General features: G+C 37.1%; 5 protein-coding genes and 2 non-coding genes across 7 annotated transcripts; 4 read left to right on the top strand and 3 right to left on the bottom strand.

Moving 5' to 3' along the window:
* Window positions 1–44,487: 44,487 nt before the first annotated feature.
* On the bottom strand, window positions 44,488–48,246 carry LOC577613 (testis-expressed protein 49). The gene is made up of 3 exons (XM_777828.5): window positions 47,809–48,246; window positions 47,077–47,215; window positions 44,488–46,062 (listed from the first exon to the last, which is right to left on the bottom strand). Exons 1-3 carry the CDS (start codon window positions 48,071–48,073, stop codon window positions 46,014–46,016), a joined length of 453 nt encoding a protein of 150 aa, XP_782921.1. The 5' UTR covers window positions 48,074–48,246; the 3' UTR covers window positions 44,488–46,013.
* A 247-nt stretch (window positions 48,247–48,493) lies between these two features.
* LOC575808 (T-complex protein 1 subunit epsilon) lies at window positions 48,494–60,962 on the top strand. The gene is made up of 11 exons (XM_774923.5): window positions 48,494–48,718; window positions 51,566–51,626; window positions 52,110–52,274; window positions 52,738–52,936; window positions 53,492–53,684; window positions 54,520–54,669; window positions 55,256–55,375; window positions 56,063–56,248; window positions 56,922–57,059; window positions 57,639–57,819; window positions 59,058–60,962. Exons 1-11 carry the CDS (start codon window positions 48,614–48,616, stop codon window positions 59,177–59,179), a joined length of 1,620 nt encoding a protein of 539 aa, XP_780016.1. The 5' UTR covers window positions 48,494–48,613; the 3' UTR covers window positions 59,180–60,962.
* LOC115919567 lies at window positions 56,681–56,773 on the top strand. The gene has a single exon (XR_004061919.1). It is a non-coding gene; the product is annotated as a small nucleolar RNA SNORD88 (small nucleolar RNA).
* Window positions 60,963–62,082: 1,120 nt separating the features above from the next.
* Window positions 62,083–91,539, bottom strand: LOC579123 (protein timeless homolog). The gene is made up of 32 exons (XM_779257.5): window positions 91,454–91,539; window positions 84,820–84,956; window positions 84,243–84,396; window positions 83,383–83,560; window positions 82,677–82,778; window positions 81,941–82,096; window positions 81,201–81,334; window positions 80,577–80,841; window positions 79,955–80,067; window positions 79,030–79,134; window positions 78,257–78,442; window positions 77,290–77,380; window positions 76,869–76,902; window positions 76,191–76,371; window positions 75,605–75,685; window positions 72,361–72,458; window positions 71,798–71,860; window positions 71,277–71,355; window positions 70,639–70,846; window positions 70,035–70,183; window positions 69,521–69,606; window positions 68,931–68,992; window positions 68,645–68,709; window positions 67,946–68,025; window positions 67,430–67,617; window positions 67,133–67,187; window positions 66,585–66,737; window positions 66,036–66,104; window positions 65,635–65,753; window positions 64,869–65,254; window positions 63,489–64,279; window positions 62,083–62,875 (listed from the first exon to the last, which is right to left on the bottom strand). The coding sequence occupies exons 2-32, from the start codon at window positions 84,929–84,931 to the stop codon at window positions 62,724–62,726; spliced, it is 4,695 nt and encodes a 1,564-aa protein (XP_784350.3). The 5' UTR covers window positions 84,932–84,956; window positions 91,454–91,539; the 3' UTR covers window positions 62,083–62,723.
* A 179-nt stretch (window positions 91,540–91,718) lies between these two features.
* LOC764571 (single-strand selective monofunctional uracil DNA glycosylase) lies at window positions 91,719–104,263 on the top strand. Its single transcript, XM_011683418.2, has 5 exons — window positions 91,719–91,818; window positions 97,632–97,766; window positions 99,966–100,317; window positions 100,765–101,148; window positions 101,482–104,263. Exons 2-5 carry the CDS (start codon window positions 97,672–97,674, stop codon window positions 102,010–102,012), a joined length of 1,362 nt encoding a protein of 453 aa, XP_011681720.1. The 5' UTR covers window positions 91,719–91,818; window positions 97,632–97,671; the 3' UTR covers window positions 102,013–104,263.
* Window positions 91,949–92,020, top strand: TRNAT-CGU. The gene has a single exon. It is a non-coding gene; the product is annotated as a tRNA-Thr (tRNA).
* Window positions 104,264–114,540: 10,277 nt separating the features above from the next.
* LOC577235 (single-strand selective monofunctional uracil DNA glycosylase-like) lies at window positions 114,541–118,382 on the bottom strand. The gene is made up of 4 exons (XM_011683440.1): window positions 118,347–118,382; window positions 117,238–117,585; window positions 116,528–116,880; window positions 114,541–114,556 (listed from the first exon to the last, which is right to left on the bottom strand). Exons 1-4 carry the CDS (start codon window positions 118,380–118,382, stop codon window positions 114,541–114,543), a joined length of 753 nt encoding a protein of 250 aa, XP_011681742.1.
* Window positions 118,383–127,410: the final 9,028 nt, after the last annotated feature.

Raw genomic sequence — 127,410 nt, 5'->3', positions numbered from 1 at the left:
ATTTCTCGTCAACGACTACAACTCGCCGTCACGCTTACGGGCATGATATGTATACTGTGTATTCTTGCCTTTAGTTGCATAGTTCAGAGAGGGAAAAACAAGATGAGAAAACATAGCTGACAGTGTTTTTTCTTCGTTTGTCTTATTTTGATCTTCCCTTGAGGGTTATTGATATTATTTAATAATTGTGCGATATCCATAGCGCGTCATTGACCAATCGCGTTGATATTACTGGGACAGGAACGAGCAGCCTACGGGCAGCTTTGGCGAGCGATACACGTTGTCTCTCGTTCATTGGACAGACTGTCGAGGACGAGAAGTGCACTGACTGCTAAGCGGATTTTTTTTCTTCTTTTCGACTGTCTTCTATTTCTCCTTCAACTAACAAACGATTACCACGTAAATTCAGAAAGACGCAACACTCTCGAACACCTTTCCCTAAAACCTCTTCTTCTCGGTAATAGCACATGATGAGAAAAGAAAATTGACTCTTTGAGGCTCGTTTATTAAACTTTCATCCCTCCATTCCTTTTCATCCGTCTTGTCCGCCATCGGGTGAGGAGGAATCCTTCTATTTGACAAGTTTAACAGCGCTCGAGCAAACCCCAATACAAACAAATGAAGAATTTCATAGCCGGGTCGGGCCAGAGAGGCCCAATCATGGCCATACTTATTGACCACTGATCGCTGATTCATCACTTCTAACATCGACGATATCAGATCAAAGATCCTCCTTGCCGATTTATATGGTCCCTCTGAATGAATGAAACTGATTCATGCATCGAGACAACTGACAGCTGGTAAAAGAAAGATAAACTATTAATACTCTGAAAACATTTCAACCTAAACGACGACAAGCAACCCCTCATCCTTAACGATATTGCTATAATTATGAAGATCATATTCATGAGAAACTTACATACGTTTGCGTACAATTAAAACCAATCCGATTTATGTGTGAATAATATTCAAATATGATCAAAATAGACAACCGTGAAAAACTTTCGTAGGATAAAATTCAGAAAAAGTGCAAATTTTACTAAAAATGATGTTACTGTCAAAGCAAAAAAAAAATGCCAAAGAAAAGACATTTATTTTGATGGATATCATAACTCTAAATGAATTCATTTTCATACAAACTGCGAATACAATATACTAATGACATTATTAGCATTTTTTTTTTAAGGCAAGTCATGATTTTTTTTTTACTACACTAGCAGAAATAATTTTGTTTCATCTTGTAGATAAATGCCCTTAGATATATTGCACACAAAAATATATCAAATGTATAATCTATTTAAATGTTTATATTTCATCATTAATATACTATGGATGAACTTGATATCTCAAACAAATTATTAAAAAAGGGCTACAAATCCTGGATTTTTTTTTTTCTTCAGTTTACTGCTGTGGTAATTATCAAAAAGCTGATCTGTTCGAAACGAGGGCAATACAATGAAAGGGTTTAATTCTTGAAAAAAAAACTTTTAGAGATACATTAACTAATACAAAGATTTGAAAATATATATTTTGTTTAGGTATAGGCAAAAGAATATTCGTTATTTGTAACACCAACAAAATACCCGTTATTGTATTGGCAAATTATTCGAAATGTGCGTTCATGTGTGCGTGTGTGCGTGCGTGTGTAATGTGTGTGTGCTTTTGTAAGAGATCAATGCCTCAGTAACTAACATACTTATCAATACGCCCGAAAAGGCCGTAATAAAGCATCAATTTTTCTTAATTATGATATCATATTTCGTTCATTGAGTAATATATTTTTTTACAAAACGAAAAGTTCATTGAATTCACTCCAAGATTTAAATTTAATAATGTTTTTCTTTTAAACTAAATAACCTAAATGTATTGTAGGAAAGCTGGGAAAGGTTGTCCACAGCTAGGCAACATCTTCAAAGTAAATTTAGCTTTATTTTTCTAGGATCATTTTGTTCAATCATTATAAGTTTGAATAAGTTTAAATCTCAAGCATATTTGATTTCATTGGCATCTTAAAATTTACAAATCGTTTTGGGGGTATTTATCAGAATAAACTTGGAATTAATAGGGTTTTGAAAGCTGTATGCATCATCTGGAATAAAGAATTGATGCAGCACACAGAAAGTTCTACGCTGTTTATCTTGGGCAAAAGTTTAGTATAAGACAATGTAGTATTTTTGTCCTACACAGAAAGTTACTATCCTTATAAGCAATGGCAATTTTGTTAGTGTTATCCATATTTAAAACCCATTTTTAAAGTTTTAACAATAATTTTTAAATGTAAAAAAAATTGTTAGAAAAAGTTAAGGATAGAAATTTAAATATAATTGTAGTACTTAAAATTATAAAATGATTTATGAATTTAAAAATGTCACTATGTAATGAAGAAAAAAGTATTTAAGACAACGCAACTGTCTTTTATCGTGAATAATTCATTAAAAATAAATTTAAGACGTTTATGATTCTAATCATCAACAAAAACATTCATAATATAAAACAATCTTTAAAATACATTAAAAGTGCATTATATAAATGAAAGTAAAAAGATGTGTATGTTAGATTGAAATGCATTTCATCTTTAAAGTATGGTTACCCATTTTGATAAAATAACGTATGATATTATGTAGGATTATGATGCGATACCACTATAAGTTGGTATACCTATATCCATTAACCATTCATCCATTAACCAATGTTCAGTTTTGTAACATGTTTAGAATTTGTAAAATAATCCAGTGACAATAACATACTTGAATATAATTAATATTAACATTTGATGTGAATGAATTATTACATATATTATTTTGATGGAATGCGATTTATACCTGACAATATAAAGACATATAAACTGTGTCTCTGTTGAGTATTGTATTTTATTTGATGCGCGGGAAGAAAATAAACAATGTAACGAGAAGCAGACGTTTGGAACAGAATCAGACAGGCAATTGGGTGAGGTAGTGAGGAAAAACCTCGCACACGTTAAAAAAGACCCATCTCTTCCCTCTTCTTCACCCTACTCTCATTCGCTCCAATCTGTAATGGACACTCGGAACTTAATCCCGCTGATAATTGCTTGTATGGATTAAAAGGCTAACGTTTTTACCAGCACGATCAATCAGGAGATGAAGTAACAGGAATAATCACCTCTATCTAGTTTTCTATCCCTTTCCTCTCGTTCTCTTCCCATCTCTCCATCTCACCCAAGGTTTCGTTTCGCTTCATGCTATTGACAAGACAAGTCTCGCCGTTCCGCGCTTTGACAAGCTGTTCTTGTCCGTAGTCGAGATTTTACAAGTACGCGCACGTGGAAGGTGTTGGCAAGGGGGGGGGGGGGGGTCTTGTCATACCTTTAAGGTTGTAACTAAGGCAATTATGCGGGAAATAATTGAAGGCCTTATAGCCTGCGGGGTTGGGGCACAGAGATGTCGTAAGGTCCAATCCACAAGAAGTGTGGATTCTCAGAAGATCGAGCTTTTCATCCGTCTTCAGTATGTCACGACGCCACGGTGATGACCCCTTGTATTCTCGCCAGAGTTCATAGCAGATTGAACGTGTACTACTCATCCCCAAACTTTTCGTCTTCCAATTTATCGATTTGTACTTTCAAAAAACAAAAACAACATTTCTATCAGGGAAAACTATTCCTTGATTAAAGTTTTCATATGAAATTACATTGTCTTTGAGATGATGTAAGAAGAATTTTACTGAGTAGTACAAAAATTGTCACCAAAGTGAAGCGACTGATACGTAAATTGCAAAGGACATGAAAACATAGTTGTACGCCAGTTTTGTGTCTTGATCTACAAATCGCATTTAACACCCTGTAATGTACATCCAGGACTGAATAAAGATGACTTATTTTAACATATATAGGCCTAATATATCACTGAAAGACTCTCGGTGGGTTACAATCTAAATCGAAAATTATTTACAGATCGGAAGGATAACGAACGTAAAAAATATGTCTTAAAACGGGGTGGGTTTTTTAATCTGCCTTTCCCTATCAGTTCTGATGAATACTCATTCGATGAGTTTATATGACAACGATTTGCTCATATTAAATTATTAAAACAGATTCAGCATTTTGTGAGGTTGACAAACAAATTCCAGATGTGAAAATCTGAAAGATTCATGAAAAGGGTGGACAATGTATATCTATTTTATGATTAAATTAAATTTTATGAAAACGTATCATACAAAGATTTAAAAAAAAACCTAATTAAACCTTCATGTAGTAACAGAACCCTAAATGTTAAAAAAAAAATAGGATACAATCAAATTCCAATTTATCTTATCTGAATAATCCAAATGATTTATACAACTATATAGAACCAAAGAATATTATGAAAACAAAACACACAAAACAAACAAAAATATAAAAGACACTATCATTCTTTTAATTTAATTTTCTATTCAATATCATTCTAAAAACATGTTTTTTTTTTAAATCAAAATTTGTTTTCTTTGACATTATTCATTTCAGTGAGAAAAAAGAGTTTTCTTTATATCTTTTACCCAATTGCATGAGCCAAAGTAATATCGTTTGATATGGTTCATTATCTAAAACCACAAGAAACACTAAAACTCGAACGAATCCCAAACTGTCACACGTCTAGAAATGATTTTACGGATCGTAGACCATGGGATTGGTGCAGTGATTAATGTTGGCTGCAAATGGCGCCGTTAATTTCTGATGCCATCTGATAATTAAGCTATCTACCCCATTACAAGTTATCGCGCACTGAAATGAGACCTCATTTGTCAACAGCATGTTAAACGGGTTATTCAGGGAATCACATATTAGAGAAAAGTTTGGTATAGTTGTATGTCAAAATGTCAATAATATAATTGTTTGAATATATGTCCATTAAGGTAGCGTTCAAACCTAACTTCTCTTATTCCCATTGCTATTTTATTATCAACCATGTTTCTTCATCAACTATATTTCCTTCTTTCTTTCTTTCTCTCTTTTTCCTATATTTTTTGTTCCTTCTTCTTTTGTTCTTCTTTTTCTTTATTTTATCATATCAATTTCACCGGTGAATGCCTGTTATATTCTATAATTACCCATTTTACATTGTACTATTTCCATGTATTGTATATGTTGCAGTTTTATATGTAAACTCAAGTTGTGTCAGCTTTTAAGCTGTGACTTTGAATTTTAATCAATAAACCTTGTCAATTCAATTCAATTCAATGTATATCCCAAAGACATCCTATTCGGATTGCTCTAACAAAGTGTCATTGCAGTGTTTGCACATGTCAATATATGATGCACAAGGCTAATACCCATTTTTTTTTTTTTTTTTTTTTGCGATCAACTTAGAAACTGATGAAATACAATCTTAAATGGAGGTTAACTCCTAACATATATGGTTAAAATTGCCAAACATAAAGGCAAATAATGTGCCCGGTTAAATTCAACTAATTACATGCCTAACTTTGAATATGTTCTGCCAAATCACAATCATCGTTAACCACAAGTACATGTACAAAGTGAGCTAAAATCACCTGAATTCGCCATAATATAATTGCCACAAAAAAATCGGACTCATTATCCTCGTGTCGGAGAATTCTAACCAGCATTTTCTTTTACATCATACGGGTATGTATTGTCCATCCAAGCTTGGGCATTTTGATGGACGCCACTTACTAGAAAAATCTAATTCCCATCGTCACCATCTCAATGGAATGCTAACATCGCCACCAAAACACTACTAATACGTGTACAAGAACAGGCCCCGCCTTTTAAGCTATGCTTTTATATAAGACATTTCAAACTCATGACACTCACTGTCACATCGGTGTTTACTTCTCAGAAATTTGTTTTCTCTCTCTCTCTCTCTCTCTCTATTTTCCTAGACTATGGAATTCACACATCGTGGCATTTCTAAGAGCATAATTATGAGGGGAATCAGGGGATTACTTGTTCTTATCTTCAACAAAGAGTGTGACATCTACACCCTATTGAGTAAGAGGTACGAGTGCGTTTGTACCCCCAGTTCGCTTTTACTCAATCCAGTCATTTCATAGTTATTGTAACAGAGCCGTTCCAGGGCGCAATTTGCGTCCTTAGTCCCTCCAGTACAATTTTTGGTGTTTTATCGCCGGGGCTCAATCCGCTACAATAGTATCATGAGAGTGAGTTAATCAGATCAATTATGGCTTCTTCTTTCTGTTGAGTGCGATAATCATCGGTATATCCATTTTATGTGTTGGACTGAGAGTAATAATAATAGTGGGAAAAGCCCATAAAGAATAGCATTTAAGCTGGTTGAGAATAAAGGGTGGATTGTTGGGGGAGCGAGTATGAGCCGCTAAGGAGACCGGCTGCTTGTAAACTTCGTTTGTGGAGAGAGCTGGTCGCTCCATGCACCGCTTGGAAAGGAAAAAAAACCTTCTCTTTGCTTTGTACTTCCCGCTCTTTCTTGCTTTCACTGTCATTTTCACTACTCTCTCTGTTTGGGGAACAATACTTCTGTAATAACCCTTTAGTGTTGCGTCTTTATCCAGCTTTTTAGAATGAATTGTGGCGGTGTGGTTTTCTTAAAACGAGGAAAAATCGATCGGCAGGACATTGACGCCTGAATAATTGTTGTAGCAAAGGCGTTTTAGGACCTTCTTTACCTTTTCTACAAAACCAAAAATCGGTAAAGAAACATTGTAGCAACCACTCCGACATAAAAACAGCTAGATACCCTGCACTTTAGTACATTAACTGTTTTGTAATAATATCCCTAAGCTATCAAACATTTTCGGTCCGGATATTTAGACCATAGGGAAGCAAAAACATTAAGAACTTCTGGGAAGTTAAAGAGCAACACTATGCATTTCAATACATTTATTCCAGTCACTCTACCTGATGTATCACCCCGGCACTAAATGAGGAACAGGATTAGAAACCGGGTTATTTTCATAAGGATATAAAACATTTTGTTGTATAAATATTGAAAATATATAATATAATTACGTTTCCAACTTAAGTCAATGAGTATGGCTTGGAGGTAAATAATGAGATGAAAAGAATATTAACTGTACATAATAACAAGCAGAAATTCTATATCAAGATAATGGCAGGTACTGCCTTTATAAGCATTTTCAAATAGCCTCGAGATAGTCAGATCACTGCTGTATTACGAGAATTGCATCTACTTCGCTTTTTACTCCCGGTGAGCTCTGTTCAATGCGGAAGAGTATAGGAATAAAAAAAGGAAATGGAGGTAGCCAAACATCGCCAAAAGTGCCGCTTTTTACCCAAAGCCCTCTACAGAAAAACCTGCGGTTTGATGCATTTGGACATTGTGAATGAGAACATAGTTTGTTTTTACAGGAAAGCTTACAGTGGTGATCAAACTGCTGATTTCTTGTTGAGTCCCATAATGCAAGGTGAACCCCGTGATTTAGAGCGAAACGTTTGCAGATTTGCCAATGATGCCGCGTAATAAAGCGTGTCGCTCGCGCTCGAGCGAGACGAGACGCGCTGGGGTTTAGGGCAAAGTATTGGAGAGCAAAGCATTTGGACAAGTTTTATGACTTGGATTAAGAAGACAGGGAAACCCTGTCGAAGGAAACAAATGCTTTCCAAGTGATGAATTAAATTCTTTCCGATGTAGCCCTGATGAAGACGAATCCCTCCCCTCAGATTAAGTTTAGCGCACGGTAGCTTGACTGTTTAAGGTTTGTTTCGATATACCACATTCCCTGTTAGATGTAGCCGTTTGAGATGATTACCCAACTTGCGTTGCTATCATTACGACTGTTCCGTTTGATTTAGCAGTGAGTATACTTACTAAAACTTGATTGGGGCTAGAAAAAAAGATCAAAGTGTAAATAAAACCCGACCCTGCAAGGTATAGTCCCTTACACTTCAACCAATCTGACGTAAAGTAGGCCCGGCGCCATACAGCCCCTCTCATCAAGAACTCGTGGACCTTATTTAAATAAATCCCAGGTTTGTTTTAATATTATAACCCCCGAAATCGAATAGAGACAGAAACCCCATATGTATCAATTTATATTGTGGTTTGTGCAATAACGGTTACTCTTTTGGCTCTGTAGTTTTTCAATTTTAAGCCTCTATAGATATTATCTATGATGTCAACTTAGCAAAAAGTATGTACCTTAAAAAATCATGGTTGTCGTCAATTTTGTTTCTTACCTTGATTATTTTTCTATTGTGAACACGGAGATAGAAGAGTGTCAAAAATAATACATAATAAAAAAGGTTATTAATAATAAAAGTAATTCTTATCGAACTATTAGCTCCTTGCATCTCGACTATAGACCTCTTCAAAACAAGTGGTAAACTCTTTGCAGGATTGCAGTCAACATTCAGGACTAAATGAAAATCATTGGTTGGGATAACAATCATGATTGTGCATGGCTATATGCTTAATGTGTATGCCTTTATTTTAAACAATATTTGTTTTAATCAATCGATCTGCTTTTTATTAATGTAACCGTATAGACTAAAAACTGGATATCAACAAAGAATAAAACCAAATCCCTCTTTCGTTAAAGATACTGAATTGTGGTCATTCGCACCGGCCGGCGATGCCGAAAGTCGAAAACGAAAAAACCACAAAGACGATTTCTCGATTTCATAACGGGCAAACAAACGAACGCGGAACGTTTACAAATCAGTGGGTAGAGAAAGAGAGAAGAATCTGCAATGCTGTGGTGTACTATATCGGTGAGGAAAAGGAATTGATTTGTCGGTAGGCGGTGTCTGATTACTAAGTACATTCCGATTGGGGAGAAAAACGGTCAATATTAAATCGCAGTTCTCCCCTCTGAATCATGTCAACCTAGGTTTGTTGTCCCCCTTTTATATTTAAAGAGGGTTTTATTGTGGAGAATAAGTGTAAAAGTTTGACAGATTTGGGTTGGCGTTACTCACAAATTTGATCTATTTGTCTTCCAAAGTTGACTCATGCGCATGGGTATACCCCATGATCAGTCAATGTTCTTTCTTCATAACAATGTTTGCAATTTCATTCCCTTTTTCTTTTCCTTAACCAATTTTTTTTTTTTTTATTACTTTGATAGGATGTGCTTTGCATGGTCCTGTTGCATAAAACTTACCATTGATGGTAACTTTGCCATCAATGGTAACCACAATGGCAACATCACTGAACAGAGAATTAAATCAAGGTTTCCATGGAAGTTACCTTAGATGGCAAAAGTTACTTTCAATGGTAAGTTTTATGAAAGGAGGCCCAGGTTTAATATCTTCAGACTATTAACTATATCAACTATGTAATTTGCCCCTTCGTTATCGTATATTTTTAACGTTTATCAATTTTCTTGTTCCAGGCGATTAATTTGCAAGGGGGATTTTATGAAAACATGTCTACGAATAACAAAAACTGGAAAAGTATAAACAACTATTCTTTTCTTCTTTGGTGTTATTCGTTAATAATTTTTTTTAAATGTCCGAATAAGGGCAGGAATGAGAAAAATTATTACTATAATTTTTGGGGGAAGGCATTTTACTTTATTTATTGTTAACATTTCACAGACTTTAGTTTCAAATTTGAGTGGTTGTTTCGTCTTCAGGGTCGCCTACTTAAAACTCAAAACAAAATAAACCAATACACATGGAGGTTAAAAAATGAAACGAATACATTTTTCAATATGAAAAAAATTAAAAGGAGAATCCAATCAATGCATATTCTGTTTTTATTTCTGAGTTTTCGATTAATGCCAGGCGATGATCTTTTCTGCACATTTTGCATAGATATTTCCATACATTTGTCTTTTACTGGAATAGAAGTGGAGAATGTTATAATGTTGCCTACAACTGAATATCATATTTCTTTCTAACGTCTGTCAAAGCATGTATCGTATCGCTATGACCAAAATCAACCATGTACGCATTATAAGCTTCTTCACATTGCGAATAAAACGGTAGTCTATACGAAGCCAATGGACTATGTTCAATTCACAGAGTAGAATATTCCCCACATGCATGGGTAACACCTCGGGTCGCCACCGCTGGAGCTGTGGGATCAAAAGCCACTCTCCCCCGGTGGTGAGGTGAGTAGGTGGTGGAAAGCAACGTCCAACGTCCTTGTTCATTATCAATTCTCATTCATTTAACGACTTACTCATGAATAAGACTGAACTTTGATGTAAACTATATCACGTGTCTAATGTTTGTGTTAAATTTGTTATTTACATTGACCTCCTGGTGTACGCCAAAATATATATGTCTAATAATATATTATTAGGTGTTTTACAGATGCTTTTTTTTAATTCTTGACTCGGACTTTCCGTTAAGTTTGTAAAGAATATCTTTGTTGTTTCTTCTCTATATAAAATCTATATTTTCTTCAGATACATAAAAAAAAAACAATGCTTATAAATATTATCTCACATCAAAAAGAATTACAAACAAATTTGGTAATGCTCAATGGTGACGGTATGCATGTGGCCACTTTCCATTAAGAATTAGCAAGATTGATATAATTTCGTCACCCAGCTTATATAGCCCACATATTTATTATAGAGAATCTAAAAATCACTACCTTTTAGAGCAATATGTACACAAAATAACAATATTCGACAAAGAAACAAAGGATATCGGCCATCTGTGGCGCCTTTATAGACTTGGTCACGATGGATGGCGTTTTGTTTATGTGTGTGTGTTCGTGTGTGTGTGTGTTTGCGCGTGCGCTCATAGTGGTGGTGGGTGGGGTCGTACAGCCTTAGCAACACTGACCGGAGATGACCTCCGGCCAAATTCCTCAGCTTGACCAACTTGGAAGTGCAACCTCTCTGTTTCGGAGGTAAGGAGAGGAGCTGATTTGCATTTTGGGTTGGGTTTTTTCTTCTTCACGCGATCGAACATTTCTTTATCCTGTTTATGTGACTGAACTGGTAATGTTAGTCTGATCGAGGAGATTTCAAATCTCTTTGGTCTGATTTGATTTGATTTGACTCTGATTTTAAAGTCGTCTGTAAGTTATCAATAAAAGTTGCGATTCAGTAAAAACCATACAGCTTGATATAATATAACCTCAATGTACCTGAAATGATTTGTTGCATTTTCTGTGAGCACTGTTTGACTTGAAAAAAAAGGAACACATAAACAACGTTGAAAATATCATGTGAGTTAACATTATAAGCCATAACGTAAGCCAATGTTGACAATATAGTATAACTTAGAGTGAAAACAAGATAAGAGGTACAGGCGGAATTCTGCACTCAATATACAGACATGCTATTTGTATTTGAACCACGACACGTTACATTGGGAATATAATGAATCTGAGTGAAAAAGCGGAACCGTTTTGTAATTACGCGTTAAGAGAGGAGAGTTACAAGCTATGCTCTGCATACTAAATTTATATCTACCAATACACAGTCAAGTTGTAGAAAAGAAAGAAAGATTGGACGTGTATGGTGGACAAGAGGATAGAGATTATTGGAGAGAAGGAGAGAGAGGTACGAGGAAGATACGAAAAAAGGGAGAAAGAGAGGGGGAGAAAGGGGGAGTGGGGGAGATCAGGAGCGAAAGATATAGCAATGGAGAGAGAGCGGAGAGAGATTATTTTAAGACTTTTAATTTGCTTATCAAATTTCATTTTATCAAATTTAATACTAGTTTACGAACCGCTATCATGAGCTTTGCATTTTTTATAAATCTTGATCTTAATTGAATCCCGAACTTGTCACAAGGACGGATCATGGTAATCCTGATGTTGTCCATATGAAAATGCATTGATTGCCTCATATCCCTTCCGGGTCTTGCTTTATTGGGCTTAAGATAAAGTTAAGTATAGATTGTGGTAGATTTTCTGGTAATACAACTCTGTTGTGTTTTGGAGAGAGATCAGAAAAAAGTAAAACAAGATGAGAAGAGATACAATACAGCATTTATGAGCAACACATTTTAAATTTAAACAGTTTATTTTATTTTTATTGAAGGGGCCACAGACTAACGGTACAGAAAAAGATTTGTAGCAATACATTGTGATCTCAAATGATAATTACTACGTGTTAATTTTCGTTTCAGAGAGAGGGAGAGGGAGAGAGAGGGAGAGAGAGGGAGAGAGAGAGAGAGAGAGAGAGAGGACAACAAAGCACATCATTTCAATGTTAGTGCATGTGATGTGCTAAATGTACAATAATACATACATGTGCTATCATCATGATCTTAAAGTATTTGCAGTTTGACTGAGTTAGATCATTCCGTTTTTAAATACTTGTAAGAAGTATCATAATGGTCAGCTTTGAGCTATACAAGTCATGTCCTATAAAACTGGGCCGAAATTCCTGATCTTAAATGGGATAACAATAGTGAGTTTAAAGTACACAATGTCGGTGAGATTTTGTTTGTGTTGTTGTATACGAAAACAATTGTAAAGTTTTAAAAATTATGGACAAATTAATTTTTGTCGATGGAAATACAAGACAGTATGTCGAGATTTTTGTTTTCATGTGCGAGTTCCATCAAGATCGTGGTCGTTTAAGATATGGTCAAAATACATTCACCTTGTTTCGTTTTTTAAAACAAACTAAGAAATAAAGTTGTGAGTCGAGTATGTTGGAACTGCGAAATGTATGTAAAGATTATTGATTTCTCAGATTGACACAAGATAGAAAATAAATACAATTGTCTATTACAAACTCGGAATGCAGATCACTTTATCATTGTAGAACAACATTCAATGATAACAAGTTTACATAATTATATATTTTGTATCATTTCAGAAGATAGATTCGAATATTCACCCCTGAAATATTAATCTATCAATGAACATGTACAATAAAACCTCTATCCAGTTTGCGATGCATCACGTTTATTTCATAGTAATCAAAGTACTTACCCCGATGTGGATTATCTGAAATCTAATCGTAAAATCCCTGGGTTCATGTGGTCAAAAGGGAGTTTGTTGTCGGGGTTAGCACCGTGATATCACAGTTTGTGAAGAAGATAATTTTATGTACGATAAATAGTGCATTTACAGTGTAATTTTAATGAAAAGAGACAAGCTGTTTCTTTCTATATTTTACCTCTGTCACTATCTTCAAAATACGTATTCAATCATATTCAAGTTCACACTCGTCACAACATACGAGAAAGAAGTTTTATTGTTATATTACAACTACAGAGTATTGTTATTCATGCCAATAACGGAGCCCTTTAGAAGGATTAAAACGAAAGTTCAGTCTATGAATATTTTTATTTCATTTCTGTCTGACGGTAACCTCTTACAAATTTTGCTCTCTCACAATTAACAGATATTATTTTATGGACAATCTTTTGATGCCAGCACACTTGACAGTGATCATTTTGTCAAGTTATAGATGAGTGTAGGCTATATTTCTGACCACTTTAAAGGATAAACAACATGACATCACTTTTGGATATCGTTCATGCAAATTTATTATTATTTTGGAATACCTTAAGTTCGACATTCTGGCCAAAAACAAATGATTTAATAATCACGTTAAAATTTACCCATTTATAACAAAATACAGACTTCAGACGACGTGGTATAGGTTACGACTCATGTTGCTTTTACATTTTCTGCGTTACATCAATATCTCTATAGCAATGTCCTAATGTTTTCTCTATTTTATGACATATTCTGTTTTTAATCGTGCCTATAATAGGAATCGAAAGATGCGTATGATAGCCAACGATTGCTTCGAAAAATGCTACATGTATTTTATACCAAAAAGTATATGAGGAGAAAGTTATCAAGTAAATAGTGAAAAACTTATCACTCGCAATGAATGCGATTGTGGTTATTTGATTACAGTGTTGCATATTTATCCTTATTATCATCTTTCTATTTTCTTTTAAGTGGCCATGATGGTTTTGAAAAGTATTTTTGTTTTACTTATAAAGATCTTTATCTTACCTGTTGGACTGTGAGTTTGGCCACAATAGTTAGCATTCGGAGATTGAAGAGACTCTACGTATTCTCGATGTCCTCCTCCTCCTCCTCCTCGTAGCAAAGGAGACGATGTCGAGTCGTGACCGTTAGGAACCCTGGGAGAGATTGCACTAGTTATTCCCGGCTCTAGACAAGGTCCATAAGAGTTCCATCGAGGTATATTAAGATCTGTAACACCTACCAGTCCCTGTCTTGAGTTCGATAAAAGACCAATGTTTCTGTTGAGCTCTGGGACATCCCCCGTGCACTGGCGAGAGTACGAATTTGACGGGTGATGAGCGGTAAAAGAAGCAGTTTCCCCGCCGGCGCTCCCCGGTGGGTTATTCAATGCACACTGAGATCCCGCTGATGCTGGAAGCACGGGCATTTCGATGCCCCCTCCTCCTCCTCGTCCGGCGCATGTTGACCGGGGCGGCGGCAAGGCAAGTGATCCCGCATAGCTGACGGGTTGGCACGTCGTGGCGGTGGCGTAGGGCAAGGGTAACGCTGCTGGTGGATATCCCGCTGCGCACATCATAGCCGAGGTGGTGACGGCGGCTGGATGCGGGTAGGGTTGGGGGTGGTGGTGGGACAGACCCGCTGTCAGCGACGCGATCGAAAAAGCCGAAGCTACTCCGGCTGGCTGCATGACCGCCAAATTTCGCTTCCAAAAAAACACTGAGATCGGTATGTTCTCGCAATTCTCCTCGGTACTGGTGAAGAAAAAAGAAATACAAAAGATCTCTTTGATATCCTCAGGAACAAGATGAAAATAAAATTATAACTATTTGCCGGAGGCTAATATTTTCATACTGGGTGTGATAAGGTACAAAATAGTAGGGATTAGGGCACCAGCTTAGTGCCTTTATAACATGCCACAGAAAATGGGTCAGATAATCTTCGAAGCAGCCTCGGAAAATTAGTTCTGAAAACACGTTTTTGAGAAACAAACTCAAAGAGTTCCTGGATGAAGCACGTTGCTTTTTGTTGACTCTGGTAAGGAGTGAAAAGAGAAACATAACAACGTGCGCTGAGCAAGAGGTGAAGTCCCTCACCCGAAGTCTTTCACTAAGGACGCACTTCATTTGAGTTCTACCTGCCACCGATGTGTCGGGCTCTCTGATTGGCCAAGCATCGCATTTAGGACAATGGCTTTCTTAGCATGTTTTCTAAGCTTGTCTCTCATTGGTAGGATCGAGTATGAACCTTGATGACGTGTTCGTTTGTCATCTTTCTTTATTGTCTTTCTTTCATTCTTGTAGTGTGCTCTTATCTTACTCATCTTGCGCATATTTAAGAAAGAAAGAGTGTCTCGATTAATTCGACATCCAAACCTTTACGTGTTCACTTTATTTTTTTTAAAGGATGTGCACGGACTCACTGAAAACGGCTGTTTTGACCTATTGAGAATAAATTGAGAATAAATAAATACAAGATGCATCTTATTTTCAATCAAACATAATTCATAACTTCATTTATCTCCCTTTCTAGTTTTCAGTAACGAATGTACGGATTTCTACAGGTGAAAATGTTCTTTTGAAAAACTTAAATTTAAAACTTAAATTTAAAACTTGTATTCTATAAAATATTGAGTACATGCATTTATTTAAAAGAACCATTTGTATTTTGGTGTCTTGAAATTGGAATGGGCAGGTCATGTGTTGGTATTGACGATAAAACAGATGACGTTGATACAATAATATTATTATCTGTCCAAAATCAAATCTAGAATCGACAAAATAAGCTTACAATGAACAAGGTTCCACATTTCCCAATGTAGATTTTCAACCCTAAGCTACAATTTGAAGGCAAACCGTGTTTTAAATCCAATACTGTACAGATGTCGAATTTGGTTGTCGATCATTCAGAACAAAATATAGCAGAACAAAAGAGTGCAGAACTGATGTATGTCTTTATGGGACGGTTATATTTCATGACATGGGTTATTTGTTGACTAATGTTGCGTTATCTTCTGACACTGGTCAGTGAATTCACAAAATCTCTCATAATCTGGGCTTACACAAGTCATGCATGCATGTCTCTGATCTGAGTAAGATTCGATACGAATGGTTAACGACTGAGAACGAAGGAACATATAAGATTAGAAGACAATAGTTGATATTGATAAGCATGGGTTTTCTTTTCTCGGTTAGTCTTTTAAGTCACTTGTATCTATCCGTTGAAGTACCACATTACAGAATTGAGGAAATTTGTATCAGTACTCTGTTTACTTCCAAGCTGTAGATCGGGATTTCAAACAATGTTTGCCAGAGCAACATGCCTTATTTAGAAACAGTTATTATAGAAATACATAATGAAATTTAGTAGTTTGGTTCTTATCATTTTAGATAAACATCTTGTTTGCCATATTCCGATATCTTTATAGTTACTATGCTGATGGTAGGTGTATATTCTCGAAAATACAAAATCCTGATGATAAAAATACGAAGTAAGGCTCTCTTGGTATTATGAATCACTGTATTGACTGTATTATTCACACCCTATTGCGTCGTGCAAAATTTCAGTTTCAAGTTTTATTTCTGCATTTTCCATAAACAATATCAAAAATAACTAAGAATCCATTTTAGCAATATAATGATAAGTAATACATGTAGTAATTCACAAATAAATAAATATAAATAATCAATAGTACAATTAATCGTATTTGAAAAGGAAGAAAAGGGGGAGAATGCAGAAGACCGATATCGTAAGCAGAGCTTGAAATGATACCGGCCTTACAAAAGGAGGAGAGGAGACAGGAAGAAAGAGCGGGTGAAGAGAGTGCTGTGCCAGGGTCAAAAGAAACATTTGGTTTGTACACATTATCTACAAAATCGTGATTGTGAATGAGGTTATATTTATCTGGGAAACAAAATAAATATGTACAAATTTAAAAATTAAGCATTATTTTTTGCCAAAACTGAATTTTGTAATCTGAAAACATTAAACGAGTTATATCGAAATGGTTCTATTTTAACTTGAGAAAACTGTAATTATGATTTCTGCTGAATCCTACAGGATAATGAATTTAGTTTTAAAAATCATCTTAATAGTCTTTTTATGATCGTATCACTAGGGATATAGCAAGCATCTTGTCAATTTTTCCCACGATGACAATGAATTCGAATTCAAATTTCAAAGTCCCCTTCCTCATAGGGCTAAATTTGCAGAAAATATGAACTACACATTGTAGTCAAACTGATTCTAGGCCTATGTAATAGTAGTAAAAGGGCAATGACATACACGATCGAGGTAGGTGGTAAACTTTAATGACAGAGATAGTCTTCAAATTGCCAATATAGTTCTCCCCTTAAAATTGTGTTTAATCATAATTGGAAAACCTTTTTCTCGCTCTGTCTCCTTTGCATTTAAGTTAGGGTTTCGTTTTGTTCCGTCCCATAATGCCGAAAATCACTGGGCGGACCTTTTGTCGTCTTTGCCGAGCTCAGCAAAGAGAAATAGATCGCTTTTGAGAACCCATAAATCAGGATTTGGGAGAGAGATTATCGCTTTCCAATTTCATCTTAGGAGGGAGAGTGTGATCAGCAGTTCCACGCCTTTACGAAATGCAATTCAGCCTTCATTTATTATCTTCTTGGTCGAGGGGCAGAGCATTGTGATGGGAGATCATTCGTTTCGGTGCAGCGAATAAATACACGGCCTGAACTCAAATTGGGCCCCTTTCACAACAGACTCTTTAGCTGGTATACCACAGTAGTGTCAGAGATGTAACATAGGACTCTTATGATGGTTGACTATTCTGATATTTTAACGCAGATATTCTTCCTATAAAATTGTCTGTCTTGGGGAAAAAAGGTGATCCTTTAAAACTCATTTACATCGACATTAGTTCTTAAAATGTCCTAATATGAAACAGATACGACTTTGGTTCATGTCTAAACTCTTAGAAATAAACTGTTAAAAACGTCAGTCGCAGGTATAAAGTCAATATTACGAAAGTAAGTGTTTAAAGGCTATATTTTATTTTATTTCGACATCGGATCTATGCATATTCCCGGTAAACATGCCGCAATTACCAATTTTTAAAGTAATATTTAATGTTATGTATACAACGTTCTCTCGTCATGCTCGCCTTATTTTCTCGTATGACTTGGTGCATTTTCCCCTTAAAAAACGATCCCTCTTGGCACAAAAACTAATTTGGTTTTGTGGGGTTTCATTCCTGCACTTTCAACCGATGACATTTCACACAAAAGACGACAAATCAAAGTGAAATTTGATACTCCCCGCTCTACAAAAGCAAGAAAAGAGGTGTCAAATAAAAAGAGAGTATACCCATAGAACCGGCCATTTACATCACTTCGCAAAGCTTGCCTCATTAAAAGGCAATCATCGTCTGAAAGTTGAGTACTTTTCGATTTGTTGTTAGAGTTATTTATCTTAGCTCGATTTCGAGACGTTGCACCTTCTAAATTTGCTGATCTCTATAGCGGGGTGATCCACCCCGTCTATTTGCAGCCCGTTACCCCCGTCAAGCAGTTGAAGGTTATCTCAATATTTCTTCTCCAATCAACCTGGTACAAAAGAAAAGACGGGCCGGACCTTAATCATTAATAATTACCCGCCGTTTTTTGTGCAATTCGATTACCCACGTGTTACATGTTATTTGGAAGCCATGTTGATGCAAGGTGTAATTCTTACGACAGACTCTGCGTGATCGAGGATCGAGTGTCGCTCTTTCTTGCGTAATATTTTTTACTTCGTAATTGCCTAGCGATTTTGACAACAATAGTTTAAAGGTTCAATTTATAAAAAATACCATGCTTATATATCTTTTATCCCAACTTGCGTTTATTCCTTGTCGACTATTAATACTGTAAGATTACGAATAAGTTTCATTTTCTATGTTATATTGTAAATGTAATTTGAGATTAATTTTATGTAGGTATTCTTTCATGTTTTGGAAATAAAATAATGTGAATTAAATTGAATTGAAAGGTACTATATAATAATTTTGAATTGAAATTTTAAAAAATATCAATTTTATACACAAATTCAACATAACATTCTTGAAGAAATCAGAATTATAATCAGTATGCAGATTAAAATAAAATTATTTTTTCTTCTAAGTGTATAACGAAAACCCATAATAGTAATGATATAAATTATATACAAATGTCATGGTTATGAAAAACAGTTCCCCTGTTTTCAATTCTGAAGTCTATGTAGTCTAAGGAGTTGTTTTCGCTAAAACATAACTCAAAACAAGTTCACTAGAAGTATCAATACATCCTTGCAATGATGCAATAAAATAAATTCTCTGTTCATGTTTCTTCCTCAGGCTGGCGTCAACTATTTCCCCAGAACTTTCACTTCTTAGTCCACCTTATACCAAACGCAGAGAGTGTTGGTCTAATTTGGAACTGGTTGTCAAATCGTTTGACCAATCTTGACCTGTATTTCACTCAGAGTTCTATCTAAACTCACCAAAATAATGACCATGACCGTGACCCAAAAAGTAAACATGTTAATGTAATTTCTTCCTACAAAATTTATAAGGCATCTGTAAGCCTTATTGCCATGATTACTGGGCTTGTAATCATCAGACCTCTTCGTGGTCAGTTTGGTATACTGTGAGTTCCTCCATAGCCGCAGAAATCTACTCAGGCACAAGCTATATCAAATTTCATATATCTTTCCTCTTTTTCGCACCTGGTATAGCGTTTTCCGTTATATATTTACATGCTCTATACTCTACCTTAACAAATTAAAGGATAACAGCGACATTGGAGCTCATTACAATGACAAACTCTCACATGAATAAGCTCAATTAATTTGGGTTTCAAACGGCAAATGATGATTGTGATTATTCAGTTCCACTGCTCAGTGATTAGTTTAATGTTAATTCACATAATGCGTGCTGAAAATTACGAGGGGAAATACCATTTTTAAATCCATCATAAAAAGCAACAAGTGATAAAAAACATCACAAAATAGGCTCACCAATTTTGTGTAGGGATGGCGCTTTGTAAATACAAAAAGCAGACGAGCTTTGATCACGTGACTACGATGCTGAATTACACATTGCTGCCTAAATGACTCGTAGACGAAAGGGCTGTAGTTTTGAACATTAATAGCGGTATTCCCTACACATTTTCATCCCCAAAGAAATGTCTGGTATGATATGAAGCTCATTAAGGACACCTAGTTATATCGCATAGCGGTCCCTCCCCAGCCTTCAGTAATTTGAAACCCAAACTCTCATTTAAGCTAATTACATTCGCCCGCATAATATATTGATCTCAATTATCTCGTTAAAGCGATACCAAATTTGTGTAGTGGACAGTGGAGAAGACCAAAGACCATAATTGGCTGGACATTAATGCTCCCTGCCGTGGGCGATGGAGCATGCTTGAGCCGTATTGTTGACCACTAACTGACCATAGAAAAGCTGACCACTTTACTGATCGCTCTGCCTGACCAATGCAATCATGAGATTTTCTATACTGAGGCTTGGTTCACTTTCGCCTGGAAAGAGCAAAGAGAAATGACGGTTTACGTGAGATAAGGCTGTTGGCGTTGCGAAGAATGACGTTTATACAAATATTTTTGGACTGTATTTTACTCAAAAATAACTGTTGTGGAAATTTAAATATTCCTATTTTGTTTTCATAATGGTTAAATATTCTTGATATTTTAATGCAAAAAGATTTATCCATCTAAAAAAAAAAGTCTTTCAACATCTTATGGTTGAAGATTAGACACACGAGCTGCGCAAAAATGTCAAACGGGTACCTTTTTTTTTTTAATTCCACAAGTTATTTTAAACTACATTGACTCGTGCAATGATCATCAATGCTAAATTTTCATTCAAGCACGTGTAATAGTACCTACACTGTATAAGTAATACTATAATGGTAGTTTTTCAAAGTACCGATGTTTACGATAATTGCAAAACAAAGTTCTGACTATCTGGGTTTTTACAAAGAAAGGGCCTTTTTATTGCTTTGTTGACCCACCGAAACTTCGGTTGTGACAATTTTTAGTCAAACAATTTATCAGATAGTGATGTCAAAGGTTGAGAAAGTTGTGCCATGAATCTGTTTTAAAGTTGCGCCGTAGTCTGACACAGTTTGAAAAAATGGTATTACTCAAGAAGTTTGTAAACATTTCATGGTGAACCTTGTCATTTCTATTCTGAATGAAAAGTTGACAGATTTTTTTTTTTAAGTATTTCGTTTTTAAATAGTACAAGTTAAGAGAAAGTTCCAAAGGTCAACTAACTCCAAGCCTTCCTGCAGCATACGCTGCAATAAGATTTAAGGTGTTATACATATCTCAAAACGTCACTCTAATCTACGTACATTGACATCAAGCGTGCAGTAATTAAACTAAATCACATAAAATAAATCACAAACAAGACTGATTAACGATGCATGGATGCGTGCAAATACCTGTTATGAATATTTCATCGCTCAATTTGTCTAATTGGGCTGAAAATTGATTGACGGAGCCACCGGGGTAGAAAGAGGGAGTTTGGCCATAGAGCCTGGCAACGATGTAACGTCGATGGCACCCCGCCACGCGGTGGACGCTCATTTTGTGCAATCTATCCAAATATTATCTGAGGTTGCACTTTAAGTTGAAATCATCGCATTTTCAGCTTGATAGGAGAACGATTATCACCGATATTCGATGAATATTTTTGCTGGAAAAAAGGAATGCGTTTCGTGATGTGGCGCGCTTCGCATGATTTGTGTAGCATTAATGGAGTTTTGTTCTCGCCTCTTTTCATCTTGTAGCTTATTTGATCACGTGGCTAATGGATGAAATGAAGGAAATAAATGTATTTGTACATGTCTGTGACAGAGAGACGGACAGAGAAAAAAAAATAGACATAGAGAAAGAAAGAGAGAGGAGATGGGAGAGGGAAAGAGAGAGAGAGAGAGAGAGAGAGATAAAGATAAAGAGGGAGGGAAAGGCAATTTTGTCTTCATAATGGACAGAAATTACTCTTTTTAAAAATAATTATTAAACCAGATAATTACAAATTACAAAGAAATGGTATGGTGAACATTTTTGATGTATTTATTAATTTTGATGTAAAGATTGAAAATTACATTTAAAAAGACAATAAGAAAATAAAAAATGCAAAACGAATAAAGAAATAAATACAAAACCGCAAGGAATTCTTTTGCTTGCATTTCCAAAGTTAAATATAAAATACATTGTGGTTTACGGTTGACTATCGGCCATTAGGAAGGACTTCGTAAGCGACATGACCAATTACTTGCTCCTTGAATACGAGACCACAATTTTATATTGCCACAATCTGCTAATGTTTATACTTGTAATTATGTATGATGTTGTCTTCTGTTACAGTATCATTATGCGAACCTTTTATGTTTTATTAGTTTTTCAGCTTTTTGCTTTCTGGTAGTAGGAGCAAGCCTAATCCTTCTTCTGTATCAAAAACAAAATTACCCAAGTCTATCATTATACATGTATAAATGGTATTACAGTTTACTTTAAGGGTAAATATAGGTAATCCAAATTTAATTTTTTTTTAATTTATTTTTTTAAATAGAGTATCTCGTATCACTAGATATGAAACAAACAATCAGATTTTTTAAAAATGTAACGAAAAACATCTCAACAGCTTTTACTCTTTCGCCCATGTCTTTAATTTTAATGTTACACTTCTTAATTCTGTATCTCTCTTTTCTATTTGTATTACTATTCATAAACATTAATTTTGTATACGTCCTTATTTCTTTCTGTGAGAGGGATGAGTACTGTAGTCATTGGAGTATTACGAACGTAATTATACTCAAAAGTTTTGCAGGATCCTTTTTCTTTGCCCCGCCCTACTTTCAGCTTTGAGGCATTTTATCGGTCATTTTTCTCCTCTAAAAGATTATCAGCAGTCGTATAATATATTTTTCATTTCCTTTTGTACCATTTATAGTAAAGATTCTCTACTTTCATCCCACAATGGTTTTGATACCATATACCTTTATGCTAGTTTAGTCTACCCATTGTACTCTACTCATGCTTATGAATGAAAGGGACTCGATTAAAACTTTTGCCAAATTATTGTTCTGTGCTTATTTCTATTACTTCAATCATGTCATTGGTTTCTTGTTCGTCTCCCTCCATCTCTCAATCTCTTTTCATCCCTTTCCCTGTATAATAATGTATATATATATATATATCTTTTTTGCCCCTTCCCTACCCTACTCTGTTCTTCGTCATCTTACCAAAAGGAACTCAGTTGTCAGAGTATTTGTACTTTTCGGTGGCGCCACGGTTCCAAATAACGATGAAGTTAAGTCGCTAGCGGGTATGTTTGTGAATAATTGATCTTCGTCATCAATATTTCATACTATGGTATTGCATAGACAATTCGAATATTGTCTACCAAATTTGAATGCATAAGAACGATTGAGATTTGACTGGAAAACGATTCCTTATCACATTGTCTTCAGATAATTCATTTCAGAGAGACAGAGAGAAAGAGAGAGAGAGAACAAAGAAGATGTAGTTTGCGGGTAAGGTTAAAAACCATCGACATTTATTAACTGGAAAATGCAAAGATTATGATGGTTTTATGGGGGAAAAACCTTACAGGGTCAATATGAATGTCTGAATTATTCGCGCTCTAAATGATTGTAAATATGCTATTGTTTTGGAATGCGAGGAGACGTCTTTAGGAAGATCCAGAATTTCTTTATAAATTTGAGGGTAATTTTACGAGGTCATTGACATTGGTGGTCTTTGTGTGGTATCTCTTTTAACTGTCAATCACTTCTTTTATGTTAGACAAAGATATTCATAGCGGACTACAAAGGTGACTTAATCCTCCTCAGTCCATTTTTACGATACAAAAATAAAGGCTCACGTTGAGAAGAAAAATGATCGAATCGAACTTTTCAAGATACATATTTGTTACAGCTAAAATGAAAAGACCCCCCCCCCCTCTACTACTCAAGATATCAATACAAAATATTAGAAAATAAACAACAAGAAAGAAAGTTAGCTGAACGGAGAGGAATATTACGTAATCATTTCAGAAAATGGGACAATCTTCTTTGTAGGGACGTCGAGGAAGAGCCATAAATTTACTTTAGTTAATCATAACCTTATTTGAACTGCAAAGACTATCCATGTTCTCAGGTGGCAGGGGAATGGGATGGGAAGGGTATGGGAAACATATCCGTTCGTTCTTTTGGATCTAGGGCTGTAACTTTCTTTCTTTTCTTTTCTCTTTTTTATGAATAAAACGGTTATAATGTATTTTTTTTCTTCTCATGATTAAATTAATATAGAGTTGTCATATTTTGTTTGCATTGTAAGATTTATATCGTATTCTTATTCGTGGAACAATATATTATGAGGAAAATTGTAGATAATGTGTAATCTGTTTTGAGTGGAAAATAAAAAGCATAAAAATGTATATATATATATATATATAATTGTTTATACGTATATATAATATTGTCTTTAGAATACTTTTAAATAATTGTTTCCAACAACGAAAACACTTATACTCTTAATTTGTTTTAATCATTATGGTGACAGTGTCACAAAGGAAATAGATTTTAAAAAACATTAAGGATTTTAGTATTAAACGAAGGTCAAGAGGGTCGTGTATACTTACACTCAAAAGAAAAGTACTCTAGTTAAAATGAACCCTTTAGTGTGAACTATGATAAATTATGCTGTAAGAGATTGTCGACTGTCGACAGATATGTCATAATAACCAATAATATTTGTGCCCGTGCCCATGGATCGGGGGTAATAGAGTACCCCCTTGATGATCATCTCTATAAAACTGTTGAAATCAGTCTTGACATTTCCTCAATCGCCATATTGAAGGGCTGCTCAATCGTATCACAAACTCCTACTTGTCATTCGGCGACACATTCGCGTCAGTAAGCTTGATTTAATACCTAGAAAGAAAGAAAAGGCGCGAATTGCCCAAACATATCGACTCGTTTTCGTAATACGAACTATCAATTCCCTTTTACAGATTCAGCCATATATCGTCACGGGAGACGACGGTTAGTGTTGAGAGTCCTCTGTGGTCAATTCCACACGAGGCAATTTGCAAAATTTGCTCATAATTTGTAATTGAGATGCAAGTCAACACTGAAGTCCTAAACGTCTTTATTCAAAGAAAATTCAACGAGGAGAGAAGCTGGAACGAAAGTCGTTTTGCGTTAACCATTATTCATATTTCAATTTATAAAGCCTATGTCTCAATTTGTCATTTGTTAAAGTTTTTTTTCTATTGGTATTGGTGATTGAAATATTAATGAAACCTCATTATGTCAAAAAGATGAGTTAAGTTGGAAAGTTATGATAAACGATCAGAAACTCGTGTCGGTTGTGTCAAAATGCACCGAACTCAAGATAAACTTTAAAATATAATGTTAAAACTCCCCAAAGTTAATATAATTAATGTGACGATGTAGGAAATAAAATTATAAATATTAACATGACATCATTTAATGTCAAAAAGACAATGATATGCCTTTTAAAATTGTGGAACTTAGAAGGACTAACTTTTTGAATAAACCTTTGTCTGTCTGTTTCAATTACATGTCACCATGAGGAGTTTTAAGCCCCATCAAAAATATGATAAAAGGTCGTCAAAATTCATTCTAAATAAGATGATTTAAGTCGATCAATTCAATTATTTGAAAGTATAAGTCGAAATGGTTAATAGCAGTGATTTACGAGGTGCTTTTTATCGATTTCCATTTCTTTTCACCCGATTGCAAGCCAAAGTCTAAAACGTTGAAATACGACTCTAAATCATTCAAGTAATGGATACATGAATAATCATGAAGATTCTCATTTCATGAATGATTCACGTGAATGATAAATCAGGATACGAATGAATTATGCCTCGGTATGGTCATAAATTTTGACGACAATAACCGTCGAAGAACTCCCTTGGAATGCTAGATTTCTTTTCCTCTGTGAAACTGTCTGCTGGAGAGCAGTAACCGTCAATTGGTTTGAATGATATTTTCCTAACGTGTTTATCCCTCTTAATGGTTCACTGACATATTCTTTGTCTGGCAATTGTAAAGGCGGTTGAGCCTAAATTTCGGTTTTAATCGGGTCGGTAGATCAAATGTTGATGTCTAAAGTTTACGGTGGACAAAAGCATATCCTATATACTCGCCATACATGTTTGTAGTGTGGGCGCCCGCCCGCCCCGTGGAGCCAAAATATTCTCCCAATTCGTCGGGTCATTTTCTATTCTCCCCACAGATGGTGCTGCTGAAACCTCAGACAAAAGCAAGACCTCATTTGAGTGCCTGAATAATGCCATTATAAAAAGATGTAAATTATTTCCTTTTTAACTGGGTAAAAGACGTCCTTTTGCCCAGTTTAGGAGTTCAAACTTGTGATGGGACTACAAAAGCAAGTATGCATATCCGTTGTCTCAACTATCGCTTTGGATGTGGGTCACCCAGAGGCGAAGGGAGAATGCCTCAAGGCTGTTTGGTCGAGTTTCTCTCCTCAAAAATATGCTAAGGGAGCAGGGCCTTTGCCCGGCTATGGAATTGTAGTAGGGTATTTGAATACGCAGATCAGACATGAATGAACGAACGAGAATTAACCATCAACACGTATTATCGTAAATACTTGTCCCTCAGAATACATTGTTTATGTATATAAAAGCTAGGTATTGTGGTAAGTTATAACTCAATCATGTTTCTAAATTATGGGTTTCCATGACCTTCGACATAAAGCTACAGGCTGTGACGCTGCTGAGGGTGCATAGGGGCAGGTGCCCCTAATCGAATGAAAAAAGGAGAACAAAATTTGATAAATTTGCATAAAACTAGAAGAAGAAAAAAAGAGGGGATTAGCAACAACAACAAAAAAGGGGGGAAGATAAAAAAAGAACGTGATATGACCCCTTCCTACCCCTTCTACCTATCATGTTTCGCATCTGCTCCCCCTGACACCGATGCCCCCTAAGTGGATTGCTTCAAGCTACGCCTCTGATCATAGGGAACGGGTACACATAAAACAGATTCTCTCTAAATAACATAAAGGAAATATTACATAATTTTTAAGCCTTCTTTTCCTTTCTTCAAATAAGAGCAGTTTTGTTTTCTTCCAAAAAATGTGGAGGCATTTTAAACATGAAAATTCCCACTGAATTGCTTTTCATTTTCCACTTTTTATCGAAGAGAAACCGAAATGATTCGTCGTTTATTTGAAGGGGAGAGGTACATATGGGTATGATATAAACTATTCAGGAAAACAATGTTAATTAATGCCACTTCAAATTTCGGAATGAATGCAAGCTAGGGAGACATGTGTATATACAAACAGAAATATTTCCCAAAATATCAACCAACTACCCTTTTTTCTCTTAAGTTTATACTTACCTGTATCACAGAGCTAAACCATGTTATGGTATGGTTTATGACAGTGATTAAAATATTGATAATATTGCAATAATACTTTTGGTCCCAATACTACATTGTAGTAAGGCAAGTTAATCCATAAGTGGATATACTGTAAGTGGATATACTATATTATAGAGGTGTTGTGGTCTAGTGGATAAGTCACCAGACTGTACGTATATATCACAAGGTTAGGGGTTCAAATCCCAGCTTTGGGAAGAAAGACGTAAATCTACATATGCCATTCTCCACCCAGGTGTTAAATTGGTACCGGTAGGATGCGACCGTTAATGTAGGTTGCTTAGCATTGTGAGAGTCTGTAAAATGGCGCCAGGCTAGAATGCTTCCAGGGAGTGAGAATGTGCATACATTGTGTCCGGGCAAGCCTGAATCCATGACCGGGGTAATAATATATCTGTAAAGCACCTAGAGACATCGTCGATGTATTAAGCGCTTCATACATACATACATACACAAACGCGGATTATTATTATTATTATTATTATTATACGGAATATCAAATTAATAAATCGTTATGGTCATTCTTGAAATGTTCATAGATAAACTAGGTTCACTTTTTAAAACCAGATGATGCTCTTTCTTCCCAATGAATGATTGAAATGATAGTGGGGGTACTGTGGTATATTGGCGAAGGCTCTTTACTCTCATACGACAGGTCCCGGGCTCGATCCTTGCTCGGTACCTGCATCCTTGTCCAAGATGATTTTACCGTCTCGACCCAAATTGAGATTACTTTTCTGCCCACCCCTCATCCTCAAAATTAATAAACAACGAACCATTTTGGTCTTCTTCGATAGATGTGGGTACCTGTTAATCCTAAGGCCATAATAATCGTATGGCCCGCAGGGAGCGCAGTATTAAAGCTGATGTACCAGTTATACAAAAACCAAGAGTATTCATTGTTTGAATTACTAATTACAATAATAATAATAAGAATAATAATATTCCGCTTATATAGCACCTTAATACAATGTTTCTAAACGCTTTAAAGATAAACAATTAGCGTATTCAAATAAGTATATCTGGGAGATATTCAAATGAGCATATCTGGGAGATATTATGCCTACTTTATTATAAATCATGACACAAATTGGTACAAGGACTGTATATAGGCATTCATTTTTGTGAACCGTGGGGATAAAACAATTCAGGAATAAATGTCAAGGAGTCGTCCGGCAAATCAATATTCCAATTATCATATTACCATGACTTTACGGACATCGAAATCATTGCACTATGATGTTGACCCTAAGGCTATACAAACTACTGGCTCAGGAAAATCACTTAAAATAACTCCCTAACGTCTTATAATGGGCGGTAATCATTCCGTTGGTTTTGCAATTACTACTTGCGATATGTAAGTTATTTTATGCAGAAAAAAAGAAAGGTAGAATGATTTAAGAAAGTGGGGTCAGATTAAGTGAATTATGATTTATCAGCAGTCGTTGATTGCGTGTTGAAGTGTGTCCTTGCTTGCACTTTCGCGCCGGTTTTAGGGTCTTACCGTCTGTTTCAAGAAAGTTAAGAGGAGGGGTGACGGAGGGGGTAAAGAGAGGTGGTTCAAGGGCTAAAGAAACCTTAGCGATGGTGTAACTTGTTGCATCAAAATATTAAAACAAAATAATTGGAAAAGGTTCTACATATAATTATTCGAACCGTCGAAATGTAAAACAAATTTGACATGAGGGGGGTAGCAAAACTGACATAATATATTTTTAATGCATATTTTATTACGATGAAATTTCGTTATTTCATAATATCATAACGAATAACAGGATCGTTTATGTGTTTTTTTTATAAAATGCTGAAAACCGATAAAAAAGATAGATGTCTCATTAAAGGATCAATAGTACAGCGTGAATTCATTTTTTTTAAACACACATTACATTACAACGTGAAATAAGAATGTACTAATGATACTATAATGTGAATTAAGATCTAATTCTTTCATTGCACTGCATAAATGTCCTTGAATTGTATACCAGAAGGAGGGAAAAGCAGACATCACATATTGTTTATCAAGGATACTTAAAATTCTAATTTTTCAACTACTCTAAGACCTATAAAATAGAATTAATTCACAGATCACTAGATTTCTTTCTTTTTTTAAAACTGAAAACATACCTGTACAACTCCTTTTAAACTGTTGATAGTCTAAAGACAGCGCCTTGTTTCCTTTGGAAAAGGCGCTATATAAATCCAATCATTATTATTATTATTCTCATGCACCCATAGGAATTGATTACACAGTCAGAGTAAAAACATCCTATTTACATGCTTTTGTGTACAGTGGATAAGGGTTCTGTCAATATGGTATGTTTTTATTTTAAGGAGAATTAAATGAAAACTATGTAAAGTTTACACACACAAAACAAAATCACAAGGGGATATATATATATATATATATATATATATATATATATATATATATATATATATATACTGAATTGCGACTGAATTGCAAACACATATCACCCAAATTATCATCATTCTTTGTACAGAAGACAAAAGGGTTTGATCTTTGTTGGTAAATATGGAAAGACTTCATGGTTCTTCTCTACTTTTGAAATGTTAGTACTTAAATTTTAACATTGCATGTTAATCAATACCTGATTTCGATTTGGACTCCTGCATTAAAAACATAGACAATGCATTGGTTATTCTTGGCTTAGATACAGAAAGTATTACGATTACCATCATTACCATATCAAGGTGTAATTTCTCTTTTTAAAATACCTGAATGGGTGATTAAATTTCTAGAATTTGATTAATTAATTTGTTTTTCATATCAATAATGATAAATGTACCATATTTTTGGAATGAACTTACAATATGAATACATTTTTCTCATACGTAGTTTATTTTATGACCAAAATATTATTTTCGGAAAGAAAAACCAGGATTTGAAAGGAATGCAAATAATTCATATGAATATGGTAGGCTTACCGGGCTTGTTAAATAAGAGGACATATATCATCGTTACCACCAGCACCATCGCCACCATCGCCACTGCCACCTCCGTCACTACAACCACCACCACCGACAACCACACCACCACCATCACCACCGCCACCGCCACCACCACCACCACTAACACCACCATCATCACAATCAGCACAGTTACCAACATCACAAACAACAATCTAGCAATCCAGCACTCCAGCACACCAGGTGATACTAACGCAAGCTCTACTGTATATACCGTCATGAGAAACACAGGCTAACCCCATGATACGCCAATCTTACATCCTTCTATCAGTAAAAAGAATGACTACCGGATCCCTTTGAAGGCCAAGATTGAAGAGGATACAATGGTCAATTAAGTAAAGAAGAAAATATCATCATGAAACTAGTACAATCGGAGCTTATGGACGTCAACTCTTATAAACAGTGATTGATGGCTTAACGAAATACATGCTATACTACTTTGCTACTCTTATTGCTTGGAGATTATCACTAATAGGTGTAAGATTCCATAGGGGAAAACGAACGATACCGATGAGCAATACATTGCTACCTGAAGATTCTAACATTTGTTGTCACCAATTCGTTTGTACACTGTTGTATCATAAACAAATTCCTATATCAGTGCAAAAGCCAACAAGCAAGATCCGACTCTACCACCAACTCACGCATTTCATTCGCGCCATTTTTTCTGGGAGGCGAAGAGACATTGGCCACCATTTAGCAGATGAGTGTATCATATTGGAATATTCATGATAACACTGCATCTTCTAATCATTAGGGTCAGGCTTGGTTCATTCTTCACTGAATCTTGATGAGTGTGGAAGATAAAAACACCTGTCATCTGGATGAAAACAATATCATATATACATATATTTCAGTTCACTGAATGAATGATATATCAACAATCCGTGGATTGTAAAACAAAATCTACCTGCGGTCTTGCATGATATTACTTTCAAGGTTTTAGCTTTCGTCAGAAACTGTACGAGTGTTAATTTTTTCACAAAGGTTTTCCATGCATATATGCATTTACTCTGTTATCGATCTGCTCCAATATAATAAGTGTAAAAGTGAGTAGAATAAACAAACGATGCTTTTAAGTCCATTTATTATGTAGAGACCATGAGGTGCAACTTTAGCTAACCCTTTCTTTGTTTATCTCACTTTTATCTTTGTCGCTATTCCTGTGACGCAACTTCCAGTCATCATAAGTACTTCAACATTTCTCTTTCCTTATTCTCCTTTTGTTTAGTAAAACATTATATTTGCTTTCGGCCTCTGTCTGTGCTATTTTTTTTTCTCACTCTTTCCCACAAGGCTTAATTTTATTCGCAAACATTTTGCTTTCTCTAGGGTATTAATATTATCTATTCCCATAAGAACAAATGAAGACACATGATACTCACTTGAATAAAATGAGTCAATTGCATTTTTTAGGATAAGGACCAATCATGCTTTCACTTTAGGGAGGCAAAGTGTCCTAGTGTAAGGAAATCTGAAATCGACAAGCGAAAATCAACATAATGTCAGAATCTCTGGAGGGCCAGTCGTCAACTTCAAGTGCAATGACCAGACGAAGGTGTGAGAGCAAAATAAGGTAAAGTGCTACAATTGAGAGCTAAAGGTGCCGCCTGGTTGTTGAGAAAGACTGTGATACACCCCACCATGGGACCACTGCACTGAGTCGGATGAAACGGCGCGACGCATGCACAGGGATGTTGAAGGGTAGACATATTACTCTACATGCTGTATGGGAGTGTGCGGATATAGGGGCGTGGTGGGCGTGGTGAGTGTGGGAGGAGTGGAGCGTGTTGGTGGTAGTGGTAATGATGGAGAACGCGATGTATTAGTTGGTTTCGTGCGTATTCATTTTGGATAGTTCTGTCTCAATTGCAATTCATGTGAAAGCCTCAACGTTATAGATTAGCCAGTACTCTGTTTTATTTAGCTCTGTTTTGTTAAATAATCTGACTTTTTATGTGCAACTGCTCGAGATGAATATGAAAAAGTTAAAAACGTGTGTCGTAGTATTCGTCACTTGTAACATTTAAACGTTCGTGAAACTTATGAAGGATGAATGAGACAATTTCCCTTTTTCAGTGTTACAATTACACGAATAGCGATATCGCCTATCGTCCATATATAGGGTTTATGGCAATGCAAATATGTTGTGTTCCTATTCCAAAGCAGTGTTTCAGTTATTGATGAATAACTACAAACATTTATTTTCACCTTCTTCCCAGCTAAGAGCTTACATTATAAGCAATATATTTTCTCTGGCAGCAGGTCTTTATAATATAATGCAAGCGCATTACCCCCTTTTCTCCCCCTTTGAGAGAAGAAAGTGTGACCGGGAGCGGATCTTTAGCGGCACGGTGTAACTGATTCCAGTTCCAGTGCATACAGAAGCACGGCAAACAATGGCGACCCGAAATCAAACCCACGCCAAAAAGTCAAGTTTGCAGGATTAAACGGTTTGCCTACACCCCGTCTTGCCCTTGGCTTAGGCTCACTTTCAAAAGGTGCGAAGAAGCACAAGGGAGACGAAAGAAGGCATGGTGATCGAAGAGAGTGCAAGAAAATGAAAGAGAACGAACGGTAGGGGAGAAATGAGGGAGACCAAGAAGGGGGAGGGGGACAAGGTGGGCGAAAAAGGCTCGTAACATTGGATTTGTGCACCTTATACAGGAACGAAATGAGGCATAACGAAGGGATTGCAAGAGAATGAAGAAAACGATAGGGAAGAAATGAGGGAGATCAAGAAGGGGGAGGGGGACAAGGTGGGCGAAAAAGGCTCGTAACATTGGATTTGTGCACCTTATACAGGAACGAAATGAGGCATAACGAAGGGATTGCAAGAGAATGAAGAAAACGATAGGGAAGAAATGAGGGAGATCAAGAAGGTTGATGGGCAAGGGGGAGTGCTAAGGTACCGGGGAAAGCGGATAACATTTGGAGCTTAATATGCAGCACTATTGAACAAGGGAATATTAACAAATAACAGGCATAATGGAAGGTAAAGACTAGTCAGGGCATGACGAGGACATGATAAATGCACGGAAGGTAGGATAGGAATAAACTTGGTAGACGTTAATGAGAGATGGAGGGAAGCAGAGAAAGATAAAAAAAAAAAAAGGAGGAGAAGGGGGCAGGGGTGGAGTAGGGTAAATGGAGTAGTGGTATGGTTATTATGATTGATGCTATAATTAACGCGCAAATATTATAACACCAACGAAATGAAGGGATAAAATGCAAACGGAGTGGAAGGGGGGGGGGTGCTCATGGAGCGAAGGACATAATAAAATCGTTGCTGAAAACAAAACCGCACTACAATTTTGTAGAATGGGTAAAGAAATAAAAAAAGAAAATGAGAGAGGAGGTGAGGTTGGTGAGGCACTTCGAACAGAAAACATATGAGAAGCTTCGTGAGCAGACGGTTGCACGAGAATGGTCTTGGAAGCGAAAAAAAACGCAAAGCGCCCGCCCTATTCATTTCCTATCACAGATCATAATACCATCGGGGTTGCGTTTCTCGTTTAGCAATTGTATCAGTTTTTCCTCCCGTTTTTCGCTAGTTTCATTTCAATTTTGAGAGCGGAAAACGAGAAGAATCTCTCTGTTATGTTCCCAAATAGTTCAAAGAAAACCTGGGATCAATAACCGCCCCAAAACTCGCGAAAAGATTTGTCTCAATACCGGAGGCGGAAGAAAGTGATCGGTTCTTTGTGCGACGTTAATGAATAGGGTGTGACGATCCAAGCTGTGTGACCATACAAGGGGTATCCCTAACACAAATCTACCCCCATCACAAAGGTAAAGAGGGGTTTTGTCGGTATACCCCACTCCTTTCTCTTCCCTGGTGCCGCTGTAAAAATAGGCATATACATTTCCAAGGGTTATTTTCTGAGGATGGCATTTGATTGTTGATCTTGGTTTTAAGTTGCGATTGAAGAGGAGGGACCACTCAAATCAGAAACGTGTGCCAACCCTAATAGGGGTATAGGTCCAAGCCGGACGGCTTCATTTGAATCGGTTTCTCCCTTTATTCTCGTATTTGTCTTGCTTTTGTACATGTTGAAGAAAAGGGCAGGAGACCGAGGTGAAATAGGATCACCTTCTGAGCAAAAATAATTTGTTCAGCGGTTGACGAGTTTTACAAACCAAGACACAACGAATGGACAAAAATAGAAACCATTCCTTTGTTTTTTTTTTGTTATGAAACTCATAGGATTCAAAATATTCTCGATTTGCGACTTGCAGTAGATACTCAATTATTAAATTACTTAGTTTATTTTTTACTGCCACTATCCAAACCGCCTTGAGAACAACTCTTCACGGCAAAAAAAGAAGAAACAGAAAGCAAGTGGAAGATCCTCGTTAGGAAGTACCATTCTAGTAGTGCATAATATCACAATTCTAAAATATATTGGCCTGTGTTAACAGAGAACTTGCCTTATTCCTGAAAACAAGTGTCATATGAAAGCGTAGTTTAATTTAGTATTTAGACCATCATAAATCTTTCGTTTTATTAGTGTAATTGCTGATCTAATTTTGAAGTTCATATCAGAGATATGATTGCTTTCTCAGTGGTGCAAGCTAAGGTAAATACATGTTTGTAGTTACCACTTTGGAGTGCTCCAAATGCGAGGGTGACGACTCAACTAGCTCCGTCCTCATCTCGGCACCCTTTCTCTCTTGACCAGAAACTGATATCACTGGTTTCAAATTCCGGCTAAATACTCGGGGTCGTGTTCTATCCACCCCTTGGTAATCATCGATGACTGGGGAGTCTTCGTTGACCCTTGGTCAACGAGTGTATATCTGACAAGTGGTCATTTTTAAGCGAGGCCCGTATCAGTTATCACTATTCATCGAACAATATTGCTACAAATCGGCTACTGTTTTTCGCGCCACGGTAGAGCCTGCGGTTTTCGGGGCGTGGAGAACCTAACGCTGTCTGCATTGGATGGGAGTTCTTGATAAAGATAGACCCTGTAATTGAGACAATTATTTCGGCAAGAAATATATAGGATCAATTGTGGTGTATTTTGCCCCCAGCACGGGTCTGGAAACTGAAGACATACATGCACACGACGAAATGCACAGATGTGTCTCGAGAAGAGAGGCATTGTCCTCCACTCCACGGAGGAGATGATGGGTACAAAAACACAAAATAAAAGAAAATAAAACAAATATAAGTGACAAAAGGAAATGATAAAAAATATATAATAGCGAGAAGAAAAAATAAGTCAAGAAACAAAATTATATGGGGAGAGTGCATCCACAGTCTCCTGTTTTGTGAGAATACACAAATCTATATAGCTGCTCGCTCAGGAGTCCGAGCTAATTTTATAATTAAAATTCGAAGTGATGTACATCTTTGCATTATTTTCGATTCTAATTATTCTGTAATTTTCTGTTATATATTTAGATTTGGCATCTCTCAGTCAATCTAAAGATTGTTTTCGATCTCCTGTTTGTTTATCAAGTCTAGCTGTAAAAAGTCATCACCATGCACTTCTGAAGCTTCGTCGATGAACGCTTCTTTCTTCGGCATCTCAAAACACGTCAAATTGCAACCGGTGCGTCGCCAATGTTCCCAACTTCCATCAATAGCAATCATTCAGCTATGAAAAGACCCAATTCTATAAACAGGTCCGCCCCTGTTGTCAGCGGTACACCGCCGTGAAATAGACTTTCTTAGTTTCCCTATTTGAGCGTAATTACATCCCTATTCTGTCGATTTTTCATTAGGGGTAATTTAATGGAGCACCGGGCTGTTTTTCCATCCCTTTTGTTTAGGATCGGCTCTTGACGGCGGCAACCTTTGTGTCGATTCTTTTGTGGGTATAGGGACACAGGTGGATTTCACAGGGCTTTCATGTCCTCTTAATAGACTTATTCAGTGGTCATTATTGATCTTCGATTTGTGATACCCTACTTAGTCTGAATGTTTTCCTTTTCTTGTTTCTTTGAGCCGTTTTAGCGAATGCTCCAGGCTAACGTTGCAGCAGTTCGACGAAACGTCGGACACCCTTTCAATGAATCTAAATTTGTTTTTAATTGTAGATTCGAGATACCGAATACGTATAAATAGTTCCCCTTTTCATTTGTTGTGTGTTGACCAACACATTGAATCAGGCTGACGGCAACAATTTGACGAAATGTAGAAGTGTTGTCTTTCAAAGGAATCTATTTGTGTCTTTGATTACAATTTTCCTGCGGCACTACTGACGCCAATGACAGCATATACGATGATGTGGTTACATCTTTTTGTATAATTACCACGTGCCGTGTCTTTGATATTGTTATTTTGTCGATTAACTTGTAAATTTAGAGCCTTGTTGGTAAGATGAGAAGTATCACATCCTAAAAATACATTGTTTTTATCTGATTACATATTTTCCGTCGTAACATTATCATAAATTCAGAAGACAAACAAACAAACTAACACAACATAAGAACACTGATATGAACGCCAATTTCATTTTGTTACAGAGTTACTTATAAAATTATCCCATCGATGTGCCATGAATGTATATGTATAGAGCTAAATGTGTGTCGGACATTAAGGAAGCAAGGGATGAATAACAGCGTTTACAATGAATGGATAGATTCAATCACAAGCTTATCATTTCAATTGGTAAAATGTGAGTAAAATTCGTAAATTGGCATTACTAAGTATTCCGAAAGTCATGAGGAGTCAAAACAGCAGTATGTCGTCTATGGTTTTGCAGAAGAGGGTGCACATATTGAAGGAGAGTATGGGTGACGAAAATCATACATTTGACCTACTGGTTTTATCAGAGAGAGAGAGAGAGAGAGAGAGATGATAATGGCATGCACTCAGACAAATCGGTGATGTTAGCAATAAAGTCACGACGAAGAGAAAGAAAAGCTACAGCCCGTAGGGTCACGTATTAGCAGTCATGTAACAGCGATTTCCTAGACAGATGTCAACCCCAAACAATTTGAAAAAGAGAGGGGAAATTATCGACTTGATCGCTACAGTTAACTTTCTTTTGAGAGCTAATTATTTGCAAGTATTCATCAGGGTAATTGTGGCCCAAAGGGCTGGGGAGAGTGAAAAGGGCGACAATAGCATGGAGAAAGATGAAGGAAGAAAATATGAAAAGCGGCGGAATATGGAGAGAGTGGGAAAGAGAGAGAGAGAGAGACGGCGAATGACGAAATATCTTGAGATTGCTTAGACCGTATATTATGTGAGGGGGAAATGAACGAAGAAAAAGGCAAGTCGTCTGCGCTTTTAGAAAAACGCGACAGGCTGAGAAATTTGCGACGTGATCCGTCAATGTCAAAAGTGAACGAGAGAATATGGATGGAGAAATATGCAAACGCGCGAGTACCTTCTTATGATTACTATGACGGTGTTAATCCGCAATGGCACTGGACAATTTCGATCCAAATTGCACATTATTCCCCATCCCATTTGTCGGGTTTTGAAGGAACGATGGGTGGAGTTGAATGCCGAGGCTAAGACATGATCAGAAGGGTTGGTATATACCAAGAACGGGTGTAGTGCAATGAGCCGTATTAATCGTCACCCTATGCGCTTCGTGTATGACACTGAGAAATAATTCATAAATAAAACATAGAGACTGAGAATGGGAGAGGGAGAGGGGAAGAAAGAGAGAGAGAGAGAGAGAGAGAAAGAGTGAGAGAGAGAGAGAGAGAGAGAGAGAGAGAGAGAAAGAAAGAAACGGGAGAAGATATGAATAGATAGAGAAGAGATGTCCGTATATTTTGGAAGATATCATGCGATCCCGTCCATCTTTTCAATATAAAAATGATCACGTTTATAAATATTTTTAATTTCACTTTGTCTCTTATTTATTTCATTGTTTTTGTTTTTCAATAACAGTGTCTAAAATTCAGTTTATTTATAGCATGCAAAGCTGAAGTGAATAATCATAATACATGTATTTCAAGTAAAGTTTACGGTCTCTATCATCCAGAGTTTTTTTATAAAAAGTCTTACATCACCAATTTTTGAAATGTTTGAGGTTTTTATGAATAGAAATGATAGTTATCTTAGTTTGTACAGTACTTGATACTTTCATGATCAATATTTCTTTGGTCATTGGATTAATGAACAAAGCCAGTGTATGCACCATCTCCACTTCATGAGTATTCTAAATGGTCACCGTGAGCGCATGCGTAAGCATTTTGTCCACAATGACTTTCGGCATCCTACCAGTTCCCGGTTAAAACATTAATGCAATGAAACGACCGATACTAACATTCTAATCGGCTCTACAATATAACGATTTTCCCAAATCACTGGTTGAATAACATATTTGCCCCCCCCCCCCCCCAACTCCAATTGCACGGATCAAAGTGGACATGTCGAATCGAAACGTATGTGAATGTATGAACATTTTTTTTTTTTAAATAAGAGGAAAGTAAAGGTACTATCCTGTTCCGAATAACTTGACTATGACACTACTTCATCCTATTCGGCGATGAACATCTCTCAGTGGTATTATACAATAATGAAATCAAAGCTTGTGTACTTTAGCCTTCCATCTTAATCTCCTTTTTAATTCATCTTTACTCTGTCTGACGATTTCAACAGACCCGTTCATCAAGGCCCAACTGCCCTTTCTGTGACTGTGTGAAAAAACGGTAATTGTTCCCCCGCATGCTCTTGACGGAATATGTAGAGGTAAGGGTATTGGGGAGTGATAGACCACGCCCACTTAAAACGAAGATCCGATGTAATTATGAGATGCTACCCCAACTTGACCCATGCAAACCAATAACATCATCATGTATGCGCCTTCATACAGCCTCTAGTAAAAACTTGGGTTACAATAGCCCTGTTCAGACGGCGGCTTTACCTTAAATAGTACGTACCTCACTTTCAAGAGGAAAATTGGGTTTTATAGTTAGCAACACGTAATTATCAGAGGGAAAAGAATATCATAAATTCGCCCGGGATGGGGCGCTTAGCCTGAATTTACCAGTTTCTAAAATTTGAGAGGGAGCGAATCAAGCAAGCAAACAAATCATTTCTACAGTTTAAAAGAGGACCACCTCGTTACCTGAAATATATTAATTGACGGTCGCCTGAATACCATAAATGTCAGAATATTCATGACAAGAGGGTGGGCTAGGGACTGCAGGCCTCTCGGACAATACCCCCTATAACAATATTTTGTAGTAAAAAAAAAATTAGCTGTGAGGCCATTTTTCTACGGAAATAATTATAAGTAATGTACTTTTTGAGTGCGTCTACACGGTTGCTACTCGCAAATTTACCATCGAGAGTGAAATTGTAACTCTCAAGAAATAATCCATCGTCTGAACAAGGCCACTGTTGAATAACGTGACGAGGTGAAATCACTGTTGCGAACTTGACATTCAGGAACGCTTGGCTAATTATCGGCATATCTGGCAGCCACTTCATCTTAATTGTAGCCTGAAGGCAAACCGACTAAACAACTTCACCAGTCCCGAGATCTCATCAGGCGTTTAAAGAAAGCTCAAAACGCTTTGCGAAACAACCACAGACTTCTTAAAGTTGAAAACTCCACTTAATGGACTGGGTTGTTCAAATGATTTGAACTAATTTAACTATTTGGCATTAGACAAGCAGGAAAGAATGTTATTTACAGACATTTTATTTGGTCCAACATTAATGGATTTTTCGGCACATTTTTGTTGATCGTACTCCCGCGCTTCCTCACTTAACTTATGCCGTCAATTACCATTTCGAGGTCGAAAAGTCGAGCTTGTTGCACCACATCTATTCACTGTTATTACCTCTGTCATTCCACGACACCAAATTAATTGCCAATTTGGCACATTGTCTCCTCTAGCCCCTTCAAAAGATATCGTCAATTAATTTCAGAGTTTGCCTGGTCTAAGCATTTGTCTTCTTATGATATCCTCTAAGCATTCACGCACATAACTTTGACAAATTTGTGTTGTCGTACGACATAATACCGCTTGATTTCCCTCTTGTCGATCCCGTGAAACAAATAAAGTGTTTCTGTGTTTTGATTACCTCGCGTGTTGATTTGATGGATTGTTTTGTAAGAGCCAAAGAGAAATAACAAGGTGTCGGGTCGAGATAATGGATTGATCATCCTGGGATGATCATCATTAATACCACCAACGAAGTCATGATTCATCATGTATGATGGCCATCATCATACGCGTCATCATAATTTGCCTCGCCGAGGATGCTGGGCGCGTGGAAGATAGAATGATTAGGGAACACTACGAAAGAGGGAGACGTCACTATACGGTTACCGGAGAGCGTGAACTCTAAAACACAAAAACTGTAATATGAATGCTCAAACGATTTTTTGAAGACCCCTTCAGGTTTCTAGAGTTCACTCAGGGACATATCGACATGTCCTGAACAGGGGTACTCTTTTTTGTTTGCCATCTAAACTCGCAACAAGATGTTTTAGCGTAGCCGGGGTCGGGTGGTACCCTTATTACAAAAAAATCGTCGGCACATAGTTACAACACCCTCAAAATTGTAAACCCTCTATTGTTCAAATCTTCGACACGCTGGCTAGGGCTATCCGCCAATCAAGAAAAAAACATCAGGCATGGGTTATTGAAATCAATAACAAAGCGAAGCCAATTTCATTATTATTTGTAAATAATCGAGGTGAACGATCTTTTGAGAAGAAATAAATGTGATTCGAATATTTTTATTTTCAGATTATCTTAAGGATTTTTTTTTTAACGTGTATGTACTAAATCAGGCGCGGATTCTAGGATTTCTTAGGGGGGGGGGGCCCAAATTTAAAATTATGCGAGCCAAATATTGGTACGTAATATTGACCAGCAGTGACGTAATGCGGGGAGGGGGGGTGGGTGCAGGGAGGGGCGAGTTCCCCCTCCCTCTTGACGTTTCATTGAATTATTAGAGAAAGAAGACGTTTCGTTGTACCGTTTTCGAAAATAATCCTCGTCTAAATTCAGTTTTTCCCCGTCCGCGCAAAGCGCGGGAGCTTTTACGATTCATTAAACCATTAGAGAAAAACGACGATTCGTCGTACAGTTTTTAAATCTAAATCCTCGTCTGAATTCAGGCCCCCCCCCCTCCCGCGCGAAGCGCCGAAGCTTTTAAGTTTCATTAAAATCATTAGAGAAAGAAGACGATTCGTTGTACCGTTCTCGAAAATAATCCTCGTCTGAATTTAGTTTCCCCCCCACTCCCGCGCGAAGCGCGGAAGCTTTTACATTTCATTAAATCATTAGAGAAACAAGACGATTCGTATTACCTTTCTCGACTCTGAATCCTAGTCTGAATTCAGTTTTTCCCCTACCGCGCAAAGCGCGGAATTTTTGACGTTTCATAAGATTATGAGAGAAAGAAGATGATTCACTGTACCGTTCTCGACTCTTAATCCTTGTCTGAATTCAGTTCCCCCTCCCTTCCTGCGCGAAGCGCGGAAGCTTTAACGTTTCATTAAATCATTAGAGAAACAAGACGATTCGCTGTAGAGTTCTCGACTCTTAGTCCTCGTCTGAATTCAGGCTCCATCCTCCCGCGCGAAGCGCGGAAGCTTTTAAGTTTCATTAAATCATTAGAGAAAGACGACGATTCGTTGTACCGCTCTCGACTCTTAATCCTTGTCTAAATTCGTTCCGCCCCCCTCCCGCGCGAAGCGCGGAAGCTTTAAGTTTCATTTAAATCATTAGAGAAAGAAGACGATTCGTTGTACCGTTCTCGAAAATAATTCTCGTCTGAATTTAGTTTCCCCCCCCCCCTCCCGCGCGAAACGCGGAAGCTTTTAGGTTTTATTAAAATCATTAGAGAAAGAAGACGATCCGTTATACTATTCTCGATAATAATCCTCGTCTAAATTCAGTTTTTCCCCGTCCGCGCAAAGCGCGGGAGCTTTTACGATTCATTAAACCATTAGAGAAAAACGACGATTCGTCGTACAGTTTTTAAATCTAAATCCTCGTCTGAATTCAGGCCCCCCCCCCCTCCCGCGCGAAGCGCCGAAGCTTTTAAGTTTCATTAAAATCATTAGAGAAAGAAGACGATTCGTTGTACCGTTCTCGAAAATAATCCTCGTCTGAATTTAGTTTCCCCCCCCCCACTCCCGCGCGAAGCGCGGAAGCTTTTACATTTCATTAAATCATTAGAGAAACAAGACGATTCGTATTACCTTTCTCGACTCTGAATCCTAGTCTGAATTCAGTTTTTCCCCTACCGCGCAAAGCGCGGAATTTTTGACGTTTCATAAGATTATGAGAGAAAGAAGATGATTCACTGTACCGTTCTCGACTCTTAATCCTTGTCTGAATTCAGTTCCCCCTCCCTTCCTGCGCGAAGCGCGGAAGCTTTAACGTTTCATTAAATCATTAGAGAAACAAGACGATTCGCTGTAGAGTTCTCGACTCTTAGTCCTCGTCTGAATTCAGGCTCCATCCTCCCGCGCGAAGCGCGGAAGCTTTTAAGTTTCATTAAATCATTAGAGAAAGACGACGATTCGTTGTACCGCTCTCGACTCTTAATCCTTGTCTAAATTCGTTCCGCCCCCCTCCCGCGCGAAGCGCGGAAGCTTTAAGTTTCATTTAAATCATTAGAGAAAGAAGACGATTCGTTGTACCGTTCTCGAAAATAATTCTCGTCTGAATTTAGTTTCCCCCCCCCCTCCCGCGCGAAACGCGGAAGCTTTTAGGTTTTATTAAAATCATTAGAGAAAGAAGACGATCCGTTATACTATTCTCGATAATAATCCTCGTCTGAATTCAGTTTTTCCCCTACCGCGCAAAGCGCGGAATTTTGGACGTTTCATAAGATTGTGAGAGAAAGAAGACGATTCGCTGTACCGTTCTCGACTCTTAATCCTTGTCTGAATTCAGTCCAACCCCCCCTCCCCTCCTGCGCGAAGCGCGGAAGCTTTGACGTTTTATTAAATCATTAGAGAAAGAAGACGATGCGTTGTACCGTTCTCTACTCTTAATCCTTGTCTGAATTTCAAAGATCTTCTTTGTCTGCTCCTTTTTATTCCTACGCCCTCTTTCTTTTCTCTCCTCTCTTTTTTATTTTGACGGCGATTTTCGGGGACCGCCCCCACAGCCCCCCCCCCCCCCCCGGCTACGCGCCTGCGGTCAGATAGACACATTTTGATAACTTGTCCGACCCCAGAAGCTCAGGGGCTATAAATTACGGTCAGATAAGCATTCAGGGGCCCGCCTTAGGGCCCCTGGTGGGGTCGAGGCGGTAGAGCCCCCGGAGGCTCAGGAGTTTGAGACATTAAATTACCGTCAGATGATCATCTAAGGGCCCGCCTTAGGGCCCTAGGTGGAATCCAGGGGCCAGCAGAGGCCCCCGGAAGCTTGGGGGCTTTAGGCATTTAATCACGGTCAGATGAGCATATTTTGATGCCTCATTATTTTTTGACACTGGCAGTTAACTCTTTTTTCTTTCTTGCTCTCTTTCTTTTTTATTTTTCTTTAATATACCTTTTCATAAAAAGTGGGGGGTGGGGGGGGGGGGGGGCTCGAGGCTCTCGATCCCCGCCGTTCCTCGGGCCCTGACATGTAGGAATCTCAAGAATCACATTTCTTGCCTGGCTGAAAATTTAGGAATTTGTCACATAAAAAGGTATAATTTACTAAAAAGTGAGGAAAAATCTCTGAAATTATGTCATTTCAGCATTATTTGTTATTTGTTATTATGGAATTAGAAATAAACCACGTTTAAATTTGATTTCCCACAAGCCCCCTACCCCCTATCAGTTCGCCAGTATCTCCCCTTTTTCTTTTTTCTTTCCCTTTCCTTCCTTCTCTCTTATTTTTGTGATTGGGGGGGGGGGGGGGGCAACAGCCTGGGAGGCAAGGCCCTTTCGGCCCCCGATCTTTTTCTTCCCCCTTTTCTTTTCTTCTTCCTCTTCTCTCTTTTCCTTTCTCTCCTCTTTCCCTTTCCCTTCTTTTCCTTTCTTCTCTCTCTCTTTTTTTTTTTTTTTTCGCGGGGGGGGGGGGGGGGCAAGGCACGCTCGCCCCCCCCCTGGATCCGCGCCTGTACTAAATTGCCCTTATGTCATGATAATTTCTTTCCTCTCACAGTCAAATAGCGGCAATGGTGCCGCTATGTTTTAACTTTTTTAGTCTCCAAGGAAAAATCAAATACAATTTGGTCAGTAACTCAGTACATCACCTATTTTACGAACAAATTCGCTTTCAACTAAACGAAAACTACAAACACACGAAAGTTTTGATATATAGTATTAATACGTTTATTTAATATATACAAACATCGATATAAACACATCGCATTTTGCAACACTGATTAATGAAATTACATTTGGCTTCGTAAAGAAGTCGATAACATGCAAGTAACGTGGAAGTCAAACAGCTAGGTTTCAGCCAACAAGACAAGGTAATAGTAAGATAATACACTATTAAAATATATATTCCACTATCTTGTCTGTTATGGATGACGGAAAACAAATACTACATTAATTACATGTACATGATTAAACATCAAGGATTTCGTTTATACGTTACAAGATTATACATGTACTTCAACGAGAAAAATGTGAAGAGCCCTCTTGCGGTAGAGACATTATATTCACTTGATCATTTTGTTGTTACAGCCATACGTTTTTTCCTCTTCAGTGAATTGCGATTTAATTCCAAGTTATAAAATATTGCAAAGCAGCATTCTCCTTTGAAAATGAGGGAAAAGTTGAAAGTTTCAATGAAAAGGCAGATATTTGTTTATGTGAAGAAAGACATAAAAAAAACAAGGAACACCTCACTATATTTTCTTTGAAATACTTTCTTCGAAATACATGTACATAAAGACAAAAAGAGTTCTTTGGTTCTAATTTCGATGTACGATTTGAAGGTGAATACTTGGTGAATGGCATTAATGGTTCAGGTGGTAAATAATAATACTTCTCATAATGCTGCGAAGTACACCATCCTTACACACACTTTATGTCATTGTACAGTTCATCTAGTTTCCCAAAGTTTTGTTCAAACTGCAAAGACCGGCTAGAGCCATTTACTTTGAGAGTTTGGCTGACTAGATTTCAGTTAGTGTTGATCACAACATGGTGTATATTCTCTTGTTTTGTGCTTGCCCCCCCCCCCCCACCCACACACACACACACAACAGTTTCCATATATTGTAAGCAACTAGAAGCAGGTTGGCCAAACTCTGTATATTGATGCTCTAGCAGAGATGAATTGCAGCAATAAATATACAGCTTCCTGCATGGTTACACAATATGTATCAAAGTAGAGATAATCAAATTAAAAAAAATAGTAAAAGACAGGCATATTCAACCATATAGAAAGACAGCTTGCATCTCCCTTTCATCAAAATTATTTTTTTGTTTTTGTTTTTCAGGTAAAAAAGAAAATATTTATGAGAAAAGAAGAAGCAGCATCATATGCGGCAAGATCCAAATCTGATTTGACGATTTAGGTATTAGGTGAATATACAAGTATTATGAACAAGAAAAAATGGAGTAAAGGATACCCAAATGTCCGCAAATTAAACAATGACTTCAATACTCTTGTTATCATGTTAAAGTTATTGAATACAAAAATAAAATCAAAATCCACCAAAGCAATCCAATCGACATCGACATAGACTTGGAATTTGTGTGTCAATTGCTGGTACACATCATAAGCACATTTTTGTTCAAAGGCTTGTGTTCCATAATGTGTAATACAATTATTGTCCATAATAAGGCTTTACTGAAATGTTCCTTAAATTTGTTGTCTTCTAGAAGAGAGAAAATTCCCTGTTTGTCACGCTCATCTCCTTCACAAATCTGCAAAGAAATATGAGAAAAATAAAAGAATGCATATCAATTACAAATGTAAACCTCATTGAGACATTGTCATCGTACATACAGTAATTCAAATGAAATGAAGCATGACTTATCCTGGGCTGAGTTTTTAATAGATTATAATGGAAAGGCACTTTAAAGTCATATCAGTAAATGTATAATATGTCCACCCTCTCATAAAAATGAATTAAATGAGTAAAAAGTATTTTTAAAAACAGGGCCCAAGATCGTAAAACTTGTTATTAATAACAAATGCTAAATTTCTATGACAAATTTGCTCTCAGCCGATCAAATGCCACAATTTTTAGTAGCTTATAACATTAGTTATAACTTTTTATTGATAAAAAGTTTAAAGAAATAGGGCTCAGGGCTGATTAAGAATACAAACATGGGCCATGATAAAAACATAGCGAGGAAAAGAAATCCCAATTTTACGTATGACATACAGATCCACAATTTGCACATTGTGTTATAATACACATTATGTTATTTAACAAACTGAAACAAAATACATTATGGCAAAAAATACAAGTGAATGGACAAAATATACTACTTACACATGTATCTAATTCAATTCGTCGCTGTTTTCACGAAGTGACGGTAGTGAACAAAAATTGCATTCACTTTGTGTACGATTTTCCTCACTACCGTCACTTCGTGAAAACAAGGACGAATTGTCAGCAAAACTCATTTTTGCCATAAATGCACCATCGCATTAGTAATGACTTTATCACTGCGAAATATTAAGTAATTATTTGTTTGCTTTTAACTAACATAAAGTAACTTAGCAATACAAAATATTTTACTGGTTTTAATCTTGGCAATAGTTGACATCAGTAAAAAAAAAAAAAAACAGTTTCGGTTTACTATATAATAAAAAAGAAGAAAAGAAAAAGCATGCTCCATCAGCCTTTTCAATTCTACCATTAAAAACAACAACAAACAATGAAAAACAGAAGAATAAACAAAAGAAAGAAAATAAAGAATGATACATACTTTGTCATTTCACTACTGACGCACACATGTCTGGGGACGTATGTCCAAGGCTCACTCTGCTTCAAGGGAACTTCCTTCCTATACCAGGATCCAGGGAGCTGAGCTGTCGTCACAGGGTTGCGGTATATATCATTGGGACCTGACAAAGACAGGAGTAAATGATATTGATAAGGAAGATATTCAATTTTCTTTTTTTTTTTAGAGATGTTCTTTAAAACTAAAATAAAATGTTAGGCTCAAAACCCAATTATAACAAACTAGAGTCTACCTAAAAATCATACTGATATAGTCCAGATCTAATAGATCTAGACCTAATTAATAATAATAATATCTTGCAGAGACCTACGATTATAAAATGAGGTTTTGGGAAAATATAAGAGAATAAACAATGATGGATATTCATTTTATATCTTACCCTACATATTCATTAATTTCTTCTTAATAATATGAATCTGACATTTGTTACATTTTCTCAGTCAATAGTAACAATAATGATGAAAACAAAATAATAAAAAACATAACAATATTCAAAAAGAAGAAGAAGAAGAAGTAGACTAGAAGAAATAGAAATAGAAATAGATGCTATACCACATAGACTATAGACTATTTGATTTTGAGGAATACTTCTACTTCTACTTCTACGACGATACTCAGCAGGATCCATAAGTCAGGATGTAGTGCTGAGGAATACTATCTATAAACTTGACATTAAATAAAAGTCTAAAACCCTACCTTTTGCACATCGTGTATGTTTATGCAATCTCTCGGTAAATTTGACATATGATCCGTGATGTTCTGGATTATCTACAGGCTCGATGACTTTGTTGTATTTATGCATGTTAATCGGTGGAAGCTTTGCAGTTTCTGGTCTGTGCGAGACGTACGATCCAGCGGGTAAAGAGTTGGCGAGATGGTAGGAGTATACTGAGTTGGGCTCCTTGACCTGTGCACGTATAGGATATTGGTATCCCAGTTCTGTAAGATTGAAGAATGACATTATTTTAGCTACTAACTCAACACGTAAGATATCTCCTGAAGAAAGTGACCAAAAATATTGTTTTTTGTAGAGGAAATGTTGAAAAACGCCCTCCGAAAACGATCAGAAAAGGTTTTTCATCGAGGGTTTATCTTGGCTGCTTCGCTTTACTTCAGTGTAACAGGTGCATCGCGTCGCGTCTGGTCTGTACGGGGATTTCCTTGGTTACGTCCCGTTGTTGTTATCACCTCCAGAGGGACGAGGCTGACAACAGTGAAAATATAATTTAGTTATTTCAAGATATTTGTAATCAAAATATTAATAATATAATTTAATTGTCTATCAAAAAGGTTTTATTGGTTGAAAAAATAAGAAATGTTTTTGATTATATGTTTTTTTAATTATTAATCGATTTACAAAAATTGGAGTGAACGAGGCTAATGTAGTGAGATTATATTGGAGGCTTCTAGAATCTTTCACGTGAATCAGGCGTGAAAAGGGCGATAGAAATCCATCCTCATCTAGAAATCAGCTCATGAGATCTCCAATTTTCACGTAAAAATGTCTTCTATGGGATCTCTTGCTTTCGATGAATATGGTCGGCCTTTCATCATCATCAGAGATCAAGACTCTAAGTCGAGATTAACTGGGATCGAAGCCCAGAAGGTAGGTCTAATATTTAGTCCCACTAACTTACATCAGTGTGTATTTCATGATTTATCTCTCAAATTTCAATTGTCTTGCTCTCCTAATCAGAGCTGTTTTACAACAAATCCCCCCAACATTGTTTTTGATTATGCAGAGAGTGGGGAGTCACACAGTTCCAATATTTTTGCATGGTCTACATTAAAATCTATTGAAAAGTTGCTGAATAAATTGTAGTTTATCAAAATAATGAATGCCTTGGCCTGCCCTTGGCTTGGCCTTGTCTTCAGTAGGGGCGCTGGTCAGAGGATGAGGACCGTCCGCATAAATGAGGATATCCTCGTAAACGCTGACAAATTGCGTCTTGAAAAAAAAGGATCGTCTGCATTTTCTAGGACGTTTTTTTTCATCGGCGCTTGGCACGTTTCGGCTTCCCAAACCGCTGGCGATGCAAAAAGCGGATTCCACGTAAGAAAATAACCCCAGTTTACCGTCTAATTTTATCGGTTGTCCATCTTCCTGAGGATTTATTGCTCATAGCTTAAGTCTCTGTAAGATGCATCAAAAAAATCATTGCAAAATCTGTTTTTCGCATCGCCAACGCCCGGAACGGCAATATGAAACGTCTGCGAAAATGCGGACGATCCTTATTTTCGTGGATGCATCTGTCCGCGTTTGTGCGAATGATCCTTATGCTCGAAGTTATCATTTTCATCGGTGACAAATGACAATTAGTTTACGTTATAAGTTGAAGATAAAGTTGAGTCCTGGTCATGCAATTGCATTGTGAAAGAAAGGGTGTGGAATCGATCAGAAAAGGTTGATCATTGAGCATATAGCCTAGACCCTAAGTAGAGTAAAGGAGCCCGTTTTCGGCCACTTAAGACAAAATCCTATTTTTAGGACTCTTTACATCCTATTTATTATCATTTCTTGTTTAAATCATGAAGCAAATATTATTATTATTTAAACAAAAAAAGAATCCCAGAAAAAAATCACGAATTGCCATGACAATATTCATTTCAATTTTCACTGTTTTGGAGCCCGTTATCGGCCGAGCGTTTCAGTTTACGGCCGCATGTACAAAGTCAATAGGAAGCACTCGCGCGCGCCGTGCGTTTCCGCGCTGATGTACAGCACAAGCGGGCGGAGCAGGTATCCCACGCCGGAGCTCCCTGGTGCTCGCCTGGCCGAAGACAGGCACAGCGGTGATCGGACGTTGGAATCTGAATTAGACAGAGATATCGTGTGTGCGTCGCGGTGTGCGGCTGCATTGATTTAATACATGCGATGACATACTTTTGAGCTTGCGACTAGCACAAAATCGGGCTTTAAATCTGAAAAATACTTGAAATAAAGCTCATTTTATGGTACCCATATTTCTTACAGACACGCGTAAGATACTCGATTTTTCAGATTTGGGTAGCGGGACCGGCGATTACATCGCTAAAATGTGATATTTTAGGATATATTTTCCATTGCAAATGTGGTTCTTCAGTGACACTGGCATGGTATGGTACAGTATGTGTGGGATATGTGTTATGCTATTATGCGATGTATTTTAGAGTGATTTTACCTTGCATCCAACCAATCAGCCGAAAACTGGAGCTGGCCGATTACGGGCTCCTTTACTCTAGATCTATTGGTGTGTAATGCAAAGTTTTTTTTTTTTTTTTTTTTTTTATTTTTTTTTAAGGCTGAAAATTTTTGCCGATAGATACCAATCACAGGTGCGAGGGTGTGGCTCAGATCTTCCGATCCGATCAAAGCCCCGACTTTTAGGGTTAATTTCAGGTCAACAAACTTAGTCTATGTTGTGGCATCAACATAGAAACTTAACAAAAGGTTACGATTTTGAATTTTTATCATAATTTTGAAAGTATACATTCCTAATTTCCTATTCCATGAAACTTGAACATATGGGTTATCAAGTATCATCAATCATGTGATAAGTCTTTTAGGTGACAAAGTCAAGGTAAAATGTAATTCAAGGTCTGCAAACTTTTTAGGCTTTGTTGTGGTATCAACATCAAGATTTTGAATTTTTAGCATAATTTAAAAAGCATGTGTTCAAATTACATAACTTGTACACAAGGGTTATCAAGTATCACAAATCATATGACGCAAATTCCAGGTCACAAAGTCCAGGTCAAAGGTCATTTTAGGTCAGTAGACTTGGATTACGGTATGTTTTCACAACTTAACATGAGAATTAATAAATCAAGTTTTATTATTTGTTCAAATTCCATTAAAGTTATCAATCTTGGTACAAATTATAGTAATTAATTGTTCTGATGATTCTTAGCCAATATTCACTTCAAAATGCTCATTGCTGATTATATTCAGAGGTTTTCATTTTTCATTTTTTTTTTTTGGGGGGGGGGGGGGGAGGGGCCTGCTAATGCCTCTAAATAATGTTCCAACCTCAATTTTTTATCATATCGAATTGCGTAATGCAGGTGAGACTGTCGAGAGCGTTTGCCTTGTTTGTCATTTGTCATTGATAAAAAGTTTTGTGAAACGGGTCTCTGTACCGACTAGCTGAGGTATGTGGTTTAAATATACAACTTGCAAACCTTTATCGGGCATGGTAATCGGAATTCCCCACCTGACTGTATTGTGGCCTGTGGGGCCAGCAAGCCATGCTAGAGTAACTCACTACGTGATAATTATTACATGTATAGACTACCTGTATCTATCATGATGTCATTTGTGAGACATACTAAATAAGTTTCTCTGGGCTCAAACAGCAAGACAGATTCAGTATTAAATTATAGAGGATCTTTAATTTGACTCACAAGCATATTATAATTTATACCTTTTTCTAGTTGGTCGTTGACGGCTCATTCAATATTTTTCTTCTTACAGTCTCATATTCTTGCTGCTAAGACGGTCGCTAACACATTACGAACTTCATTAGGTCCAAATGGTAAGTCCCTTAATGACTTTTTTATGGACAGTGGTGAAGCTAAATAAGCATGTGATGAAATTAGGTAAATAATCAGAAGAGGCTCTTTTGACATTCCTGTCATATCTTTTGAGCAGTCTACACTTGCTCTCTACCAGTTACTATGTATGGTCCAGTTGGGAATGGAATAGAAGAAGCTTCATCCTGTTGCATAGATCTCGTGAATTCAACTTTTATGATCTACTCCGTTGAAAATAAACTTTGATTTAACATGTAAAACAAAATGGCAGCTGACACAGCAAAAAATGTGTTGTTAATGCTGTTGTACAGCCTGCAGGAAACTACTTCGTTATGAGAGGCGGTCCCTTACACTATCCAGACTTCTTTAGCTTAATGAGTACTTTTGAATAATTTGAAACCAACAGCATGTATTGTACCATTACAAAGCAACTTGTAAGTTGTGCAACATTCTTTACAAATAAATGTGTTTTGTCGTGAATTCAGGCTTGGATAAAATGCTTCTCAGCCCTGATGGTGAGGTAACAGTAACTAACGATGGAGCCACCATTTTGGACAAGATGGACGTGGACCACCAGATTGCTAAGCTCATGGTCCAACTCGCCAAGTCACAAGATGATGAGATTGGAGATGGCACAACCGGTGTTGTTGGTAAGTATATACTTTTTCAATAAATGAAGATAAAAGTAGTACAGAGATATCAAGTTGTTGTTATTTTAGTTAGAAGTTGACAATAATCCCACAATATGAAGATGAGTAACAGTTACGCGTACATATGGCATCTTTCTTCTCTAATGTTAGTGCACTTTTCTTAATCTCAGTGCACTTCTTTTAGATCTTTTTACAGCAAGTATGATGACAAGCACTGGGCTATGAATTTCATGATTCGAAAATGTGCTTTGTGGGTTCTGACAAGCTCACTTTCCTGACTTGCCTTCAAATTGCAGTGTCATAGCCTTCATGTAAACACTAACAGGTGTCTCATAATAGTTAACAAGTGATGTGTGCATACAGTCCCTAAAAATCCCTAATGTAAGTCTCAAGAAGTTTAGCCATTTAGTTAGCCATATTTTTTTTTAAGACCTCATATGAATCAATGTCATATTTTGATTAGTTCTTGCTGGAGCCTTGCTGGAGAAGGCAGAGCAGCTCCTGGATAGGGGGGTCCATCCAATCCGTATCGCTGATGGCTACGACATGGCTGCCAGGATAGCTACCAGGAGATTAGATGAGATTGCAGATGCCTATGATGTCAGCCCAGACAACCTTGAACCACTTATCCAGACAGCCATGACTACTCTGGGATCAAAAATGTAATTGTTATGGATTCTTGTTCACTATTTATTTTGTGTAGATCAAGTCCCATTAATCTCAATAGAAATTGAAAAGAAAAGAATTTGTTCTTTGTCATTGAGATTCATTTCTGAAGGCGCAAGTATGATGACTAGCACTGGGCTATGAAATATCATGATTCTAAAACGTGCTTTGTGGGTTCTGACAAGCTCACTCAACTGACTTGCATTTAGGATAACCAATTTTTGCAGAACTGGATTTGATGAAGTTTAGATCATTATGAAAATGGTTATCACAGACCACTAAACATTTGTAGAACACAAACCATTTCCAGCAATGCATGTTCTACAAAAGCCATGGGCTTCTCATTTCAGTTTGCTGCTATGTATAAGGCTGACCGATCTCAGCACTTGGCTTTTTGTTCAAATTGATTACTAATATATTTCTAGAAAATAGTGCATTGCTTAATCACCTTTGATATATTTATCTGATTATCTACACAATGTATTGCCAGTAAAGATAGCAAGGATAGCAGGTAATAAACTTCCCATCTTTGTAATACTTCATTTTCACAGCATCAGTCGTTTCCAGAGGAAAATGGCCGAGATCGCTGTCAACGCCATCATGGCCGTAGCTGACCTTGAGAGGAGGGATGTTGACTTTGAGCTCATCAAGGTCGATAGCAAGGTGGGAGGCAAGCTAGAAGACACCATGCTGGTCAAGGGTGTGGTCGTTGACAAGGACTTCAGTCATCCCCAGATGCCAAAGGTGAGAGGGAAGGATTGGTATAAAGGGTCCGAAATTTTTTTAAATTCTTGTTCTCCAAGAAACACTTCAGATTTGGAGTAGAGAATTTGGTTCTTTTGTGTGTAGAAGAGTGTTTATCTGGGGGGGGGGGGGTGGGGGATCTATCTACATTATACAATATCTTCAAAGATAGATTTATTGCAGCTTAGGTCATTATGGAAAGTTCTCTTCTGATGTGAGTTACTTTTATCTAAAGTTTTCTTGATTAATTCTTGATATGAATACGATAACAATTTATTTTTGCTCCCATGAACTTGTCCCATTTCTTAAATTCTGAGTTTGTAAAACTTGAAATAGAATTATGAAATACGTGATTTTTAAATTTGTTCCTTGAATATCATGTGTCATCACCTGGCTGGTATAGATTCAGTCCAGTTGAGGTCTGTGGTTAAAATACTGGTTGCAAACCTTTAAAGTTATTTGTGCATGGTAATCGGAATTCCCCACCTGACTGTACTGTGGCCTGTGGGGCCAGCAAGCCATGCGAGAGTAACTCACTATGTGATTTTCATTACATGTATAGATAACCTGTATCTATCATGATTATGTCATTTGTGAGACATACTAAAATAAGTTTCTCTGGGCTCAATCGTGAACAGCAAGACAGATTCAGTATTGAATTATGGAGGATCTTTAAGTTTGTTGTTTTTGCTGCTAGTACAGCACAATATCACTTGAAAAATGTGTCTAGTGTAAAATGCAAAGGTGCCTTTCAGTTACCCTTCCCCCACATACTTGTGGCTTAATCATTTCCATCCCAGCTGAATATTAACAAATTGAATTTTATTTTTTGTAGGAAGTAAAAGATGCCAAGATAGCTATCCTGACATGCCCTTTTGAACCACCCAAGCCTAAGACTACACATAAACTTGATATCAAATCGGTGGAAGACTACAAGAAACTCAGGGAATACGAGAAGAAAAAGTTCACAGAGATGGTGGAACAGGTATGTTAATTACTTATATGCTAAAGTATCTTATCAGATTAGAAGGGGAATACATAAAAAAGAAATGAAGTTAGCATGGTATGTATAAAGTTTGCCAAGACTTGAAGCACTTTATAGGTGAAAGGGAGAAGCGCTATATGAAAAACCTCAAACATGTAGAGTAGATCGATATTCACACTTTGTAGGAGAGAGCCAACATTGTAAAGCTGATGTAAAATCTATAATTAGGATCATCTTTTTAGGGTAGATGCAAGGATGATGACTAGCACTGGGCTATGATAAGTCTTGATTCTAAAACGTGCTTTGTGGGTTCTGACAAGCTCACTTACCTGACTTGCATGTAGTTATTTTTATCCATCCAAAAACATTTTAAATTAGAACCTTCTATACTTGAAAAGATTGGTAGCTGTCAGGATGCACTGAAGAAATAGTTTATGAAATATTAATGGAATATCAGAATAGCGATCAACTTCATTCAATATATTAGTTGTATCAATTTTGTCACAGCAATTTCGATATTCAGTATGGCCCTCCATAGATATTACACTTGCCATCATGAATTTATATTCCAACTTTTGTGATATAGGTGAAAGCAACAGGAGCTAATCTTGCTATCTGTCAGTGGGGCTTTGATGATGAGGCTAATCATCTTCTACTACAAAGAGAGCTACCAGCTGTCCGCTGGGTCGGAGGTCCAGAAATAGAGGTACGGTTGAATTTCTTTCCTTTTTGATTCATCGTTTTCATCTTGAGCTCAGAATTTCGTATTAGGGTCAATAAAATGATTTGTCTTGATAATAGAAGTGTTTTGGTGATCAGTTAAACTGAATTAACTTTTCAGAATTAAGAATTCTTTACTAAGGCATTTGAAGCAGTTTCAAGCAGACTTGGTGGAAAGATTAGACATACATGTGCATTTTTGTGGTAGTTAATGTTCATACAACTCCATACATTTTTATTTGTGCAAGAATGATGACTAGCACTGGGCTATGAAATTTCATGATTCTAAAACGTGCTTTGTGGGTTCTGACAAGCTCACTCAACTGACTTGCAAAATGATCAGAAATAAAAAGGTTAAAACAGAAGACTGGGTATGGTTCCATAATTACATATACCCTTCATCTAGTTTAATTCAAGGGGGGGGGGGATCTTGGAATATAGAAAGTTGTTGATGTTTTGTGAAGCTTTATAATTTGCATGTTGTGATACTTATCACACTGCCTAGGTTCCTGTATTAATTTGTATTTTATTATATATTTCATTTCTAGTCAAAATATTTCCTGTAATTTTGTATTGTGTTTACCCAGACAATTGGCAGGCCTGCCATGCTTTTGATATGGATGACTAATTCTGTAGCATGTCTTATGATAATTCAATTAAATTTTTCTTGCAGCTGATTGCCATTGCTACTGGTGGACGCATTGTACCCAGGTTTAGTGAGCTGACAGCCGACAAGCTGGGCAAGGCAGGCATCGTCCGAGAGATCGACTTTGGTACGACCAGGGATAAGATGCTGGTGATCGAGGATTGCCATAATTCAAGAGCAGTCACCATCTTCATTAGAGGAGGCAACAAGATGGTGAGAGATGGTTGTCTTTTAGAGCTCATCTTATTAAGAGAGTGTCAAGTGACCTCCAATTTGTTTGTGAGGTCTTGATAGGATTAGAGACCAGTAACATAGTCCTTTACTGAAAGGTAAAGGATCAAGAGAGATAGCATTTAAACAAGATGACTTCGCTTTTCAAGTCAGTAAATGTTGCAGTTATACATTTCACATTGGCAATAACATTTCAGTAGCATTGCAGTAGCATTTGTTTAGTATGTGAAAAATTGATTTGACGTCGTGTATCTTTCTTGAGAATGCGAAGTAGTAAAGCTTACAAATAAAAGTACTAAACAAAGACCCTAATTCAATCAGTCTACCTTTTTTTCTTGATTAACTGTAGCTTCAATATTCTGCATAACTTGACATGTTTTGATGTAGTTTGAATTTTGTTATGGTCTGTGTTCCAAGCAAGGATGATGACTAGCACTGGGCTATGAAATTTCATGATTCTAAAACGTGCTTTGTGGGCCCTGACAAGCTCACTTTCCTGACTTGCTTTTGGAGATATGACAGTGTTGTATGATACATCCTTTGGCTCAACTTGAAATGAAACGTAATATAGCAAATTGAATTAGTAATGTTGTATTTATTTTTTGATTTTTAAACAGCCTTTACATATAATTTCTTGTATATTTATACCGTTTAGATTGTTGAAGAAACAAAGCGCAGTCTTCATGATGCCTTGTGTGTCATTAGGAATCTGGTCAAGAGTGGCAATATTGTATATGGTGGAGGTGCATCTGAGATTGCTTGCTCACTTGCAGTCAGTCAACAAGCTGAATGGGTAAGTATACCTATAGGAGATAACTCCTACAGATTACTGTTTATTGTTTGTGTTTCAAGCAAGGATGATGACTAGCACTGGGCTATGAAATATCATGATTCGAAAACGTGCTTTGTGGGTTCTGACAAGCTCACTTTCCTGACTTGCTTTTTGAGATGTCTATATTTATAATCCCTCAATATTTGATAGGGAAGTGACAATGTTGTATGATATATCCTTTGGCTCAGTTTTTATGAAATGTAGGAGCGTGGAATATAATATAGTAAAGTGGATTAGTAATGTTGTATTGGATTTTTAACAGCCTTTATATATAATCAAAACATTTTCAGTAGGTCTTTGTTTTAAAATGTTATAAGCTGTCCCTTGGATCAATTTTCAAAATTGGTTTGAAATTGACCATTCCAATAACATACAAATTCTATAGAATATAGGTCGGTCTTGTAATTATTTTAATCTGAACTCGTTGTATAACCCATTTCCACATGATTTCCGTAGTGGTTATGCAAATAGCACTGGGATCATAGCCATACTACTATAAAAACTCATGTTTTATTTTGTTCACTCCCATTGCTTCCTTAGGTATCGACCATAGAACAGTATGCCATGCATGCATTTGCTGAAGCCCTTGAGTCTATCCCTATGGCCCTTGCAGAAAACAGTGGTCTTCACCCAATCCGCACAGTGGCTGATGTCAAGTCAAGACAGCTGAAGGAGAACAACTCTAGATTAGGCATTGACTGTATGGGCAACGGAACCAATGGTAAGGAGACATGGCTTTCGTATGCATTCAGCTGATTACTCCGCTGCTTTATCACATGAAGATTAAAACATTAGAATAAATCGTTTGTGTTTCAAGCAAGTATGATGACTAGCACTGGGCTATGAAATTTCATGATTCGAAAACGTGCTTTGTGGGTTCTGACAAGCTCACTTTCCTGACTTGCTTTTTGAGATGTCTATATTTATTATAATCCCTTGATAGGGAAGTGACAATGTTGTATTTTTATGGAATGTAATATAGCAAAGTGGATAAGTAATCTTATATTTGATTTCTTGATTTTTAAACAGCTTTTATATATGATCTTATTATTCAACTGAATTTTACTAGCATGACTAGCAATATCTCTTGCATAATATGGGTTCCAGATGTAATCTTGACTGGAGCTTAAAGGTAAAGACCAGTTATGGTCATGCGATTGCATAGTGAAAGAAACATTGTGGAATTGATCAGAAAAGGTTGATCATCTAGCATCTGCAAGGTTCTGTAATCATCAAAATGATAAGAAATTTGGCCCATTCTTCGTGAAGTTACAAGCACTATACACAGAAATATGTATATGGGACTACCCTATATCTCTCACAGACCATGAGAGAAACAAATTTACCAAATATATGAATTAGTAGGTGGTTTCCCGGCAAATTTTTTATCATCATGTATTAGTCAAAACATATTCTTTCACGTGATTGTTAATAAGAGCTTCCATTTCATTTTTTGAAATTGGGGCGTTTCCAATACTGGTCTTTACCTTTAATGAAATCTTGCTTATTGCCAGTATGGTTACATTTCTACAATTTTGGATTAAATTCTACGGTTGTGAAGTAAGTAACAATTGTTTGCTTGTGCACCTGATGTATAAAATACATATTTTCTGCGTTCTTTGAAACAGATTATTGCAAAATCTGCTCTGACATCTAGGCAGGGTATCACAAACCCGTTCTATGCACATGGTCACCGACAACCCATTGAAATTCATGTATTAAATTGAACATGTGTTTCAATGGGATGCCGGTAAACTAGTAGTTAAGACGTGAAAAGTTCCCCTGGATTCTTTTAGATGATGTTTATGGTGCCAGCAAGCCATGCCATGCCAAAATATTGCTTTCGTATTTTCATTGCGTTTATTGAGTTCCTCCAAAAAGTGTAATTAGTTACTGCTTAGTGTATAAAACCCCAAGAAATATGTGATCATGTTCCATTTCTCTCTTGTTTCCACACAGACATGAAGGAGCAGCATGTGTTTGAGACTCTGATTGGCAAGAAGCAACAGATCAACCTAGCTTCTCAGCTCGTCAGGATGATCCTGAAAATAGATGACATCAGAGCACCAGGAGGTTATTAAGCACACCCTCACAAGTGCTTTAATAGCAAGTAGTGTAGATAATTTATATGCAAAGGGAGCAAATGTTAAAGGCATCAGCCAAAGGAAAGGCACTTGGTATGTTAAGGGCTGTTCACATATCATCAGTAATGATAACAATTGGTGTATGTAGAAAAAGGTATGAACAGAGAAACCTGTATATAAAGACCACTCAAGAGAGGCAAAGAAAGTGGTCTTCATAGGCAGTCGGTATTTGTGAACAGGTTCCCTTCTTCAAGGGAAACAGTAAATTACAGAAGGGTGGTCTTTCTATACAGGCGGTTATTAACGCAGGTTTCGCTTAACATTTCATGTATTGAACATTTTTCTTCTATTCAATACCTTTTCTACAAAGACCGATTTTTATCATTATAGTTATCGATGATGTGTGGCCAGCCCTGTACTTGGACATATGACAGAATTACCACAGAAATGCCACAGTTGATCTGAAGTTGTCTAAGCAAGAGATCTATTATCTCATGGGGGGATATGTGATAACACTTCTTGATGGGAAGCTGAATAGAAGAGGTGAACGGGTGGTTTGACCTAACATTTCTGTAATTGCTTCTGTCTGTGTAATGCATTTGTTTAGCGGTTGTAGGAAGATTTGCATTTCCTCTGTTGTTCATTGTAAAGAAGACCATGTGGGTCTTGTATGCTTTCAGCTGATTTGACATGATAAGAGGAGAGTGGGTGTGCTTGGGTCATGAGATACACACTGGGTGCTTATGCTCATTCCTTGTAGAAACATTTGTATGCAGTTCAAGCAAAGATAGTCTGCTTTGCAGCCCCTAGTCCATAATAAGGTTACTGAATTATTTGAAAACATTTCTCTTGAGATATGTGCAAGCCTGTATATTAGTTTTGTTGATTATGTCATGGTTTCGGGCATATTATGACCCTTATTCAGAGTACAGGGCGTATCTCTGGCTGATCATTCCTTCTGTTATTAACCATATAATCTATTTAGAGCCAGAAGGGCATTAAATCGTATCAATCGTTGGTATTTAAGAGTGAACACACCTTCAGACTCATGGCTGGTGATAGCTTTGCAAACATGCACATATTTTGGGGGAATATCAGTGGGCTTTATCACTCATTGGATCATTTATCTCCCTGGATTTGTAAACGAGAACTATTTCTATGGAAAGAAATCTTCATGAATTGCATAAATTCAGTGTTTTTTCAGTTGTGATCCGATTATTAATTGCACAAAACATTGGTGAATCCCAACCATTCGTAATATTTGCAAGTATTTTTCTGGTCGGGTTGAAGACTCTTCTTGCATTAGAAAAAGATACGAGGTAGCCTTGATGACGAGTAGTCAACAAGCAGGCATGCTTCCGATAATTCTTATCCCTGTTGAACCAAAATATACTAAAGATATCAATTTCAAAATTATTGCAATATAATGTATAAAGCAGTGTGACCTTGTAGATTTGATGTGAAGTGGTGTAGTTTGTGGCATTATGTGAACGTTTCCCCATTATTTCAATGTACTCACATACATTTGAAAGTTAACAGGTCAACAGTAAAAGTACTTCTCTTTCAGAGACAACATCTATAACACAAGTTTAAAAAAAAGGCGTTCATTTATATTGCTAAATTTAAGTGATAATGGGAAAGTGTATTTCATATTCTGATCAGTACATGTTCATATTCTATGCCAGTTGTGTGTAAAGTGTAAATGTGTATGATTTTTTTCTTTTTTGTACTGAATTGAATATGTATTGACTTAATAAAGAGCATGAAATAAACACACAAACACAAGCAGCTTTATGTTTATTTTTTTCTTAGTTTGAATACACGTTTTATTTACTGACTGTATTTTTGGATGTCCATATGTTAAATGACATTGTGTTTGTTTAAACAGCAACATCATTTTAGACTTCAATACCAGGTTCATATAATGAGGAAGAAAAGAAAAAAGGAAATGTGAGTTGATGTAGTTTGTTAAATCTGACACTTATTATATAGATAGGATTATTATTATTATTATTTTAATATTTTATATATATATATTTTTTTTTTTTTTTTTTTTTTTGGGGGGGGGGGGGGGGCGGTTGTATTTTTCTATTTATCAATGTCGGATTTATCAGACTACATGAAGATCAGGGTGAAAAGAGATAGTGTTAAATAAAACGTGTTCAATAACAGTTTTCTAGATACAGTATAAACAAAATTGGAAAAACATTTTCCATCTATAGCATGTACAATAACAAAAGGAACAAAGAAATACAAATTTGATACAGCTAACCTTGCACTACATGTTCAAAAAAAGAGTGAATGGTATCTGCAATTTTAGTAGAAAATGAATAGTGGTCATGTAACGTAAAGAAATCAAGCCACTTCAACATAAGTGGACAATTAATCATTGGTGTCTACTCCTATGACCTAAAACCATTGCCATTCTGAGGTACACAGTACCATTAGCATCTTATGAATAAATTAAACACTCTAGAGCACTTTTATTCTGGATAAACTTTTTGCAGGCACATCCTGCTCTTGACTAAAACATTGAAAGAAAGAAAAAAAAACTTTTTCTTCTTCAAAATAATATATGTAGGATTAAAGGTAAAGACCAATTTTGGAAAGGCCCCCCTCTCAAAAAATGAATCGGAAGCTCTTATTACCAATCATGTGACAGAATATGTTTTGACTAATACGTAATAATACAAATTTCGCCGAGAAACGGCCTACTAATTGATATATTTGGTAAGATATATCTATTCGGACCTGATAGATATCGCGCACATGTGGCGTAGTCCCATATACATCTTTTTGTGTACAGTGCTTTTAACTTAACCAAGCCAGGGCCAAATTTCTTATCATTTTGATGATTCCAGAACCTTGCAGTTCACACCAATACTTATATGCTAGGTGATCAACCTTTTCTGATCGATTCCACCAAGTTTCTTTCACAATGCAATCGCAAGACCATAACTGATCTTTATCTTTAAGAACGTCACCTAATAAAAGTGATGTTCTCCATCAATTTATATGAAGTTTAGGAAGAACAGACAAAACATAACATTCTCACTATGCCAACATTTTCTATACATCTATCAGAAAGATAATTGAATGAAAGCTCAACACTTTACTACAATTATTCGTAATGATTTGTTTGTCATTTTTGTACCACCTTCTCTTTAGGAAGAAGATTTGGTTTCTCCAAATCTCTTGGAATCGGCCCTCCACAATACAGTTTATATACAGGAAGTCAATAATACACTTTTACATCTCATGATACATATAACAAGAAACATGATAGTACATGTACTACGTATGAACAAGGGGAACATCTCAAGTTACAAAAAGTCTACCGGTATAATATATTTCTCAGTCAACTGTACAAACAGATATAAATATCTCTGCAAAAACATTTAGGTCAAGTTATCGCTCTGTGTCTTTCTTTCTGATCTACCCTTCATCCTCACTGGCTGAAGAGATAGCATTTCACTTAGGAACCTTCTTGATGGCAAATCATCATATGTCTTGCTGTCGCTATATGCTTCCACTGATCTATCTATTCATCTTCACTGTCGGATGATATGACGTTCCGCTTGGCAACCTTTCTCAGCGGGACATCGTCATCAGAGTCACTGTCGCTAGATGCTTCCACTGCAGGGCTTGCAGACGTTGCTCGTTGGTTGCTAGAGGTCATGTCAAAATCACTATCTGTGAAGTCGGAAAGAAGAAGGTAGATAAATCAAATTAATAAAAGAAAAGTGAGGTCACATAGAATTTAAAAAGCAAATATTCATAATGAACGATAGAACAAAAGTCAAGCAAATATGAATTGGATTTCTTAATCTGAATACCACCAAATCACTTCAGCCAGAATCTTTCTTTTCTATTCATTCTTTACACCATGAGCAAATCCAATCAATGAAGTATATGTTGCTTCCTCTGGATTCATATAAATGTCAAATTACATTTTTCGAGACAGAAATCACGCTCAAATCTTTTTAAAGCACTCGTGTACACTCCCTGTAATTTAAACGTGACAAGATCATTGAGAATAATGAATACTCTGTACTTTCAGAATGATCTTGAATAAAATATCACTTGGTGTCTTATTATACAATACTTGACACGTTGTGCATGAAGAATTTTTTTTATTACTACCTGGTACTACAGAAATGAAAGAGGAAGTTGTTTAGAAACTCAGAATTTTGAATTTTGATTTTGTACATATGTCTAGCATGACATGACACTCCAATATCCAAAACATCTTGATAGATCATTAACTTTCTTCCTTCTTCATATTACATAACATCACCATGCTCACCATCATCGCATATCTCTTCCCACTCTCCCTCCTCCTCGTTATCCTCAACCACTTCGGCTGCATCACTCTCCTCCATTGGTTTGTTATCCAGGTAGTTCTCAGCATTATCATTGGTTGCATTGTTTGTGGTATCTTTCTTAAAATTGCTGGCATTGTCCTCCATGGGATCATCTTCTGGAACGTCCTCTGGATCCTCGTTTTCGGTGGTTGCACCCTCTTTCATCGTCACATCCAAATCGCTGGGGCTGTCTGAGGAGAGCACGAGATGGAGAGACTGGTCGTGAGATGCAGATTCATTTGCAGCCATGGCAACAGGTTCAGACTCCGCCTGGTTTTCCTCATCTTCTTCCTCATCGCTGAAATCAAACGGAGTCTGCCTCTTCAGAGTTTTCTTTGGTGGCTTAACGATCACATCAAAGATTTCGCTTTGGGTGTCGTCCACCTCCTCCTCCTCTTCTTCCTCCTCCTCAGCTTCTTCCTTCTCTTCATCACTTTCATCGCTAGCAACCACCCTAGAGCGCTTTGTTGTCTTGGAGACTGGAGATGACTTGGCAGTGGAAACACCTTCATCAATCTCCAATCTATCCTCATCACTGTCATCGTCGCTAGAAACCAAGCGCGCTTGTTTGTTCAGCTTGATGTCCTTCTTCTTCTTTTGTACGGGAGTCTTGATGTCTGTTTCATCATCACTATCATCACTGGACACCAGTCTGCTACGTTTTGCTGGCTTCTCTTGAGGCAATGAGTCTACTCGGTGTCTGTTCATAAAGGAGCTGAGTTTGTCATCATCACTGTGTTCAAAGGTAAAAGCATAATATTAAGATTTGATAAAGATGTAACTAAAATTTACCAAGTCAAAATTCATTACAAAATAATCAAGAGATGTGATGATTGGGGTAAGCCTCCTATGTCACTGAGCAACATCATAAATGTAAAGTAAATGATAGAAATATCTTGGTCATTTCCAGAGAGAGCTGACAGTTTGCAGTGAAACATCACCAAGTTTAAAAGTTATTCAAATCAATTTAATTTTCCTTACTGCCTCTAAATGAAGTGGATGTTTGAGACAAGAAGTAGTGGAGGAAGTGCCAACATGGCGCGAAAGTCAGTGACCCCACATGAGAGGAAAAATGCTGACTTTAATAAAAGATGATGACTAATACTTTGATAATAATAATATCACCCAAATCAAATGATAGATACATATTAAGAGGTATAAAACTATATTTCATAGTTAAAAGCCCTTTTTAACCTGGAAACAAGGATTTAATGATCATAATAGTTCACATCCAATCTTATTGCTTTATTTAATATCTCTGTGGCTATATCAAATCACTTTTCCTTCATGGTATAAATGAACTCAATTGGGAATTAACTGACCTGTCATCACTGGAGTCGCTGGGCAGCGACCTCTTGATCCTCGACCTTTGTCCTCCAGCAGACGGTTTACCAACATCCTCCTCCTCCTCCTCTCCGCTGACATCAGTCTCTGCATCATATAAATCAGCAACACTCTCTTCATTCACTGGTCCTTCTGTCGACTGTCTAGCCTCTCTGCGTTTCTGGCGGATCGACTGTCTCTCTTCCTTCTCCTTACGTTTGGAGAGCGCCATCTGTTTCAGCATCTGGTAGCGAGCCTTGGATTTCTTGCCGCTCTTCTTGGGTTGTGTAGGTACTACTTCAATGCCTTCCTTGGGTTCGATGGAGTCTGCTATTTCCCGCAGTGTAGAGGCAGATAGCTCTCCAGGCATGCGCCAGTACACTTCCTGTGATATCAAAAACACATCGGACATGATTTACACTTTTTTGGCAGATATGAAAGCAAATTCCTGAAATTACATGAAATATAATTTACAAATCTATGTATTTCAAGTAAAAAAATATAGGAATGGATTGTCAAATTTCCTTTGACATCAAATATCATTTGAATCAATGTCATTATAAAAAACGTTTATTTCTCTTTGTAAGGGTAGAAAATTCATAACAAAATTTCAAATGAAAATAAAATATGAAAAGGGGAGTTGAACAATGATACCAGCGTGCAAAGACTAACCAAAAAATGTAAAGAATTTTCCCTACTTGATTTTGGACATCTATTCATTTGAATTATTGTGATTTAAACATTATCAAACATCAAAATCATTACCTCATGTGATCTAGGTTCTGAGAGACCAATTCTCTTCAAGAACTTCTGGAAAGCCTTGTTCCTCATGGCAACACCACTCTCTGCAGACAATGGGACGATTGGAATGGCCTGGTTATCTCCTGAAATTTAAAAAATTTCGTATCAAGTAGAAAAAAAGTGAGCTGACAATTCTGACATCGATTGCAATTAAAATTTAAGTTGGCTGACTTTTTTTTTTTTTTTTTTTTTTTCTTCCTCGCTCTTGACTTTTAAATTTGAATATGACATGAATTTAATCTTTCAAACTATAATTACCAAGTTTCTATAAGCAGGATAGGCAATATAAAAGTATAAATGAATACACAATGTCATCTCTCCCCCTCAAAAAAAAAAAAAATCCTTCATCCCGTTTAAATTCTCACCACTTTCTTCTCTGTCCTCAGCAGTCCTCCTCAAACCTTCCTGTATCCATCGAATCTGTTCCGCTAACCCTAGAAAGGAAAGGGAAAGATACCATCAGGCTTTTGCTTCATATCAAAATATCAAAACAAGAAATCATGTTTAGATGCGAAACTAAGAATCTACTGTACTATTCATACCCCAGTCATACCACTGAACCAACTCCAAACCTGACTGCTAACTGGCCATTTTTCATGATATCATATTTTGGTCGGTTGATCGTCAGTCTTGTGTTGGCTTCATCGGTGTGACTGGGGTGTAACAAATAAATCACCCGTAATATCAAGGTCACATAATAGCATATTGTAACATTGGAAGTGCTGAAAGGGCACTAAATAAAAATCTTCAAAAAATATTAATGGCAGAAAGTGCTGACTAATGTTTTTTCGAAGAAATTACAAGATACATTTTTTCAAAGAAATTACAAGATACACCATCAGATTACACTTATTAATTATATGAGTAATATGACCAAGGATAATATGAAATGATGTCCTTGTTCTTTTATCTACCTTTCCTCTGAAGTTTAACGATGACATCATCCAGTGGCAATTCTTGATCATCATCGTCTCCTTCCTCTTCCTCTTCATCACTATTCTCTTCATCACCATCGTTGCTACCATCATCACTAGAGGACGTGTAGTCTGGCTCGGAATCTGGAAATTCTAAAAGGAGAGAAGATAGAAAAGGAGTTATATTTCTAGGAGCTTGTAAATGGCATAGTGTGTGTTTGGAGCCAGTAGGGCACTTACTCATATACCTGTACATTTAACACACAGATAATGCCCTTCTGGCATCAATTAAGTTCATCACCAGTTCAAAAAAATTAGTCTCATCATCCATTTTTTATGACATTACTTACAAATCAGTATATGCTGTTTCAAACAAATATCTTTCATATCATCAAAATTATAGTATAAATACAATTATCCGTTTTTTTCCCTTTCCTTCTTTTTAATAACCTACTCCAATTTTGTTGCTTTAGTTTCCTTCATGTTAAATTATTGATGATGCTCGAGCTATCACTGACATCACTATCACAATTATTTGAAGTTCTTACCTTGTAAACCATCAGCATACACATCATCTTCTTCAGCTGCATCATCAAAGCCATCCTAAATAATAAATGAAAAATAAAAATAAAACAGATGTAGAAAATAAAATTTAGATAAATAACAATTAAGCACTCTGATCTGCATACACATTAATTCACAGTGTAAGACAATAATCCCTTCTTGTACCGACACTGCAAGGAATAAAGAAACCGATCTATTGAAGGATCTCTACAACAAAAATAATTTCAAGGACAAAAATGTTAATGCTACATGAGAACCAAATAGAACTTTAAAATCTGTACCTCATCGTCTCCATGACGATATCTTCTACGCCTCCTCCTGGTTGTCCCGTTTCCATCGTCAGCCTTCCTCCTGCGTTTCTTGTAGAGTTCTTTACGGTCCTGGACGAGGCCCATGTCTAGGATCTTCTGTGTGACCTTGTTCTTGGACCTCTTCTCAGCCATGTGCTCTATGATGGTACCAACAATATCTGCAGGAGAAAATCAGTCCCGATATTAGCCCCCAAGACTGCATAAAAATCAAACTTAAAAAGAACATTTCCTTTTTTTTCTTCTTCTAATGGTTCACATCACATTCTTTTTGCTTCAATTAATAATAAGTAATAAAAAAAAAGCCATTGTTATAAACTTTTTAATGTGTCTTAAGCCCAGTGTTTTCTTTCGCTTCATGAAATATATGAATATGCTGTTAATTTAATGTGTGCTGCATGTACCAAAGAAACCATATTGGGCTTTATACTGTTAAATATTTGATATTCATACCATATTTATAATAAACACCTTTTAATGAACACATACCATTAGCATCCTTGTGTTGATCAAAGAGAGCCCTCAGCTCCAACTCGTGTTCCTCTCTCCACAGCGTTACCCTCTTGGCTCTACAAAACAAAAATTGCACTATGTTAGAAACCTCCTTCAGAATGGCCTGACAATAACAGAGATACAGTGTGCATGTTCCACCAAATTTTAACTCCAGACCCCTAAAAGTTTTAAAACAGAAGGCACTAGCATGCAGATCATAAAAAATCAATCTGACCCGTTAAAAGAAAAGGGGCAGTGTGGAGTCACGGTTGCACAAGGGATACAGCTATTACACCATGCAGACTCAAAGTTATCAATAGTTGGCAAATTTTGGGATACTGTATCACTGCAGTTTATCTCTTTCATTGTGGGGTGTGAATGGAAATAATGGAAATGGAAACCTAATGCACATTCATCTGACATCAAATTTGTTATCTGATTGATCTTCCTATCATACAGCATGATAGTTGTGAAGAGTTTTAACACGGATAACTTGATTCCACAATGTCTCCTGTGAGGCAGACATGTTTAACAAAAAGAAACATTTCTTAACTGGAGCACAACAGAGAATGAATAATATTATTGTTTGGGTATTAATCTTGATTCTACCCTCAATCATAACATTTCATTCAAAGAACCTCAGAAAAGTCTATTGTGTACAACATTACAAGCAAAGTTTATAATCCATATTCTCACCCTTTGGTCTTCTTGAGATCTAAAGCACTGTCTACCAATTCTTGTTTCACAAGCTGCGTGATGATCTACCGGGAGAGGAAGGAGAAAAATGTAGTTCAAACTTGTGTAAATGGACTCATTAGTTTCCAAAGTATGGAACCTTAAAGAAGACCTTATTTTCCAAAGATATACATGGAAGAAAAAAAAGGTAAAAAAGTCAAGTACAGCCCGACTTAAATTATGTGATAGCTAGGAATAAACTCTCTCTTATCATTAAAGTTTTCTCTTTAAAACTAAACTAGCTTACCTGTCTTCTAGTTTTGGTGTCATCAATCAGATGTTCCATGATGAGATCAACCGCATCTTTGTCTAGAAAATCACAAGAAGGTAAATGAACAGTATTTTAAAAAACAAGACACGATTTTACACATCTACAAATGTAAGAATATTCAGCAGCGCATGCTGTGGCAAAATGCATAGCATTTATCGATACAAGGTTGAATGTCTTTAAAATGTAACATTTTTACATGCACTGGTAGAAGATTACACAATCAAAGTAAAACCAAACCAATATAAAACAAAATTAATGTGAAAAAATAATTAATACCTGCAGAATATCTAAACTTAAATGAGTATGACCAAATGATTTCACAAATACGAATAATTCAGGAGTGTAAGAAATAACTTGTGATATATATAGATAACAGAATTCAATAGACAAAAAAATGATCAGCATTGCATCTATTCACAGAAAACAGATATATGAATGTACAGATCTATGTTTAAAAGGAGAGTTGCAAATAGCCAACATTTTGCACCTTTCATTTCACCTCTCCTTGGCTACGAGACTCTTATAAAGCTGTAACAATTTTGAATTTTTTTGTGATGCTTATATACCTCCTCCATCTACATCTCTATATTGCTCATAGAGTCCTGCTAACTCAGCCTGTTCTTCTTCATTCCATTCCTTTGCTTTGCTCTTCCTGTATTCAGAGAAAGGAGAATAATTGTGTAATGTAGTAGGGAAATGTATTGATTGTCTCCTCCATTGATATTGAGAATGTGGATATTTCTAAAATGTCACATTACAACTATAACATGGCAGATTATCAGACAGTCTGGCAACCTCACCATCACCAGCTCCACCACTGTCACAACTACTACCACCACCAACACCATCACCACCACCTCCTCCACTACCACAGCCGTAATCACAACAATTACCACTACATCATTCATCACCAACATCATCACCACAACCACTATCATCATCATCATCATCACCACTAGAATCACAATCAGAATCAACATCACCACTCTCACTACTACTGCCATAACCATCATCACCACTTCCTCCACCACCATCAGCACCACTACAACCAACAGAACCACGATAATAAAGTCATCTTACTTGCTAGGTTGTTCTGCTCCGTATCCTTCTTGTATCTCATAGACGCTCCTTGCATCCTTCCAGAAGAGGAGTTCCACCACAAGCTTGGGGTTGGTGGGCAAGGCCTTGAAGAAACGACTCAGAACATACTGCGCAAACTTGCCCATTTCCTATAAAAACACAAAACAAAATGATATTCCAGATATGTAATAAGAGTTTGAGAACAGCAATTTCAGTCACTCTATTATATTTGTTTAATAATAATAATATTAATACACAACATCTATTAGGCGCTTAATATGGCTGCTTCTAAGCGCACTATTTCAAAGGGCTCTTTCATTAGGAGTTGCATTTAAACACTGATTTTCAATCAATCAGGGTCTTTAAAAAGTGTGTTTAGAATGCAAACCCTAGGTCTCATAACCTCAAACTGCATGTTATGGGGAATGGTAGTTCATGCACAGAAACAGAGAAAATAAATACATATGCTTTAAAATGTCAAATTTATGGTACATTCTTTGACATCTTTCTTGACAAAAAATGATGCACAGAAAAACTTCAAACAGATGTCCAAATAAGACTAGGATGTTGAAACATGATGAAGTCCAAATAAACTTGTCCTTACCTTAAACTGGCCAGTCTTTGCCAGTGGGTCCTGGAGGATCTTATGAAATATCCTGAAGAGAGAGATCTGGAAGAGGAGCTCTGCCTTGTCCGTCTCCAGGGATACTCGATGAAGGAGCTTGATGATGCAGTGATTGGTGAACTCCTGGTTGCTGCGGAAACTTGTCAGCAACTTGATGTAGTTCCTCAGTACATCAGGGTGAGTGAACCTTTGAAAAAAATGGTAAAATAAATAGATGTTAAGAGTGGTATATAAAATATTTACACTTGTACGAGTTGGAAAATGCAAGTCACCTAGCAAGAATTGTGACAAGGAATAATTCGAAGGAACCAATAATGAAATAAATTTTAATTATGTTACAACATCGAAGGCAAAGTTGATCTTAGTTATTCTCTTTAAACAGTATACAACAACTATAAAGTAAAATCACACTAATACTAACTTAGGAATCTTTTTAAATAATCTCATTCTAATCAATTTTCATAAGAATATCGTTTTTCTCCTATATTCTCACTCCATATAAATAATACTTGAATTGGAACATTAGATGATTTTGATTCATCTACAATAGCTCTGTAAATACACCCATGTTGACAACGATTACAGATGTGAAAATGTTTGCTGAAGTGTGTCCTTACTTGTTGACATAAAGTTTAAAGTTGAATTCCTCTTCTCCTCGTGTTGTATGTTCTTCCATTGCCATCTCGTCTTCTTCATCTAGATAAAGCAAGGTAATAAACATCAACTTTAGTTTAACACATTTTTTAATTTGTGAACATTCAAATATAATGATTTTATCCTAATATGATGGAAAAAAACAATTTCATACCTCCCCCCTCAATAGGAGATAAAATCATGGAAATGTTTTAAGTTGAAAACCTCAATGGCACAATGCAGATCAACCGGTTCTATTTCACCAGCTCGTTTTACGTGTCTTTGCTCACTACTCAGCTTGAACTCACCTTACAACCCCCCCCCCCCCCCAAAAAAAAAGATAAAAAATAATTGTTGGCTGGTACAATTCATTTGTAATCTTTAACATTCGGTGTAAATCTTATCCGATTATGTGATAAACAATTACCTGCCATTACAGAAACTCTATATTTACTGCAGTGGGCACACAAAAATATTAAAATGGCATGGAAAGGGAAAGACAAACCTTCTTCTTCCATTTCCTGTTCCTCCGCATCTGGCTCTGCCTCTGCTTGTGTTGGGGTTGGCACTAAAACACAAAAGTGAAAAAGGTTTAAACAGAACATACTGGAGAAAAGTTGAAGTAATCAGTATGTAGTATATCAAAGTTTTTAATACTGAGTTTTAAGCCTTGAACACAAAGTGACTTGAAAATTAGATTTATATGACATAAATTCTTTACATTCTAGTAAGAATCTTTCTACATTACAGGGATAGTTTTGAAACTTTTAGAACATAAATGTTAAATGGAATATGGTGAGTACAAATCTCCATGCAAATAAGACCAACAAAGTGATAAGAGTTTGAGACTTTCTTCGCTCGTTTAAATTAAAGCAAACAAGAATCTTGCAAAGATCAACATCTCTCCTGTCCCTTTGTGTTTGACCATTCTTTTAATTTAAGAGTTACACTCAACAACTTCTAACCTATCCTGTCAACAACTAGTTGAAAGGAGTGTCATGTGTTTGAATCCTCAAAATTCTTGCATTCACATATAATCACAACAGAATGAACAGATGTAAGATATACCATTGAGGTTGGTGAAGTGTATCTCTCTGAGTGCCATGAACTCTTCCTCAGGGTCGATGTCTGCTGCTCCAAACACCTCCCCCTCAGGCCACACCTCCCTATAAAAACATTGGATCATGTGAACATTCAATAAGCATCAAACATAGTGATTTATATGATTTAATGCAACCCATGTTTATTCAATCTCTTCTGTGATTGAAGAAGTGTACAAGTGAGAGCTAAGATCAAACATTTTACAGCTGGAAATACACTTTCCCTATTAATTGTACAATAAAAAATTACATTCATCATGAAACTATATCATTTTGTAATCTATTTTGAATAATAATAATGTATGAGAGAAAAAGTACTACAATCAAATATGTCTTACACATGATGCAATATAAAAGTGGATGTAAACTAAAGGCATATTCTTTGAGTAGTTTTTGAGTAAAATTGTAGTGAATAACCACACTAGAATTATGCTAGTGGTGGTGAGTGCCTAATACTGCACAAGAAAAGCTTATAAAATCAATACAAATTGGTATTGGAAGCCTTAAAATGACAAGATCATTTTAGGCAGACTGTAATCAAGGTTTCTTCAATGGGTCTAGGATCTTTGACCGTTTATGGTTCTATTTATGCACCCGTCAACCGGAGTCTTGAACCTACCCCCCTCAAGGATCGTCGAGCATTCGACGTCAACTCGACGTCGAATCTTGGGGTCGCCAAAATCTGAGCGTGGTGAATCTTTGACGTATTTTTGTTTGGCCGTAGTGAATCTTTACCTTATTATTTGTAGGAGAAGGTGAATCTTTGCCTCATTTTTTACCGAATGTTGTGAATCTTGAACGAATATTTTTCACATACAAGTGAACGAGCGTCGAGTGAAAAAATTATCGTGTGTGAACGAGCGTCGAATGTCTTTGACTCCAGGGGAAATGAGGGTTCAAGATTTTAACTGTGACGTGGAGCTAGCTACGTTCGAGTTCGGATTTCGCGCTAAATCCGGTGTCCACGAATATTAAAACCAGAAAATATATACCTTCTAAACCTTCTGAATTTGGAGTCAGCAGGGCGGTATTCCGCATGTCGCTAACTTGTATGGCAGGTTTTGTGATGCCATACAAGTTAGCGACATGCGGAATACCGCCCTGCTGATGAGTACCAAAAGTGTACCCCGATAAAGTTTTTAATTATTGAAGAGTTTCTAATATGTCTACACTCAACGAAGACTGCTTTGTCAACTGATCACATTTTGGGTAAATCATAATATAACCCGGCTATGCAGACGTGGGGGAAATTTGTTTACAGCTGCTGTCACGTTTTGTTTACTTGTATAGCCTGCGCCAACGAAAAAAAATACACGATGGCGACGGGGCGATTCGCCTCCTAAACCTTTGAAATCGCCACAGTAAATATCAAGACGAGGGCGAACAAAATTGATATATAATGAAAAATCGCCCCCGCCATAAATTGATATTCCCTGGGAACTAATAAATCAATTTATTGATTTGTCTGACTGAACTCTCCGTTCCAACTACCAACTCCAAAACTAGAAATTTCCATCAACATTTTAAAAGTTTTGTGATTGCAGCGGATCGGCGGTCGTACCTACTGCTGTAGCTAGATCGGTATCCGCCTAGCCTATAAAGCACGCGGCCAGGCCCGCGCCCCCGATGTAAATACGGAGTACAGATTCACAATACACAGAAACTAGCTACTCCAGTGCAGCGCGAGCCCGCACGCTTCTAGAGTATGAATTGAAGCAAATAAGTATTTGCGAGTGACGAGTGCTGAACTGCTAGCGACCAAATTGGTTCGTAATATGTTTATTTAGTCTTTTTTCCGACCCGAATTTTTATCATGGACAGTGCAATCCCATTAAAAATAATGTTATTCCGTCTCAAATTGTGTTATTTATAACTTAAAACCATTAAATGCGAGTATATTTTTACTGTTGTCCCACATACCGATATATTTGTTGTAACGAAACGTGCAAAATCAATGCCAGATTTTTTCCTGTAAAATCGGTATAGGTCTAAAGCTAATTTCGTAGACAGAAATTGAATTTTGTTATAAAAACCCCGTAAATAAATATATAAATGATGTTCCTATACCTCAGCATTTTTCTTACAACTGTTTAATTAAATTATATTATTTATATACTAGGCCCATTGTCGTTGATGCCTGCGCCGCGCCTGAGTGATGGCATCAATTTCAGTCTACGAAATGAAACTAGCTTTGGCTTGGCCTTTTATAGATTAGAATTAGAGTCTTTACGGGGACAAAAATACGACTATGATTTTGCATGTTTCTTTATAACAATGATCGTTATGTGGGACAACAGTAAAAATATTCATTTATTGGTTAAGTTATAGAGTCTAGATCTAAATAACACAATTTTAAACGGAGTTACATTTTTTTTAAAATGGGATCGCATTGTCCATGATAACAATTCAAATTCGGGACAGAAAAAAATACAAAATGACACAATATTACCTACCAATTTGGTTGCTAGTACTAGTAGCATGACGGCTAAGGAAAAACACAACTTATTGTTACAGCTTAAAATGAATTAGCCCCCACTTTTCTTAAAGTAGCCCCCATTAAAAAAAAAAATTCCTAGCCTAGCTGCGTGTCAGTGACAACATTTTCTTATATAAAAACAAGCAGTTGAACAAAACACTCCTTTTGACAAGTTTTAGCCACATGTATATGTAAATCATTAAGCCACACGTTTAACACAATGTGAATAACTCATGGATACGGAGATCCAAAAATAATAATTATTGGCGAGACATCGTAGCCGAAGCGGAGACCCGAAAAAAATAATTAGTGGCGAAATTGTACCTTTTTTTAAATTCTAGCTACCATTTTCAGAAAACAGATTGTTTCCACAAGTACTCATGATCAATTTATGTTTCCTTTACTTATAATCACTCTATCTACCATAAGTAGCGGTGCTGGTGAAAGGCCGGTGAATCTTGACCTAATAAAAATTAAGCAGGTGAAGACGTGTGGTGAATCTGCACCTAATATTTTTAGCGGCGAGGTGAATCTGCACCCTATTTTTCTTGGAGATGGGTGAATCTGCACCTTAAAAATAATTTGGAATAGTGAATCTTGACCTTATTTGTTACGAAGCAAGGTGAATGAGAGGTGAATCTTTGTGTCGGACGTTCAAGACCAAAAGTGAATAAGAGTGAAGTCTTGAGGGGGGTAGGTTCAAGACTCTAGTTGACCGGTGCATTAAAGACCTTACCTGGCTGCTCTGAACAAGGCCAGACCTTCCCCTGCTCTACCAGATCTCAAACTCTGCTGGATCCTAACCATTGCATCAGCTCTAAAGGACAGAAAATACAAAAGGGTATTAATGAAAGGTACATTTACTGTTGTATAGTCTTGTACTCTTTTTAATGGCAGCAATCGAAGAGTTGTACTGTATTAGGATAAATGTATATATAACCGCATCATTTTGAGGTCCTCTTTCAATTGGCAGCACTGTAGAAAATTCATTCTGAAAGTTGGCATGGTAAGGAAATGTACATAATGCAACTGAGTCTGAAAATCAAAGCAATAGCATGCAGTCTTTTCTGGAATATCAATTCAATATTTTTTAAGTTTCTGTGAGATTTATTATTACAATACAATATTCATTACAAATTGTATAGAGATAATCATTTGACAACAAATAAACAGTATACAATATAGGCTATTAATATGACTTACAGCACATAATAAATACAGTATGCCAAGAATTTAAAGGACAGACTGATTTCTGCATCTTCACCATTATGGATTCCTTAAGAATCATCACTCTATAACGGTTGCACGATGTATTCTCATACCTCTGTTCTTCCACCGGCATCTCAGAAGCAGCATCGAATGGGACTACATCATCTGGGACATCCTCTCTACCTTGGAGCATGGATGATAGTTCAGTAGCCAGGGTATCATCCCAGACCTGGGTGAGCTGGTTCTCTTCTTCCTCGTTGGTCTGGTTCTCTTCAGGTTTCTTGGCCGGTCGACCTGTGTACAAACGATCATGGAACAGGAGAATGGATGTTTGGAATGTCATGTAATATTGGTCATTTTACATATACCTTATGAATTGTCAATAAAAGAAAACCCCATTACAATGAATTATGAAGCATGAAACACAAACTTCTACATATAGCAAGATGTTGTATGCTTGTGAATTAGGAAGGGTGATAACCTTCAGTTTGGGTAACTAAAAATTGGATTGAATATCTTGCTCCAAATTTGTAAATTTCCTTAATTTCCAAATGAATGCTGAATCAAAGTATTAAAACGTAATCAAATCAAGCCAGCCATGGCCCTATAACTGCATGTCACCTAAAACCCATCAGAAGAAATGCATTTGATTGTCAGCTTGCGAACAAGATCATAAAATGTTGCTATGTTCCTCCCTGATGGAAATATCGCTACACTATACTAAGAGACCTGGCTATCCGAATTAAAGTAAACATTAAATAATGAAAACAAACTGATATGAGCAAGCTTACGTTTTCTGCGCTTGGCCTTCTTCTTGGTCTTTTTCTGTAGGTGCAAGAGAGATACATTATATGAAATTCATTCTAAGGAAATTCTGGTATTTTGCTTCTTTTATATATACATATACATATATATGTGAGAAAGAAAAACATGTAAAAACTGTAAAAGAGGCTAAAGATAAGATTTTGAGAATCTTTATCTGCATGAACACATTTTACAATTTGAAAATATTAACTGAACATTCCATTCTGAAATATGTTTACACAAGATTTTTCCTTTGATTCAATATTGAATTATTTTCATGGAAAGATAGCTGAAATTCAAGAGGATTCCCAGATGTTATACACCAAGTTATGTGACCAGTTATTATATGGTCATTAACTCTGTGTTAAATTTTATGCGTTAACGCCCTTCTGGCTCTCATTTTCTCACCTGCACGATAAGTGTCTTCTTGCTCTTGCAGTATTTCTCCAGCATCTTCATGAAGATGTGAGCTGATTCTATCAAGTCTTTGAGGTATGTCCTGAACAAAAGAGTAAACAACATACAAAATATGAATACTTGGATAAAATAAGATGGTAATTGAGTTTCATAAGTGATCTGAATCAACTGCGAGTATCAAAATGTAGGGTTCATTGATTTTTATATTGTTCTTTTCATATGTAACACTTTAATGGAATAAATTTTGCAATGATGACTGAGAGAAGAGGGAGATTGGTATGATTCTCTACACTATTATTTGCAAGATTTGCAAGAAGTGGCCACTATTTAATCATCGTATTATGAACAGCTAGCTTTCAAACATTGACTCTGATGAAAAATCAATTTGCTGTTCTTTAAAATATATCTTTATATATTTCATAATTCAGAGAAGTGGAATTAATTACATGGGTCATCTATAGACTAGAACGGTTATGCAATGAATAACATTCAGCTGCACATCAGCAGTTATATCTCAAAATGGAATATCTATGAGTTTTGTCAAGAGACTTCAGTGAAATTACCGTATTTCAATAACCATATTTACTTCATCTTGATCTGATTCTTTCATTCCAAATAATAATCATCTGGATTTATATAGCGCTTAATACGGAATACCTTCTCTAAGCGCTTTATAGATATTATTTTCCCCAGTCATCGGATTCATTCACGGACAATGTGCACCATCTCCACTCCCTGGGGAGTATTCCTATCATATGGTCACCGTGAGGGCATAGGCAATTACTAAAACAAATGCTTTTGTCATCCTACCGGGTCCCCATTTCTCTCCTGGGTATAGAGTGGCAAATGTAGTTTAATGCCTTGCCAAAGGACATTAGTGCTGTGTCAGGGATCGAACCACGACCATTGAATTTCAAGTCAAGTGCTTAAACCACTCTACTTTGACACTTCTACATACCTCGTGCACTTGACTTCATTGAATTTCTTGAGGAGGGTGATAAAGACCTCCCTGTACTCCAGCACATAGAAGACGTTGTTCTGGATTGCATCAGCAGACTCCTTCAGCTCTGGGTTGCTATGGGGACCAGTCATCTCATTCAGTGTGGCCAACAGTTCACGGTAAGCTTTCAGTGCAAGATGCAGTCTATAGGTAGGAAGGGAGGAAACAAATAAAGAATGCTTCAGGAAAGACATGATTTATAAGCTCTGAAAGGCTTTAGAGAACTATATATATATATATGACAGCTACACATTATGAGGTTTATTGCATATAACATCAAAATTTACATCAAGATTTGCCAGATTGAAATACTAAACAATCCCTTCAAGAATTTTCATGCTCCATGAACTCTATTTGGTTCTAGTATTTTTTTAACGAATGTAATGTAAAGTGAGATATCAGGATAACAGAGGGCTCAGCACAATTTTTTTTTCATTTGTTAAAAGTTTTAAAAAAATATCAATAAATCAAACAAAACCAGCAAACAAGGGTATCCTGATATAAATTACTTTTGGGGTCATTCAGAGTTACTCTTTGACCTCTGTTAGTGCCACGTCCTGCCTAACAGGATAAGACAGGGACCGTTTCACAAAGCCTTTTTTCAATGACAAAAATCAATCACAAATTTGCTGATAACTAATCAGAAGCAAGTAGCTTATATCAAAAACTGTCAGTTGTCACTGATGACAAGCTTTGTGAAATGCCCCCCAGGTGATCATGCAAGGACATACCTTTTAGACCAGGCAGCTGCCTCCTTCTTGTCCGTCGTCATCATGTCAAGATACTTGATGAGCTGGGTGTTCACATAGTGGAAGGCCTGGACGGAGAATGACTCACTACAAGCAAAAACAAAGAAAAACAATGATCATACTTAAAGGCACCGTTTAACAGTGTTAAATCTGAGATGCACGGCCTTAGGTGTCATCAGTGTCCGTAATATGGTGTAATATTGAAGCCCTAAAAGAAAATTGTGCTTCAAAATGATCAAGAAGTGTCTCAAAAAAGTAAAAATCTTTGAGTGACCCGGCTTTACCATACTCATTTTCCCCGATAGACTGTATTGTTTTGAAAACGCAAAATTTGGTTTTGATTTCCAATCATAAATATCTTGATAATCAGACAGGCGATCAGCTTGTAAAAGTCATGGGGTTCCTGACTGACCTAAAGGTTTATAATAATCATTGCAGCATGAGCTAAATCCAGGATTTTGTTTCAGAATCTGAGACAAAGTTACCGGCTCCCTTTAAGTTTAATACTAACACATGATTTAACCTCCTATGACAAATAAAACGGTGCAATATACAGCATAGTTATACTAAACAGTATACCTCCATTTCCATAACTCTCAATATAACTATAAAATACAAATATGAGGGTCCTGTCTCTTATTCCAGGCTGTGCCTTTACAGAAAATATATTCATAGAGTACCATCCTAAGATTATTTACCTTTAAAAAATACCACATAAAGGTCATGATGTAGCTTAATAAATAAAACAGTAAATGTAGATTTTTACATTGTAAGACCTTACCCATTTTCATCATATATGCATCTGTACCACATCAAACAAAGTCTATTTTTTTAAGAAGTGACTTTTATCAAAATAAATATCATCATAGTACAGGATTTTAATTTTATTAACGTTATTTTACTATACCTGATGACATCCACTCTGAACTTATATAGACGACTGAACTGCATGAAGAATTGCATTGCCCAGAAGTAGTAGGACTCATCATTCTCCTGAGCACGACGGTGAAGAATATGGTCCTGAAGAAACAAAATAGGACAAACAATTACTCAATGTATTTTCCTATTCATCAAGGAAAGTCAGAAGCTTGGGACTTGGGAAGAATACAAATATGAAAACCCTTGTCAAAGACGTTGCATACAAAATAAACACAGACGATGAAAGCAAACTATTTGGTCGCTAAGGAAATTCTTGTGATCCCTTAATCTTTATTAGGTAGAACCTGAAATGTTCCTGTGCATTGAAGGTGTGTGAATTTCAAAGATGAATCATATTGATAAAAGTTTCATGACAAAAAATAATTGATTAACAGCTGACATCATATTTTTTTTTTGCAATTTGTAAAACTCTCTCATAATTTGTCATTTAAATTTGCTAATGTTTTTTGGTTTTACTGTATTTGATTTCAAATTGTAGAGTACACAACTCATATTTTTAAAGTATTACCTCCTTTTCATCCATTCAAACTTAATTTTCTCCATCAAGATCAATCTAAAAATGTATTCACAAGCTTGGTGACTTGACATACCTTGACAGCATACATGAGTGGATTGTAGCAGTTATCAAGGAAGAGCATACAGAAGTCTTTGAGGAAGAGCCTGATGCTCAAGGTTGATCTCCTATTGATGGTCCCGTCCTGTAAGGGTAGTTTATTCTTGGGTTTCTTGGTGGCGTTCTTGGTACTCTCAAACGTCATGGTCTTGGCCTGCTGGAGGGGGCGGTGGTAGATGAGGTCACGATCGCTGATCGACTTGAAGTTGGTCATGTAGAAGGAGCCTCCGAAGCGAGAATGCCTGAATTTGGAAAACAAGAAAGAAATACATCTGCTGATTGTATGACATATGCTTCAGCAACAATTGCTTTGTAGACTGCAGTCAATTTTAAACACTAATCAACACCTAACTTAAACCCTACTATAAACATTATACAATATATCCTAATTCCAACACTAAACGTAACCTAAAAACCCAAACATGTTAAAATAAAGTTTGGAGGAAGTTCTGCTGAGGCACATATTGGATAATATTGATCTGTGTTACTTAGATGTGTACAGACAATAAAATGAACTCTTATCTATGATGACAAACTTTGCTCAATTATTCTCACAAGCATTATGTGAATAACATTTCTTTGCTGTTATAATCTTCCATACCTGCCACTAGCCTTCATAAGTCTCGATTTCTTCTCCAACAGCTCCCTTTGACGGATCATTTCCAATTCCTTCTCCTCTTTCAGTCTCTCACTGGCATGCTGCACTCTTCCAGCCTTAGCAATGGACTCTGGGGTCTAAAGGTCAGACAATATTGAAGCATAAAAGAATGTGCATTATTATCAGATATTAACAAGGGGACATTTTACATGTTTTAATTCTTTATCGCAGTTGTCACTTCCAATACAATTTTGACGGCATATTGAGTTGAATTAGCGTGAAAAGGATATTTTACGTTATCAATCATTTGAAAGAATGTCATGCTCAATTTGTGGCAAATAAAATGATTGGAATGATGGAGTATTACATTGATACCAACGGCAGTTCATATGTAACTAAGTTCAAGTTATTATCAATAGCAACTTGGTGGTGTCCGTAATTAGTAACTGAGGTGTCTGTTAGTCAAGTAGGATAACTTTTTTGAATGTACATCATACTTCAAATCACACGACTTTTATGCAACAAGGCACTGAAAGTGAAAAATAAAGACAAAAAGTTACTAAAAGCTAGATGAAAATCAGGGCACCATATATGGATGAAAAGACAAGTAAACAAGGAATATCTTCAGCATTCCACAAACACTTTTGTGTTTCAGAAAGAGTCAGCGTCCTATCCTTTGGGGGAAAGTCTTTTAAGCTTACAGCTTTACCGTATGTACATGAAGTTGAGTATCTATTGCTTACTTGTTCTCTGAGCATATGTGATATGATCTCTATTGCATGCATGCACCACTGCTGCTCTCCCTCTGCGCTAGCTATGTAGAGAATCAGCTTATCCATCCCACTCACATTGAGAGCCCAGAGAACCTGGTCATGGACGCTCGCATCATCATCAGTTCTCTGTCAAAAACAAGAAAGCATAAGAACAAAATATTCATACTATCCTGATCCTTTGCAAGATAGAAGTTTGTTAAGATGTCATAGTTAAGTGGTTTTAAAATACGACAGGAGATCAAAGGTTATGGGTTTAATCCTGGCATTGCAATCAGGTCCTTTGACAAGATATTAATCTATAATCCCCATCCTCTATCCATGTGTGGTAAATGGGTATGTGGTACAAAGCAATTTCTGGACAGATTTAAACTTCAAAATTGGGAGCCCAGCTAAAGCTATAAATATGGTAATATTTGAGTGCTTGAGCAATGACACCACACATGTTTCTGCAACAACCTAGCAAATGCTCTGTAGTGAATATCCTGCTCTAACCAAATTCATACCATCAACCCTGGAACACACACCATCCCTGATCTTATAACCCTTAATACCATAAGCTCACCCTAAAACTCTGCTTTGGGTACTATGTGTGGTGGACATAACCATCCTACAAGAAGCCAGCATTTTACAAATTACTTCAATATCAGCATAAAGAAACCTTCATTCACTTTACAGGAAAAAAAAAAATCTCTTTTGATTTGTGTACCTTCTCAGCATTAGGGTCGGCTGGTATGTGGATGACATTCCTAACGAGGAGCAAGATGCGTTCCATGAGAAGGGTGTGGTCTTCACGACGACTCTCCCATTCCTGGTAAAGGGATTAGAAAAGAGAATAGAATATGAATGTGGAATGCGAAAAATATTGATATCAACATGTCTAGGAAATCATCAACTGAATATACCTAAAAGCACATTCTCTTGGTATCTGCTTTACACTTTTGAAATGAAAGTAACACATTGCATTCTTTATAAAGATAAAGCATTTTGTGTAATCCAAGTGTTTGAAAGGGGAAAAAAAAGGAAAAGCACTAAAATTATTATTTTTCAAGTGTACTAGTGTAATTCATAAATCAAGCTAATGTGTAATGGGCTCCAGTATCAGTTAAACAATAAATACATTACTGAATCTTAAAAAATGTTATTTTAACTAATAACCCAAATACTCTGAATAAGACTTGATCATCTATAATTCAAAGTGGGAAAATATGGCCAATGTTTGACACCATTTTTTTTGGAATTGATGAGAAGTTTTTAAAAAAAATTGGAAAAAAAAGATTGATATTTCAATGAACTTATTTCTTTTAAATAACCAGAAAAAAGGGAGAGGATTGGATGAAGATCATGAAGGGAAGACATATGAGTAAAATATGATGAAGTAACAAACTTTTATTGAGTATTCAATGTTTTCATACCATATCCAGCATCTTCTTAAGTTTTCTCGCCATGACAGCCATAAACTCTTCGGAAGCAAATGCTTGTTTGTAAGCTTGGAGATCGGACAAGACTTCCAGGAAATAGTTGCGGAACGTCTTATCATCAGGGACATTCTGGAAGCACAGCTCAGCAGGTTGGGTCAGATTAACCAGAAGTCTGATGGATGACAAAATAATGGTGGAGGTCACCATATATTTGAAAAAAAAGTTCTCTTCACATGTCACTGAACTAGTTACTTTTAACATAAAATTCAAATGATTTAAAGAGTAAAATTCTTTTCAGCTGCAGTAATGGAGACTTTCTCTTGAGTATTCCCAGCCACAACCCATAATATGATATGAGGCAAATGTACAATTGTTGAAGTTCTAGAGATCTTGTGGTCTGTAGGGCTCTGGTAGCAGGAGGTACTTCAAAGATGTTCCACAGTGATAACAATAACTACATATTAGGAACAGTAAGAAATACTTTTCACAACACAATGTTTTATTGTTTGATAAACAATTTGATAAGAATTAAATGATTGATCTCAAAACACCCCTAACATTTTATAGAATTTTAAGAAACAATTTTTCAATGTTCAAGTGAGAACAAAAAACAGACAAGAAAAATCCATGTATTATCACATTGCCCATGAACTACTAACAAGTTTCAGGATCCCATTTTATTGATATCAGAGTCGTAAAAAAATCTGAAAAAAAACAACAGATTGATTATCGCTTTTACAATGAAATCCTATCAAGATGTAGGATCATACTTTACACTTCAATATCTAAGTGATGAAAAATAACTGGCAGGAACAAAACAAAAATTCCTTTCGCAGTTCTTATAAAATTCTTACCTGATGGTTGTTTCAAACAATTCTTCATCCTTGCCGTACTGCTTGGTTAGTGGTATCAGATCATTCTGCAGAATCTGAGCATGACCAAGTTGACGTCGAATGCTGCACGTCTCATCTTCTCTTCTCAAGAAGCGAATGAGATCCTTGATAGTTTCTGTTGAAAAGGATGAACAAATTTACATTTCTGTTTTTAAGGCTGATAAAATTACAATAAAATAATGTCATTATATCCATCTATTTTTCTTGTGTTTTGGAACATGAGAACATTCAATGGACCACCATACACAATTTTCATCACATGTACAGTGCCCATGAAAACAATTTAGCTGTCCGTGCTTTGGTTCCTGGGCTAAATAGTACTTAAGAGTTAAGAATACTTTGATTAAAAGTGTTCCAGTCCAGATAACAATTTCAACACCATATACTGTGCATAAAACATCAGGGTCAATTTGTCTTTGGTAATGAAATAAAGAGCGTAATGTATTATTCAGACAAAAAATAATTCACATGATACATTTGAATAATAAAACAAAATATATATTTTAACAGGAAGATCTGAGCTGCATTGTTCTCTTACCCAAGCAATCTGGTTCCTTCTGATAAACATGACCTTCTAAGAACCCAAGAGCATTGCAGGTCGCTAGCAATTCACAGTTCATGTTGACTGGATTAAGAACATCCACAGCCATTTTGCTTGCTGTTAATTCACCCAATCTGAAATTTTGAAGGCAAAAAAGGAACAATATCTTTATTCTGTTCTGTTCCTGGTCCTGAGCCTCGAAATGGGATATTGTTGACAAATAAGAACGTTAGCATTTGAGAGAGAGAGAGAATGTGTAGTGAAATTTGAACACTTTGGAGGTGACTCAGGGGAGTCTCAGGTTGGGTTCTTGGAAAGAAGTTGAAACAAAAGGCATCTCTGTTGCTGCATCCTAGTGGCAATGATTTTAATACTAAAATGAAAAGAAATTTTGTGGTTAAACCATTTGAAATTATCATACAGCAGGTTAGGGGTAAACAAAAAAATATGTTGTATTGCCCTTAGCGACCGACCAAAAAATCTTGAAATTTACGGTCTGCTTTTTTAAAGCGTCTGTTAAAATAAGAATCGTCCACATTTTCGCCGACGTTCACATTTCCGATTTGTGCCTTGGCGATGCGAAAAAATGGATTTCGCAATGATTTTCTTGATGCATTTTAACATTGACTTTCACATTATGAGCTGTAAATCCTTGAGAAGACGGACAACCCACGAAAGTAGATGGTGAACTGGTGTTATTTTCTTATGTGGAATCCGTTTTTTGGCATCGCACATGCATGATATACGGACACTAATTCCGTTTCAAAAATGGCTTTTTCCGTTTCAGAAAATCTGGAATTCCTTGAAATTCCGTTTTGCCACTGATAACTACTCAAAAACATGTGGACGGGACTGGATAAACTTGATGCAAAATACTAGTGAAAATATACGAAAAATTATCAAATTTAGATTTACCAACTTCAAATTCAAACTTAGGCAGACTAAAGTTAGCGGAATGTGTCAAAACATGACATATTCCTGACGGAACAATACAGAAACAAAAACAGAAACAGAGTAGTACCGACTTCGACGAAAACATTTCAGTCTTGGCTGTCATGTCAGCGATCATTCGATTTTAGGCGCACATGCCAGCCCCTTTTTCTAACTGTACAACAGCGTGTGTACAATCTCGCCGCACAATAGCGCCAGCTGTTGGCGTGTGTGTGCCTAGTATTACGTCTACATAATACTAGGCGCCTAGCTGGCATAATAGGATCGTTTTGCTGCTACTTGTACCGTGTTTTGAGTCACGATCTCTATTGGTCCAGCGAAACAAAATGGCAGCGCCCGGTCTCCTAAGAATCTGACGAATATCGTTAAATATTCAGAGTTATTAACCATGATTTTAGGCCCAATATTTTTTTCACTGCATAACAAATCACAAAAATAGTGTAAGTTTTACGATTTTCTTCTTGTAAAATGAAAAGTTTTGAGGTGAAAGGGGTTTTCCGCGACTTTCCGTTCGAAATTGCATTTTTCGTGAATTCCGTCCGTTTTCCGTGATCGCGGAAAATCAGTGTCCCTAATAATAACATAAACCATACGAGAAGTTTTAATTTTTACTGATAGCTTCAGTTTGAGGTGCAGAGCTATCCTATATAGCGAAGAGACGGTATGAGCGACAACGTTAACATCGAAGCCATAACCGGAGGCTTCCCGGTGATCCAAATTCAGGTGGAAAATGAAATAGACCCTAGACTATGATTAAAATTAGTAAAAAACTGTGCTAAAATTCCTTTGCTTAAGATTAATGGATATGAAACTGCTAAAAAATGGATACCAAAGTACACTAGCACCCAAAATGGTTTATGATTCAAGATATGCATAGCATGACCCACATTAATAGAGTACCGTAAATCTCTGTGTAGAAGGCGCACCTGTGTATAAGCCTGCACACCCCTATTTTTAAGACCAAAAAAAAAAAAAAAATTCTGTCATCTTTAGTTTTAAAAACAACATTATTACTAGGTCTAATTTATTTCTCAAGCACTTCAACTGTACCTCTTAATAAAATGAAAGTATTTTCGAACACTGAAATAAGAGCCGATCTGATCTGCATGGTTAACAAAAAGCCAAAAAAGCCCAAATAGCTTTTGTGTGGCTTTTTTGGCTATTAAGAGGTACAGTTGAAGTGCTTGAGAACTAAGTTATACCTAGTAATAATGTTGTTTTTAAAACTAAAGATGACAGAAATTTTGACAAGCTAGTTTTGTGAGTGAGTGAGCTGCAGACACGGGAGAGCTTCGGCCGGCAAAGTGCTTTGTAAAGGGCATAATTTATTGTGACTGAAAAAAACCAAAAAACTCTCTTCCCTTCAAATTAGGAACGTAGTTAAAATTCAAATAGTAGATCCTATTCTTTATTTGCATTATGTGATTCATGTTGAGACACAGAGATTTTTGAAAACCACTAAAAAGTAGCATTTTGAGGATTGAAAATATCCTGTACCTGTGTACAAGACGCACCCCCGACTTTTAATTTTTGCAGACGGAAAAAAAGGTGCGCCTTATACACAGATATTTACGGTATCTGGCCTGGGGGAACCAATTGATGTTGTTTATTTGGATTCTAGTAAAGCATTTGACTCTGTCCCTCATCAAAGACTGATTAGTAAGGTGAAATCCTATGGTTCCTCTGGACAACTCCTTAGATGGATACAACAAGAATCTCTCATTGGACGAATACACCATGTTTTTGTTAATGAAGCCAGATCCTCATTACGGTAGATAACTTCACTGTTCGCACAGGCACGCGCCCGCCCGCCCGCAACCCATCATCGGTCACACATAGGAGCATCACTATCCTGGCTGTGTAGTAAAAGCTGTGCTTTGATTATCAACATTTCAAACACCACTGTACAAAACTCAACTGATTTCACTCAAAATCTGTACTTGAGTGACAATTGATGACACGTACATTAAATAGCAGTAAAATACGCATTAGCCAAAGCCTTTGACCGTGTACCCCATAACCGCCTCCTCCATAAGCTTCATCACTATGGGATCCATGACAACCTTATCAGATGGATCAGGGTGTTCCTAACTGAAAGGTTACAACGTGTTGTTGTAGATGGAGAGTCATCTGAATGGGTTCCAGTCACCTCTGGGGTACCGCAGGGCACAGTTCTCGGCCCACTTTTGTTTACATCCTTCATCAATGACATAGTAGATCGGGATCTCTTCCAAAATCTGACTCTTTGCTGATGAATGTCTTCTATATCGTCCGAACACTGATGTCACTGATAGCCAAGCCTAGCTACAACAAGATCTCAACAGGCTGCATTCATGGGCTAACACATGGCAGATGAAATTCAACACCGAGAAATGCTACCACATCACATTCTCCCTACGTCGGAAAGCCATGACCACGACAAACACGCTAGGAGACACTCCTCTTGCGTTGGTAACAGATCTCCGGTATCTAGGACTGACTTTCTCATCCAACTTGTCCTGGCAAGGCCACATGAACAACATTACATCCCGAGCCAATCGGATGCTGGGACTAGTCAGCAGAAATCTCCGCAAAACCTCACAAAAGATCCGCCAACAAGCCTACTTCTCTCGTTAGACCTCATCTGGAATACTGTTGCTCGGTCTGGAACCCTCACACAAACAAGCATATATCCAAAATCGAGGCAGTACAAAGGTGAGCAGCAAGATTCACACTTCAGAGATATCGTCGTATGGCCAGTGTCTCGGCCATGATTCAACATCTGAAATGGGAGAGCCTCGAAATGAGAAGAAATGCTGCAAGCCTCCACCTCATGTACAAGATCCAAAACAACACAGTAGCCATCAATGCACACCATTACACAGTACCCATGATTGCCAGCAACACACGACAGTATCACTCAAAGAAGTTGCTGGCTATCCGATCCCGCACCCAGCTCTACCAGAACTCATTTTTCCCTCGGACTGTAACTGCGTGGAATGCACTTTCAAAGATCACCCTTGACGCTACTTCACTGGAGGGCTTCAAGGGAGCGCTTCCACCCTGCATCTAGACCAAGAACTAGATAGTTTATTCCTCAGCACTATACATCCTGATTTATGGATCCTGCTGAGTATCGCCGTAGAAGTAGAAGTTAGCATTGACTCTATGCTTTGCTGAAGTGATCATCGGTATACATTTATTGTGCAGCGGTTTGCCGTGAAACCTGTGAAAAAGTGTAGAGTCTATAGAGTCTAGGTCTAGAACTACTAATATCAATGTTTTTCCGAAAAATGCTCCAAAAATAACAAGAAAATTGACCCGAAAAAGGTAATAAACATAACAATTTTTATTTAACTCATGATCTTTATTCAATTGGAAATTTAATGAATAGGGTCTAGATCTAGGGAGTAGGGTCTACTCTAGACCGAAAACTTCAGTCTCTCTAGTCGTCGGTTGTTCCACTGAGACTATGTCTGGCTCCACTAGACCTCCGATTATAGAGACAGAGATGCCAACTTTTGGAAAACAGAAATAGGGAGGATTTGTAACCGACACCACATAATGTGCGCGTAGCGCACATGTCGAGCGCGTAGTGCCCGACCCATGCGGCCGGGGTCCAGGGCCTGCTTTAGGGCCCTGGAAGCTCTGGGGTTCTAGATGATCTCTGGTGCAATCTGAGCCTTATTTCGCAGCATTTTACATGTGTATTTAGTTAAATAATTCCCACTTTTTTTAAAAATAAATTACAAATTGTACAAAATGCATGATGAATTCCTTTCAGACTTCTGAATACACGGGTACTTGATACTGTTTCGGTCTTATACTTCTGAGACCATTTCTTGGTCTTCTTTTGCTGATTTTCCGCCATTTGGATTCTGTGTCAATATCCACGCATTGGTTACAGCGATCCATATGCTGAAACAATCTTTTGCTACTTTATCTTTTAACATAGTGGAAATACTACATGCTAAAGTTAACAGACGATATTTCTCATTCAATTCACAGATATATATACTGGGGAAAAAAAAAAAAAAAAAAAAAAAAAAAAAAAAAAAAAAAAAAAAAAAAATCGTTTTTTTTTTTGTTTTTTGTTTTTTGTTTTTTTGTTTTTTTTTTTTAATCGGGAGGATAAGGATGGAAATCGTAAGGTCGGGAGTTGGGGTGAATTATCGGGAGCCTCCCGATGAAATCGGGAGGGTTGGCATCTCTGTAGAGACTGAAGTATGGCCTATCGGGACTGTATGGGACTGTACGGGACTGTACGGGACTGTACGGAACAAATGGTTCGGTTCGACCGGACCGCGATGAATGAGATATGCAACGAGATTTTCACTCTTTACATCCTCATAACTGCTGCAATTATAATAAAAATTAAATATAACATATATATGGCTTATTTGACTTACGATAGCTTGCTCATTTAGATCCTAAATTAATGATTAATCCGAAAAAGTCTCGTCGTCAACATTATCCGTCTTGGTTTTAGTTGATGAATATTCATTTTTTCTTTTCGAACGTCCAATAGCTACCGTAGCTACGTACGAGTCAGCCCGGCTTGACCAACGAACTCCCACGAAACAAGTGTTCTGATTGGCCATTTTTTGGCCAGAAAATGTTTTGAACGAAAAGATGTACATTGTTGGCTCTAGCTACCCCCACGGTACGAGATCTCTGGGTTACCATCTGTATTGGGGAATGTCAACTAATGTCAGTTTTATTAAAGAAATGACCCAAATCAGATGGTTATTTATGTCTAGATCTAGGTCTAGATCTACTCTAGACCGAATTTTCCGTCTCTTTCGTTCGTTAGCCTCTTATTGGGGTAGGGTCGGCCGGCTCTCTCTTTAGAGACGGAAACCGTCTATACACATTCCCTTGATAACGCCACGGCCATTTCAGGTCGTAGCGTTTTGCCCCCAAAATCCCCCAAAATGTCATTTTACCTCGTGTAGTCTATATCCAAATGTAAATTAGGCCTAGGCTATAATACATCGGTTCCACTTACTAACTTGATTGAAATAATTCGTTTAATGGTCCCTTTTAAGGAAATTATGGGTCAAAATCGACATCCATGTTGAAAATCTTGCAAGCCGTGTTAAACTCTCGCTGCCGGAGTCATCTAAATCAATCTCATCCCTTCTAGATCTAGTCATAGTCTACGCCGAAGGCAAAAATGATTATGAAGGAAAAACTGTGCGCCATCTACACGTTCGTAATGGCGTTATTTTGGATAGGTTTCTGAACAAGCGCAAGCCAATTAGACCCTAAGCCTAGGGCAATTTGTTGGTCTAAATTCCAGTGTGTTGCGCGTCATCCATCAGTCACATCTCTGCTCCGTTGTTTTCGTCCGTTAATTAATCACAACCATAAAAAGAAGAAGCGACCGGAAGATCGAAGACCAACAGGACTACATTTTCTTCCGTATCATGCGTATAGACTCTACTGTTAGTGTTGATGTTAAAAAAATTGATCGATTTAACTTTGTGACTAACAGTCATATAATTGAGCATGTGGGACTGTGACTGAGACATTGTGATAAAATCCCGCGACTCAGCTCAGCTCAGTCTCGCAAATCACATCACACTCAGATAGTGATAGCACAGCAGTGGTACAGTCAATAGAATTTCTCACTTATATGAAGCAACAAAATGCGTATTACACATCAAATAATAAATCTACAAAGAAATGAAGATATCACCTTTATCGAAATCTTGAAATGTTTCCAATTTACCGCCACATCGCGGGAAAGTAAACTTGATTACCAATTTGAAAATATGTTCCGTACTCTTATAGAATATTTTTGCTTGTTCTCATTATTACATTTAAATAAATAATTGAATATTTGGCATTACTTTTGATAATTATAATAATATAATGAAGTATTTTACAGTCCAAAAACATCAAGCTTGATTACTTATCAATAAAAATTAGAAAATTTCGATAGAAGTTCTTTAGAACGAGGATCTTCATATTTCATAGACGAAATTCAGCTGGGGATTTCGCAGATGAGAAAGCCAAATAACTGATTTTTGGTGCTCCTGATTTCTACATTCTGGCCTCGAGGTAATTTCGAAATCAATTTAAAGTAAAATATCTTAAAATATTATGAATTTATTGCTTCTTTGCAGCTATTTCCTTTTTTGACTACATTGTTTAGTATGAGTAATGTAATTTTGGCAATGGAAGTCGTGGAGGCCTGGTGGCCAAGTGGCAAGGCGTCTGTCTCGTAAACAGAAGATCGAGAGTTCGAATCCCTCTCAGGCCTTATTTTTGAATTAATTAGGAATTGTCGTAAATGAAAGATATGAAGTGTTATGTGATAATATAACATTTATTCCAAAATTATAGCAGTTGAAATAATATAATAATCATACACACATCACACAGTACATGTGATGTGGCTTTCAGTCAGAGTCAGACAGAGTCCCGTAGCTTGACATTTGTGTATCCCTCATGGTCATGGCCTCAAAACAAACTAATGCCATGGCAATGCAAAATGTGCATTATGACTTCACAGTTATTAATAGTATTATATAGGTCGCTATATTAACACAAAAAACAGTGCTTGTCATAATGTATAATTAATGAGCATCAACGACAACAGAAAGATTTAGATCTAAGCCTGACATCTTGCCAATCTTCATGGCCTGCATGATCTTATTGCCTATATTTTTGGCTATAGCTTGCAGCGGTGCAGTGACACTGCACTGACAGTAGGTATGTTACAAAAAAATTAAATCTCAGAATTCAAGCTCTATAAGACCTTTTATTTGATGCCTCATTCATCCTAATAATAGCCCCAGTAATAAGAAAGTTATGCCAATTGTAAACGCCCTAAAATCATGTGCTTTGTTTTCCTTTGTTTTTAAAACAATTAAAGAGTTGTGATCTCAAATGTGACAAGATTTATTCATTACAAAAAACAAAAACAAAAAGTCACAAAAAAATTGTATGTATATGCAAAAATTGCTAATCGGGCCGTCATTTTTGCATTACATTTCACATTCCTCATCCAAAAAACATATTTCTCATCCATAGATTTTGCTGAAATTTCACCAAAAGCAAATTTATATGTTAACCAATCATATACTTCTAGATACCCTTTTTCTCATCCTGAAGGCTGAAACCCGGCCCCCTCACTCAGAGTTATTTAGGGTACGCATATGCTCGTTCCCTCTTTTTGAAAGCACCCCCTATCTGAGGACTGCCAACATTTCCGAACTCCCCTTTCGCGGGCTTTTCCTGCCTTGGAGACCTCCCTAAATCATGAAAAATGCTCAATGTACCCCCCTAAATTCAGAATAATTTCTCAGGAGTCCAGAGAGACGGGAGAAAAAAACCCAAAAAAAACACCCCCTTTTTAACGAAATCTCCGGGTGAAAAGTTAATACGCCCCTTTTTTTACAATTCTCGGGTCGGATTTTGTCGCACGAAAAGTACCCCTTTACCGAACATTTTGGTAACATGCATGGGGTCATTCCGACCTCGGAGTGGGGGGGGGGGGGGCCGGGGGCTGAAATGCGGGATCAGGGTACAGAATGGCACTAAACACGGCTCTTGGTGGGTTCCAGAGGGCAAAGTCGGCCCCTTCAGCTCAGGGGTTTTATGCATTACATTACGGTCAGGTGAGCATCCAGGGGCCTTCTTTAGGGCCCTGGTGGGGTCCAGGGGGCAGAGCCTCTGGAAGCTCAGGGGTTTTAGGCATTTAATTATGGTCAGATGATCGAGCAACCAGGGGGCTCTTGGGAAAATCATGCCATTTCAGCAACAGTTGTAAATCACCAATATCGAATTAGAAATAAACCATGTTTGAATTTTATTGGGGGGGGGGGGGGGTCAATTACCCCCCCCCCCCCCCATCAGTACGCCAGTGCGAGAGGGATGAAGGTGACGGCACGGAAGTGACTTCCCCCTCACAGGTTTTTGAAGTTTTGTTGTATTAAAAAATTACATTCCTTATACTATAGCAAAACTATAGTTCAAAAACAAGCAATGTACTTTTTTCGGTAACCCGACACATGCTCCGCCGACAATTGCTCCGCCGACATTTACTCCGCAAAACGCGACAATTGCTCCGCGACATTTGCTCCGCGACATTTGCTCCGACGTCAAATGCTCCGCCGACAGTTGCTCCGCCGACAATTGCTCCGCCGACAGTTGCTCCGCCGACAATTGCTCCGCCGACAGATGCTCCGCCGACAATTGCTCCGCCGACAATTGCTCCGCCGACAATTGCTCCGCCGTCAATTGCTCCGCAAAACGCGACAATTGCTCCGCCGACATTTGCTCCGCCGACATTTGCTCCGCCTGAAGCGACACTTGCTCCGCCGACATTTGCTCCGCCGACAATTGCTCCGCCTGAAGCGACAATTGCTCCGCCGACATTTGCTCCGACGACATTTGCTCCACCGACATTTGCTCCGCCGACAATTGCTCCGCCGACAATTGCTCCGCCTGAAGCGACAATTGCTCCGCCGACATTTGCTCCGACGACATTTGCTCCGCCCAAAAAGTGTCCCATAAACTACAAATGCTACTAGTACTACGACAAATGCTTCGCCGACAATATTTTCTTTACACCTATTTTTTTCGTTTCTTTTTTTCTTCTTCATTTTCTGAATGCATTTCTTGAAATAATGTAGATGAAATGAAATGAATGAATGTTGATGAAGTGGGAGGAAAAAGGAGTTACCTAAAAGTCATTTCGAATATACTGAAATAACTTTCCATCTATCACTGTACGTCCCATATAATGTATACTAAACACTCATTACATGTCGTGGGAAGTTTTTAAAAAAAAGTAGAGCAGCAAGCCACATTCCCCAATACGCGCATACCTCCTAGTTAATTTCAAGTAGCTCATCAATATGTAATACCTGAAATTACCTCGATCAATGCATCTTACTAGGTAAAGCATTATACAATGTACTAGGTCATCATGGAAGTTTAGAAAATAAGGGCACTTATATACGTAAGGAAGAGAACCCATTCAGACGGGAAAATGAGATGGCAGCCTTTCTGCTTATTCACATTTATACAAATCATTTTGTTGCAGTTTGATGTTAGTTCTTCATGATAAGCCAATTGCTCTTCTTCCGGTGGCTTCGTGAGTCCCTTAAATTATTCAGTGAAAACAAAGTACTCGAATGAAACGGAGTGTTTTACACACTAACATAATACATTAAAGCTACATACACTTAACTAAAGGAAAGAAACCTTTAGAAAATGGACTGGATATTATTGAAAATATTATTCTAAACAAGAATGTACTACATGATTGTATTACTTTACGTTTCAATTTCACGAGAGAAATAGAAGTCGAGAGGGGGAGCAGAGAAGAAGTGATGGAAATGAAAGAAGACTAATAGCATGAGAGGAAAGAAAAGAGCAAAGAAGACAAGAAAACGGTGTAAACAGGAAAAGGAGGAGCATGGGAGAGAGAAAAAGAGAGAGAGAGAGAGAGATAGCCTTGAGCTTTGGATCAGCTAATGAGTAATACATGAAACAGATTTTGAGCGGAGTAATTATCTTTCGCCGGAGAACTTGCGTAAGGAGCTATAATTTTATTTTTTATTTTTTTAAATCAAACATTATGGGGAATAGCGAAAAACGGTTGTCTTCTTTGCTCTTTTCTTTCCTCTCATGTTATTAGTCTTCTTTCATTGAGGTAATTTCAGGTCTTACATATTGATGAGCTGTTTGAAATTAACTAGGAGGTATGCGCGTATTGGGGAATGTGGCTTGCTGCTCCACTTTAAAAAAAAAAAACTTCCCATGACATGTAATGAGTGTTTAGTGTACATTATGTGGGACGTACAGTGATAGATGGAAAGTTATTTCAGTATATTCGAAATGACTTTTAGGCAACTGCTTTTTCCTCCCACATTATCAACATTCATTCATTTCATTTCATTTACATAATTTCATGAAATGCATTCAGAAAATGAAGAAAAACAAAAGAAACAAAAACAACCCGTGAAAAAAAAATATTGTCGGCGAAGCATTTGTCGTAGTACTAGTAGCATTTGTATTTAATGGGACACGTTTTGGGCGGAGCAATTGTCGGCGGAGCAAATGTCGTCGGAGCAATTGTCGGCGGAGCAAATGTCCCCGGAGCAATTGTCGCTTCAAGCGGAGCAATTGTCGGCGGAGCAATTGACGGCGGAGCAAATGTCGGTGGAGCAAATGTCGGCGGAGCAAGTGTCGCTTCAGGCGGAGCAAATGTCGGCGGAGAAAATGTCGGCGGAGCAATTGTCGCGTTTTGCGGAGTAATTGACGGCGGAGCAATTGTCGGCGGAGCAATTGTCGGAGGAGCAATTGTCGGTGGAGCATCTGTCGGCGGAGCAATTGTCGGCGGAGCAACTGTCGGCGGAGCAACTGTCGGCGGAGCACCTGTCGGCGGAGCATTTGACGTCGGAGCAAATGTCGCGGAGCAAATGTCGCGGAGCAATTGTCGCGTTTTGCGGAGTAAATGTCGGCGGAGCAATCGTCGGCGGAGCATGTGTCATGGAACCACTTTTTTCACACTTCACTTTTCTACAATATTTACTTGTTCATTTTGAAGGATATTATGCGAGGTAGTGTAGCTACCGAGCGAGAAGATTTTTGCAGTTTTATTTGTCTAAATGCGCACTCTTGGGCCCCCCAGAGCATAAGAGTGTGTTGTAGTCTTTAGTCAGTATTTGCTATATTTTCAGAGGGGGACGTGTCCCCCCCTCCCCGTATTGCCCCCCTGCCTAGAAGGCATATTACACATTTTAACACCTCTAAATTGTTAAAAATTGCTTTGAAAACCTGTAAGAAAATATCGAAACCTGTGAACCTGTAAATTAAGGTACCCTTTTTGGTCTTATGCGGTCAGCTAGTGCTTTTTCTGGACGCTGGTGCATATAGCTAGTCATGTTAGGAGTGACCCCCTCATCAGGGGGTTGTTATTCATAATCCAAGAAGAGGGTCGACCGCTATTCATAATGCTACGTATAAGAACGAATGAGGGTCGCTATTTATGATTATTACCTATACAAGGCATTTTAGCTGCTAAATAAAAAGTCGTATTTTGCACGCTGCTCCGAATATGAAACCGGAGCGGTGAATATTTGCCATATTGCCCTCTTCCGGGTTTGCCCCGTAAACCACTGTACTAAATCAGAGGGCAATATTGAGCCATCTTCTCAGTGCGCTTTACGCACAGTATCGTGTAGGCGTTAAAGTGTACGCGCAGTAACAATCATTGTTACGTCACAATTACACACATTGTTACTCACAATTACATACCTACCTGAATAACCTGAAATCAGATGGACCGGCAAGAATGATACCAAAATTTAATTGGCCCCTATCATTAATTTGCTTAAAAATGCCTTGTTTAGGTAATTGACAGGGCTTCTTTCGGGGTATATCAGAAATATTGACCGCGCTAAGACCGTATTGCCCTCGTCTTCGACTCGGGGCAATATGATCTTAGCTTAATATATCTGATATACTCCTCAAGCCCAGTCAATATAATATAAATATTAAGCAAACAAAATGATAATAAGGGAAATATTGGATGGGGGACCCTATGGCTGTGGTTAGCTATTGGGGGGGGGGGTACAACACTTTGCTTAAAATATTTGTCGAAAACATTTATTGAAAACATACATTTCTGAACCAATAAAGAAATAAAAGGGTTGCCCCGGTATAGTGTATATAAACAACCAATCACCCCCCCCCCCCCACAATCGATCTGACCATATGCTGCGCCATTAGATTTTCAAGATTTTAAGCTAAATAATATAAGATTTTGTGACCATTTGGCATTATGTGAATGGTGGCGGGCCCTGTATTATGTATTTAAAAAAAGTATATTTTATCTTTTATCTTTGATAATTATATAGAGACAACCTTTGTTGCATCGTACTTTGAACGTTTTATGACATGGCAGCCTTGAATCACTTCGGGGCACTTGATGCCCCGTCTGTCACACATGCAGACAGGCGAGGTGGGAGAGTTTTGACCTACAGAGGCTATAGGTACGTGGGCTACATTGTGTTTTGCTCTAAATAAATCATAGTTCATACCCCTTAAAAGTTGGTACCTGGTATTTTAACATTTTCTCTCATAAAATGTATATGCCTTAAAGTGGTAAATTAGACTTTCAACATAAGCTTGGCTCTATCACTTCAACAATAATCAATATGTTGTGCATTTTGGGTCTTGGGCAGGGCACATACCAGCCTCAGCCCTTGTGCTCAGGCTCAGCTTGGCGCCCTTAGACAGGGAGTCTGGCCAACAGCATTTCAGCTTTTAAAGGAGTTCTGCATCTTCTCCTTCAAAACATTGAGTCTATATAAGACCTGAGCCAGTATTCTGAGCAGAATCTTGTATCAAACAATAATTATCATGCCTCTTGGCAGGGGCGGATCCAAGGGGCCTCCTCCCCTGGCCAAAATAATAGGCCCCCCGGCCCCCCCCCCAAAAAAAGTATTTTTTGCTCAAAGGGAGGGGCGGGCTGTTGAGTAAAAAAATAAAGAGAGTTCCTATTCCCCCCCCCCCCCCTCTGCTTATTCGGACGGTCGAGTCGCTAAATATTTTCTCACAAATTGGACCCCCTCCCTTGTCGGCTGGATTCGCCCCTGCCTCATGGCATAGTCGTACCCAGGATTTTGTCAATGAGGGTGTTTTAGCTTCATTCAGTGGTGTAGATAATTGGTGTGTTTGACTACCTGAAACAGTAACTTTTTTGCTGAAGAGAGGTATTTCAACACCCCGATCCTTTCGTACCCCTGTAGCTTTTATGGTGTAATAGTTATTACATATATCAAAGAAAATAATGGATTGATTAGTATTATATCCACCACTTGTTGAACGTAACTGGGATGGATACCTTCTTTTTGGAAACACAGCTATGAGCCGGGTATGGTGTTTCATTTCAAATTGATACTTTAGCTGGAGTTTGGAATTCCATTCCTCAAATAGTAATTGTGTATGATATCTTTCCACATTATTGAGAGCCAAATGTGTCAAATATCTTCAGATAATCTTGTAAGAATCCAGCCAGAATTAATTTCCACTTGTATATAGGCCAGCCTGCCCGAATATTTGATCTTTATCACTTTTACACGCGTCAGCAAGTCTTTGAATTACAATTTTGCTAGACAAATGGCAATTAATAGTGTGTAAATTTGTAGAATTTTTTGGATTATCTGTGTACGTAGAACTACATGAAAATGATGCTCTCATGTCATGTCGTAAAAACATATTTTTTGTTTTTAATATATTGTGTTTGAAATATATCAAAGTAGATAAATTGTGAAACATTTAATTGCCCTCCAATCATGCTTTAAATACTTGGCCGCTTGCCCAGAGCAAGTATGCTGTTGCCCAGTTGCCGATTTGGTATCTTCATTAACTGTTATTCCTCATGTAATCTCATCTAGAATTATCAGGGCAAGTAAATTTATTGTTAAAATTATATGACTTTATACTTTTCACAACCCTGACATCCACACAATATCAACTATTTTTTTACAATCCTAACTGATAACATTTTATGAAAAATAGTTGCTTCAGGTCTGTATTTTGTTTAATTACTAGAGTCTTCCTAGTATGAAAAACTACCGGTATGCGTATGGAACAATGGAGAAATCACTACACAATTTACCTATTTGGTTATTTGTTTGTGACGTCATTGCCTCATCAATATCAATTGCTTTATATATTTTTATCCCAATATAATTTCCCTTTTTATCCCCGAAAATGTGATTTCGAACGCATTTGCCCAGGTTATATGGTTTGAATCATTTAACGTGCGTGACATTTCGTAAAATGTTTTATGAACTTTGAAGAATTGATACTATTTTCTGAACATTGTATATATATTCATAATTATAGATTTTTATATGAATATTAAAAATTCATAACTTTCTTATTAGTTATCCGATTTTGCTAAAACTTTTTTTTTGATTGGTATGTCTGATTTTTCTGCTTCTATTGGAAGTAAGTTATTTTGGGGTGGACTTGCCCTTTAACACCTAGTTCTGAGCATTAGAATACTAAGTGGTATGCATATTAGATGATAAACTTCTAATAATAATATGATAAATGGTAGAAAGTTTTTTTCTTCTCCATCACTGCACCTGTTTTCATAGAATTGAGTCAAAACAATAAATAATGAAAACTTCTCTCTCTCTCTCTTTCTCTCTTTCTTTAAATTGATGTGCTGCATGTAGATACACCCGTAGCAACAGTTCACACACTCGGATCTATTGGCGATGTGCAAGAGTCAACTGTGGTGAAACAATCATAACAAACCGCTTCAACATTAATCATACAAATCCGGAGATTCATATTCAACAGCGGCCGCTTGGGGATCACACGCATGAACCTGATGATGAGCGAATCCGTCGAAGACAATTTATTGACGAAGCAACTGCATTGCTCAGAACTAATCCAACTCTTGTCATAAGGAGGGCATACGACACTGTTCGAGATACAGGAAACCACTATCCGCCAGATATACCCACATTTAAGGAAATCAGAAGCCAGCTGCAACGAGTCCGTTCGGAAATTGTTAACATTGATGTAAGGGAAAATTTATTCAAAGTAACCAGATTTTATAAGAATAACACAACCGATTATAATAGATGGGAACACATATATGCCAGAAGCATTTATAATATAACAATGAGAGTGTGTGTGACTGTGCGTAATCCTGGTGAAATCACCAATACCATAGAATAAAATACTTTGCTCTTCGTCATTTGGTATGAAATGTTACTTATTATATTCCTTTATCTGTTCTATAACCCTCTGACATCAGGCCTGAACTTTGCTGGAATTATGAACATGTCACGTATGTCCTATCTGTGAATTTTAAACGTTAGCAGTGTCCTATTATCTCCCACCCCCCACTTTTTTATTGTTGTAAGTTTGGGAGGGGGGGGGGGGGTATTTATCAATCATCAAATCATGATATTTATCTTAAATTTTTCTTTCCCTTTCATGACTTATATTTTCATCATTTTATAGAGAATCATAATGCCTCGCAAGAAGCTCAAGACAGGTGGACCATCAGGAGATAATCCTGCAACGTCTGTGACAACACCACCACCACCACCACCACCAGCAGCATCAGGCTTGCCAACAACTCCACCACCCACACCTCTCCCAAGCTCTGCAACAACTCAGTCAAATAGAGACGAAAGCGTTGCAGAAAAGTTCATCTCGCTAATGGAGGACATGGTGAGAGAACTGGACAAGCTCAAGTTTGGCGACCCTGTGAGTTACATCTACAATCCTCTGGAATATGCCAAGGAGACTCATGACTGTTTCGTCAGAAAGTATGGCAACTCAACCAAGTCTGTGCTCTTTCTTGGAATGAATCCTGGTCCATTCGGGATGGCACAGAATGGGGTAAATCAAATGCATTGATTTTAAGTTGGTTTTTTTTAGAGTATTTTGTTAACCATTGCAACTATAAGATAAGTACCATTTACTCACCAATAACTGGAAAGGACTTTACACTAAGAATTAAGTTGTATATTTTGAATAACAGTTGCAAATCTACTTTCAGTTAACATTTTATAACGTCATTACTTGTGTAAGAAATGATGTGAAGAAGTGAAGTGTCCTCGCATTGATATTTCTAAGTAAAGGATATGAACATATAAATAAAAGCTTATTGAAAAATGAAGCAATGCATTGTGCCACTTTTATTCAGTTTGTTGGAAATTGCTTTATTGGTAGGTACCATTTGGAGAAACCAACTATGTGAAAGACTGGATGAAGATTACAGGGAATGTTGGCAGACCCCCAAAGGAACATCCCAAGCGTATCATCATTGGACTTGACTGTAACCGTAGTGAGGTCAGTGGACAGCGTTTCTGGAAATTATGGAAGGATCTGTGTGGCACTCCAGAGAACTTCTTCAAGGAATGTTTTGTGTACAACCATTGCCCTCTAGTGTTCATGACGTCAACGAGCAAGAACGTCACTCCTCCGTCCATGAAGATCGAGATGCGCAATCCTCTGAATGATGTCTGTGATGACTATCTATGTTGGTTGATCCAACTGCTGGGGGTGAAGGTGGTGGTAGGGATAGGCAAGTTTGCCGAGGCTAGGACCAAGAAGGCCCTCGAGAAGGGAGGGGTGGAAGGGGTGCGGGTGGTTACCATCATGCACCCAAGTCCTATTAATCCTGCTGCTAACAAGGGATGGCAAAATATTGTTGAAAAGAGCTTAGAAGATCTTGATCTTATGAAGTATATCAGTAAATAGTTAGTCACTTTTGGAACAGGAAGCCTGACCATACTAACCCAGTTTTGGATATTGTGAGAACTGAAAAAATGCCATCATGCATATTTATCTTTGGTGGATATGTATTTGAACAAAGAGTAAAAATGTTTTGACTTAAATCAGTCCAACTTCAATATTGGGTTGGAAAGAATGACTTCAACAAAATGACCCCATGAGCCTTTATTTTTTATTTAGAAGTGCCAAACGAAGAGAGACATTCCTGAATGACTAACTCCTGTCGCAATTCATTGAAAGTATAATAATTTGATGAGGATGCAGATAATGTGTCATTGTCATGTTCACAAATTCAACATTTTCTTGAGAATCCTAAAATGATTGTGGTGTAATCCTACATGGGCTGTTGTGAATCTTTTTTTTTTAAATTGTATGATTCATTTAAAAAAAAAAAATTTCCAGTAAACCAGTTGTATGTCACTTTATTTTTTCATCAGTGAAAATTTGTTCCTTAGGATTATCACGTTGTATGTGTAAATTTATTGTTTTTTAACCAACAGTATGATTTCATTTTGTTTTGGCAGGGATATGTATAATGTAGAACTTTAAAATGTAAGTCACATATAATTATATGTGTGAGTAGCAAAAGTAGGTGGAAGAGTAGAAGTAGTAGGAGTACTGGCAGTAGCAGTAGAATATTGATGTGATAAGTTAACTTTGTATCAAATGTTCAGCCAATTCACTTTCTTTTTACTCTCTGTGTTCACAGTTGATACAGGTATCACAACATCTTTGAATTGAAGTGAAAAGCAAGTGGTATCAAATAATCGGACTAAACTGTCTTACAGTTATATATATTTTTGAGCCATGTCGTAAAAATCTTTGTAGGCGAATTTCATACTTTGATTATGTTTGTAAGTTAGATAAACAATAGGCATACCTGAGAATCTCACAGACATTGCAGAAAGACATTGATCAAATACACAACATTTATCTTTAAAAAGTAGAGTGGAAAACAACTGCCATGCTTGCCTTGCAGCTGGCCATCAATCTATTACAGCACCACAATGTTAAATTGTGGGCAACTATGGTGGTACATACAATGTTCAAGTACAAGTAAAACAGAAAAAAGGAGACTTTGAATTTATTTTTGAATAGTTATTCATTTATTAACTTAAAAAAAATTAATTCTAGTCCATAATTAAATAAACATCTTATTTACACTTGAAGATGCCTCACAAAGAGGCATTTTTTTCTCCACATGAAGAATGAATTATATAAAAATATTGACTGCTTTGACGGGCACGGTTAAAACTAATTGCCTAAGGTGATCTTGAAACTATTGTGCATAGTGCAGTCTCTAGATAACTGTGGAGCTGTAGTTTTAACTGTGACCCCCAAAATAGGCAGTCAATATTTATATTGTATCCCACATTATTTATTTGTAAAAATAGGCAGTCAATATTTATTTTGTATCCCACATTATTTATTTGTAGTGTCAAAGGAAATTTACCAGACTAGGAGCATTATGCGTTTCTTACTGCGCATATCCATTGTTTACTTAACATGCACACGCAAGTAGAACAATGCCCGGTCAATATTTTTCGCTATACTGCCCAGCACTCAGTAGCGAATATCATGCCTGCAGTTTTGACCAACCAGAGACCTAGAATTTTCATATGCAGTATAAGTAATACCCCATATTCTTAATCTGTTCATGATTATATCATGTTGGTGATTTGGTTACACAAAGGTTAAAAAAATTAGTTTGTGAGGTAACAGAACTTGATCATGGTTTGACATTGTATATGGGGATTTCAAATTGCGGATCACCATGAAATAAAACAGTTGGTTTTTACAATATATGGTTTTTCTTGGTAGGTTGACTTACAGAACAGAAATGATAGAATGCCATTTCTTCAATTCAAATTTATACTGCATAGATAAGTTGATGCTTAATATTTCAAATCAGTGTTACACTGAATGCCATCATGTAAATTGTTGTCATAATTGGTGCTAAATTTATGAGTAAGTGGAACCATATTAATTTAAGAAATTTATCGATCTGAATTTCATTGATAGATGAAAACAAAATTGATTTAGACAGAAGTCCACATCAATGGTTCGATGATTTCACATTGTTTAGGGTCAATGTGAATTATATGCCATTGCTGATTGATTATTGGCATGTAGTTGCATATATTGGAATGTATGTATTTTGTAAATTTGTATGGTTGTTACTGTTCTGCAAATAAATATGCTAATCTATATATTCTAACCATCTGTGTATATATGTTGCAGAATGATTTGGAGGAAGTATATATTTTATCTTTGTAACCAGTGGCAAAGATGCAGGGTATATTGAATTGAATTGCAGAGGAAAAATAATACAAAATGATACTGCTGATTGACACTTTTTTATGTTATTTTTTTATTCAAATACCCGGAACATAAGAGAACATACCAATAATCTGACAATGTTTGAACATAAATGTAAACCTTCTAAATTATAGTTGAGAATGTCACCCCACAAACAGTCAATCAGTATCCATAATCAGTCAAATATTAGTCACCAATAAAACTCATTAACTAAACTCCAAATTAGTAGGAAAATGAGAGCCAAAATAAGTAGATGTATACAAGCTGAATCCTGTAGTGCACTGCCTTATTTCTCAATACATACTGCTCACTGCAGAACATTCAAATAAATTAACATTAAAAAAGGACATAGCAGAAAATGGACAAGTCCAAAATAATAGAATAGCCTGAGAGAGAATTAGGAGAACCAATGGAAATGATGAGAAGTCAGTAGGGAGAAAAGAATAGAAACCCCGACAGGTGAGTCAGTAGGGAAGCAGGAATCTAGGTCCTTAATATTAATGAAGAAATGGTCAAAAGAGGCAATGTGTTTTTTTCCCGTCATATAAAAAGAATATGTTACTATGAAAAGAAAGTTAAAAAAAAGAAAAATAACACAAATTCTATAAACTTATACATAATGTACAGGTCATTTCATTTATTGTTCAACCATCAAAATATATATACAATCAAAATAAGTTACATCATTATAGTTAACATACCGGTATTAAGCAAGAAAAAAAAATCACATGGCATTAAATTGAAAACAAAAAACAACTACACTATAAGAACGAAAGAATGTACAATGAAATACAGAGAAAACAGACGGCTGGATTGCCTATTTTCATTCAAGTGCAGCTGGGGACCAGAAAGAATAATCCGTGACTTTTAATAATCAATGCCGTAGAAATAGAGTGTTTTGGACGAAAACCTGATTGCTCTATAGTTGTTTTTATGCAAGTGCTGCGCAAGCTGTTTTTGGATCCCCTTTCCAGGATTTGAGATAAACAAGAAAGTATGAAAATTGGCCTGTAGTTATTTGGGATTGATCTATCATCCTTTTTGTGTAAAGGGACTATTTTAGTAATCTTCAGTTTCTTTGGAACTATACCTTGGATAATGGATTTGTTAATCAGATAGCTGATAGGTTGAATGATTTCATTTGTGGACATTTTTAAAATCGTTATCGATATTCCTTCCAAACCTACTGATTTCTTATTTTTTAGTTGTATTTCTTTCAAAATATCACATTCACTTACAGTAGAAAGTTGTAACAGATATTCCACTCCGGTATCATTATTATCAGAAACTATAGTCTCAATTACTGTAGAATTAGAAATTTACCCGGTAGCAACATTTGAAAAATGTCTCGATTAAAGTGGTTATCCATGCTCGGCGGCCCTGACAAGGTGGAGGCTGAGAAGATTGAGTTTTCTTGGGTATTAATAAAGACAATGTTTTCCATGAATTATTACATTTCTGATCCTTAGTTAGATGTTCCGTATAATGATTGCGCTTCGCTTTCTTGATCATAGGCGTAACTTTGTTTTTTAACACACGATAGTCTTTCCAGGCATTTAGATTTTGGGTCGTTATAGCTTTGGATTTTGTCAAGTCTCTTTTCTTCATAGCTTCAAAAGTGTTTTCATTTATCCATGAGGCTTGATTGCTTCGAACTCTTTTTTTTTTAAAGGGGCATATGTTTATTGACAATAGTTTTTCAAAAATTGTCAGTGGCTTCATCAATACCATTCTCCTCCTCGACTTCCACCCAGTTCTGTTGTGAGAGATCAGACTTACACCTCTAGACTTCCTATACGTTGTATACTTTACACCAGATTGAGTTTGATGCGCTTTCCAGATGAGATAGCTCATCGAATGGTCGCTTACTCCATTGCGTATAAACACCATGGACTTGATCATCTCTATATTGTTTGTTAACGGGTGATCGATAAGAGAAGCGGATTCACTTGTAATTCGGGTACATTCAGTGGTATTTTAAACTAATAAAAATAACCTCTCACCAATATATCTCTAAAACACCAATCATCCAAAAACCACCACCCAACTCAATTAAATCCTCTCTCCTAAATCTCAAACATGAAAGTAGCAGAGCCCTAAATCAATACAACGGACTCAGATCATGTCCAGTGCAGGTATGTCTTTCTTTTATTATATATACAATGCGGCATCATATACTGAACTTTTTTAGGCAAAGAATATTCAAATGAAATACATCATAAACCAATAGCAATGATAGAATTTAAGAGTAAGACTGAATATTCATAAGGAAAAGGAGTATTCAGTATTCAGTATTTATTCAATTCCATAGTAAAAAACAGTAACATAAAAATACTACTTAGTCTATTCATAATTATTATTAACATAGTACAATATTGACAGTATAAAAAAAAAGGAATTCGGTTGCTGTATAAAAACCCTAGGGGGTTGGTCGGGACAGCAACCTTAAACAGTAAAACTAGTAAAAGAATTATACGAAATGATATATGATATTTGAATAGTAGTAGCTGTCTGTCGCGAAGCGACAATGACCGCCTTCATTTTCACTTTACAGCTGTTCTCCATACAGCTCGCTGGCCTGCAGCAGTTGTCCAAGTCTTGGTTTCAATTTGCCTCCGCTTAAGGTTCCTCTTGATCGTGTCCTTGTAGCGAAGCCGTGGACGACCAATCCCTCTTTCGCCAGCGGGTAGTTGCGAGAATAGTACTTGCTTTGGTAACCTCTCAGAGGGCATCCTGATGACATGGCCTGTCCATCGTAGGTTCTTCCTGATGAGCAGGTCCTCCATAGAAGGAAGGTTTGCTCGCTCTAGTACCTCTTTGTTGGTCACCTTGTCCTTCCAACTGATTCTCATGATTGCTCGAAGGTGTCTCATCATGAACGCGTGAAGTTTCTTTACTTGACTTGTGTAGAGAGTCCAGCTTTCCGCACTGTATAAGAGAGTGGATAGGACGATAGCCCTGTAGATTTTGCACTTCACTCTTGTTGAGACATGATGGTTGTTCCATAGCCTGGTTCGCAGTCTTCCAAAGGCACTGCTGGCCTTTGACATTCTTTTCACCAGCTCAGAGTCGATGCGTCCGTCGATCTTTGGATATAGTGCTGCCGAGGTAAGTGAAGTCATCTACCTGGTTTAGGGCTGTCCCATCCACTAGGATCTCCTCCTCCTCTCGGTGGTCTGTACCTGGTTGGAATAGTACTTCAGTCTTTTTGATGTTTATTTGTAGACCGAACTTCTTTGATGCTGATGAAAATACATCTATAACATGTTGCATCTGCTCTGGTGTATGAGAAACAATTAAGAGCACTGTCATCTGCAAAGAGGAGTTCCCTCACGAGAATCTGTGTAGACTTCGTCTTAGCTTTGAAGTGTGCGACATTGAATAGGTCGGCGTCTTGACGTGATTGTATGTAAACGCCTTCCTCAAAGTCCGCAAAGGCCTCCTCCAGCATCGCCGAGAGAAAGATGGAGAACAGCGTAGGGGCCAACACACATCCTTGTTTTACACCGTTACTTACAGGGAAGCTATGGGATGTTTCGCCTGCTTCCTTGACTTTAGCCATCATACCCGTATGTAAGGACTCTACCATTCCGGTGAACTTCTCGGGACATCCATACTTTCGTAGTAGTTCCCAAAGACCTGTCCTACCAACAGTGTCAAAGGCTTTCGTGAAATCGACAAAAACCACATAGAGGGATCGGTTGTGCTCAATGCACTTCTCCTGTAGTTGTCTGAGGCAGAAGATCATATCTACTGTGCTGCGGTTGTTCCTAAATCCGCATTGCGTCTCCGGCAATATATCTGGTGCTATGTGGGTATTCAATCTGTTCAGAAGGATCCTGGCAAAAACTTTCCCTGCTATTGACAATAGCGATATTCCTCTGTAGTTTCCACATTGAGTTCTATCTCCTTTTTTGAAGATGGCGACAATATTAGCATCCTTCCATTCCTGAGGTACGGAGCCTTCTGCCCATGCTTGTTGTATCAGCATTAGTAAACTGTTGGTTAGTGTGGCTCCTCCGTGCGTCCATATCAAGCTTGGTATCCCATCCACTCCGGGTGCCTTGCCATCACCCAAGGAGGCAATTGCCAGGTTTAGCTCTTTTCGTGTTGGAATATCATCGAGTGCAGTAACTACAGGTCGCTGGTTGATCCTATCACGCGCTGCAGGCTCGATATCTCCTGGCTGGTTGAGTAGTGTCTCAAAATGCTGCGACCATCGTTCAAGCACCCTTTTGTTGTCTGAAAAGGTTGTGTTACCGTCCAGGGACTTGAGATGAACTGTACTCCTAGTCTGGGGGCCCCAGACTTCTTTCAGTCCAGTGTAGAAGGACTTCATGTCATTATTGTCTGCGGAGCGCTGCAGGTCCTCTGCCTTTTTCTCCCACCAGGTGGTTTTCATTTTCCGTGTGTGCCTCTGCAAGTGTCTGCAGGCTTCCTTGTACGCGGTGGTGGTTGACCTGGTGCTTCTAGTCTGTAATACACGTTGGTGTGTTTCATTCCTTTTCTTCATGAGTATCAGAAGCTCGGAGTCTTCTGGGTCAAACCAGTCCTGGTGTTTTCGCTCTGGTTTACCGAGGGTGTTGCTCGCTGTGTCATATACTACTTTGCTGAGTGATGCCCAGGTCTGATCAACTGTCATTCCCTCTTGCACTCCCCAAGTCGCCAGAGCTTTCTCCATATCTTGCTCTAGCTTTAGCCGTTGTGTGTTGACGTGTAGCCGGTCTGTGTTCAGCTTTGCAAGTTTAGTAGCTCCTTGCTTCCTACGCTTTGAACGTAAAGCAAATGCAATCTTTGATCTTAGTAGCTGGTGATCGGTCAAGCAATTAGCTCCACGCATAGTTCTTGTGCTGTGAACATCCATTCTGTCTCGTTGTCTTGTTATGATGTAATCAATCAGGTGCCAATGCTTAGAGCGAGGGTGCATCCAGGTGGTTTTGTGTTCTTCCCTCTGCTTGAACACGGTGTTTGTCAGTAGGAGTTCGAACTCAGAGCACAGCGCTAGAAGTAGCTCACCATTGGTGTTGCATTTACCGATTCCGTGCCTGCCTAACACCGACTGCCATTTTTCATAGTCTCGTCCTACCCGGGCTTTGAAGTCTCCCATCAATATCAGCTTGTCAGTCCGGGGGGGGGGGGGGGTGTCCCGCAACGTTCGTCTAAGCTGATTGTAGAAGTTCTCCTTTGTTTCATCCGGACTCGTCATGGTTGGTGCGTATACACTGATGAGAGTAGCATTTCCCTTCTTCATCAGTGGTACTGTCATTGTCATAATTCTATCATTCACCGCTTTAGGCATTTCTGTGAGCTTCGCTAAGATCTCTTTTCTGATGGCGAATCCCACTCCAGCCTCTCGTCGTACCCCGTCCGGCTTGCCGCTCCAGAAGAATGTGTAGCCCATGTCATCGAGCCTACCTGACTCGGAGAAACGTGTTTCACTCAGAGCAGCAATGTCAATTTTGTACTTCTCCAGCTCCATGGCTACAAGGGCAGTCCTTCTCTCTGGCCTGCCAGTTCCTTCCCGATCGAGGAGTGTCCTGACATTCCACTGTCCAAACGTCATTGTAGTAATTCCGCTGGTGTCATCTTTTTGTTGTTGTTGTTGTTTGCTTCCTAGCATACTTGGCACTGTCGACGGAAGTCCTGATCTAACAGCGCGGGATATTTGAATAAACAATAATATAAACAACAACAAAACAAAACAAAGTAGAACATAAGTAAAAATAAGAACATACATGTAGGCCGCACAACCCTAAACACATTGTACTGTGTAGTAAATGAGTGTTTTTACAATGTAAGATCGTTGAAAATAAGATATAATTTAAGCTTTCTTTTAAATGAGTTCAAACTATTAATAGAAGTAATATCTGATGGTAAAGAATTCCACACAGAAGGAGCTTTATGTCTACAAGAGTGTTATTCATATTGTTTTGTAATAGCAGATAAATAATAATTAAGTTCTATTTCGAGTATTATAATTATGAACTGAACAGTTTAAAGTTAACATATTGCATAACTTATTGGGTAATAGACCAAGCCTGTGTTTAAAAAGTAATATTGCATCAACATAATAATTACATTTATAAATATTCAATATGATAAACTTTCAGAATAAGGGTTTAGTGTGCTAAGTATGTAGATGATGAAGCTATTCTTACAAATCCTTTTTGCAATATAAAAAGTGCTTCCAACTTGGAAGAATATGTATTAACCCATACGACATTACAGTATGATAAGTAGGGTAGTAATGAAGTATTATACAATGTGATAAGAATGCATTTTGGTAGGATAGGGTATAACTTGCTGATGACACCGATATTCAGGGGTAACTTCTTTCTGACAAAAGAAATGTGAGTCTTCCATGATAAATCATGATCAATGTAAACACCCAGAAATCTCGTACAATATACACGTTCAAATGATGAATTATTGAGTTTCACAACTAACATTTGCAAAGAACTATACTTTTGTTTCTGTTTCACAGTATAAAATAACATATAATTCGATTTATCTAAATTTAATTTAAGTTTATTGGCATTAAATTATTGAGAGACCTTTAGTAGTTCATTATTTAAATTAGTTGACAATCATAAATGATCATCTGTTGAATACAAGATATTGGTGTCATGCAGCAAACAATATAAATTGTAATGTTTTAGAAAAATTTGGGAGATCGTTCATAAACAAATGAAATAACAAAGGACCTATAATCGATCCTTGAGGAACACCAAATGAAATATTAGAAGAATCTGAAATGACATTGTTGTATGACACAACTTGAGTTCGATTATGTTAATAATTTTTAAATCATGAATAAGGTAGTCCTCTAATACCGTAATAAGTTCATTTATGTAACAATATTGAGTAATCAATTGAATCGAATGCCTTACTCAGGTCAAGAAAAACACCAACTGTATCAGTGGCGGATCCAGGGGGGGGGGGAACAGGGGGCACGTGCCCCCCGGCCAAAAAAATATGTTAAAATCAGCCCTTAATTCGCCCAAAATGTACTGAAAAAAGGGGCGTGCCCCCCCCCCCGGCCAAACATATATATATATATATATATATATATATATATATTTTTTTTTTATTTATTAAAAAAAAAAATAAATAAATAAATATCCCAATAGCTGACCTAAAAAGGTGACCTTACCCCCCCCCCCCCCCCCCAAAAAAAAAAACGGGGCAAAATGTCAACTTATTCATCGGCGGGCTCAGTCGTTGCGATTTTTTTGGGACTAAAAAATATATATATATATATATATATATATGTTTCCCACACGGTGCCCCCCCCCCCGGCAAGAAATTCCTGGATCCGCGCCTGTGTATATAATTCATTTGCAAAAGAATTAACAATATAATCATGTAATTCAATATATGCCATTTCAGTAGAAATATTTTTCAAAAACCGTATTGAAATTCATTTAATAAAGTATTTTTATACAAGAAATCAGACATCCTATCATACGCCAGTCTTTCTAATATCTTAGAAAAGACGGGAAGAACAGATATTGGTCTATAATTTGAAATGTCATGGATGTCTTTTTTTTTGCAGACAGGTGTAACTTTTGCTATTTTTAATTTCAAGGGTATACGATTCCAAATGAGAATGATAGGTTGTAAATAACGCATAAAGGCTTCACAATACCATAAGTAATTTTTTTCACAACAGAGGGACTAATGTCATCAATGCCACTACTACTAGATGAGTTCATATTTTTAATAATTTCCAATATTTCAGTTTAGAAGAGAACCAATGATACGTAAGAAGTGTAAATACCTAAAGCATTCACACAAGATTCATGAATAAAGAATGAGAAGAGAACAACGGAACATACCAGGTGTTTTAAGACTTGGTATGTAGAGGAGATGAATAGAGAAAGGGTTGAGTAACTGAGTAAAAGAATATATAAGTGAATATGCAAATGATGTGAAATGAATATGTATAGAGAGAAGAGACTAGAGAAACAAATAGTAATTGTAACAAATACAAGTATGGAATGAGTCTAACTTTAACTCTTACAATATTGTTTGTTAACGTGTGATCGATAAGAGAAGCAGATTTCACCTGTAATTCGGGTACATTCAGTGGTATTAACGAATAATTGTAAAGTTGTTAACCTGATTGTAACGTCTCGTGATAATCGTCTACCTCCTTTTTAATGTCAAGATTTATGTCCCCATGACAAAAAGGTGACAGTCAAGAATTTCTATGAATTCGAAAAATGTTTTCATAATTATCTAAAAGGTCAGAATTTGAGTTTGGAGGCCGACTAGAATTTAGAAGTAATATTGGCTTCAAGGCCAGACATAATATAGGAGAGTCTTCAAAAATATCTAACTCTACGCTTTCATGTACATAAAATGATACACCACCACCAGACCTGTTGCGATCTTTACGAACAATATCATAATGAGGAACTTCAATTTCACTATTATAATACTGATTCATCAAGTTTTGTTTCGTTAAGAATCACTTGTTTTGTGACTGTAGGAGAGTTGTACCACTGTGGGAAAAATTGGTGGATAAGATTAACACTGGCACTGATCACAGTTATAATCTGACTCTGTCAAAATTTAATTTTTTGTTTGGGATACAGTCAAGGGACAAATACGCCTCTTGTATAAATTTTCTCTGTTTATGTTTAAAATATTACATTTACTCATGTAGGTTTCAGGGAAAAGAACTTATTTTCGAAGCATTTGTTTCAATGGTAAAGTTCAAACAAAAAATAGAATATAAAATTGCCCAAAAGAAAAATAAGTTACAAGTCCATTTTAAGAAATGGTCTATCAAGTTTAACTGAAATTTAGGAGTAGTCTTGCAAAGCTCTGTTGTCATTAACATCTTCATTGGCTTTTTGAACTGTAAACTTGCCCTCTGGGAAAGTATATGAGTGTGAGTGTGTGTGTGTGTGTGTGTGTGTGTGTGTGTGTGTGTGTGTGTGCGTGTTTATGGGTGCATGAGTGCGTGCCTGTTTTGTAGTTTTAAGATGATATTATATTTTATATTGCTGCTTTTACTCTGTTAATTTTTCAGAAAAAACAATAAAAACAGAAAGAAAAAAAAAGAAAAAAGTTTTGTTTCGTTAAGAGCAAGGACATGTATATCATTACAGCACAAAATTATTTGTAGTTCATCAATATGTTTGTCGAGACTCAAAATATTCAATTGAGCAAATTTCAAACCCTTGCTTGAGAGGTTATGGTACATCATATCTTTGTTTTTAATGAAAAAACATGAAAATCATACTGCTAAAATGATCTTTTTCTGAATAAAAAAAAAAAAAGTGCTGGCGGCCAGCTTGAAAAATAGCCCAATTGGCTGGACGTCAGGGAAAATGTACCTAGCGGCCATTTTGGAGAAAAAAGGGCCTCCTCCTTCCTATTTTTCAAAAAGGCAGGACGCTAAACATGCTTTTTATTTAATGGCCTTACCTATTTTAAACATTTGCAAAGAAATGTCACTATAAATATAATAAATCAGTCTTAAGAATCAAATATTTCAATAGTTTTGTGAAGTGTATACCAACTGTGTATACCAAATTATAGCTCAGCTATTATTCAAAGATATAATATTTTCTCTTTAAATGTATTAGCTATGCAGGTTTCAAAAGCCGTTGTCAATGGAACTAAAGAGTGCAAAAATATGTCGTCTACATAAGACCTCATACTTGGCCCGAATTCACAAAGCAAGGTTTGAGCTCAGACCAAGGTTTGAGCTCAAACCTCCTTTTGTTTCGCCAAACCTCCTTTTGTTCTTTACAAACCAGGTTTGTAAAAAACGCGTAAAACGCGTCATATGACGTACGAAAACCAAGGTTTGTTGACAAACCTCCTTTGTGAATTCGGGCCAACGCATTTGTGACCTCACATGAGTAGGCCTACCCGTTATTATTATACACATAATACAAGGGCATTGGCTCACCATTAATGACGGTACAAATTAGTTCGGCAAAGGTGTATACATAAGTAGACGAGCAATGACATATAAGTACCTGCGTGCAAATGTGACACAAATGCAAAAAGAAGTTTAAAATGCTCAGTGTTCGTGAGTTGAACATCTACAATAGGAAGATTTGAATAATACAAATATTTAACAAGCGTACTCGCTTTACCATTTACCAAAGATACATAGCCTAATTGAAATTCCATCAAATACGTTATAAAAAGAGTCTAGATGCAGTACCAGCTTTACACAAAGAGAACAGAACACAAGACATTCTTCTTTCAATTTTTTCAGGTCAGTTTTTGATTGAATATTAAATAAGAAGAAAAATTCAGGAAATTGAAACGGGAAAGTGTATGGAAAGCTAAATGTGACAATGAATGAACAGCATAAGAAACATTACACAAACTGTCTTACAATATCAATGACACATTAACCTATGAGGGTTGCATGCCAAACAAAAATTTCTACAATATAGGACTCTCCTCATTCCTTGTTTCTTTTATATTTTTTATAGTTGGTTTGTTTACATCACAATATCACTATGAAGTAGGCCTAGGCCTACATGAGAGAAAATTTGACTTCATGTCCAGGAAAAGCCCCAATGGAAAGTTTTAGAACATGTGAGAATTTTTTATTTCTCCATCTCTGGGATTTTTTTTTTTTAACATGCCCCCGGCTGAAAAATCCTGGACCCACCACAATAACAAGATTGGACAAAATACACTCGCCCTTTAAATGTTCGGTCCCTAGCATAAAACTTTCATCTTCCGTTAGGCCTACACCTAGATTAAAAATAAGTTCAAGAAAGCTCATTTGCTTACACATAGACCATTTTAGAGAAGTTAATAATAATAATAATAATAGTTCGTTCTTTTAAAGCGCATTTATGGACCGAAGGCCCTCTCAAAGCGCTTTACAATATACAATGTACGTTAGAAACTTATAATAAAATGCCTGGAAAATCCGACATTTCTTCAATATTTGACACGATCCAAACGAAAGATTGCTCGAAATCTCAGAACATCTTTTTGAAAGCTATGTTTATTTAAAAGTTTAGATAATGAATTCAATATTATTTTTGAATAACTTGATTTATTTTGGCAAGGAATGTTGTTAAGGACACAGAAAACAATGCGCAGGACTGTAGTGTAAATAGGCATCAAAGACAGGAACGCCTTTACAGGGTGCTTTTTTTAACGATGGCAACACTCATAATTGGTTTCTGCATCTTTGAATACCCCTATTATTGAGAGTGTTTATGTGTGGTTGCAGGTGACCCACGAAAATGGAGAATAGCCGCATTTTTCACGTCCATCCCACTGGTCTATTACAGGCCACAATCCTTTCAGGATTCTGAAGAAAATGCTTACCCTGTTTCATAAAACTTGTTATCAAACTTATTATGGGCGTTCCCAACTCAAGCTACAACTGTATGCTTTTCGGGTTTGCGCCTCCTTCTGTTATCTGAATTATTTACTGTATATACTCTATGTTGAATCATTGTTACATATATTGTGTTTCACCGTTGAGAAGGAAATAAATGTTAATAAATACAATTTTTTTTACAGGGTCTGTGATAAGCTACTGAAATCGTGGCATTTGATTTGCTGAGAGCAAATTGAATTGAATTGAATTGAATTCGCATTTATTTCATTCTCGATTAAAAATTACATTGATCGATACAAAAGATACAAAAGATACAAAATTATTCATGAACAAATTTAGAAATGAAATGGGGAACTACATAAATAAATCCCTTAGGCCTTGTACACGCATAGTTCCCAAAGCATTCATAGCATATACATGTAAGCAAAGATTTCAAAAAAGAAAAAAACAAACGAACAATTAAATAGAAAGAAACAAAAAACAAAAAACATATAACACAAATATAAACATAAGATAAGTAACTATAAATTCGTCATAGAAAATTAGCTTTTGTACGTAATTGATAAAATGTTTTATGAAACAGGGCCCTAAACATGACAATGATATCTGCATCCTCAAATTATTACACTTTAAATCAATTGAGACACTTCCAAAAGTGACTTATTATTTACTCATATACTTTATAAGATCAATTTTTTTACCGGCTCTCTAACTTTCTGTTCCCATTTAATGTAAGAAGAACAATTTCTAGGACTGGGGTGCGTTATGGTAACCAGCTTTTGATCCCAGCTTATCAGGGCCTCCTTGGTCCTTTTCTCGACATACTTCCCAAGATTTACTACCACTTTCACATCCAGCAGACGGATCAACAAACGTAGAAAGTCATCACAGACACCATTTATTTCATTTTTCATGTCGGCCTTCATGTCCGAAGGAGTGACATTCTTGCCATTCTCGCCCAGGAATATTAGAGGGCAGTAGTCGTATACGAAACACTTATCGAAGAATTTCTCTGGAGTGTCACACAGACCCTTACACAGTTTCCAGAAACGCTTTCCACTGACCCCACTGCGTGGTCCACCCTTGGGTGATTCCTTTTGGGTTCCGCCAACATCTGCAGTAATCTCCGCTGTAATCTCCATCCAGCCTTTCACAGTCTCGGTGTCTGCAAACGGTACCTATCAACAAAATAATTTCCAACAAAATGAATTAAATGTGGCACAATGCATTGCTTTATATTTAAAATAAGCATTTACTTGTATGTTCATATCCTTTACTAAGTAGACACTTCACTGCTACCAATTTCTTACACGAGTAATTCCGTTATAAAATGTAAACTGAAAGTAGATTTGCAACTGATATTCAAAATATACTACTAAACGTTGAGAGGTGTACACATAATTCTTAGTATAAAGTCCTTTCCAATTATTCGTGAGTACACAAGGCTACTTATCTTATAGTTGCAATGGTTAACATAATACCCTACAACTTAAAGAAAAAAAAACACAACTGAAAATTAATGCCTTTAAAATTACCCCAGTGTGCTTTCCCGTCTTAGATGGACCAGGATTCATTCCAAGGAAGAGCACAGACTTGGTTGAGTTGCAATACTTTCTGATGAAACAGTCATGAATCTCCTTGGCATACACCACAGGATTGAAGATGTCCCTCACAGGGTCGTCAAACTTGATCTTTTTCAGGTCACTCACCATGTCCTCCACCAGCGAAATGAACCTTTCTGCAATGCTTTTGTCTCCACTTGGCCGAGTTGTTGCAGAGCCAGAGAAATTCGCGGGTGCTGTTGGCAAGTCTGATGTTGCCAGTGATGGAGTTGTCACAGGTGTTGCAGGATCATCTCCCGAAGGGCCAACTGTTTCGAGCCCCTGTTTTTGTGGAAAAAAGGGAAATTAATGGGATGAAAATATATAAAGAAATTAATAAATAGTGAGGCAATGACGTCACAAACTGGTAACCAAATTAGCTGATGTTCTAAGTTCCATATGTGTTTCATACTTTAACAAAATCATAACTTCTTTATCAGTTATACGATTTTACTCAAATTTGTTTTGCTCTGTTTCTCTTGTTTCTCTCCATTCTAGAAAATTATTTTTGGAGTGGACTTAGCCTTTAAGAGAGATGTGCTCAAGATCCTTAAGCTATGGATGTCTTTGAGCTGCACATAGTTCCTTGTATGCCTTTTATTGAGACACTGTAGGCTTATATACACCTGCACAGCAACTACATCAGTACAAAAATAGACCCGACAATGGTCTGTACTTATAGCGAAGAAGAGGAAGAAGAAAAAGAAGAAGTATAAAGTCTGTACCTGAGTTTTAGTCGGCTTGAACATACTAGGACAGTAAAAATATTTATAAACTCCACAATCTCAGAATTGTTATACGGTCATTCTCTTTTTTCTTTTCTCATTATGTAGGCATGCAGTAGATCTAACAATCAATTGTGTTGTATAATAAATAATTGAATAATAATTTCATTTTCAATTTGTTAAGTAGGAAACTTTACTTAAATCACTTTAATATGCATTGACCAATGACCACAGTGGTGTTAGCCCACTGTCAAGAAATAGTCTACTAAACTGGAATACCCCCCCCCCCCTGAGTATAGCCGAAACCCGTTCTATCACCATGTTCTCCATCTGCGGGATAATACCGTCTGCCATGCTTTTGTCTCCACTTGACTGAGTTGTTGCAGAGCTAGGGAGATTTACGGGTGGTGTTGTCAAGTCTGATGATGCCCGTGGTGGAACTGTCACAGATGTTGCAGGATCATCTCCCGATGGCCTACCAGTCTCGCGCTCCTTGCGAAGTATTCTGATTCTCTATAAAATGATAAACATGAGGTCATGAAAGGAAAGGAAAACAGATGATCAATATCGATGATTTGATTGTTAAACAATAAGCCCCCCGGCCATCTTCCCCCGCTCAAAAAAAAAAGGGCCGAGAGAATTTTTTTGACAACATAACTGCTGGTCTTTATCCCACAGAAGACAAAATAGATAATAGTCAAGTTTCGGGTGAGCAAGATGATCTCCCACACAACAAACAGAATTGACAAAAGACTTAACTCCGTTTCGTTGACAATCAGCCATACATGAAGTCTTTCGTCTACGGCTAATCGTCAACGAAACGGAGTCATGTCTTTTATCAATTCTGTTTGTTGCTACGACAGTCAGCCAGTGAAAACGAATTCGTTTGATACAATTATGGAAATGCAAGCTGAGCATTACTTTGAACAAACAGAATTTTGTTATTCCTAGCTCATTTTTCCCTGATTGAGGTGTCATAATTATGAAAGGGCAGAAATGAACTTTCTAGAAATGTGTTTTCCTCCTTGAAATTCAGATACCGTCCGCCAAATAACTTTTTGGTACCCTTTCTCCAAATTGATTTTAATCACTCGTGCGTGAAATATGCATCATCTGAGTTGCATTATATGAAAGAGGAGGAATTATGTGTCATTTATTAATTGTAGATGTGATTAAGTTATGATAAAACATCGATAATCCTCGGTTTCTCTTTTTCTAGTACGCACTGATCAAAAGCTTTGTCTCTGCAGCCATTTTTATAAATGGCGACCATCTTGAAGAAAGAAAAAAATAATAATAAGGGACTTCTTCACTGATTAAAAAAATTGGGCCTACGGATAGACTACCTATCGATTTTGTCAGAATTGTCATTCTTTATTTCTTTAATTCTATATTATTTATTATGCATCATTTATTCTTTATTTCTTTATTAGGTGGTCTGTCATCGACAGAGCACCTATTGATTTCGTCAGAATTTTCTTTCTTCTTTATTAGGTGGTCTGTCAACTACGGATCACCTATTGATTTCGTCAGAATATTTTTTCTTTCTTTATTATTCTTCTTTATTTTTATTAATTTCTCCGCACTTTTTTGTGCAGATGATAACTCAATTCAATTCAGTCAATTTCTTTCAATTTCGGCACAGTCTAAGGCCGTTGTCATGATACATGACAGCTACATTTTCAAGGTCATCAAGTCTTCGTGATGTTATGGAGGCGCCATTTCGTGAAATTTTCTTAAAATCAACTCATGATCATATTTTTATTAAGGAAAGTCATTTCTCATTCATAATGATCAAGGTCAATATCCGTCCGGTCAGTTTCAGGTCAATTTCAGTTAAAAATGCCCAAAATCACTTTTTAATTAAATAGGAGTAGGTTTCAGGCCATTTTAAGCATTTTTAATTTTGCGCGCGCGTCTTCGCTCGACATGGCCATGCGCAACATAGAATCGTCCTTTTTCCCTTTCATTATATTTTCCATTTCTTTCTCCAAACTATTTAATACCATGCAGTGGCGTAATGAGCAAAAACGTTTTGGGGGGCATTACCCTACTCTTACATGAAGGCCCCGTTGAACAATTTTCAAAGTGGGGTCTAGGGGCAAAGCCCCGGCGGGGGTCAAGGGGCGGAGCCCCTGAAGCTCAATGGGTATGGGCATCAGTGGCGGATCAAGGAATTTCTTACGGGGGGGGGGGCACAAAATGGCATGGGGTGAAATGTATGTAATACGATGAAACGACAGAGCGAGGCTTTAGCGGCGAGGGAGGGGAGCGACCAAGCGGGGTGTGTCCGAGAGGGGTTTTGACGCCCTCCCAGAGTAGGAAGCATTTGCACTTTGAGAACCACATTTGGCGCATAAAGTCCACCGGCACTTCCTGGAAAAAAACGAGGCCTTCTGATTGGTTAGAAGTTAGAGAAATGTAATCTGTCACGTCGTGAGACGTTGCATAATCATGCTTCGTTGCTGCACAATGCACAAAGACGGTGGTCCGAGTGTATAAACTGTGTTGTTATCAGGAGCGTCGCTAGACCTTTTTCAGTGGAGGAGGGGGGGGGGGGGGGGGGGGGTGTAGAGGCCAACGACTAAACTATCCACCAATTACCGACAAATATATTAATGCTAAATTAAATGTCTCAATATGTACAAATTTAACCCTATAAACCCGGAGCCGGGAACTAAGTGATTTTTTAGTTTTCCCCCTCCCGCGCAAAGATTTGACACTTCATTAAATTTTTAGAGAAAGAAGCAATTCATTATACCGTTCTCGACTCTTAATCCTTGTGTGAATTCAGTTCCCCACTCCTCCCGCGCCAAGTACGGAAGCTTTAACGTTTCAATAAATTATTACTTTTCATCCCTGTCTGAATTCATTTTCGCCCATCCTGGGCGACGCGCGGAAGCTTTCACATTTCGTTAAATTATTAGAGAAAGAAGACGATTCGTTGTATCGTGTCCTTGTCTGAATTCAGTTCCCCCTTCCCGCGTGAAGCGCGGAAGCTTTGACGTTTCATTTAATTATTAGAGAAAGAAGCAATTTATTATACCGTTCTCGACTCTTAACTCTTGTCTGAATTCAGTTTCCCCACCCCTCCCGCGTTTTAACGCTGCGGCTTTGCATTTGGCGCACTGCATTATGCTATTGATTGAATAAATTAAATAAATTCATCAATTCCTGATGAAGCCGAATGAGCGAGAATTCAATATACGGTTGTCTCATTTACTTCGTTTTCTATTTATATAGGTATGTATTATGAAAATGAGATAGCAAAATGTGTATATTGATGGTCATCTTGCGAGTTCATCGGGCTCTCATCATCAATTTTTCTCTTCATTTTTTTTTTATGGTGAATTATTTGAGGGGGAGGGGATGATTGTATAGGCCCAGGCGCGGATCCAAGATTTTTTTGCTCTCAAAAATTTGAAAATCGCGCCGACCGAAAATTCGCTCAGTGGGTGGGGGGGGGGGGGGGGGGGGGGAGGGGGGGGGGTTAGTGAGCACTGATTTTTTTTTTTTTTGCCCTCGAAAATTTGAAAAATTGCACCCCCTCCCCCCTTGAGCGCCAGGGGGGGGGGCATCTCCAAAAAAGGTAAAATTAACGTTAAAATATATAAAATATACACATTTTTTTCCCAGGGGGGGGGGGTCGGATAACCCGCCCCCCTGGATCCGCCACTGCATAGGCCATCCCCCACCTGAAATATTAGGGGGATATATTCCGCCAACCCCCCCCCCCGGATATTCGTTTCATCAGGTTCAAGAAAAATAACCGTGTCATCTGCATATTGACTTATCTTTACTTCCTCATTTAATACTGTTAACCCACGAATATCTTTATTTTATCTCACGAAACAGCCAAGTACTTCAACTGCAATAACAAAAAGATATGAAGACAAAGGACATCCCTGTTTCACACCACGCTTTATCTCAATATAATCTAACGCGAACCCATTATTAATAACTCGTCCTTTATATCTGTATACTGTAATTTCACCCAATTAATAAAATACTGATCAAATCCAAATACATGAAGAGCGTCGTACATAATATTCCAGTCAATCATATCAAAAGTTTTTTCAAAGTCAATACTCAGAGCTAAAACATCAATATTTTCTATTTTACAAATGTTTTGTATATCAATAAATAATCGTATGTTCTCTCCAATAAAGCGTCCTTCTTATCCAAAGCCCTAAAACCTTTTTCATTCGCAATGAGAGAATTTTTGATAAAATCGTATAATCACTGTTAAGAAGTGATATTGGTCGCCAATTTTTGAGAAGTAATAAAATTCTCTACCTTTTTGTGGCAACAAAGTAATAATACTTGTTCGCATAGATAAAGGAAAAATGTTATCAAGTAAAGAGGAATTGTAAACGGAACATAACAAGTCTATGATATCATACCAGAAAGTTCATAAAACTCTATGGGAAGTCCATCTGATCCCGGTGGCTTGTCATTTTTAAAAGTTGTAATAGTTTCATAGCACTCTCATTTCAGAGAAAGACGATTTTTCTCTGGCACCTAAAGAAAAATCGTCGTCTTTGATATCCAGATTAGGTAAAACAACTTTTTAAATAAATTCACAAGGAAAATCTTGTTTATCACTAGGTGCATATAGATTAAGATAAAACAACCTTTCTTCCTCGAGAATATCTTTAAAATCTGTAATAGGTCCATTTGCCGTTAGAAGCCTGGAAATGCCTTTTTGCTGAAAATTCCTTTTTTCTAAATTAAACAAATATTTGGTATTACGTTCACCTTCTGAAACCCATTTAGCGTTAGTTCTCACAATAATACCTCGAACAATTTCTTCATGTAAATGTTCATATTCCTTTTTCTTGTCACATAAATCACTACGTAAAGTTTCATTATAACAACATTCTTCATTGTTGGTTAACCTATTTATCTCTTTCTCTAACTCTTCTAATCGCATTCTGCATTCTTTTTTCTTCTTTTTGGAAATTTCGATAAACTTACAATGAACTCTAAATTTCATAAATTCCCATATTTTGCTAAAGCTCGAACCTGCATTTAAAGTAAAAACTATTTTAATTTCATCTCTTATTGAGTCAACAACATCTGCGTCTGCCAATAATGCGGTGTTGAGCTTCCAAAATCCTGGACTTCTCTTTATAACAATTTTGTCAAATGAAGGGATACAAATTAATGGTCACTCTTATAACCAAACGTTATTTCACTTGTTTTAACTGACTGAATCAAACTCTGGGATATCAGAAAGTAATCTAAACGACTTCCACTTTTACAATCGTGAGACATATCCAAGTATATTTCAATGCTGCAGGGTAAAGATGCCTCCATACATCAACTAATTCAAAATGAGATATAATATTTTGAATGGCATTATATCAATAAGCCAGTTCGTAAATGAATACTAATTACATAACTTTCATGAGCACGATGCCAGTATTCGTCTCAATGGTTTTACAATTTGGGAACGAATGACCTTTATCTGCACATACGCAAATCCTAATTACGAACTCGCTTATTAAGGTGGTTTTGAATCAATCTTGGAAATTTATCCAGCTATGGATTCAAAATAGTATTAAAATCTCCCCCTAATATATATGGCTCTGCACCATAATTACACAACATTTCGTGTAACTCCGAAAAAAAGACGTCGTCACTATTTGGACCGTAAATATTTACAAGCGTAACCGCACTATCACTAATCTTCACTATAACTAAAAGAATACGACCATTACTATCCGTGTGCGTATTTAAAGGCCCACTGCACTACTTGTAGCTACTTGCGCCCTCTATGTAACAAACAATGCCTAATCGGTGACCATTGTTCCCCCATGATCCTCTTTTTCTTATGTTAACTGAGAGCTGAGTTGATGAGATAACCACCTGTCCAGTGACCTTGCAGGGCAGTCTAATCCCTCCTGTAAACTACGGCAGATAAGCTTTAAAATGTCAAAATTCGCCGAAGGTTTAAAAAGCATGCAAACCCCTGCACTACCTGAACGACCATGACTGAATATTATCTTGTAGCCCCACTCCTGACACCATCTCTTTTCTACAGCTGAAACAGAATGAGATTCCTGTAAAAATATCACATGGTGATCAGAATTCCGTATCCAATTAAATACACAGTGTCTCTTTAAATTACCAAGTCCTCGTACATTGATCGACCCGATCTTGATATCTATAGAGTCACTTCGAGTCATATTCGAAGTCATGTATTGGTATAACAATGACTAGTGGGCCTATATGGGTGTCGATCTGTCACTGATACCTATTCATCAGGGGGTGAAGATCTATTCATTCATCCCCCCTGAACAATAGGTATTACGTAAGGATCGACACTATAATACCAGTGAGTTTCATATGAACATGTACTGTGTTTGATGATTTAAAGTAGAAAAGTATAATATAAGTTGAGAATTGCTTAATTTTTAAGGTAGAATATAAAAAAATGAAGTTAAAAAGAAGTGAAAAGAAAAAAGTCAAAGAACAGAAAGATAAAACGATATATACACATATTCTTAGTAAACATCTAAAAAAAGAACAATCCCAGAATATGTTGCAAATTATCAAGGGAAAAAAATATCAGAAACAGGGTGAAAAGCGTTCTGGGAGATGACGTCATAGCCAATATGTTGTAATTTGGGGAAACCCAGCAGAATCCATTGTGACCATTGTTCAAATGCTATTTAATCAAAATGTTCCTTGTGAACCTTTACCGTATTTGTGACATTCGAAAGAGATTTCTTTGCAGTCAGTTCTACACCATTTTCATCTGCGCAAAATGTATTATAAGAGTTTAAGTCCACTGTCCAACGGGGATTTTTTTTTTTTTTTTTTTTTGGGGGGGGGGGGGGGACCGCTTCGAACAAGATCATGATGTTCCAAACGTTAATTACAAGAGCTTAAACGCCTTATCCTTGCCCATGTATAGACTATAGACTCAAGAAACTTAACATGTACTAACGATTACGGTTTCTGCAATATATACATGGATTTTATGTAACTCTATTTCGATGAGGTTACATATAGTGGTTATTGCCTGGATCAACAAAATGTAGAGGTAACGAGTCAAAAATGATTTATTATACTCACTATTTGCCTAGATCCTGCTAAATGCGAAATGAACCGTGGAATAAGACGTCTAGTTCTCTCCTCAGAAATATTTATCCAATTAGTAGTGGAGCTGCTAGAACGTCTTATAAAGGCGTTTACAATGTCTCTTTCGCAAGATAAGAGGAGAGTTGGTCTCTGGGTCATGAATCCGGTTTGACAAATGCCAAAACATGCAGTGTGTCAAATAAAATGATCTAGAAATCAATCTAAAGCAGATTCCCTTTGCACGAATGTGCTTCGCTCCATCCGATTTTCATGTCAAAGTGACGAAAAACCCGTATGATATGAAAGACATGGGCTGCGTGAGTTTGTATTTCAACTAGAGCTAACCCGAACAAAAGAATACATATCTTTCGATCGAGTGAGTCGGTCCTGTTGGCATTAAGCATTGTGAAGCAAATGAAATCATGTGATAAAGTGGCCTTGGCATTCCGCTTAACAAGAGGAACCCTTTAAGTCTGTTCCCAGACAGAAAAAAAAACTACTTTTAATGACGAGGGGGGGCGGACCTCGATGTATAAGCCATTGCATCTGAGTACTTTTCCCACGATCCACTTATTTCATTGTCTGTCTGGTCTAGCGAATCTAGACTATTCCAAATCTTCTGTTGCAAAACGAAGGTAAACATGTTATTGGGGGGGGGGGGCTAGGGTATGCCAGGTTTTGGTTTTCCAGTCACTATTTGATTATGTTTTTAATTTTTTACATTCGACTTTCGTTTAATTATATTTGTTATACATGAGTTTATTTATCATGATCTAAATCTAAGGAAATTTATACTAAACTTAAGAACTAAAACTCAGCGGTAATTGCCCCACGATGTTTGAGAAAACATTCATGAAATTCGAATGATTAATAAGAGGCAGAAAAAAAAACATCGAAGCGTAATGTAGGCTTAGCCTTACTTTGTATCTTTTTTTGTAATTTTGTCCCTAGCCATGGTATAGGAGTGTGGGTGAAGGGGAACGCATTGCTGTGGTATTTGCGTGTGTGTGTGTGTGTTCATTTGGATGTGCGGGGTGGTATTTTGTTTGGGGTTGGGTAGTGAGGGAAGAGGTTATAATCTGTTTCATATCATCACGGATTTTATTCCCCCCCCCCCCAAAAAAAAAAAACGATCTGTATTTTACATGCATTACGTTACTTGTAATCGAATTATGTTGTACTATGAATGAGATATGTTATACTATGAATGAGATTTATATTTCGTAAGAATTATTTGTATTGTTCTAATATTGGATAAAAAAATACAGAAATCCAAAAAAGGAGAATGGGTGGGTGGGTGCGCGTGTAGTTTATACGGTAAATGTGTTATGTTTGCTTGTTCAAACACACCAAGCAAACAATCAGCGAATCCAGAAAATTCCTGCAAGACTCATTATTATATTCTAGTCTGCCAATGACACTGTGGGCAATTACTTTCTTGACTTGTAGTGGGAAGGTGAATCAACTTAAAATTGTGCTAAAAGTAGATCATTTGTATAAACGACATGGTCTGATTGACAATGCTGACGTGTATGAGGGAATATTTTGATATTCTTTAAAATTACTATATCCATGAAATAATTATGAGGTAGGAAGTAGGCTCTTTATGTAAAGTTGGAGACAAAATCATCACCCGACATAATTTTGACGATTCTCTAAGTAACCGTGCTCGCAGCCTATCGAATTTTCGTCTCTAAATTAAAAAAAACTGCGTTATGGAACTGATTGTGTGTGTAGTATTTTTGTTCTTATCTACTCATGGACCCTGAATTCTTTAACGTAAAGTGTGTGAGAGAGAGAGAGAGAGAGAGAGAGAGAGAGACAAAGAGAGAGATAAAGAGACAGAGAGAGGGAGGGAAGAGTGACTTTGCCAGGAAACCACACAAATCTATGTCCGATCCTATTAGTTATTCCATGACATATCGACTGGCACACTCGTTACATCATGTAACAGGATCGTAGGTTAATAATATATTACACACGGCACGGCTTGTAATAAGGGTAACAGAAGAAAGAAAAAACATTTGAAAGGAACATTCTGAAAGGATACGTACCTTGATTGAAATCCTTTTATATGACCTATTGTAACCTGAGGAGCGTGGGTGTTTAGAAGTTAAAAAAAAGGTTTGTCGAATAGATTCTTTAGAGTAAAATTACAATGGAAAACTATTTAAAGTGTAAGCAAGTCCACATTTGTTATTACTCTTCGTTCATCGCTAAAATAATATACGAGAAAACTCAGACAGATTATAACTGAAGTGAAAAATGAAACAATATTTTGGCTTCTGTTCAA

Source organism: Strongylocentrotus purpuratus, unplaced genomic scaffold, assembly GCF_000002235.5.
Source record: "Strongylocentrotus purpuratus isolate Spur 01 unplaced genomic scaffold, Spur_5.0 spur5_scaffold_6, whole genome shotgun sequence".
Lineage (NCBI taxonomy): Eukaryota > Metazoa > Echinodermata > Echinoidea > Camarodonta > Strongylocentrotidae > Strongylocentrotus > Strongylocentrotus purpuratus.
The sequence above is the reverse complement of the archived record's forward strand: the minus strand, read 5'-3'. Positions and strand labels throughout refer to the sequence as shown.

Coding starts and splice junctions, on each gene's coding strand:
- LOC577613 (XM_777828.5), bottom strand. CDS start 48,073: ATGTCATTCTTCAATCTTACAGAACTGGGATACCAATATCCTATACGT. Junction 47,216..47,808: donor ACATACACGATGTGCAAAAG/GTAGGGTTTTAG, acceptor TGTCTTTGTCAG/GTCCCAATGATATATACCGC. Junction 46,063..47,076: donor GTCAGTAGTGAAATGACAAA/GTATGTATCATT, acceptor ATTTCTTTGCAG/ATTTGTGAAGGAGATGAGCG.
- LOC575808 (XM_774923.5), top strand. CDS start 48,614: ATGTCTTCTATGGGATCTCTTGCTTTCGATGAATATGGTCGGCCTTTC. Junction 51,627..52,109: donor AACTTCATTAGGTCCAAATG/GTAAGTCCCTTA, acceptor TCGTGAATTCAG/GCTTGGATAAAATGCTTCTC. Junction 56,249..56,921: donor TTAGAGGAGGCAACAAGATG/GTGAGAGATGGT, acceptor TATACCGTTTAG/ATTGTTGAAGAAACAAAGCG.
- LOC579123 (XM_779257.5), bottom strand. CDS start 84,931: ATGGCTGTGGATGTTCTTAATCCAGTCAACATGAACTGTGAATTGCTA. Junction 77,381..78,256: donor AATGAAGTCAAGTGCACGAG/GTATGTAGAAGT, acceptor TCTTTTGTTCAG/GACATACCTCAAAGACTTGA. Junction 67,618..67,945: donor TCAACACAAGGATGCTAATG/GTATGTGTTCAT, acceptor TTTCTCCTGCAG/ATATTGTTGGTACCATCATA.
- LOC764571 (XM_011683418.2), top strand. CDS start 97,672: ATGGCAGCCTTGAATCACTTCGGGGCACTTGATGCCCCGTCTGTCACA. Junction 97,767..99,965: donor TTGACCTACAGAGGCTATAG/GTACGTGGGCTA, acceptor TGCTGCATGTAG/ATACACCCGTAGCAACAGTT. Junction 101,149..101,481: donor TCGGGATGGCACAGAATGGG/GTAAATCAAATG, acceptor CTTTATTGGTAG/GTACCATTTGGAGAAACCAA.
- LOC577235 (XM_011683440.1), bottom strand. CDS start 118,382: ATGGCAGACGGTATTATCCCGCAGATGGAGAACATG. Junction 117,586..118,346: donor TCCCGCAGATGGAGAACATG/GTGATAGAACGG, acceptor CCACAAAAACAG/GGGCTCGAAACAGTTGGCCC. Junction 116,881..117,237: donor AGACGGGAAAGCACACTGGG/GTAATTTTAAAG, acceptor TTTTGTTGATAG/GTACCGTTTGCAGACACCGA.